A 125,366-nucleotide genomic window follows, 5' to 3' on the forward strand; every position below is an offset into this window, starting at 1 on the left:
CATTTCCCAAACCGTAAATGTCCTCAGAGAACTGAACATTTCAGTTTCATCATGTTTATTTTGTCCCTGTAAGTCATCTTCACTGCTCCCATTCCCCCTCGTTCTGTTTGTACAGTAGTTCGCTCAGACTGTCGTGAGCTTTTTGTCTGCTGCCAGCTTTTATTATGTAGATAAGATGTGTGATGTGTGTTTTTGTCTGTCTTAGTAATCCATCTTAAGCTGCGCATGCATGATTACTAAGTTAATAATAAGAAGTGCAGACTTTTTAAAAGCTAACATACATGGATGGTCTTTGGCTGTATTCATGTGCAAGTTTTGACCTGCTGCTGTTAATGTTAGCTGCTGTCGGCTCCTCAGTAGGAATCCAAAATGTCCATCCACAGTTTCCTGTTGTGAAAATCTTACAGGTGTGTCTTCTAATGTTGCTGCTCTTCTCTGCTTTCTCTCTGTCACCCAGCAGAGTATACCTGGTGGCCCAGGAAAGACAGGACGAAGTTTCTAATTGGCTTTGTGTGCAGGTGATGCTATCCAACTTCAAGCACTACAGCGTCACCCGGGCAAAAAGAACGAAAGACGGAACCACATGAAGAAGAAAAGAAAACGTTAGTCATCTCAGAAAAATAACAACTGCTGTACTATAATCCAAACCTCCTATAACTTTACAACCTGGTTTGGTATGATGTTTCACGTCGATTTCATCCACCTGTTTCCTTTTGTTTTGATTAGTTTTTAGGAAGTCATTTTAGTTTAACCTTTAATTTTGTGTCATTTTATTTAATCTTAGAGTATCTTTGTGTAAATGGATTTTGTTTTGAAGTTCGGGGGTCATAGCCAAGAAATTCTGCAAGTCATGTCTTCATCTTTGTATCGGTTAGTGTGACGGAGGAACGATTGGATGTTTCATTCAGTCTTTCCGCTTAAAAAAAAAAGAAGCTCAGCGTGGAGAGACTAAAAAAAAATCAATTTTAAGGAAAATTTAAAGAGGGTATCTAAGTAATAAATCTTAGTAGCTGTTTTATTTCTTGTGATGTCTCATTGTTAACCATAATTACCTATTTTTGGGCAATACAAAGAGGACTCCAATATTTTTATGGTCCTTTTTTATAAGTGTTGTTTTTGTTGTTTAGAAATATATATATATGCTATAACAAATTTCATATAACTACATTGTGAATTCAAACTTGAGAAAAAGAAATGTAGCTGTACATATTATTCCAGTCACTGCATATAACCAACTCAGTGAGAGAATAGCATATTTTTGTGATGGTGTGTCAAAAAGAAAACCATGTTATAGCGTGTGAATAGAAGAAAAAAAAAGACGAAGCTGTAAACAGTTATTATTCTACCTTTTTCTGCTGGACCCCGGAGACAGAACAGAACACACTTTTGCTCTGTAAATACTGAAGCTGAATAATTTTACAAGTGTCATACCAGCAAATTTACAAAAGTCAACAGTTTTAAAAGAAGAACAAAAAAAAAAGAGCCTGATTGGTATCTTTTGTCTAACTGTTAAAGATATCAGCATCATTTCAAAGAGAAAAAAAAGACGATTTAATCCAAAGCACACTGTACTTAGACGTGAAGATTAGGACTCGAACCAGGCTCTGTGCGTCCTGACACTTTTATACTGAAAGGAACGTGTTAGTCGTACCTTATTGTTTGTTTCATCCTGCTTGTTCCTGATTCTTTTTTTTTTTGGAAACACCGGGCTCTTCTGTCGCGGGAGCTCTTTTAACGTAACGCTTCTGAATCGGTTCTTTTCGAGTGAATTAGGAAACGTCAACATTTTGATACCATACCTCAGCCTTGGTGACTCCTGACGAGGAAGCGCGGGGCAGGTTTAATTTATTCTCGTGGCGAAACAAACGAAAACACTGAAAGGTAATAAAGCGAGTAATTATTGCACTGTGAGTAGTGAAGTACAGGCCATTTTTCCTATTTGCACATGTACATGTTGGCTTTCTAAAAACGGCCCTGTGCTTTGGGATAGTATGAAGGATTTATGGGTTCATGTGTTCTCGGCGTGGGAAATATAACTGATCTGTTGCAGTGTACACTTTCTTTCTATTAGACCCATGTCTCATCTAAAGATATTTATACAGGGTCAAAAGACGACACTGAATTATTCACTATCTGTCGCTGCACCAGGTTTTACACAGTGTGTGTGCGTAATGGTTTGACTCAAACATTTAATAATAATAATAACAATATTCTCCAGAGTGCAGTTTTTAAAGTCGTTCATGGAATGAATGGTTGTTTTATTCTGAAAGTACTTTACCTGCTGCTTTTGTTTTCATTTTTTTTTTTTACCCACTTCCTGTCTCATTTTGTTTCAAAACAACCAGGTAAAGAAATATGCTGGATACTTCTACAGTCAAATGAAACGGAGGTGTGATCAAGTAATAATTTAAAGAGAAAAAAAAACCCTGTAATGTTCAAATGTAAAAGAAAAATAAGAAATACAAAACTATAAAAAAAAAAGAAAGATGCTTCTTTGCTGATTTCAAGTTTAATCAGAGTTTTATCGATACTTTGTGGTTTATATATGAATAATTGTAATATACTATTAAAATGTACTGTGCATCCATTGCTTTCTCTCTTTCCATTCCCCATCCTCAGAGATCCTCCTTCTTTTCGTTGCTCATTCATGTACTTCATTAGTGTGTAAAGAACTCACAGTTAACTTGTAAACAGAGTGCTGTCTTTGATACCAGTGTAGTGGTCTTTGTTGTTCTCCCTTTGCTCTACCTCTCCTTTCTCTCATATCTACCCCTCCCCCTCTCGCGCTCTTTTTCTATCCTGTAAGTACAAAGTAGATGTTATATAGGACTCATTAATATAATACTCGTAGTGATAGTGGATTTAGGACTCAGTCAAGATAGACCTTTCTCTAAATGATCATGTTATTCAGATATTTGCAGACTCTTATTTTGATAGAGGTTCATTGTAATTTATTCCCTGTATGTTTGACTCTTTTGCTTTTTGCCACTCTCACATGGTTTCAGCTAACCAAAGCTCTCATGGATGAACAATAGAGAAAGCGTTGCTGTAAGATGGAATTGTTCACGAGGCATTATTTGGATCCCCACCCTTGAATGTTTTAAAAGGGGTGTGCCATACTACCTTAAATGCTAACGCTAGATATGCAAAACTGTTACTTTTGGTTGTTTTTAAAGAGGGACACGAGCTATAATCACGGACAACAGATTTTATGTGGAAAAAAATCCTATTTTTTTAAGAAACATACCAATGAGAACCAGAATAGTCACAATATCATTTATCTTTTTTTTTTCATGTTCTACACATCGGAAAAATAGTCCCAGCACACATAATCGATATAATAGGGTTTTAGATCTTTAACAACAATTCTAATAGTTTTAATCTTAAATTCTGGGAACTATTTTTGTTCTATTATTATAACTATTGACATTATAGAAGCATTACTGTAGAAACCCTAAAGACTGTCCTGATATCCGACCAGCACCGCAAAGCTGTGATTCATCACTAAGCTAACAAAGTAGCAAATACTGAATTAACACTTGAATGTAAAAGCTCAAAGTTTCACGTCAAAGTATGCCACTCTTCAAATCTTTCTGGGTTTGCTCGAGCAGCAAAAAAAAAAAACCTGTTATAAAAATATCAATTTAGCTGCTCACGCTGTGTGCACGCTGCAACCTGCGGAGTGAGGGACCATTTGAGTGTAATTTAAATGCAGCATAATTCAGGTTTTATACCAGTTAAGTGATTAATTCACCTGATGGGGTCTTAAAATTGCATACTGTTATATTAATAATAACATTAGCGTCTATGTTAATTCTTTTAGTGCATTATGAACTGTCATATTGCATACTGTATGTACAGTAATGGCAGCTTTGTTGGAGATGCAAATTATTCCAATGAATCCAGCAAGTGTGTCATCCAAAAAATGGCAAATTATCCTTAAAAGTCGAAATGTTTAGCAGGTCAAATAATTTAAAACTAGATTTATTTTGAAAAATTGTTACAAAGGAAATGAAGTATTTCCCCAAAACTGCAAGAAAACAAACAAAAGTTGGTTCAAAAATGTCATTAAGTAACATGTTCCAAGTATTAATGCGCACGTTCTCCCCTTTTGCTCATGTTAGTGTCAAAAATATCTCCACAGTAGAAAATCAATAGATATAATAGGAATCGGTGATTTCAGGGTACCAACGTATGTGTCCTAGCTTAGTTTTATTCTGAAAGGATAAAAGGAAGTGTTCCTCCAGTTAATTTGTCCCCTAACTTCATCTTAATATTCCATCAGCTGATACATTTAGACTCAAACCGCCTACAAACTGACACAGAAGCTCATCAGGAGCTGCAGCTGATAACTCAGTAGCCTTTTCTTCATAAATCCCAACACCAGTGCAACAAGTGCAGAAGCTACTGCTTTGTTGTTTCACTGATGCAGCCTCTGGTGGCCCTCACATCATAATTAACCCTCTTTGAGTGAAATAGGAAAGTTTTCCTTCACACAATACAAAGACTTGAGTTGTTTTGTGATCCTGTAGCTTGGACTTTAAGGTAGCATGGCTCTGTTTGCTGTACTTTCATTTTCTCTCAAACTGACAGCAGTTTACAGCTGATGAATGTTTCACATCTTAGTAGACTAGCGTATCCATTCGGGGGAGAGGGGACGGGGTCTTGGTTTAAAGAAAAAAAAAGAATCAAAAAAGAAAAAAAGTCAACCTGAGAGGTGTTGACATTTGTAGTGTACTACCGTATCCATTTAAACTTGAATCTCGAGGCAAGTGCTAGGCAATGGCCAACTACTTCTCCCATCCGTCTCTGGGGGGAACCCCGCCCTGAAAGCTCACGAGTTTGTGCGATTTCTGTCGCCTTGGATTCAAATCTGTCGTAAGAATATGAACAACCGTCTCCTAAAAGCTTCATGTTTCAGACTCCGCTCCATTCCCGGAATAATTAGACTGACTTTGAAGGCTCATTGGACGTTTTCTGAGCATTTAAAAGAGGCTCGTTCATAGTGGTGCTAATGGTTTTAAACCAGACAATGTGCCCTTATCTCTGAGAGATACTGGATACTGTCACCACAAAGTGACCACAAAGTTAGTCTCCCGGCCCACAAAGTGACACCACCATTTAAAGCTCCAGCTCTCTTGTTGCAGGATAAAACAAAGATGGCTTCAAACATCTAACTGGACTCTTTAAGGCGACAGAAGTGACACGAGCTCAACTGTACTGGCGCGTTCATCAGGGTGGGTTTCCCCTTCAGTCCAGACCATTGCCATCCCACCCATAACCATTCTTAAATATAAACACACTACTGCAATATATATGTGTATAGATGAGTATATACTTGCAATGTTCCACTCATTTGATTAGACTGGAGACCTCAGCTGTATACAGAGTATCCCTCACACACACACAGGTTCATTATTAGCGTACGTTCACCCCGGCGTGTTGTCGAGTTTCGGAGCAGACCGCGCGGCCTGCAGGGGAGCCCGGGAGCTCTGCAGACCGCAGGGACGGCAGTGCGAGGCTCTGCTGTGCTTCCATGTTTGTGCACAGAGCCGAGCACAGAGCCGTCGGCCCATTCCTAACACTTGCCCCCTTTTTTTTATGTTAACCGACTTTTTATGGCGAGAGACAGACAGACTTGACTGACATCTGAAAGCATCTTTCAGGTTATCATATGGCTTGCTTAAGCCCTGTTGTAAAATATACTAAAAAGAAAAAATAATAATAATAATAATGGATGGGGGTCTCTCACATATCAAATGTGGAAAGTCTAATTTTATATTTGTATTTTCAAATAATAATATTGACAAAAAATGTCTGTGAAAGGTTTCCATCCTCTACTGTGGTCCAGAAATTGATGTGTCTGTCTGGAAAATAAATAAAATAAACTGAATTGTTATATTACTCGTTTTCACTGTTTCATTGTATTCTTATAGTTTGCAATATTTTTGCTAAAGATGTTGAAAAAAAAAGGTTTAAATAATTCAATCAAAATTTCAGTATCACGTCTAATTATAGCATCACATGAAAGAGGCATTCACTTTCCATATTCTTTAGCGTCTGCTGACATCCCATAACTGGATACTCACATAAAACTGTTCTGCCTGCTTCCCTCTATTATAAACAGGCCCTTTTTTTTTCATTCCACATTTTCACTCAGCATTTCGGATCCTTCGAGGTCCCTCTTAAGTCAGCAGGATTAATAGATCCTCAGCTCTAAGATGCATTCAGGGACCCCGTGAACGACCGAGCGCTGGCGTGTAATTCTGCTGCCCCTCAGTGGTCGCTCTCAGCGCTGTGGTTATAAAAGCAGCGGCAGCTTTCAGGGGGAAAAGAAATCACAGCATCCCGTCAGAGCCTTATTTTTTTCATCAGCGGCATCACATGGAGAGCATCAATATTAGCCGAGGCTCGGGGAATAAACGGGCTGAGGATGTGATGAGTAGATGAGCAAACAGGCGGCTGCATGACGGGCCTTTTAGAGGCGTACAATAGAAGAGAGGGAGACGCGCGCGCACAGAAAGTATGAGGGTTTACCTTTGATGTGTTTGTCACAGTGTTTGGAGGATTTCATTTCACATGTCAGAAACAAAAATGTGAGTCATTGATGTGAAGCAGAAGAAGAAATGTGCAAATTTGCACTAAACAAAGAAGTTGCTCACTACTTGCACTGGCAACCACAGATCAGGCATAGTATGCTAACGTTTGCATCACGCCTTTATGTGTATGTCCACTGTGGTAAATTCTGATGGTTGGAAATAATGTTTATGTTGCATTGAAATTCAAGGATCAGGCTTTTTTAATGCTTGTCAGGTGAGAGCAACACGCCGACAGCTTCATCACTCATTCAGACAGGGTGATCTATAATTCTGACTGAGATCAATACTGTTCCCAGCTCTGTTTTTCACAGCCGAGACACTGCAAGTTCAGCTCACGCTGCGGCAGTTTGTATGTTTGTGTAATGAGGATAATGATAATAAGATTGTCTGGAAGATTGGTTCACTTTCACAGAAGATTTTTGGCCTTTTGACAGTGTGAAGTCTGGTAACAAGATATGTGCACACATATATAACGTGCAAAAATAGATTAAAAAAAGACTTGGCTATGGTGGTAAAATAAAAAACCCAGCACGTTTGGAAACAAACATTCTGCCAGTTTTTATGAGCAGTTTTTGGTTGAATTTCAAAATAAAGTTGCTTAAAAACATCATATTTATTTTGTTAAATCCTACATACATTAGATGTAAAATTATAGTAAAAACACTTAAAATAAAACACACTGAATTCATAATCTATTATTAACCTGCAGCAGATCTGACAGAGTTTGTCCAGCACATTCTGGTCGCTGTAATTAGCAGACAAATCCAGCCAACGCTTGATGCTCGTCTGTCTGTGTTTTTAACTCACAGGCTGCCTAACTGGTTGACCTTTCCAGTCCACCTGCCTTTAATTAAGTGCTAATTAAAAGTGCCATTATGATCAGAGAGCCCAGCACTCGTCGGCCCTTAAATAGGAGGATTCAGGTCTTTGGTGGAACGCTGCAAGACAATCAGGCGTCATTATGGGAGCTAAATGTCAGCTCACCGCAGAGAGAAGGAAGCTGTTAATAATGTGTGGCTGCAGAGTTTGTTTTAAAGTCAAAATGTTGTGATATTTGAGCAGCGGGGACGGCATTATAAATATTTATTGTCATTTTCATCTTTAATGTTTCTAATTTTAACATTTTTACTGCTTTACATTGAACTAAAAACACTGAAATTCATGTTTTTTACCAACTTACTCACCGAAATATGAGTGTTTCAGGCAGCGTGTCACCAGCTCATTTGACGGCGTTATACCTCACACCATCCCCTCTGTGTAAATTTCCCATGGGCCTTTGCTAACAGGCTGAATGTGACAGCTCCTGGCAAACACAAAAACAAGCCACAGTGTGCAGAGGATGCAACAGCGTGCAGAGGATGCCACAGCGTGAAGAGGATGCCACAGCGTGCAGAGGATGCAACAGCGTGCAGAGGATGCAACAGCGTGCAGAGGATGCAACAGCGTGTAGAGGGTGCAGCATGGCAACGACGCTGCGGATGCTGTGGAGGTGTGATGCAGAAGAGGACGTTGGACAGGATTGTATGGACCTGGATGCCATGCATATTCATGCTGCAGGAGACTCACAATCCTCAGCCTGCAAGGACACCTCCCGGCCCCTCAGCATTTCTTAACGCTAATTAAGAGCCAGTCTGAGCTGATGGCATGTTTAATTGCCAATTACAGGTAAGGTGAGCTATAGATGAAAATGACAGGTATTTATATGCTACATCAGCCTAAATAATCAGGCTGTGTTTAAACCTTGAAAATGGGACTGGAATGAAAGGTTGGGAAGCATCCAGGATCCTCGCACAAGCCCGGCATTGTAGGAATTCAAGTGCAATAATGAGCAATGTTCAATGGATATGCACTTAATTTTATGTGCATCACTAAATTATCTCCCCGCACAGCCATGTAATGGTTGCTCCTCTTTTGAAGCGTAAAATTTTTCTGACAGAGCTGTGTAATAGAGTCAATAGTTGATGTGCAGACTGCTGTGGATGGGGGAGATGAGGCACTCAGGTGGCTGTTTCCTCGCAGACTGCAGGCCTAATGTAGCCTTTGGCATGGAAATTGACGTGACATTGATGGGCACTCTCCCGCCAGCAGAGAGGCACGCGCCTGCACAGCCTTCCAATTCACTAATAATTGCTGATTAAAAACTAGTTAAGAGTCCATGAAAACTCAAATGTGCATTAACCAAATGACCTTCTGGGAATGGCAAACAGGCGGCAGCCAAGAACCCAGACAGCTTCATGTGTGGAGACGAACGCTCGCTGGACTGTTGCAGAGGAGGAGGAGAGAAGAAACAAACACAGGGGTGCATTATGGGAAGGATTGTCTTCTTTTTATGTTCCCTTGTCTTTATGTTTTAATTGTTCTTGAGCTCATGTGACCTTTTCATTATAAAGTCTAATAATCTGACACGTAAGTCTACAATCTTGGAATCTAAAGAACGTGAAATCAAGCTGAAGAATAACGGAGATAAAGGAGAATCATTATCTCCAGCAGTGTATGTTTTATGGCTGAATGCCGACAGGTGACTCAGAACCATCTTCTTTAAAGTCAAAGTAATTACAGCTCCAGTATTTCGTCCTGTGAGCTGTCTGTATCCAGCAGCACAGAAAGCACAGGAGGCCACGAGCTAACTGACTCAGAAAATTCACATATTGTCTCCCTCCTCTCGCTCATATTATCCACCAGATGAGGCATTACGGGCTTACAAAGGCCGTCGCTTTTGGCCCGGATCACAGAGGATGCAGCTGTCTGTTCATTGTTCATCATCATTGTCTTCATGGATCTGATGCCGCACAATCGATAGCTGCCTCCGAGCAAACTAGTGAGCAGCAGACTGGACCGTAGAAAGCAGGTGAAACTTGTCAATTATTACCTGAGGACGGAGCGAAAATACAAAGTGAAGGCCCAGGGTGGAGAAAGGTGTTGATGGCATGATTACTGATGGATTAATGATTATTTGCCGGCTGCTGCAGATCTCTGGCTTCTCTTTACAGTCTGTGGTCTTTAAAAATATTCCTCCATGCCCGGCGAGATTTCAGTACAGCTCCTTCTCGAGAGGCGTGCCAAAACTATTATGACAGCAATTAAATGGAAAAGAGATTAATGTGTGTGTGTAGGTGGAAAGACTGCCAAGAGGTCAAGAGGACTAATGTTTTAGTAGAAGAGTTACAGTTTGTGTCACGAGCAAATTCTGACATTTTACATCAAAATGTTTTGTTTAAAATCTCCTCATGCTGGTTATTTTTCATCACATGACACTGAAAGGCTCTTACGTCCACTTGAAGGACAATCCTGCAGTTAATTAATCAGACAAATCCATGCAGATTACAGAATTTTTTTTTTGCAGGATTTCTCAAAGAAATGGCATCAAAGGGGCCTGAATGTTCACTTTGACACCTCTGAAATGTGAGGAGACAGCCGTGTCAAAACGCAGCGTAATCAGATTTTGATTGTCTGGTTTGACACAAACATCTCCATGCTTTTTGAACCCGGTGAAAATCCCAGGAAATCAGGCTTCCCTGCTCTTAAGTCGCTGCAGACACACATGAGAGCTGACGCCGAGCGTGCGTGAGAAGGAACAAAAGCATTTCCTCTGCTTAACCTCACATTTAAACGCCTTTTCAAAGGTTTTTTATCAGCCGAGGTGATGCGTGTGAAATCTCAGGTAATTTGACACGAGATCTGCGTGTGAGAAAGGCACCGGAGATTTCAAAGGCAAGGTCACACTCAAGGTCATTGTTATATCTCATCAGGGGAGTTTGACAGGCAGCACGGTAATGCGATAATCCATCAACTGCATGTGAGAATTAAGAAATAAATTATATACATCAACACTGCATTAAAGTGAATTACAGGGCTCCCTACAGGATGTCTCTCAAAGAAGAAATAACAAGAGCTTGTGTAAAGAAACAATTGCATTTACAGTAGTTACAGCTTAATGGCCACATTAAAACAAAGTGATATAGTTTATATTTCTTTAAGTATGTTTTTGTGTTGTACAGAGCAGGAGGCATTTCAAGCCTTAGCAGCATGCTTTTGCTTTTTTTAATGTTTTTTTCTCTCTGCGTGTGTGTGTGTGTGTGTGTGTTCAGACAACACATACTCTTATCAATCTCTGCACAATAACAGAAAACAATTTGCTAATGTTTTGAAAATAGCTTTCCCTTGCCCTGCTCCGGCATTGAGAGATGTATGCACAATTTCATAAACACAATCAGCGCGCTGAATGGCGGCACTGATATTCTGGAAAAAAAAAATCTCATTATTGTTCCTGAGCTATGGAAAAGCAGTCAATGGGCCATATCACACAAAATACCCCCCCACCACCACCACCACCACCACCCCCACAGCGGCCCACCGGCACACAAAGCTTAATTCCACCTAGCAGCAAACAATATGCAGCAGTTTGCACGGAGAATATTACTGATGACCAAAAAGAAAGTCATCAGCAGGGCCAGCTGCACGCGGCGCAGCCTGCAGGATGCACTGGTGGCGCTGCGGCTCTGATCTGCGGACGCACCGCTGAGCACAAAGTCCCTTCATGTGTTTGTTTTATATGTTTTAAGCTGCACAAGCATCACTACAGCGGGACCGTGTCATGTCTGATTTAGTGACCCGTGTCCTGGTGCGATCATGGATTTCCAGTCTTTTCTAACTCACTCCGTCTTCACTCATGAACAAGTGTGATGAAGAGCGGCCTCCGAGGAGGGCGAGTAAACAGGAAATGAATGATCGGCCCGGTGGGATTACATGCACAGAGAGAGTGTAAGTGAACTGGGGACATACTGTATGTCTGTGAGCCTAAATATACAGCTTTAGTGATGGATGATGACAGCCCGGTGTATAATCAGAGGATTTCAATGAGCCATAATAAGAGCACATGAATCAAGCCCGCCTCAGCTCGGCTTTGCAGCTTACAGTAAGTGTCCATGAAAGCTGCTTTACATTACAGGCGCAATGTATCATGTCCTGTTGTTCAATGTCTGTGCTATATTTGAGGGATAGTTGAGAGTATGAGGTTTGTCCAGAGCTACAAGTGTGTCATCATTTGTGGATGGGTTTTTTTTTTGCATGCTAACACACTCTTCTACAAAAGAATCGTATGTCTTCTTCTACTCATTTGTCCTTAGACATAATCATACTTTGCTCTGTAAAATGTACCATTCACAAAGGAATATGCAAATATCATAGAGTCAACAGAATTGGTGTTTAAAAATGCAGCTGTCAGGGTCTATATACATGCTGTTTTTAGATCTTGTTATTAGTCTTTCAGGGTTAAATATCTTAACAACCATTACAGACTGAGCTATAGGCATCTAGAACCCTAGAAAAGGGTTCTGATCACCGAACGTACCATCCCCCTGGGAAGAGGGCATGACAGCAGCCCGCAAGACGAAACACCTAAAATACTCTGAATTGGCAGCGGAGTGCCAAGAGGTTTACCCTGTGGAGGTTCGATGTCGGGGCTGTGTCAGCAGTGCAGTTGTACAGCCGCTCCGTGGTGCTGGCTTGACGGGGTCAAACCTGAGGAAGGTGGTAAAGGAGCTGGGGGACGAGGCAGCTACTGGCTATGGCTCTGGAGGAAGGACATCGGTTGGGGGGCTAATACCCCTGTAAAGGCGGCTGCAGGGGGGGATGGGGGAGACGTCCCCAGCATGCCACTGCCCCCAGCCGGGAGATGTACTAGTATAGGGGGTGAAACATGGGTGAAAGCCGGTTTCCAGCTGATGGCACCAGAGAAGGTGCGTCAGGCTGTGTGCCAAGTGCCAAAGCAGGAAACGACACCTCACCTGTACAACAATCTGAACAACCATTACAGGCATTAGCTACAGACATTCAACATCCCAAGACGATAAACTCTAATAACTTTGGAGATCCCTCAACTTTTCATAGTGTATCAAATTTGCCCAATATTGAGATGTTTCACAAAATACCTGCTAAACATTTCCATCCTCAGCTGAGCTGTCTTTGCAAATGCAAATCAGCAAATGTTAGCATGCTAACAGGCTACAGAAAGTCTGTGAACTTGGTAGATCTTACCTGCGACCCATTAGTGTTAGCACTGTGACTGTGTTGCTATAGTGTTAGCTTTTGGCACAAAGCACCACCGTTTTACAAGATGCTAGCATGTTTTTGGACTGGAAAATAGTTTCAGAAAGTAGCTAACAGCAGCTCATGTGCTAGCTGGAGCGTGTGTTCATACTTAGTGCAGAGCTCAGGCAGAAGGACATGCCTTCATGTGAAACTCACCACTGGGAAATTTTCTGTTCCAAAAATACTTTTCTATATGTGTCCGTGTGGCTTCTCATACCACATTAAAACGTACGGGGGCAGCTGTGGCTCAGGAAGAAGAGTAGGTCGCCCATTGGCATAAAGTAACAGGTTTGATTCAAATCATCTGCAAGTCCCAGCTCCCAAAACCATGATGGACAGCCTGCAGGCACACCAGCATATCATTTTAGATAGAATGTGTGCTTCTGAAACATAAATTATTACAGAGACACACATGAGGCATGCACTGTATCTGCTTTTTAGTACACTGTGATTTCACAACCTGCTCTCATTTCTAGCTGCTAAAGCCCCTGTACCTTCCTGCTCTTGCACACGGCTGATGCTAAATAGCGTCTGCGAGGGTTCAGTGTTTTAAGGCTCAGGGTGAACATAAGGATTGGGCCCGCAGTATTTTCTCTCTGGACCGTGATGCATTTCGGATCAGTTGCAAACTCTGGCAGCTCTTGAGTGTGACATTTGGTGATGTAAGGTTTATGGTGATCATCACAGATCACTAAATGTCAGGGACTGTCTGCTCACAGCTGATATATTCCTCTCAGAAAGAGGTGATGCTCTCGGATGATACACCGCTGCTGGTTTCTGTCCCTGTCGAGGATGAACAGCAGGTAAGGACTCATCAAAATGTGTGAAGCTTTCAATAGAAAAGCTGCTCTATAAAACTGAACTGACAAATGTCATTTGTCACGTTTTTTCAGCTGAAACTTACGGATCAAAACAAAAACAGGAGAGGTTATTAAACCACAGATTATTTAAAATGTTACACAAATATGAGGCCTGATTAATAGACGCACGATTACACACAGCTTAAAGAAACTGGACACTCGTCCATCGAGAGGATCGATTTGAAAAAGCACAGTGGTGCAGTGGTTAGCACTGTCACTTAACAGCTAGAAGGTTTCTGGATCGAATCCCAGTTTGGATGAAGAAGTGGGCCATGTGTTAGCATGTTTGCAGGTTCTCCCCGTGCATGCGTGGGCTCCCTCCGGGTACTCGGGCTTCCTCCCTCAGTGCAAAGACATGCACATTAGGCTCATTGGTGACTCTAAATTGCCCGTATGAGTGTGATCGTGAAAGGTTGTCTGTCTCTATGTGTTGGCCCAGTGACTGACTGGCTGTCAGTCCAGGGTGTAACCCCGCCTCTTGCCCAGTGACAGCTGGGATCGGCTCCAGCCCCCTGCGACCCGAATAGGATCAGTGGGGGGGCTGTATGGCGGTATGGATAATGGATGGACCATGTTTTCCAAACTTTTTGTCATGATCGCTTCCAACAGTGTTTTAGATGTCTATAACTTATTTATAATTTAAATATTTTCTGAGAATAAAACCAGTCAAATTATACAGTCATACAGATGACTTTCTGTTTTGTCTTTTTGTACATTAAACATTTTACTGTCCCTCAGATTGTTGTTGTGACCCTCCAGAAGAGGGCAGACAGGTTCAAAACTACTGGACAGAAATATGTAACGGTGAGTTGTGTAGTTAAAAATAGATCCTGCCAGTTCAGCTACAACGATGACATTTGGCATGCTCACTGAAGCATCAATAACAATCTCATTTTGTTAATCTAATTAACGGGTTTAATTTTTCCTGCAAATTATTTTACTTTTGATACTTTGACTACAAAATCTTGCTGAATTTTCTACTTCCACTTCAGTAGTTTTGAATGCAGGATAAAAGGAGCGAGGCCTGCGAGCCAATTCAGGCAGGCAACTCGAGCTGCACTGATTTCACACTTGACATGCATTTGCCAATTTGGCGGTCTCTCCCTCTGCTCTGTCACTGCCACCGCTGCCCTGCACCAGTACTGCGCTCTTACTTCCAGCCTCACCACACACCTCCAGCATCCACCTGCGGGCTCCGGCTAGGAGGGTTTAAGATTTCCATCACTCCTCAAATTTGTGCATGTAAAATAAATATGAGGAGCGACGAGGTCAGAGCCTTGACGCCAAACACAAGCTGTCTCACTCTCTGATAATGGTACTTTTATTTAAGTAAAGGATGTAACTACTGCTCCAACTACTATTGATTCCTTTTCAGATGTTCGAGTAACAAAACCACAATTTGTGTGAAATCTGGACACGTATGAATAACAATTTAATGTTCAGTGAGAGTGGAAAATAAATATGTCAAAGCTAAGCTGGATAAATTGTGAAATAAGGAAACAACTTATCAATTCAAGTTCTGATAAAACTCATGGGTAGAAGAACTGATCAGGTATTTTCATTAAAAAGTGTTCTCCAGTAGCACATATATAGTGCTCATTTTATTTACCTGCCTGATCTGCTAAATGAATAAAGCCTGATCTACTCTCTGCAACAACAGGAGACACGTTAAACAGATGCAGGTCAACACGCAGGTGGAACATATTTCCAATGACTGTTAAGGAAGATTTAGTAGATAATAATCCAGGTGCACCTCTTTACTTCTGTTGGGACAATTTCACCTTTTTCTTTGCCAAAGGGGTCAACCGAGTCGTGCTCGTCCTTTTTCGCAGCTCTCCTGGAGTTAGAAGAAGTTCACAAACATCTCAACAGAGAGAAAATGTGGAAACAAAGATCAAACCTTTTAGTGACCTTCCAGCACGTCGGGCAAACTCTCTGAGCACCAGGGACGCCCCATGTGGCCTCTGTGAAGTACAGAGTAATCAAGGTAAAATTGAAGGGGTGGAGGTAAACACCGGTTCAATTCCATGGACAAAGAAAGAAATGTGTGTGTGTGTGAGTGTGTGTGTGCGTGGTGGAAATACGCCACCTGCAGTGTCAACAGCTCCAAGAATCATCTCGGCAATCACACATCTCTGAGATTTACACAGGTGGCTAAAAAAACATGTTCAAACATACAGGATGTATGCACTTTATATGTGGCCAATAAGCATTTGAATGCATCCTGTTATATAAATTATATTTTGTGATTTGCTGGTTTTATGATCTGCTTGTTTTCTGCTTTGCTTGGCTGTCAAAGCACTTCGTACATTCTTGTTTTTAAAGGTGAATAAAGTTATTTTTATTATATGACAGGGAGCATTTAGAGTTTTGCTGTGTCTCCACATCAGCTGTTTTATGTGCTGGACTCAGATAATTTAATCTTTAAAAGCTTGTATTAAAGTGAACAAAGAAAGGAATGACATTTTGTTTATATAGGAAGTATAAACACAAGACTTCGTAAATAAAGTCATTATTAGGCTAATCAGAAAATCAAGTTCAATATATGTTACAAATTATTTAAAATATTTACATTTTGATTGATTTTATTACTGCAGAGATCTTTTTCTTGTATGTGTAATTAATAATAGTCACATTAGTAATTGTCACATTTATGTTGTAAAGCACATTAGCACAAACTTAGTCCCCTATAAACACATTTGCCCTCTGACCTTTTAACTTTTTTCATCATTAAATCACAACATGATGAAACCAGACTCTCTCTCTCTCTGTAGTGATTTAACGACTGTGTGCTCGTCTTTCATCCACAAGGGGGCGTCTGTGAACAACAATCAGCACCTCTGATCAGTGATGCTGCAGCAGCTCTCAGAGGCCTCCTGTTTAACTTTGAGCTCATTACAGACACATGAATGCTGCTGCCCTCACTCCAGCAGCCTGTATGAACACAAAGTGACAGTGAACACATCTCTATCGGGGCAGGAACTTTTCCTCACATATGCTGTGAAAAAGCAAGAAACAGATGTTTGCACAACTTAGAAAAGCTACAGTATTTAGCGTATTTTGTTCTTGTTCTAAGTTATGTTTAATTATTTAAGAAGCTTTAAACTTTTTAAAATTTAGCGTTCAAAAGGAATTTGACCAAAACTCTTCAAACCTCTAGATGTATTGTGTTAAATGATTATATTTCATATATATTATATTAGATTGTATAATAAAATCTATTGGGAATATTCACTGGAAAAAGCAGTAAATGTAACTTTGTAAAAAGTGACACACAACAAAAATAAATGTGTCTGTATTATATTGTGCACTGTTTGATATGGTTAAATTATATAAACTTGATTATCATAACTAAATATAAATGTGTACGGAGCATTTCAGTGTTATGGCCACTCCAGGTGCAACTAATTATAATAACTTTATTATTGTCAGGCAGCTCGATCTCTCACGTCAAGTTCAAATCCTTTAAACACAAATCTGTATCATAGCGGGTCCTGAAAAACTAATTCAAGTGAGGAAAAAGTTAGCTCAATTTCAACCTGTTAGCAACCTCAAATTAACTTTTGAACAAAGTTAAAAACAAATCAACAAAGCATTGATTGTATCTTGTACGGAAACCCTAAGCAGACAAACACCCATACATTTTCTTTACTCAGTTTTCCCATTATAATGAGTCATTTCCGGTTGTTCAAGCACAAAACAAACATAGAAAAAGGCTCGACTTACCTGAGTGTGGGCAACATCACAATGACCAGCATGTTGTTTTCTAGATCGCCGTTATCACGAGAAAACAAGCTTAAACGAGATAAATGATTTGAGATCTCGAGAAAACAACTGGAGATCAGGAGAAAACAGAGTAAATAAAATGGATGGATGCATGTCTGCTTAGGGCTTCCGTAATCTTGAATAAGTACTGAAATATACTCACTGCTTTGGGGCATGATTTAACAGATTTCAGAAAGAAACAGATTATGACTCTAAGGTTAAAATGACTTCATAAGATTTCTGCAGAGAATAAGTGCACAAGTGAAAATGTTGATTGTATTGTTTTAAAACAAAAACCTTCATAAGTCAGTCACAAATTTTAAAGCAATGCAGTGGAGTCGAGCACAATAATTCCCAGTGAAATGTGGTAGAGTATCAGTTCACACAGGCCTGCTCCTGAGGCCGTGTCTCGTACAGAGTTTATTAAAGATGTCTATCTCCTCTGCGGTCGTGCACGTGTGTTAAAGATAGTCACAGTAATAAAGCCTTTATAATGTCTGTTTGTAATATGTGAGCAGAATCAGATCAGACAGCAGAAAGGCCAAAAACACACCACACAGAAGTCTTCATGAAAATTTGACATTTTAATGGAAACTAAAATTGTGAACACTGGAGGTTTTTTTTTTTATTGACTCTATTACATTGTTTGGAATTTGAGGGTTATTATCATGCTTTAAAAAAAAAAAGAACATTGTAATGTGACACTTTTGTTAAATTCAAAACAAAAATTAAATAAATCAGACTGCTCACTTTCAAACGTAAATGTCAACCTGTAAGACATCTGAGAAAGAAACGCTATTGCCTCATCTTTTTTTTTTTTTAGGGGGGGAGGGGGGCAAAAGTGATAAAAGGAGGAGTAGATAGAAAAAAAAAAGAAAGAAAAATGCATCAACAAGCACAACAGCCATTTGAGATGACACAGAAACAAAACAGAAAGATGACTCGGCACAACAGATCACCTCTTTTCAGTCATGTACAGACACTGTTTAACACTGTACCTCTCACGTGTCATTGAAGAAAACTAAATAAAAGCCCCCAAATAAAAACGTTTCCACAAGAGGCAAAGACAGTTTAAAGGAGGGACAGTTTTTCTTTTTTTTTTTTAAAGTCGAGCACAAACACCGAGTCCAGCATTTCCCATTACAGACGATTGATTACTGGATGAAGAAGCAGCACTTTCGGTATTTTGTTTCATCTTTTCATGATTCCTCCTCCCTCACACACCGTGAAATAACACCCTCAAAGTGACAATCAGCTGCTACAGTAGTGACTCTTCTTCACTTAGAACACTCATCCAAATCCAGCATGATGTCATGAGGCTGGTTATGACATCATCAACCATGCCCCGCCCCCCCAACCCCTGTCTGTCTGTGCGTTTGCCGTTCAGTAGCTGAATATCTGAGTAGTGTACCTTTGGCGAATAAAAGCAGATCCAGAGCTGTTGAACCGGCACGTTAACACCTCGCTCCGCCTCACAACATGATCACTACAAATAAAAAATATATTAACAGGAACTCTGGGATGCTCGTCACTCCATCACAACTATCTGAAGAAATTAATTAAAAGGAATTTGTATAAAATCTGCTGGATAAGAGTAACTTCAAATATATTAACAAGGGTGTTATTGGGGTCTACATCAGCTTTAATCAGAAACTAAATCAGCTAGAACTCATCAAAAATGAGACGTGTTGATTTTCTGTATCATTTATTCCTTTTAGTCTCATCCTATGTGTGCATCTATGGATAAATTAGGTTATAACTCAAAAATAAAAAACAAAAATGCTTTTAAAAACGTGTTAAAACATCAATTTGTTAAATCAACTCAAATCAATTATGTGCTACTTCAGACAATAACTTGACAATGGACTGTCATGAGTATACACACACCAGCAAGCGTCATCCGTCCCATTCAAACTGATTTTGGCTTTAGGTCACACACATCTGAACGCAAGCCGTGAAATTTGTCAAACCTTACAAAAACACATAAAAACGCTCGTCGCTCTCAGCCGCGTCCATGTCGCTTTAAAAGAAGAAATTAGGATTAGAACTTGAACAGCGTTGCAAAATGTTACAAAAACAAAGAAAATAATGGCACGGATATATGCTAGAAGCAGATTTTAAACAATCAAAATTGCTGTAAAAGTTTTTTTTTTTTTTTCACACAGGCACCTGAACATGAAACAACCAGGGAGGGGGGGGGGTGGCGATTCGGAGGAGGGGGGGGGGTTGAAATATATGAGGAACTTGCATATAATAGGAAGAACTCGCTACGCACACACACACACCCACGAAACGACGAGGCCAAACTCGCAAACCTGGAAGCCTGCATTAGCATCCTTGAGGTGATTGCACATCCTGAGGGGGTGGAAATATATAAACTCCACATGATCAGGCGATTCTGTCTCAACAGTCAGTCACTAAAAGCCCCCCTACCCTCCCCGCCCTTACCCCCCCCCCCCCATCACTGATTAACCATCTACTCAGCTTCAAGAACCTGTTTTTGGTATGCAGGCTACACTGCTAATAAAAGTTCTATCTTTATAGATGCATATTCAACATAGCCTTTTTGCTGTAATAAGTGCTTCACAAAGAGGAGCCTTGGGGTGGGAGGATGGGAGATTCTCTGATTTCCCTGTGCAGGACCATCCTCTTAAAAACATGACAAAATAAGTCTTTTTAAAGGTCGTAAGACTACAGTAACATCACATATTACTCGATTTAACACCCTGTTTTACATTTAGAAGCCTAAAGATGCGCCATTGTCCACTGATAAATTTGGCATTTACCATATAAGAACCTGATTATGTCACTGTGTCTATAGATTACGGGCAAATTAACAGTTTTAGTAACGTTATGACAGATTAAAACATCCACAAGCAGAGAAATAACAGAAATGCTAATGTGCGATATCTCCTCAAACACCCCTGCTTCCTCATCGACCACATCCGACACAATTGTTCTTTTTCAGAGGGCAGCGTCTGATAATACACTCATCCATCACACGCTGTACAATGGAAGCCAAAACAAAGCATCTTTAAATACCAGAGAGCTGACTGAGATTAGACATGGAAGCTAAATGTCGGGCTGCAGTCACCACGTTCTGCAGTGCCGTCTAATCAGGACACAGTGGAGAGAAGTGTACTTGAAAAGAGCTCAACCCGACAGAAACGGCAATAATATAGCAGGAGGCGCTTCGCTATGAACACATGAAGGAGAAAATCAACCATTAAAGATGGCGAGAAGATTACAGTCTAGTTTACATAGAAAACATGGAGCAATGTGCTTTTTAAAAAGGGGGAATAATACAGGAAAACTTAAGATTTCAGAGCCCAACATGATGGATGACAGCACCTTGCATGCCATGACGGTTTTCCCTCACAAGTAGTTATTTGGTGTTTTGTCACAACATCATGAGACTCTATATTAAAGGACTCCAATTCAACGTTTCCAATTAAACATTACAGGACAGGGGCCATTTGGCAAAAAACAATATTTAACATAGTCATGGCTTTATCAACACTACCTGAGTTACATTTAATAATTCTGTATGTATTTTTTTTCTGAAAAGTAACAGCCCAGAGCCATTCTTTCGAGGAGTAATTCTTGTCAGTACATATAGATCTCTCTCTAGCAATTAAAAGATAAAAGCAATTAGTTTACATAAAGTGCTATTAATCCACACGTTAACCAAATCAAATCTTCTAGAGACAAGAAACCCGGTCAGTTCCTTCGTTGCGTTGAATAAACTGATCCTGATTTGGAGGTGGTGATGAAAAGTGATGTCACAGCTGGCCAGTTAGCAGTTTGAGCTAATTTGGGCTCCCTAGACTTAATTCGATCTTTCAGCATGAGCTCTTTTGCACTTAAAAATTTGTGCAGCAAACTGAAAACGCACCCTAAAAACATTTTTTTTGAACAAACGAACGAACTGCAGGCCACACCAGCATCTTGGGTGATGATTTTTGTAGCTCCATATAACCCATTTTTCACACAGCGTATGGATCACACGGTGTTATTGCACACTACTTTGCAAATGTTAAATGTTATCCACAGTAAAACATAAAAGTACAACTCATCTTCACATTTTAACACAGTTTTGACAAAGTAGCTAGTCAGGGGGAACCTAGATTAGTATTGCAGTTGGTGTTACTGTTATCTTTGCATGGCGATGAAGAGTGACCTCTGACTCGTTCATGTCCACCAGTAAACATGCAGGAAATACAAATGCCATAAGACAGAAAAATAAAGACCCGACGCTGAGTCGGGACAAAAAAAATCTAAGTTGTAAAATGCAACACATGTTCCTTTAACGAGAGGAATTGAACAGTTTTTACACAGACAGAATGCAGGCAAAAGAATCTGTATGAACATCCTGAGTCTTGCTGCGGAACAAATAGCACAAACGCAGAAGACCTTGTTGGTTATGTTGCTAGAAATGTCTCTCCTGTACTTCCTAAAGTCACGATTCATATATTAGAAGAAGTTTGAATCTGAATTAAGGAATCGTCTCCACTGACCTCATAACAATGTGCATGAAATGTATGAAAAGCTTTGACATTTAAAAGGTGTATCCTTAAGCGGAGACCTGATTTTTTAAATCTTTTGCGCACCTGTAGTAATGAAATGAAGGGGTGAAGCTTTCCTTCAAATGGGGCACTTCTGTACCTGTGCTCTGGGGTCATACTGCAGTGCGGATTAACACTCAATTATCACGTTAGGTAGGACAAAACGGTATAAAAGAAAAAGCAAGCGTTTCATTTTAGAGGCTCTGATTTCCCCCTAAAGGATTTAAGACAAGGTTCTCCCTTCCTGGATGGGGCCTCACCTACGAGCTTCCACTTAACTTACAGTTTAACAGGACTCCGAAGATCTTTAGTCCACAACTTCAAGGCATTCTTTGCAAAGTGTGTTCTCCTTTCTTCCACTATGAATTCAAGCTTGCACACATGTGTGTATGTATAACGTCTAACATATCTACAATGAACTCATTTGAATGCGTGAAGAAAGAAAATGACTGAGGCATCCCATAGTCAGACTGACGGCGGCCGCAGTTCAACAGGATAAAGGCTTAGGGAGGTGCAATCCATGACACCTTCCTTTGTTGAACATCATCCTTAAAGAGCCACGAGACAAGCGAGCATCACAGCTCCAAAGTTTGCAAGTGTCCGTTAAGCATGTCGGAGAGGCACCGATCAACTCCTTAAACGTCCCTCCAGAGTGTGCGTGCGTTTGTCTGATGCCCCCGAGGAAGTCTGTTATTCCACCCGTGACTCCAAGGAAAATCTGCCATGCTATACTATCAATGTTTTCACAGTTGTCTCTTTATCTGTCCGACAGGATTTATGATTTCCAAGGTAGGTAACCGCAGCACCCAGAGGAGAAGAAGGTAAGTACTGTAGACCATCTACCTCACTGATCAGGTCCATCCTTGGTCTCATCATAAACCACTACTCTTTTTGGATCTACAGCAGAGGGGGAGAAAGGGGACATGGGTTAGACTATTCAACATAGAACATTTAATATGCAACAGATAATCCAGATTTTAATCGTTTTGGAAAATGGTTTACGTAAGCTTCTTGTAATGTTACTTTGCCTTGATTGAATTCACATCTCAGATCTTGTTTACATTTTCCTTCGTTTAGTGCAACGCTACTCTTGATGCATAAAATTGACACGACAATCAATACGTTTAAAGCAATCTCACCCTAGTGAAAAGGCATATGTCATTCTAGCTAGCAGTTGATATTTAGCTAACATATCCTCAAATATCACTGAACTCGTGCTGCCTGTGTTGATATCAACAGCCTGTCTGCAATAATTGTTGTTTTTCACTTGCCAGCTGGCAGACGGCAACACCAGAGGACCGTACACCAGCAGTATGTCTCACTCAGTCATTTTAACACTCTCTGTTGGTGATTACCTCGGGTTGCTTATGTTTCCGATGTTTAGTAATAAAACAAATGTGGCCTTTTGTCTTTCGAGGATTTACCGTTAAGTGATGTTAGTCACGATACATAGCTATCCGTCCCCCAGAGGCACGTGGGGGGCATTAATGCAGTAAGTAAATTTAATTCATGAATGTCCTCGGATCAATTTGTTGTGACTTTGCAAAACAATATTCAAGTTATTTTTCAACTAAAAGTCAATCTATGTATGTGCACATAAAAAAGAAACATTTCGATTAACTTCATCACGTATGCAGCTTAGTCTAGATCCTCGTGTCTTTTGATGTTGAATATGTGCCTCAAAAGCTGCAATAAAGCAGCGCATTTATGAAGAAAAAAGTATAAGTTTCTTCTCTTGTATAATATGTTCTTACATTTCGATGCCTGAACATTTCTAAAAAAAAAGAGTTTAGAAAAAACTGAGGCCAACAAGTTTAGTTTACCTTGTTTTTGCAAGTTGAAAACGGATTCCATTTCTGTAAGGAAGGAAAAAACACGGATTAGTTCAGTGTCTGCATTAATTGGTCATTATATTTTTGCAGAAATGTAATACTGATTTAACAAAAGTCATAATTTAACATACATTGGGCACATCAAATCTCCTGACACTTCATTTTGTTAGTTATAATCCTCAAGATCCTCCAGAAGTAAACTCCAACTTTGATACTCTGGCTTTTCTACATACTATGATATTTACTAGTGATGCACCGATGCATCGGCTGAACATGGCAATCAGCCAATATCGGCCGTGTTGACAGACATCGGCCCATCGGCAAAAAAGGTGGCATGCGCCGACGGCAGTAGCTGATGTTTTTGTTATTCAAGTGTTTAATTGTGCAGTAAATGTAATTGTAACATGAAAGTATTTATGTTTTCATTAAGATATTTGTTAGGCTATGTAAGCACGGAAAAATGTTTGCACTATGACCAGGTGATTCTAAAACAGGCTAAAGAGGCTTTTCAGGCAGTTTTTTGTTTTTGAAAATATTATTATGTGAAAGAAGTTTAAATAAAAAGTTGTATTGAGGATTTGAAAGATTGAATTCATGCTTTCTCAAAGAGAATGATGAAGGTGAATAAATTTGTTTTGGCCCCTTATCCAGACGAGGGCATAAATAATAGCAAAAATTACATTTATTGAAAAACACATCAGCAAAATTGTTGTTTTAAACATCGGTATCGGCTCTTATTTTCTCAATCGGTGCATACCTAATATTTACACTCTCTAATAACTCTGTGTGCATTCGTTTTCATTGTTAATTGGGAAGTCTGCCATGCTCGCACTGGATTATTTACAGGAAACAATCCAGCCTTACTGATTGAAATTTTTTCTTATCATCAATATCAGTCACACTTCACCCCACAATCAAATCAGAGCTGTAATAAGTCTCTGCTAATGCAAACCAAACTTTTCCTAAAGCTTCACATTACAGGCTTTCAAATGCTGAGACAGTGGGTGGAAGCTGCCAACAGACAAGCTTCAAACAGAGGTTAGTGCTGTGCATGATTGTTAAATGTTTGGAGTCATTTTTAAAAAAGACTTTGTAAGCGGATCATTTCTTATTTTTGCAAGGCAAAGACGGAGTGTGAGCAGCCACGGTGAGCTGTTAGAGTTAAGAGTTTCAGACGACACGCTTCACACCTTCAACTTTTCACAACAGTTAGTGTCATACTGTAAAGTGGAAAACCACTCACACCTTTCACAGCATGAAACCACACTGAAGTTTAATTGACTCAACTTGTTATATACATGTAATAAAGTGTGAGTTTGTTTGGTTGCACTCATGGACTCTCTGCTCTTGTATTTAACCACTCTTACCATAACCATCTATAACCACAAATCTTAAGGATTACAACCTAAATGGTTGGAAAAGTTAATTACAAAATAGCAAAAATTGTGAAAATTACCTTTAGTGTGATAAGTGACAGCAGCTTTAATATCAAAGGACCCCCAGCTACACCTTCTGCCAATGTCTTTAGAGTGGGCCTGCTCTTTAGATGAGCCAAACAACAGAGTGGTCAGCTGGCCCTGTGCAGGCTTAGCACCGTTGTCTTTACTGGGGGCCGACACAGCAGAACCCTTGCCCTCAGCTTTTGTCTTTTCCTGGCCACATGAAGTCAGCTTGTTCTCCTCCTCACTCATCACACAAGCAGCAGAACAAGCATTGCAAGGTGCACAAGTCCTTTTCTCCGGGTCTTGAGCCAAAGTGCCGGGCTCCAAGAACGATGGGCTAACATCAAAGCAGGGCTGGGCAGTTTTGGCTGTTCCAGCCTGACACTCGCTTTGAGCCACAGTAGTCTTGTCCTCTGCAGCCACCTGGCCACTTCCTCCTTCTGGCCCCAAGTTGGGCTCATTGATGAAGGAAAGCCCCCACTGATTCTGGAAGATATCTCCCAAGGCTTTCTGATTTGTCTGAGCAGCCGGCGGGTCAAGGTGACGAGCACTAGGGAGCACAGGTTGCATATTTAAAGGGTAAATTAAAAGAGTACACTTTCTAAGCTCATATGCTTCTCCATCTACAGGACTAGTTGTAGAGCTACAGTTACTTTCCAAAGGAGATGCTACATTCTCGCCACTTGGGATAGATGGGGCTGGTGGAATACTACTAGCAGCAGGAGCAAAGAAGGTACCCACTGACGGGCAGCCGTTTCCATTTCCAGAAACAGGGCCATTAGTAAAGCTAGCTGAGGTGATAGTTTTCATAGCAGACATAGGGACCTGTGACAGTCTAACCGGAGGAGGCAGTGCCTCTCCTCCACCTTGAGCTACTTTGTTGAGGTTTTCTTTTACTTTACTTGCATAACTGATCTTGGGAACAATTTTAGCACTGCTATTGTCCACAGGAAATACTGGAGGGGGCTTGAACAAAGTCCACGAGTCCTCTTTTGAAGGTGAGGAGAGCTTGGCTTTGTGCCTTTCCTCAGTCTTTTTACCAAAGGTGCCAACTGTTTTGCCATCAGAGTTTTTCCTCTGAGATTCACCCATTGAAGCCTCTGAGGCAACAGCCCGCCTGGCTGCGGACTGAGCTTCTACTTTATGGGCGGCTCTAAAGCCATCAAGTCTAGAAGTGACTCCCTTCTCCGTCGTCTCAAGATTAAAAGCCCCGTGATCCTGCGTAGTGTTGCCCTGCTGCATGTCTTTCTCTTTTTCTCTTATCACATTATCAGAGTTCTTGGCGTTGTTGCATCTGGCCTTGCGTTTCTTGGGAGTAGTGTATCCACCTTCTGAGCCGCTGCCATCATTGTCCTTGCTAGAATAACCATTTGTAATTAAGCCACAGTTTACAATGCCATTTTGAAGCAACGCAGAGTCTTTCTTATCCAAGGGTTGGCCCTCATGATGATTCAATTCCAGGGCCTTGTCCTTGTCATTTTTAAGGTCCATATTCTTCTTATGGTCCAGTCCTTTGCTGCTCACTTTTGGAACAGTGGTGTACAGCTTTTGCGTTGACTTCTGCTTCACATTTGCGTTACTTGTGTGTCTGTTACCATTGCTGTTGGGGGGATGTGACATACCAACAGTATCAGACAGATGTGGATTCTTGTCCCCCTCCTCCTCACTGATGTTTACTTTTTTATTGCCTGAAAGGGGAAACAAAATCAGTTTATACTGAAATGACTGAACACTTCAACCAGCCTTTCCACCCAACTGCAAGGACATTTACAAATACACATCTGTTTTCCCTCCGGAGGGAAAACAAAATGTATTTAAGGATTTCACATTTTAGGGATATATTATACTTAAAACTGGTTAGGTAAAGGTTTGATCATGTGTTAGGCAACATATACAGTATATATATATATATATATATATATATATATATGTTTAGTAATGTATTTGTTATGCAATAATGAGCCCCATAGGACCCTAGAATCAGAAAACCTGAAAAATGCTGAATCAACGGTTATAGAAATTCATGAATTATTAACATTCATACATACATTCAATACATTTGTCTCTGCTTGCCACACTGATAAACTGGTGTTTCCTATACAAACCATATGCACCACAACATGGATAACTAAAAAATGTATTGTGTTTATAGTTTAGTTCCTCTAATAAATCAACACAGCAGTCAATAATTAAGATGACATCAAACTAAGATGACATCAAAAGAGTTCAAGAGAATGTAAGATTAAATGGGTGCTCACTGTATTAAGCAAGTTATGGAAATACAGTCTACTTCATAACTGTGACCTATTACCTTTCCAGAGAATCTGATTTAACGTTAAACCAGTTGTTGCAATGTGTTAAAGGAGGACTCAGAAGAGCATCTATTAAATATACTTGGACTGCCATTGAGCCACAAATAGGTCTTTGCATTGCACAGAGACATGGGGGCTGCTGTGTCAACGTGGGGCTTCCCATTAAATGGGGCTGCCCCTCATGTCTGTGGGCACAGCACAGGGGCTTCTGCATACAGCCTCGCTTCTCATATTATAGGGAGAGAGGTTCTCGCCTATATGCAAGCAAACGGCTTGACATAGCTTCCCGCAAACGTTAGGTCGATGGTTAAAGTGTCCGTTCTGCTGCAACTAACGTTATTTTTATCAGTAGCATGTAGTGGTTGAAATCGAGTTGCTGCGTGGCTTCACGTTTACTGGACAACATGCAACAGGCCTGTCAGAGGCAGCTAGCGTTAGCTAATGTCAACTAGCTAGCGACTCGTTTGCCGTTAACACGCCCTAGCACCCATAGTCGCTTGAGCCATAAGATAGCCAATTAACACCAGTGACTCAAGCAGGCAAAAGACGACAACGACATGCCAGGCTTGCAAATGATCGTGGTTGTAGAGAAAATCTTAACTATCCAGGTTACTGTAGCGTTAGCTCGCAGTGATATTCTAACATGGCCGACAGGAAACGGCAGCTCAGAACATTCCAGTGGAGCCGGCTCGTGCTCCCAAACTGGACACAAGCATGCTGAAATGAATAAAGCTTTGACTGCTGTTGGGGCGACACGCCAAGCACACTTAACAATAAATATGGTTAGAAAACGTGTTATTATAGACGGGTACTCTGAAATGCTACATTTGCAAAAGAATAATGGATGGTGAAGCCGGCGCACAAGGTCAATCCCCGATATGTCAAACCACCACCAGCGACAACTGTCACGCAACGTCAGCTAGCCACAGAGCTAGCTGACTTAACGGTTAGTTTTCTGGACCGACAGCAGACAACTATCGGTCTTTTCAATTAAAAAACCAACAGCTGCAAGGTCTCTTATATTATTCTGAGCTACAGCTTATGGTTTGTAATATTAGCGAGCTAGCAGGATAAACCCCCAATCACGATGGAGTTAACGTTAGTTAGCAAATGCTAGTCGGCTCGTTGACATTAGCTGACTAAGGCTAGCAAGCGTTAGCTCACTTCTCCGGATGGCCCAACCTGTTTTCTTCGTCTGCGTTTCCTGATGCTGGCGCTGGAAGTGGCTCTGATCATGTTTTAGACAAGTAGTATGTTGAATGGAGTTTCTGTCCTCTCCGTGGTGGTGATATTGCCTGTCTTGTGCCCGATCTTTGGGCTGTTCCTCCATTGAAGTGTAGAATGTCGGACTTGTTCACCCACTATGTTAGCTCACTGGGTAAGTACAGAACAGTCCAATCACCACCAGAGTAAAACGGAAGCTATTTGAAGCCTCTGTAAACGTCAGCAGTAAACGTCTAAAAATGGCTCTGTTTTGGGTGGTCACCGCCACTAAAGTCAGTGTCTACTATTTGGGATGAGTTATGCAGGAAATATTTGCTTGGCTTTGCAAGATTCTGGCAGATGTTTGAAGTGTCACTACAGACTAGAATTGCGGACAAGTGACATTTAACAAATCTTTTAAGGGTGGGCAATAACGGGGTGGGGTTCGTGTATGAACCAAAATCATATGACCAGAGGCGCTGCCACGTCTCCAGCCAGTGGACACTTTAATGGAGGGTCCAGGGGAGACAAACCCCACTCCCAAAATGGAAAGTTAATACCAAATTTATTACCTCTGTCTTTAAACTTTTTTCATGCCTTTAAGGTTTTTTACCACATGTGGAATGAAAAAACATGAAGTTCTTGTGACTGTTCTGCACTCTACATTTGTGCCAAAAGAGGCAAAAAATACTTTAATACTTGCCAAAAACTAATACTTTAACCAGACTGTAGTTTGCATAGAAATGCCTATTCTAAAAGGACTATTTATTTTCTGCATACCTGTATGATTCCTGTCTCAAATACCATCAGCTCACAAATTTCTTTTTATATCAAAGAAATACACATAACAAGAATCTATCTATACAACATACTTAAATAATTAAGCCATTGTCTTAGGGTTTGTATGTAACAATGAGCCGATTAAATCAACATATTTAAACCATCTTGTGTGGAATAGTAATTCTGCGTTGTAGCCCCCTAATGTCTGTCACCTTTTCTCCTTTTTAGCACCATTTAAACAAAATGTTGCCCCACATTTAACTTGTTCATAAGCAATAGGCTAGTGTTACATTTTTGTCTACTGACACTATTAAGTCAGTGAAATCCCCCTCTTATTTAATGCTATAATAAAGAGTTTATGGCTGCACTGCTAACTCACACTGACAGATTGCCAAAATTTAGGCTTTTTGCAAAGCCATAAAAAACACCCTAAAAATGTAGTAAAGTAAAATCAACAATCATATTTAATATTTACATTTTTAATCCTGTTTAAGTGACTTATAATATGTAGAAAATGAGCTCTTTGTTTGCCAGAATCGACACATTAATATGAACACAAAACACAATTTGAATTTATTGACTCTACATGTAAAAGACAGTCCCAAAAAGCAGGACATCCCCACCTCTCATAGAGTGTCTTATACTGAACTGTGGATATGTAGGACAGTGTGACATGGTGCAATATTGCACAAATGGGGAATAAAGCAGCACACGGCGCCCTCTTGTGGTTAGAGATACAAAGTCTCGGATTTTGCATGTACTGCATTTGACAAGAGATGCAGTCAAAGTTCAGTAACTCATAAAAGAAATCCTTGAGTTTCTGTCGCTGGTAAGCCCAAATCAGATTTAAAAATTACACATATTAATAATTATTCTTCAGGATTAAATGTTATATTATGTGAGTAATATAATCTCTTTAGTAATTGCATGCATCTCACTGTGTTTCTTATTAAAAATCTCAATGTCTTCACATTGAGCATCTCTTCATGTCTTTACTGCTATATAGAAAAGAGCCTATCCGTGTCTCACACAGTCTCATAGTGCTGATGTATGTAGCACTGCTCCCCCTAATGTATATCTATGTGACAGCTACCTTTATCAAATTAAATATTCATATCACATCTTCATCTTATGACAAGGTTTATTTTTAAAATGAGACCAGGTTTCTAGAGATAGACCCAGTCTCACAGAAATGCTACTTCCGTAGTTTATTAAAACCCTGTACATTGAGAGGTACTGAGCACGTTATGGGACCAGTTTCAGAGACGCTGTAGCATTGTGCACATTTCCCATATGAAAAGCAGAGTGAGGATGAAAATAACCTTGACTGAGGGAAGTCAAATCTAGTTAAAATCTAGCTCAGTGCTGGTGAGATGCGTCTGGCTTCACAGGAAGTCTTCGTTTGAAATTTTAAATATTATAATTAAGAGCGCACATGAATTGTAATTGTTTGGTTTAGATTAAAGCATGCTGTTAGACTTGTAGAGTAAAAATTAAATATCATTAAGCATCAAATTATGTTTCTGGGGTTTAAATGAAGACAGCTTTTAAAACTAACATCATGCATAGGAAAGGTTACACTCTGATTCAGTATTTCAAATTAAAGCATTTCTTTATTTTATATTCACCAACAAAGAGTTTAAAGGGTAAATTTGATTCTCAACAAAAATACACAGAGACCATTTATTCTCAGTGTGTGACTCGGGCTTTACACAAACACAACTCCCATCGGGCAGGCTGAACAAACTGAATTCAACATTTTTTTAGATATAATATATATAATATGATAAATTGTATTCATTTGAAAGTGAATGAAAACTAATTAGCATTATACACCTCCCCTATCAGCATGTTATCATCTAATAATGGCAGATTTATCAACACACTGTTGCTCTTGTGGAGGGGATGAACATCATTGATTATATCTCTTAACTTGTCCTGATGAGAAAGATGGTTAATAATAATGATAATAAAAAGAGATGCTGTTTTTGGCGTAGTGTGCGTCATGCCTTTTTATCAATACACAGTGACTTTTAAAAATCTCTGGACATTTTCTCCTCCGTTTGTTTCGGCAACAGTTACCTTCATTTGTTCTTTTTACAGATATGCAGACAGACTATTTTATCTTAATATTATGTTAGATAAAATATTTATATAATTAAAAAAATAATGTTAATCTTTATTTCTGCAGCCTAAAAAGAAAATATTCTGATTAATGTGTCTCCCAGCTCTTTAAAGCAGACTGTAGGAGGAGAGCAGAGAGTCAAATTATATTACCTACTCTAAGTGATATGAAACCTGTAGCTCTGGACACTCTGAACATGGCTGCATTCAAACATGTGAAACTACAGTGACTGCACAAACAGAAATGTCTCCAAAAAAGTGTTTAAGATGCCGACTGTACACACAGACTGTAAATGTATGATGATGCATGATCAGTGCCAAAAAGAAGGAATTAAAAATGGAAAGAAACTGATGGACATTTCCATGTTGTGGGATTTCCCAACGGCACCGGACATGCGGCCACATGGCATCTGTCATGGCTCAGCTGAGGACTCGCAGCCTGTAAATGTTTCAGTGACCAGAGCAGAATTAAAGGTATCCAGAGTCTTAATGGTCCTCTGTCATGTGCTGTCACATTGAGGCATGAAGGTCCTCGTGTCGTAGAACCTTGTAGGTAAGCCAGTAGAGGACGTTGAACATGAGGAAACTCATGGGGAAAACGGCTCGGGAGATGGTATCAATCCTTTTTGCCCGATCCACAAAGCGCCTGCGTATGTCATAGAAACCTAAACCTGGAGGTAGATCTGCAAAAACCGGCGTCGCATCCATTTCCGGTGCACTTCCAAGTCCAAAACTCTGGAAGAGTAAACCCTGCTGAGCCAGCTCCTCCTCCTGGAAGAAAAAGACACATCACAGAATAAGCATCTGCTCCGACAGCTTCAACTGATGTCTGTTTTTATTTCTCAGACACTGATTGGCTGGTGTTAAAGTGAACAAGGCGGCAGTACACACCCTGGCACAGACGCTGCACCGCCGCGTTGCGTTCCCATGAGGAGCATTGTTGCCTGACGTGTTGTTTCCTTTCGCCTTACTGTCACCACTCGCCTGCTGACGGGGAGCAAAAGGCAGCACATGAATTTAATCATCAAACAGACTGCAATGATTAAACAGTTTGCAGACACATCACACAAAGCTGTGCTGCATGTATGCAACAATCAGTCATCATCTGTTTCTGACAAAGTGAATACAAGTCTGACATTAATGTGAAATAAGTCAGAGGGAGTTTCAGAAGCGTTGCATAATACCAACAAAGAAGTACAAAGGATTCAAGCAGATGTTTTGTGTGTTGTTTTATAAATGTAAAATAGACTTAATGAATCCTGCAGCTGCTGTCACACCACTTCACAGAAGATATCTTTTATTTTAAAGGTGGTTTAGCAGATTCTGTCCCATCTACTTTTCGTCTCCTCATGAGGCCCAAAGTGAGGCAGCAATATGCTGAGGACATTCCTCCAGCGGTGGGATAAGGTGATGGTTTGAATTAATTACAGGTCAGTGCTGTCTGTGTTCCCCGGCCGGAGAGCAACATGCAGCTGAGTCTTGCAGCTCGTGCAGAGCCGGGCGCGGGGAATAGCAGGTGACAGCCGCCCGAGGGGCTGAGTGGGAGGGTTGCACTCACAGTTCTCTGCCGCTGTTGCTCCTTCAGCTTCCTCCTCAGTCTGAAGAACTCCTTGTGCTGGCGTGAAACAAAATTAACGGCTGCATACTCCAGCAGTGCAGCAAACACGAACAGGAGACACACCGCCATCCAGATGTCGATGGCTTTCACATAGGACACCTGAGAAACCAAGGAGAGAGTCACATCAGTGTAATAATTCAGTTAACATTAAAGCTCATGTCATGCAAGGCAGTGACATGAAAGATTGATGGAATTACAAAGTAAATGAGTCACAATACTGAGTTTTCTGACTGAACTTAGCAAAGTACACTATAAAAATGCACTATTACAAGTTAAAAAACAAAACAAAAAGTAAAAGTAAAAAACTCTTGGATCCTTATTGTTGATGCATTCACATGTCAGCAGTGCGTTGTTTTGTGATTAGGCGAGGTGGAGCTGATTCTGCTTTCTATACTTGACCTTAAACATGGTATGCATCATATTTTAAAACCTGCTTTTGGGTTTATTTTGCAAATTTCAGTCTGAAAAGAAACGAGTAGCTATAGATAGTAAAACATGTAGTGGAGTAAAAAGCACAATATACCGTGAAATGTTATCAAGCTGAAGTATGAAGTAGCACGAAACACAAATGGCCTACTTAGGCAAAGTATGTCAAATGGAAAGTAGTTCACTAAATGTACTTTATTTCCACGACTGAAATTTAAAAAGCATAAATAAATTATTGCCGTTTCCTTTCATGTGACGTACAGTTTCTTAAGTATCTATGTGCGTTTCTGCATTTGATCCTAGTTTTGTATAATATATAATTTCACAGACAAAACATGATCAGCTTATGAAATATAATGCACTCACTTGTAGTTTAAAGTGGTTTCACTAGACTTCGCTACAGAATCAAATGTTAATGATGATTTATTAGTTATAATAATCATCCAGTATTAGCACTCCTAAAAGTGCCATTCTGCCATGATCAGTACTATATTTTGATATTAAAAGTATATTAAACAATATAATACTACAGTACCTTTATTAATGTAAAGAAAATATTTTTTTTGTATGTAAGTATTTTATATAGTGACCTTACAGCTTTTATTTAAAGAGGGGGTATTATGCTGTTTCACATTTTAAGACATGTATATAATGTTACAATGTTGGATGTCCAGACTAAACGTGGGTGAAGTTTCAGATCTGTAGGTAAAAGTATGTTGGAGTAATCCCCAGGCTTCTCAGCTCAGTCTGCACTTTGTGACGTCACAAAGTGCAGCGTAGCTCAGCAGGCTTTGGAGAGCTGGCCAATCAGAGACAGAGCTGACTGAGTCGTTTCATGCTGAGGCTGTATGAGGGCCTGCACAGAGCACCAGTGTGAGAAAAGTTAGGAGTTTTTTTTAACTGTAAATGATGCTAAGCTACTCCAGAGGTATCACAGAGTGAAATATGAAGCTGGAAATGATCATAATACCCCCCTCTCCTTTAATTAAAGGGTTCTTTTACAACAGCTTCTTCAATTTATACATTCATTTATGTAGTCTGTATTTTTAGAGGTCACTGGCATTAAAAGACCTATCAGGGCTCAATGCATCATCATTTAGTTTGGATTGAATTGACTGAAAGAAAGCCAAGTTCAGTAACCATTTCTTCCTGAAATAATGCCAGAATTTATAATAAATAATGACTGAATTGCATTTTCTTTTGCAAAGTGTCTCAAACCAAACTGTCCGACCTTTGGCAGGGAGGCCCTGGAGCCGGAGCTCTGCGTGGTCATGGTGAGCACCGTAGTGATCCCCAGTCCCACTCTGGCCGGAGCGGCGTCCATATTGATCCAGAAGGAGACCCAGGAGAGGATGACGGTGAGCAGGCTCGGGATGTACATCTGGATCAGGTAGTAGCCCATCTGACGCTCCAGGTAGAAGTTGACCTCGATGCAGGTGAATTTACCTAACAGAGGAGGAGATACAGGTCCAAACTGACAGTCTTATTAGAAGTTGATTGACAGCATATGTGGAGGATGTTGGCTGGCAGGTCGACTTAAGTCATGTACCTGTGTTGTAGTGTTTGGTGCAGTAGCCGAGGCCTTGCTCCTCTTTCAGCACAAACTGAGGGAGCGTCAGATCATCCGCCACCTGCACCGCTCCCACATCCAGCCACTCGAAAATAAGATCATTCATGGTGTAGCCGACTAGAAGAGCGAAAGAGAGATGTAACAATAAGTTTATGACAACATCCATGTGTGATGTTTTCACGCCTGCCTTAAAAGATGAACTCACAGCTTTCCAGCTGCATCGTGCACTTCTGACTGTCCATGGGGAAGTTTTTCAGATCCATGGGACAGGAGAGGGTGAGCGTGAGCCTGGAAACAGAGACAAAAACACCATAATGTTCAGGGAATGGTGTCTAAAAGGAAAAGGTAATACCGTCACTCTCCCTAACATGACTGGGCAAAAAGCCCACAGCATTAGCCCAACAGCAGCAGCCATCTCCCTGTAACTCAGGGTCACATCAAGCAACTCTAACACCTCTGCCGGCGCCCGTCTGCCTGTCCATCTTTCTGTTCCGCTGGCCTCAACGCAAACCACAGAAAGCATCAACGTGCTGACAGGCAACATCTCAGCCTTCATGGAGAGCTGGATGTAAAATTGGCTGCAGCACTATAGCCAGTAAAATAGTAAAATGCTTTCAAGATGCAGACATAAAAGCACAAAAAGAACAGAGGTGTTGGCGAGGACTTTACTGATGTCTATTTTGTCGAGTTTCTGTAGCTGCCACTGCTCTTTTCCGCGGAGTCATGCTGCCTTTCACTGCTCACTTTAAGCACTCTTCTTCTCTTTATTCCAGCAAGGACGAAGTGAAGCGTCTCACATAATTGAGCAACGCTGCACAGAGGATGAAAGGGAACGGTCGTGGTTCAGTGTCATTCAGAGATACAGAGATATGCGAGTAAGTAGATACGGGCTTTAATGATTTTTTGTTTTTACAGGCTTTTATGCTGTGAAAATAATCAAGTTGGTAAGTGGTAGATGTTGGGTCATTTCAGGTTGATCCCCTGAAGTGAGGATCTACTTTTAAGGATAAGTTTGTGTTCAGCATGAATGCTAATACAGCTTTAAACATGCCTCTTGTGTTATATATTCCATGAATATTCCATGAATATAAAACAGGGAGGGATGAACTGTAACATTACGCTACGCTACAGTTCATCCACTGCTTACATGTAAGTGACCTGATTCTGTTTTTAGCTTGCAGTCATTGTTTAACGCACACTTGTTCACTGTGGGTGCTGGACAATAAAATGAACCGAGCAGGAGTGAAATAAACACATGGAGTTCATATTAAGTCTGTAACTTGACAGATCCCGGTCGCATTATTCAGCCTGATTCACGCTGTAGAAAGCAGGTCACCTGATGCTGTAGAGGACGTTTCCATTCTGAAATATGCGCAGCAGCTTGTTGTCTGTTGTGACCTCGTGAAAGTTTGCTCCCTTCTCGTTTGCGAAGAACAAGTCGGGCTTCCAGATGGAGTCCAGCATGGAGGGGTCCAGGTCCAGAGAGTCGTCAGGGTACTCCTTATACGCCAGGCGAGGGTCGTTCCACTGCTGTCTCAGGAACACGTTGAGCCGGTAATCCTACAGGAGGAAATAAGTCATAATCAGTGTTTATTCTATTCATAAATGACTTAAAGTAAACGTAAAGCCACGAGCTGCAACAGAGGAATTACTGTCAGAGAATATTTGTATTCTGGTGTAATAGGTTTGTCAAGCAGATTAAATGACACTGGATTAGTTTTGCATGTGTCTATGAGTATAATCATGTCATTTTAATAAACCTTGAGAGAGAGCCGAGAACAGGAATGAGTAACAAATGAACATGCAGCGTCGCTCAGCAGGTGAGGAGCTCCGTGCCCACGCGAGCTCTGTGTGAGCACAAAAAAAAAGGAGCATAAACGCTGACTTACAGAGCTGTAAGTGGTCACAACCTGAGCGACAGAAACCTCCACTTTATCGTCACTTAAACTTTTGATGGCAAATTCTAGAGGTGTTTTATAAAACGCATGATTCCCATACTTGCATATTTTCCCCTAACACAGCATGGGCCTCGTGAATAAAGGAGAGACATGTCCCAGATATGACAGAGAGACGAGAACATCCGAGCTGACATTACGTAATGAACTTACAAGATGTTGTTTGCAGTCATTAATTAGTCAGAATCTAATGACAGTATGTTTAGGCATCATGAAACTGGCTGCAAACAGCGGGAGGAGAGCCAGAGACGCTTCTAATGAACGCCAAAGATGCATCAGTGAAACGAGCATGAAGCAGATCTGTAGACCGAATAACATGACGGCGAGTTACATCAGCTGAGGCTCGTCAAAGCACAGTGCGATGAAGTCAATCAGTTCTAAAGCATGAGTAATGTTTACTGTGTTGTCAAGGGAAAGCTGAGCGGATAAGGTTGGTAATAATTTAATTAACGATACATTCAGATATTATTAACCTCATGATCTTAACTCGTACTCCATCAGAACAGTTGTCTCAGGGCCTGTACAAAGTGGAGCAGATCCTGATTGGTTCTGCGTCACATTTGTACATCCAAATGTAACTAACAACATGTACTCAAGTACTGAACCCAGTTACAACTTTAATTCCAGGTTTTTCTTCTTTAAACATCTACTCCAGTCAGAAGCTATGTGGAGGATATATTCTTACAACACATAATGAAGAATTAGATTATGATACATTATTGTAGATGAAGCTGCGCAAACGTGAGAAAATAAACCTAAAATAAAGATTATTATAATTTTACATGTAGAAGTTCAAAGTAACCAGCTGCAACATTAAAGTGATGTTTACACATTGATACATTAATAACAACAATCCAGTAATATAATAATAATTATTCTGAAATGGGCCATTTTGCATCACGATCACTTTCGGTTATATTATTATTATTATTATTATTATTTGGGCTTTTTTCTTTTATTGTAAATGACAACTGAAGAGAGACTGGAAATGTGGGGAGTGGAGAGTGGGGGGTGACATGCACCAAATGATCGGCAGCCCGGGAGTCGAACCTGCGATCAGTGCAGCTACTGCACATGGGACGCCGCTCCACCAACCGAGCCAAATGAGCGCCCCAACATTAGGCTACATTATTTTGATGCTAGTGAATATTTAAACACTGTGGCAAAGTTTCTTTGATTTCTTTGACCACTTGAAACATAAAGCTTTGATCCCGGACAACAATCAGTGATGTGGTTACGTGAGTAGGAGGGAATGTTTTCCCTGTTACACAGAGACAGTAATGTGAAACTGATGTTTAACAATAATACGATTATGAAAGTGACACATGAATAGTTATTTCCTGTCAAAGTGCAACAGTGAAAGACAGATTAACACAACTGCTTAGAAACCTCACTACTACTTTACTGTACAGTAAGTCAGAAGCTAAGTAGTGGTGCAAGCAGCAGTTATGTGGAAGAACAACAGGCCTACTTTATATAAAACCTGATAGTATAAGACAAGTTACAGTGATACAGATGCTAAGACAGATGCAGTAGCAATTTTTCAGCAAGATTTGATTTCCACTTGTAGTTAATCTGTCGCTCAAATGTTTGAACACAATGAAGACTCCTGCACACTGTCTGTCAGGTTAGCCTGATGTTTGAGACAGTGTGCAGGAGTTTTGACTTATCTTTCTCTCCTACGCACCTGTCCTCTGAACTTCTTCTCTACTTTGTACACAATGAAGACAAATATAAAAAATATATATGTCATTTTGTTAACACTATTTAGATGGTCCAAGTTTGATACCAAACAATCAGACGATAAAAGCATGGTATTAGTCGTCACGATTAGAGGATATAAAGTATAATCTCACCATGGTTGTTTCGGTGATGGACCCGAAGCTGTTGATGAAGATGTTACAGGTGACGTTGACAGGAGGACCTGACAGAAGCAAAACCACACATCACATTAACTGCTGTCTTAAATACCACAGACGATGTTTTCTGTGGAGACAACATCAAGTATTTAAAGAGCACCATCTTCACCATGTGCCAGCCCGTGCCCTGATAGATGACTTATCTCAGAAAAGCAGCGTGAAATTGTGTTGTCATTTCCAGTACGCTCCCATTAGTGTCGTCCATCTGTCAACCACTGAGACTGTAAATATTTCAGCGACTCGTTCCCTGAGAGGCAATAATTTATTGATTCTGCTTTAGTAACATTAGTTTATTTCTAGATAATCAGCTGGGATTTAACCACAGCATGCGCTGACGAGGATGTAGAGCAAATATGAAATATATATGCAGAGCGACCCCAGAGAGAGAGGGGGGAAGTGTGTCAGAGAGAATCTACTGGCTTCACTCACAACCAGAGACCAACATCAGACTAAAATAAGACTGAGGGTTAACATGGAGGGGCAACCGCACATTTCTGACACAAAAGCATAAGTCTGTGTAAAAATATCACAACCCGAGGCTGTGGGTCAGCATCACAACAGTAAGAGTACATGACAAAAAAAAACATCACAGCCTGCAGCCTGTCTTACGTCTGACACATCTGTGGGTGATTTGTGCTACTTCACCGCTCTGATTGATGTGCGGAATGAGCCGCGTACTTTCTCACACCTGTCCTGACAGAGGAAGTCCTCCCCACCGCACGCCACTGTGTGTTATTACCTTTGAAGTTGGGTCTGATGCGAGCGTCGTAGCCAGATGTGCGTCCCATCAGTTTGTCCAGAAAGTCAGATGGAGAGGGAGGCTTGGCCGCTCTGCTGGGGAGCTTCATCTCCTTACAGAGCACAGACCTGCCGGGTGACGGGACAAACAAGTCTGGATGTACTCATGTGTTTGTCCTTTACATGTTTCACCTTTAATACAGATGTGCTTTTTTTATGTATGCATTTAATATATAAAACTTCAGTTAAAAAGCTAGATGTTATTTCTACAAAATCATAACATGAGCTGGAAGAGTGGGTTGTTTTTTGGCATCACATGTATTTTGCAGTTAAAATGTCATATACTGTTATCAGAGTTAACTTATTAGACTATTTATAAACATGTTATTAAGCATAACTTGTATATTACATATTTGAAAATGTTCTCTTCATGTATCCGTTTCTTTATAATTTAGATTTTCATGCATGATTCTAGGAAAACAGCTGTGTTGACATGCCTCCTGGTCAAAACTAACACATAAAGACCATCAAATATAACCATCTAATGTCTTATCATGAGTAGCTGTACACTCTTAATGTAAAATAATTTTAAAAAACAATGAATACACTGTCTAAAAAACATGCATTTACATTATAATGTCAAACCAAGCTGCAGAAATGTTTACATCCTACCAATTCAAATCTTCTTACCTGCCTTGCAGAAAAATGACAGATGAAGCCCACAGCATAAAAAACATGTGCAGCAACATTCTTGGTTAGCAGAAACAGCGGATGTTAGTCCAGCAGACGGGGGAAAGAACTGAAAAAGAAAGGGAAAAAAAGCGGAGATGCAGGGAACTTGTTGTGTCTCCTCCTGCCGGGCGCTGCCTTCTGGACTCAGCTGAGCGTCCCTCCCTCTCTGCAGGTGTAAAATCCAGGAAGCTGCTGCTGTATAATTCAAAATCCTGGGGAATGTTTTTTTTTTTTTCTCTGCCCGTGTTAGTTTAGTTGACTTCAAGCTTTATCTCTTTTTTATGGCCATATGCATGTTCAAGGAATTACTGCAAGAATATTTAAAGAGACAGGAGCATTTTCAAAGCAGAGTGGCCGACGTCGCTGTGTACAGCAGCGGATTAGAAGGAATACATGATGTTTAATTTACCTTACGGGTTTGATCTGAAAATAAAAAAGAGATACAATTTATTCAAAATAAAAATGATGCTTTTAAAAGATTCAAAGTTATAAAAAAGTGTCAAACATTGCTGAACAAACAGCATTAAATTGTTTTTTTACTCAAATCCATAAAACTATAAAAAGAGACATTATATGATTTTAACAGCTGCTTTCAAATCCATAAGAAGACATTCACAAAAATCTTAATGTGACTAAAATCTTCCACAAAAACTTAAAATTAATGGGGGTAAAAAAAGTGGGGCAAAAACAGCCAGTAACTTCCTGCTGTGTAAATGTGTCTCCAGATCTCAGATTTCAGATCTGATCATTTAAATCAGGTCCAGACTGTCTGCAGTCATAAGAACATATGTGATCGCAGCAAACAGGGAAACAGGAAGAAGGCATCCAGTTCCAATGAATTCAAGTGTAACACATCCCTGCGAGCGTCAGCACACATCCAGAGGTTATTTGTCTTCAAGAGAGCTGTCCAGAGTTTCTGGTCTAATTATTTCATCTTCAAATCGCCTGACAAAATCAAATATAAATGTGGAAGCTCATGTTTATTCCTCCATACAGAGGAGGGGGAGGAAGTTCAGCCATTTACTCATGTAAAATTAATGTCAAAGAAAGCGACGGGACGTTATGGCTGCACGTGTTTGCCTCACACTTGAAAGGCCGCTCCACACTTCGCTCGGGAGCGCACAGTGTCAAATAGGATAAGAAATGTGTGAGAATGCAGACCATGAGTGCATTCCTAATAACAAGAAGCCCAGAGTAGAAAAAACACACAATGTTTCTGCATGATGGAACATTTTCACCTCCGGACAAGATAAGTAGGCCAAGCTTCATTCTAATGTTTTTGTTGGAGCGTACATTGACTCTACTTAATTAGATCCCACTTTGACACACTGTAAAATTTATGTGTCAGAGACTTCTTTACCCAACCCTGCCTGTTCCCGTTTAAACTCAAAACTGGTGCATTTAGCTGAGGTTACACTTCTAACATCACCTCGCCCAAATTTAGAGGTTTAATCTGCGAAGTTCACGTGTGTGACCCGGGTTAATTTGCAGAGCATTATGCATTAATTGCTTCAGGACACATGAGCTCACCCACACACATTAACATGTACGTCAACTGATCCGTCGTCAGCGCCGTTATCGCGGAGCAAAAATAATGGCATCACTCCGATTTAAAAATAGCTTTTATTGCAGCTTCATCTCATGACAAGCTGCTCCGATCACACGGAGGGAAACAGCGATCCATGCTCGACATGTTCAGCCGGGTGGGGAAAAGCAGACGGACAATCACATCTTGACCACGATTAAAAAAAAAAAAAAGAAGGCGTAAAGCTGAAGTGGAAAATGACACAGGATGAGGTGATGATGGAAAAACAACAAACAAAAAAAGATGCAGCAGATACAAATTTCAAATACGAAAATATTCCAGCGACATGAAATAATTTACATGAATTCTCCGGTTTTGTTTGTGTGATTAGATTTGTCTTCAAGTGCTCGGCATCAGCTGTCAGAGTTCAGTCTCGACATGAACGTAACTCCCCTCCCATAGCGAGTGTCAGCCCGCACGTCTTAATCCTCGTGGATGTTGAACAGTTTGGCCACTTCATTGAGATCTGCGTGTTCCTCTCCGTCTTTGATTATCTAAAAAAAAAAACAGACAATTAACAACCACATTTCAATTCTTACAACAAAGAGCTTACTTCCTCACAAAGTGACAGTTGGTACCTTTCTTGCGATGGGCATTCTGTTGAACACGTTCCACAGGATGATGCCCACCACCACTTTGTCTCTCAGGTAGAAGATGACACCTTTTCCGTAGTCGTCTTTGTGCTGCTCAACAGCTGGAGCCGGCGTCGAAGAAGCCACCGGGCTAGTGGCTGTGTCCTCTGTTTCACTTTCAGAGCGGATCCCAGTACCTGTAATAAACAAGTAAGATCGGTCCTCAAATTAACCATTATTTTTTGCTTTATAGTGTTAGGATTTTTTTTACGCTAAAGTGGCTTCTCCTACCTGACTTCTCTGTAGCAGCTCTAGGTGTATCCTTTGCAGTGGCTTTGGCAAACACTCCCACTGTTGGCAGGCTGCTGTCAACGATCCCGATCGCCTCGTAGCCCACATCTGGTCCCAGGTCACTCCTGTGAGAAACCACATTCGAAAACATGTGAGGAAACATTTTCTCTGACTTCTCCCTCCTTAACTACGAGGAGACCTTTCAATGCCACATGGAATTGGAGAATAAGCTCATTCATTATTAATAGCTCTGGAAAAAGGTTTTGCACAATTTCGTGTTCCCATGTGAAGTACTACAACAGCTAGACTGTAAAATTTAACCGTCAAAACAGCTTCCAAAGCACCGAGTATGGCTTTGTGTACTTCACACAGCTTCTGCACAAACACACAAAACGCATACAAACAGGCCTGAGAGGGAACTGTTAAAAAATTAAGCTGTGAATCTCAGTGAAAAGCCCCAAACGCTGCTTGAGCTTCAAGCTGGCTGATGACCTGAAGTAAAATCACAGCCAGGCGTTGATTACATGCTGTGGTCATTCTGCCCACAGTGACAGTGTCAGTGACAGGTCTGGACGGTTAGAGTTAGGGTTACTCTGTGGGTCCTCTGTTACCACTTTTTTTAGTGAACGTCCATACTGAAAAAATAATGATGTGCAAATCCACACTGATGAAAGACAACGTTTTGTGAACGTTCACAGCCGCCTGCAGACTGAGCCGAGAAGCCTGGGGATTACTCTAACATACTTTTATCTACAGATTTGAAACTTCACCCGCGTTTAGTCTGAACATCCACCATTGTAACATTATACATCTTAAAATGTGAAACAGCATAATACCCCATCTTTAGGTAAAATTAGTTTATTTTTGGTGGAACTTGCAGCATAATATTATGTTATACAAACGTTTAATAAGTTGCAATTTCCTACTGTGGTACTCAACTAGGGCGACTTAGGGAAATTTGAAATAATGAACTTGACGACCTTTAAATTAAGTTACTGCACGCTGCTGCTGAATTATGATGAGGTTTGTGCGTCGCACCCAGGAGGCACAGCAGCCTCGTTCTGCAGCCACATTAAGCCGGCATTGAGAGGAATTTCAGTGTATCATCTGACTACATCTGCGTGTGTCTAACACAGGCCTTTTTCAGTGATGGTCCTGTGTATTTTTGTGGACTGCAGTGAACACATGTTGTCAGCATGGTGTCATATTTCACCTCCTGCTTAAGCATGCAGTGACTACATACATTTGCGTATAGACACTGGACACTGTGGTTACATTTTTGACAACCCCTGAATATCTGCTGGAGTCCCCTTGTGTTCATTTAAGTTGTGTTTTCAACAGAGTCAGTAAATTTATGAGGGGCTTGAAAATGTGACGAATGCAGCCCTCTGCTGGAAACTCCAACCTAAAGTCCTCTAAAGGCATTTTAAATATTTCACAACTTAATGGTATTCAAGAATTCAAAGCAATCATGCATGTTCATGTGGCTTCTAAAAGGATTAAATCTGAGTCATGTGCACAATAGTACGTCCTGCCCGAGTGCCCACTCCTTTAAATGTATTCAATGAACGTGGACCTGTGCTATAAACAACTCAGGCTGGGTCCCGCTCGCTCATTTATTTCCTCTCATTTCCACTTCAAGTCAGTTTGTTTGCAGTCGCAGCTCTAATCTGCAAAATGGTTTGATTTTGTAAACCATAAAAGACCTTAGGTTAGCACGACAAGCAGGAAACAGGAAGTGCTCTGACACTCACCAGAACATAGACTGATGCCAGTAGGGTTTGTTGGCTCCCGTCATGTTCTCTCCTGCAAGTCTTCCGCTCACCACGGCGTGATCGTGGTGCTCCACTCGTCTGCGGCCCAGTCTGATGTCATAGAAACACGCAGCATCTCCTGCCTACATCCAGACAGAAGGACATGAGGATAGATGGCATGCTTTTGAATTACAATAACTAAGAACCATATTTCTATTGTATTACATATGTAGAGTGCATTGTTTCTGGGTCATGACCTAAGTTTGCCTGAGGAGGGCGCTATAATACAAGATTAACCTGTAGAGGCATGCATTACATTTATGAGCCTTATAGGAGACTAACTTTGATCTGAGTGAAACATACATAAATCTACAGCACATGGATTTATTTATAATCTGTCAACATTTTAGAGCTTTTTTACCACCTCTCATTAAAAGACAAAAAGTGTTTAAATAAAATGTTTTACCTCTCCTATAAAGCTCTTAATGTTTTCTCATTTACTGCTGTTATTTAAGCTTATTAAAACCAACTTACCACCCAAATATTGGATCTAGCTTGCAGCTCTGCATTGACCCGAAAGCCACCAAAGTCAGAGTCCACCTCCAGACCTGCTGACTTGGCAAGATCAACATTGGGCTCCAGGCCAACAGCTGCAACTATGTGATCGGTCTTGACCTGCGAGTGGAAACACGAGATAATAAGTAACTAATAAATCATTTCCTGGCTCACACTGAACCCGTGCAGAAACTTGGAACCTACCAGTCGGCCGTCCTTTAGTTTGATTTCTAACTTATCATCTTTGCAGGTCACAGATTTCACCAGAGCCTCTGAGATGATTTTTACGCCCTCTACAAAACCGAAGGGAGAATAATTTATGAAACATGAATAAATAAGGAGATTTTAAAAAGTGTTTCTCTTATGGTTTGCAACTACTTCAGACATGCTCGACTACAAAGCGGACATGAACCTCTTTTGACTTTTGCTGTGGTCCAGTTGCTCAGATACTCAGGCAACACTTTCCCCATGTTGCCCTTCTCAGGGTACATCTGTATCACCTCCAGGCCAGACTCATTTGCTGTAAGAAAAAAAAGAGAGAAAGAAGATGAGCGATTCCACCAACAGAGCAACAGATGAATCCTTTTAAACATCAGTATTTTAATCCATTCTGTCATTACAGTCTTACATCTCCTGCCGAGGGCACAGGCCAGCTCGCTGCCCAAGAAGCCTCCTCCGATGATTGTGATGGACTGGATGTTTCTGGACACTTTGTCCAAAGATTTAAAGTCGTCGATCTGTGGAGGAAAACATCATGCTGACTTTTTTTTATGTGGTGGAATGTCACACGATCACTCCTAACACATTAAATTGACCGTATACGAGTGTGTTAGCATGTTTGCTAAAGGACTGCAATGATGATTCATCTTAAACCGCTGGAGTTACTGAGCCATGCATCTGCTTCCTGCTGTTCATCACTTACATTATTTTTAGATTTTATTCCCTATATGTAATAATTGATTATTTTCTATCCCAGAGTAGTTTAATATACATTCAACTCTTCCACATAACTTACTCATGAATGTTTCCCTCATGTAATACCTTTACTCTCACTCCCACAGCCAACAAACAGTTTGACACTTTGCTCAAGCTTTGACTTTCAGCCAGAAGTCCCCCGGCTGAAACAAAGCCGTCGCCCCCTTGTGGCCAAACACTGACCTTGCGGAACAGAGTTGTCCTCTTCATCACCTCCTCTCCCGCTCTCTCAATGACCTGCAGGTTTCTTGGCACACCGCCTGAAGAGGAAAGCTAAGATTAGCTTCTGTCAGGTTCAAACCATATGATGTGATCAGGACATTCTGAAGCAACTCACCTGTAGCAATCAAACACTTGTCATACGAAATCTCAGTCTCGTCATCCAGTTTCACTTTGTTTCCTCTCACGTCCATGTGAACCACCTAAATGGATTTAATCACACCTTTGCCGTCAAGTCATGTAAAATTCCTCGACTCTTTCATGAATTATTTTCCAACTAGCATGATGAGCTGTGTATAATTAACAAGCCAGCACAATGTAGGGTCTGATGGATGAGGGAAAACAAACCTTTTTGCCAGTGAGAACAGCCACTCCACCATTTCCTGCACCTTCCAGTTCTTCTGGGTTAATGTAGAAGGATGCTGGCTGGAAGTAGATACTGGAACATAGATACAAAAAGTCTTATAGCTTTAAACATACAGTCCATGAGCCAGGGGGAAGGTCTTTGGAGGGACCATGTCTCATAGTGATTTTTATAAAGGTCCGTGTCCCTTGTGGTGGAAAATGTATGATAGCATTGCAGCAATGGTAGCTTTCATTGTGCTGTCACTGTTTCATTTTGCCATTTTGTCACATAAAGCCAAAATAAAAGAGGGTAAAATGCACAGAATATCATGAAGTCATACATCATTGTAAAGCTTATATTATAATCTATCTACCAGTCACATTTTCATGACACTGAGGGCGACAGAATTTGACCTCTAACACTGTAATAGGGCAAATTCTGCACGCCTCTGCAAATGCCCTTATAACTACATTCATATTGATCTGATGTGCGTATGGATAGCTCCATCATAAAGAGCACAAAAAGAGCTTTAAAATGATATATCATCATCAATAACAACATTTTATTATCAGTATAATTTTATATTGTATGACATATTTATAATACAACACTTTTTTTGCTCTGTTTAAACATTTCATGATGGTTTGCACTACTTTCGTCATCATCATTATCATTGTCAAGATTCACATCCTGCACTATTTCCTCATCCTCTTGAGGCTGGTTTTCACAGCTCTTCAGTCTGGACAGATCACTACACCTAAGGCCATTTGCAGACACATGTGGTTGCCCCATATTTACAGTGTTACAGTTTTATTTAGTTTTCCCACCTAAATTCAAAGTGTTGACACGGGTTTTTCAGACCCGGGAAGAACTGCTTATAAATATAGATTGTCTCTTTTCCCATTGCCAGTGAAGTATACTCCTTTCTCTTTTCTGCTGCATCACCGTCTGATGTCACAAACGCCCCCGGAACAGGGTCAGTAAACAGTGAAGATGTTACCGTGGTTATTGTATTTATTACTCATTTAGTCTGTTGGCGCAGACAAATTTGAAACGATGTTCGGTCGCTGCTCGGACGGAGACAGGCGGAATTTGTAGTTGAGGTGACAAGGAGTTGCAGAGGAGTATGCTACCGACGGAGCATAGCATCGCGCCGGAAAGGGGGCGGAGATTAGTGTGTCAGCACAGGTTTTGTGTTCCCATCAATGCCGATCGGAGCCGAGGCGATAATTACCCGGGTCTACTGCAGAGTCATTTGACCCGGGTCTGAATGCCGATTGTAACCTTTCCCACTAAGCAAAAAAGCCAGATGTTAGCGGGTGTTAGCGGGTTTTTTGACCAGTGGGAAAAGGGCTTTACTAGCTCATTTAGCTTTTTATCCAAAGCGACGTACATCTGAGAGGTAATACAACACAAGAAACGATCGAGACAGGAGGGAACAAAGTGAGTAAGTGCATGAAAGAGCTGGGTCTTTCGCCGACTCTGACTGACCGACTGAACTACACAATCACATAGAAAGCTACCACTGCTGCAATGCTACCATACATTTTCCAACACCAGGGACACAGACCTTCACTGTGAGACATAGTCCCTCAAAACTGGCACGGCGGCCAAATTCTAGGAGTCTGGCTCATGGACTAATATTTCTTGTTAAATTAAATCTCCTCCCAATGCTCATTTAAAGTCTGCAACAGCATCAGTAATCGTTGGTATTATGAAGAGTTTTCTTAGGAAAGAAAACATTAGCAGCACAGGAAATGGTGCAAGTTCTGTTTTTAACAGTAGGTTGTTGTGAAAACTGTAAAAAAAGGAAGTCAGTAGTGACAGTTTGGTAAACACTGATGACAGTGGCGCCAACATTAATCGGAGCGGTGCAGGAAGAACAGAAACTCTAATTTTCTAATGAATGCAAAGAGACACCGCAGTCTCACTGACGCATCTGCAGTGACCACTAATGACATAATCCTCACCAGAGCCAGATAGATTTCTGTCTAATAAAGATGAATGAACAAAGAGCAAAACAAGAACTAAAAACGCACCTTCTTTCTTTTCCATTCCACTGTTTGAACCTCAGAGTTTCTGTCACGCTGGGGTCGTCAGAGAACCAGAGTTCCTTAGAAAGAGGCGGCCTCATGTACGGGAGGTCTGGCTCTTCAGTCACAATCAGTACCTGGACGCAAACATTTTAAAAAGGAAAATCATAGGTAGGTATGAATCATAGGTCAAGTCACTTTACAGACACAGCACATGAGGAAAAACACGTCACAAACTCAGCAGAATAAGGAAGATAACAAACTGAATTCGGAGTTTTATTTTGAAAACACAGAAGCCTGACTGACCTTGGCACCAGGGTCTCTGGCTCGGATAGAGCGGGCAGCAGCAAAAGAGGCCGTACCTCCACCAATAAGGAGGTAGGGGGTGTGTGAGGGGACCTTGAGTGTGGCAGGTGTGGACTCTACAACTGGAGTTTGAATTGGAGAGCGACAGCAAGCAGGAGAGAGAGATGAGGGTGAAAGAGAAGGAGAGAAAGAAGGATAGCGGAAGCAACAGAGAAACAACAATCAGTGCATGATCTTTTATGCTTTGCATAAGTCACACAAATACACCTGAGGGAATAAATGGGGAAAGAAATAAAATGTTCCATGTGAGTGAGATTAACCTTTATCGTTATCAGAACACAAACAATGTGAAAAAGACGTGAACAGGCAGGGAGAAATGCTGGAGGAAAAAAAGGTTAAAATCAAAAATAGGAGAAAAGGTGTTTAATATTAACGTTATCATTATCAGAATGGGAGGAAGTATCGGTGTCGTATCTGCCCGCTTCCCCCGCTCCAAGCCGGGCTGGACTTTGGTCTTACCACTCTCTGCCACAACTTCAGGCTGCGGCTCGGAGGGCTCTGCTGCGGGGCTTTCTCCTGCTGCTGCTGGAGGTTCTGTTAGTATGACCGGAGCATGAACCAGTTAAGACAAAATCAACCCTCAGATTTGGTTAATGTACATCACTGGTTCCATACACAGGTCTGACTGAGCTTACCACTCTCCACCACAGGTTCAGGGGGCTGCTCTGTAACCTCAGCTGGCGGCGGCTCTATAGACTCAGCCTGGGGCGGCTCGGTAAGCTCGGCTGAGGGCGACTCAGTTAGCTCGGCTGAGGGCGCCTCAGTTAGCTCGGCTGAGGGCGGCTCAGTTAGCTTGGCTGAGGGCGCCTCAGTTAGCTCGGCTGAGGGCGACTCAGTTAGCTCGGCTGAGGGCGACTCAGTTAGCTCGGCTGAGGACGGCTCAGTTAGCTCGGCTGAGGGCGACTCAGTTAGCTCAACTGGGGACGGCGCCGAGGGGGGTGATGGTTCTGTTAGTATAGTAGCAAAGTTGCATAATAAAGTCTTTTGTTATTGACTGTCTTTATCTGAGCTGTATCTACTCCAAAGATAAATGTCAGGTGGAATAACAGAGGCGTAAATAGCACCTGAACTGTCCAATATGTCTTAATCTTACTGCTAACATTGTGACATAAGAGCATCTTCTCTTTTCAGGTCTTACCCTCCTCATCTACAGGTGCAGCAGGTGGTTCTGCTGCCTCTTCTGGGGCTGCTTCTACCACTGGCTCTTCTGCTATTGAGGCAATTCATAGTATGGGTTAAGATACATTTTGACAATATTATTGAAAGGGAAGACCATCAGAGGATTTCGGTAGCTTTACCCTGGGAACATGCACAACAACATAACAATTAGAAGCTGTGTGGTGTATGGATAACTTTGAACATGCTGTTTAACATTTTATCCAATAAAATATGACAGTTAAATTTGAGAGAAATATTATCAAAGGGGGAAGTATAATCTTTACTGAAGCATGTCTTACTAACTAGTGATTATATCAGGTTTGGTTTTAACTAGGTCTTAGATACAGCATGAAAAAAGTCCAGATGTAAAATACCTTATCCACTTCACAGGCCAGCTTCCAATTGTGAACAATATCACATTACAGTTAACAATAATACAAAACCCAAAATATTCTGGAGCACATACCAGGAAAAAGTCTGACATTGAGATAAAAGGATCAGACAGAAGGGATCCCATTTCAAATCACAAATATGACCCCACAAAAACATGAACAGTTCAATTACAGTTCAGAGTGTGAGAGTGCACCGAGTTGTACTGAAACTGTAAAGGGTTAATTTCAATGGTTAGATGACACAACTAAATGAGAACCAACAGAAAACACCGACCATGACATGTGCGTCACTAAACACATGGAGGTGAATGAAAATGAAAAACGCATGCAACACAAAGGAGAAGTCACGGTTCATGCAGTACACTTCTCAGGGACTGGATACAGACAAATACAAACAACGCTCACACATACAAGACAATACAAGTTGAGAATATGCAGGGCGCCTCGGGTATAAAACACGTCATCACCAAAACGTTGTATTTTAAATTTCTAAAATTGAACAATTATGAGCGGGATATAAAGAGGAGTGTAAAGACAAGTTTGTTTTATAGCCTTTTCTTGCAGTACCCCGACTTCACCACTTGGTGTCGCCTTTTCTGACACTCAGGTTAATTCATAGTAATGGACGTATTTAAAGTGTAGTAGACAAGGTTTACAGTTTTTCTTGATTGCTTTGATGCAGCAGTCAACTCAAACTCCACTCTAACCGTGCCAAAACATTTAAAATATGCAACAAAAGCAAATTTTGCCTTCAAACAACACAACTTGCAAACAAGTGTATGAGCTCTTCCAATCAACCGTTACACAGTGGACAACAAAATACAAAATACAGCACACAGCGAATCAGTGCACCATTGCTTGGCATTGTAGCCTATTACTGTACGTAGCTGTCATGCCGGTGCCATTTGTTGTCAAATTTGCCTTCTTGCAAAGAATTGGATCCAGAATCAGAAATGCTTTGATGCTAATTTTATTGATTCTTTTTTTCAAATTGTGGCTGAAAACTGAAATACTGTAAATATTACACAAAATATCTCTAAACCAAAATAAAATCTATTAGAGTATAAGAAATTAAGAAAGTAAAAATAAAATCTGTTATAGTAAAGTATAAAAATCCATTACTGTAGAGTATAAGAAACAGCCACTATTGATACTCTCATCTGCCTTAGACTTCTTCCATCCATGTTGGCAAAGAACAACACAGACGCTGCACCTTGTAAGGCCTGCAGACTGATTGCTAATTGAACATTTGTGTGAAGGAGTGTCAAACAGGTGCTTCAGTGATTTCATACTGATGTAGGTAGTTTCTAATAGTTAGGAACAGATGGTTTCTGTTTGGTTACCATAGCTAAAACTATGGAGTTTGGATTGCTTGAATGACATCCGTGTTAACTGTTCTGCAAAAAGGTGGGGAAAATCCAATGAGAAAGGGTTAACACATTTGCAAGAGGTGTCTTGTGCTCTGTTGAGACAGTGATGATGAAAACCAAGTGGATCCCAGTTTCCTTAAGCAGGTCAAAGCAATCAAGAAAAACTGTAATAGTGCACACAGCTCCACATCTAGTGTTATTTTTTTCTGTTAATTTCTGGTTCAGACATTCTGTTTATACAGGAGGCACATGGTGTGCATGCATGAAGGGTGTAAAAAAAAGACTGCAAACAACCTGGGGCTGGTTCTGTTGATTCACTGGGGGCTTCAGGGGCCGGGGGGCTGGGCTCCTCTGGTGCAGGTTCTGCTTGTGGTTCTGGTACAGTTTCTACAGGGGGTTCAGCTTCAGGTTCTGTTTGAGGTGCTGGCTCAGGGACGGCTAGAGAGAAATGTACACAAACATAAGTATTCAACAGCTGACTTTCAGCATCATTTTTTGTGTTTTTTGTGACATTCAGATGTTTTTTTTAATCCCAAAGTGACCAGGGTAAAAAGTACAGTAAATCAATTCCCCTATAATTTGAGGAGAGTTTGTTTTGTAGCTGTTTTCATGGCATCAAAGAGGAAGCTAAACTGTGTACTGCAGAGTCAGCTTCTTCCCAGTAAACTATTCCATTAAATAACCTTTAACTATGATTTCAATCAAAAGAGTGACACAGCAAAGACAATAGAAGCACTTTTCTTGAAGTGTTTGTAGTGTTTAAACAAGCTCTCCTGTTTGTTGTCGGTACGTTTTATTATCTGTGAAGTTATTAGCAGAGGTGGAGTTTGATCTATAAATGTTGAGATAATCATCTATCTACAAATGAGACACAAATCACTCACCTTCTGTCTCAGCGGCTTCCACAGCTAAAACAAAAATAGAAAATAAAACAATCAAACAGTGAAATTCTTATTTGACAGTCATTACAGTATCACACAGGAATCCTGACAGAAGTATATTTGGACTTGTTTGCAGAATTAAATAACCTGTCAAAGTTTTATGATCATTAAATTTAGTTGAGAATATTTGCTCACCAGGAGGCTCTGACTCGGCTGTTTCTGGCTTTTCTGTGGGGACTTTTTCCTGTCTGGATGAAATTTCATCAATACGTTCCTGATATCGTTTATTGTCTCCCGTAACAGTCCGGTACGCCTGTTAAAAAACAGAAAATGTTAACACACAAACAGTCCAATTTTTCTCTGCCAATTAAATCCGGACCTGTATTTTACAGACAAAGATAACTCACATATACTCCACCACCTAGGAAGGCTGCTCCAACCAGCAGGATGTACAGCTGGTTTTCTTTGCCTCCCCCTGTAGGCCCGGTGGACATGTGAGCCGCAGGTACTTGTGCCGGTAGTCTGCCATGGGTTAACCCTGAAAATAATCGCAAAATCATATGACGATTGGTCAAAAAAAAGTGCATCAATCAAAGTCTAAAAAATGAAGGAGGTGCACTCAAATCTTTGTTTATGCTGATCAGGCTTATCAGGTGTCAGCTGTCTGACTGCCAAAGCCACTTAACCATGTAGTTATTGCTGAGTCAATAAACTCTCACTTTTCTATTTGGCATCAAGCATGGCACTGCAAATCCCATCATCCTTTCTTTGATTGTGTTTTGATGTGAAAATGTGTAGAACTAATGAATGCAAAACAAATGTAAAAACAGGCCAAAACAATGGCTGCCTCCACCAAGCTGTAAACCATGAAGGTGACAGGAACATTAATGTGACAGCTAAAAGAACAGACTTGGAAGCCTGGTGAAAATGTGAGATATGCAGATAAGCAACTTAGTGACTGTACAGATGAAACAGTATCCATATAGTTAAACTATTTCTGAAAATGCTGCAGACTAGTTATGATATATCTGCAGAATATGCCTTGCAAGGTAAAATTACATCCAAACATTTCCGTATGAGCTTGTATTTGAGGGGACTAGAACACTTTGGTGCTATGAATGAAATTAGGTTAATTAAAGAAAGCACACACACACACACACACACACACACACACACACACACACACACACACGCAGTTTGATTTTGATTTAGAGGCTTTAATCTTCATTATGATCAACCCATCTCATGAACTACTTTCGTCTACTAATTTCTTGCTGCGTCCTTACTTCATCAATCATAACCATAATCATATTGTATAGGCACCCAATGCAGAAGGACCATGTTGTACCTATTGTGCTTATCCTAACAGGGTGTCACGGGGCTGGGAACCTCCCCCATAAGCCAAATATAAGTCGGCCTATAAAACCAGAATGGTGCATTTTGACAAGACACGTATGTTATTTGTTAACAACACTTCAAACAAGCACTGGATCAAAGCATATGCGACAGAGACAGGAGCTTATTTGTCCTTCACTAGCGTTGGTTAGTGAAAGGCTTCAGACAAGAGCAACAACTACAAAAATGCTACATGGGTAAAGTTAGCTAGTTACCTAAGTGTCATAGACTTCTGCACGTTAACTACTATTTACTTAGGAGCTCAGTTAACGTTAGCTTTGTAACAGCCAAACGAAGGTCAGAATACTTACATAAAGCAACCTCAAATTAGTCTTATTTAGTAATTATCCACGTTGTATAGTGTCATGCTATATCACAAACATGTTTGGAGTTAAGCCAGCTAACGAGGAGGCAGCAAGTTACTGTAACTAGTTACTGACCTGTTCTTCTCACATTCTGCCGGCACACAGTTGATGAAGCTCTAGCTAGAGGTGCAAGCTTTTTCCATACAGTTCTACATTTCAGCATTGTGGCTCCGCTCCGCTCTAACCGTTCCCAGGTAACTAGCCGACTTGTCGGACGTGAACTCCAGCTAGTTAACGTTAAACAAGTCGTACTGTCAGCACACACTGACAACTAGCAGCACCGTGCTACACGCCAAGGCCAGAGACAGGTCATACGTTTCTGGGGGATTATGGGTAATGGCAAAGACTCTCTGAACACGGAAGATTGGTCACCGCCAGAAGCGGGAGTAGGATTACGACTTTGGAAAAAGATGGCGTCGCTTATTATATCAGTGACACTGTTGAACATATTTTTTATTGATTCTTCAATAACAAGACATATTTTTGTTTTTATAACGAGATACCTCATTTTTATAAAAACAGATGCCAAAGCTACATGATACAAATCGTTGTAATTTTAGCTTTAAGCTCTATAGTAAACGCTGTTGCACTGAGTAGTAGCTGTTTAGAGCTCTCCCTTTTAGACTCTCTGGCTGCCGTAAACCTGCTTCTTGTTCTTGACATTTTTACAGATTAAACGCAGCCGATGTGGAGTGCTGCCCTCATCAGTTTATTTAACACGATACAGTAACTCGGTTAGAGAAAGTTTTCCAGGCAGATTTAACAGAGAAGAAACTGAATCAATTGAGGAGGCAGGTAACAAACAAGAAAAAAATAACAATAACACGACTTTGTGTGTAGATTAAATTCTAACTTTTTCATATCTTTTTAAGCATTGTAATGATTTATTACATATTTGTCACCCAAAACACAACACCTAAAGAAACCTAAACCTAAAAAAGAACTGTAAAACAGAAAAAAAACAAAAAACTATTTTGCTTCTATTTTCATAGGCATATTATTTACTCATGTATTTGCATTTAAACTAGACCAAATGAAGACCTTATTAATGCAATGCTCTGCAATCTTATATAAATGTAGGCTGATGTACGTGGGTGTAATGTAAGATATGTACAGAAATCGTCGTTAGATTTTCAGTGAGTCATGATTTATGAATATGAAATTTGCCCAGTGATAGACTTGATGAGATCAGAGATCATTATGTCGCCCTCTGGCGGTGGCTCAAAAAACGTGGAGGAATATGACACAGTGTGTGTACACTATTTATTAATTGATTGCAATCAGCTGTGGAATGCTTTGAAAGTCATTGGATTGTACTCTGCAATGGACTTGCAAGAAGCCTGTGTTTAGCTGTTTGTTTGTTTTTTTATTTTAAGGCAGTTATTACTGAAAGGAAATTATTTTCCGCCTGACAATGAGGATTTATTAGTTACTTCCCTTCAGAGAGGAAGCTTAAAATGGTTATGATGAGATGTAAATTATTTTTGGCACGTCAAGGCAAGAGAAGTTCTCTAGCAGGGTAAAATTACAATTTCACAAAAAAAGTATCTCCTTTTGTTGATTTTGTAATTGATGTATTTCACTTATTTGTTGTTTTTTAACAAATGTATTTGATCAAGTTACAAAAGAAATAAGACACTGACCTCATTTTTACACAACTGTTGCCCTATGACTCAGTACTACTGTTGCACAACGTCCACTACATTAAGCATTTATACTACTACTAATACTGCTATACTACTATTACCAATATTACTCCACTATTTCTGCTGTTTTATTTCTTTCTTTATTTCGTCCGATCAAGTAACAAGCATGGACCCATGCCTCAAACTACAACATTTTTACCCTCAACCTTTCTGCAATGCCCGTCCTCAGATGATCTCAGATTTATACAAATACTCTTTATCCTCTTTAAAAACTGTTAAAATCGAGTTTATCATCATTATTGATCCATGATTAATTTAAAATACTGACCCCGGCAGCAGCAGAGGAGGGCACCTTCACGCGCCTCACAGATGCACCCTGTTACACAGTTACTGATTCAGAGGCCCTGAAAAGCAAACCACTACGTAACTCAAGAGATATTAAGGCATTTAGGGACACATGTAAGAGCAGCAAAAAAGGGAATAGTGATCACAAATATGCTAGCATCTTTTCAGCTGCCTTTGCAAAATTTTGATTGCACGGTTATATATTTTCTTAAGAGGCCTGATTGTTGTAGAAGCTGCTTGTGACTTAGACGTTACATAATGGTATAAATGTGAAAAGATCCTGGAATGCATAAAACTATCTGCAGCACGAAACTGTAAACAGTGTCCAAAGAGTTTTAATGTATGTGGGTTTGCTTTTGAAACCTATTCGGAACCAGAATCGGGGTTTAAAGACAAGTAGGCTTACACAAACTGGGAATGTGTCTTTGTAATAAACATAGAAACAGAATTAAAGGATGAAAAGTAACAAACAGCAGATTGGTTTGTTGTAGCAGTACTCCTACTGTGGAGAAACTTAAATACAAGTAAAACATATATTATCTAAAATATGTATCTATATATTTTTAACATGTTCCTCAAAGTTGCTATCTTGTATAAGACAGAGACATTTTACTCTGAAAAACTGTTCAGTACATTGTCCATTAATCTAAGCCCTGAAAGAACTGCAAGCTAATACACAACATATGTACTACAGCTACTATTATTATTACTTTTGCACGAAGCCCTCCCTGAAAGCTCATGAAGAAATCGTCTCTTCATCTGTTAAACTTCTGGTTTCTGTGGAGTTACAAAAAGACATTACAAAAGCAAAAGGGAATCGGTTTAACGTATTAGATGTGAACCTCAAGATAAGATCTTTCAGCAGCATGTGACTCAGCTGCTGGAGTTTACCGGCCAATACAACTCTGTCCTCAAACCTGTCAAACCTCATTATGTGTAGTATCCCACCCCCTTTAACGCCCCCACAGGCCAACAGCTCCAAAGACCTGCCCCGAGCACTTGCAAAAACAAACACATAATTCTCTCTTTCTCCCTCTCTCTCTCTCGCTCCCTCTCTCTCTCTCTCTCTCTCTTGTCAGTGTGATCAATTTCTTTGACTTCCTCCTTTTGGAGTGGCTGGGCTGAATACCAGAACACAGGATATGCTTCGCAGTGCTCTCAGTTTCACAGCAGCAGCAGCAGAGGCAGCACTGGCAGCAGCAGCAGCAGCAGTTGCCGGGAGGACGACACGCTCTGCAGTCAAGATGAGTGCTGGGGATGTGGTCTGCTTCGGCTGGCTCATTAAATCCCCCCCGGAGAAGAAACTAAAGAGATTTGTGAGTAGGAGTGCACGCCGGACGCTTGTTTATGTCCTCTGCCAGCTAGTAGAAAAGCCGGGTTGTGCTGTTCAGATTTGTGTTTGTGTGTAGATGTGTGTGTGTTATGACGTGGAATGATGATTTGGAGAGATACCGTGGGTTGTGAATGCTTCAGTTAATCCGAGCTGTTATTCAGTCTCCTAAATGTCATCTTCCTCATTTCTATCATAACGTCTTACTTTAGTGTTAGGCTCATGGAAGCACTTTATAATACTCATAACAATATAATGAATCAATAATAATGCATATTTAAAACCGCAGATGTATTCCACATAGAGGTTGATATCTGTATATGTAGTTGTTTACATGAACAGCCCTTATGGTTTTGTGGTTGTTGGGGTCATGTGATAACGTAGGGCTGGCCACTCACTCTGCTGTGTATGTGTGTGTCTGTTTGTGTGTGTGCGTGTGTGCACAATTGTGAAACATGGGAAGTAATGTCAGAGGCAGCCAGACTCTTCAGACTTAAGTGACAAGCAGAAATAGTGCAGCTTTCTGATGGCTGTTTCACGCACTTCCCCTGTACCAGCGGAGGAGGAGGCGGCGGAGGAGGACGAGGAAGAGGAGGAGGGCCATTATTTGTCAACATCAGTGCAGGGAAAGGGGTGGGTGGAGGTGGAGGTGTGTGTGCGTGTGTTGATGGGGTATGAGGCGGGAAATAGAAACTTATTTTAGCACACTATGCAAATCCTGAATCCAGAGAGCAAAGTGAAGGCATGTTTTTCAGACTGTGGTGAGGACAGAGTCACTATCAGGCTTGATATTCAAATGATCCGACTCAGAGCATTATGGAAATGTGGTTTATCTTGGTTACGCTTATCTGGGTTTGTTGTGTTGTCAAACAAAATGAAAATCAGTCGTTGAATTTTGCTGCAGTTCGATGGTCCGACTTTATATAGCATCTTTAAGGAGGTGCTAAATGAATAAGACTTTACATAAGTACTTTGGCAGCTTATTTAAGAGCAGAAATAACGACACAAATTCATGATGATATTTATAGAATGCATAATCATGTGTAATACTTCCGCTTATAAATAATATATTATTTTCTTAATTACTGTGTACAATTACATTCTATATCACGCATCTTTGAATTCATCATCTTGTGCAATAGATGCTCTTACTACATCGTAACTGGCAATACTACAGCCAATTTAACTGCCACCATTGCTTCCTGCCTACTTATTATTTTTCTGTCAGGCCCTGTCTTCAGGATTCATAAAGTTCTATCTTATCAAAGAAGAAGAAACAGAGTAAACAACACACTTTAGGCCGAATCCTTTCTGACGTGGAACAAGTGATGCTGTGGTTGGCCTTTACTCATGAGGTTATGGTAAACCTATATATATTAATGCATATATATAACATGTACTATACTATAACTTAATATTATATTTAAGGCTGTAGAAATATTACCTGTTGTGCCTTCCACAGTGTGTAGCTGCTGTTTTTGTAGTGGCGTTATCGAAGCTCTGTGTCACTTTTTTCCATTGAATTTCATAAAAAGGCCAGATTCCAAAATACTGAAAGTGAAACTCTTATTCATGTACTCATCATTTTCCCTAAAACCATTCTAACATGCTGTATTAGAGAACAATAACTAATGGCTGCATTCAATTTAGCCGCCTCAGTTTGATTGTCCTGCCATCCTGCATGCTGACTCACAGTCACGCCCTCCTGTCTTACTGGGACACTTTTGTAAAACAGAACCGTCATTAACGCTGTTAGTAACACTTGAGTTTTTACCTCGATGACAAGTCAACATGTGTGCTGTGAAAAATATAGACCTATTATGATCATCCTGGGTGGTTTAAGGTTGCTCAGAGCTCCAAAGGAAGGACACAAAATGAGTAGTAAGCAAACTCCATCAGCTGAGGACGACCATGTAATGAGGTTACAGCTCTTGATTGAACTAGAAAGCAAAATATGAGTCAAGATTTTGGCTGTGTGTTTACTCTAAGAGCAAAAGTAACACTTAAAAAATATACACTTGGATACACAAATAATTTCATTTTAGTGTCATTTTTCATTTTCAAAACACCTATAGGATCAAAACGCCATCTGCTAGGTTACGGTTTCCTCTAAAATGTTGCAGCGTTTTTGGCAGAAAATGCGGTTTGTTTAACCATTTCCTGGTTTAAGCACATAAAGTCACCAACTGAGAAAGATATCCACATGCCCAGGAGAGGCTCTGTCTCCACCCTAGTGATGCACAGGAAGCCACAAAACCAAGCGTGAAAACAATAGCTTCGCACTATATTCAAAGAAGAGTATTTAATCATAACTATTTTAAAATTTGAAATATGACACCTACACAACAAGTTCACTTGCACTCTCTGTGTAGTGAGGGCTTAGGCGTTACATATTACAAGTAGATCTTCAGAGCTAAAAATACCTGCTACCAGTTTCTGTGTTAAGTTTTCAGTAAGTCCTCAGTAGAAAACAGTGACCCAGAACTATATAAAGACCTCTTTCGTTGTGTTAGACGTTCTCGGCTAAATACAGTGAACTTCCTCTTCTCTGTACTTCTGGGAAATTTAGGTTGAAGTTCCTCTTACTGACCAAATCAAAAGCAAAAAAAAAAAAAGGCAGTTTAAAGTTGTTAAGTTGTCTGCTGTGAGGAGCAGGAACTGTGATCTTATTCCCATGACTAAAACAAGATGGTGGAGGAGAAATGTAATAAAATGTAAAGATAAAGTGCAAACTTCAAGGTGTTTGTTGCTTTCTCCTGCAGGCCTGGAGGAAGCGCTGGTTCGTGCTCCGAAGAGGTCGCATGAGCGGCAATCCTGATGTGCTGGAGTACTATCAGAGCAAGAACTCCAAAAAGCCAATCCGCACCATCGACCTGAAGGAGTGTGAGGTGGAAATGCTGAACGGGCAGCTCAGGATAAAGCGAGACTTTCACGGGAAGCACCTGTTCGTGGTGAAGACCGTGTCTCGCGTTTTCTACCTGGTGGCCAAAACGGAGGAGGAGATGAACAGCTGGATCAGCAGCATCAGCCAGATCTGCCAGTTCGGGAGCCTGGAGGACGCAGGTAAATACACGGAAAGACTTTATTCTGTTAAGGTTGAAATATAGTTACGTCATAGCTGGACTTATTGAACATCACAAAACAAAGGTGCTAAAAGCTGTGGTCACACTGTTGTTCCAGATGAAACGGGAGTCTCTTCTCTCCTCGCAGGAAGTGGTGAACTGAAAATCAGACTTTAAAAAGAGGTCAAAACAATCTGTTTATTTGGTGCAGTTTGGTTTTTGGTAAAAGCATCACAGACCGCAAGAGCGCAGTTTACCGACATCTCACGTGATGTCTTTTCTTCTTTATCTGTACGTTATGCAGCAGCTCTGACGCAGAATCTGTCTAAATCTGCAGTTATCTGACGGGTGTGTCGATTACTACGTATGCATGTTGTGTAATGTTTTTTTTTCACTCCTCAGCTCCTTGGAACATTTATAAAATTATGCACAAAATATCATGAATATTTAGCATTATTTTAACACCTCAAGCCAAATTAAGGGGGGGAAATCAACACTCTAAATGTGCAACCTATTTGTGACCGGGGCCTGTGGTTAGGTCTTTCGAGCTGATACATTTCTTTGTAACTGAGCTCCTTAACCCACAAACACTCATGTCAGACCATTGTGGCCAAAACCATTTCTTACAAATCATATCTGGTGTTTTTCACTGGACTGGAAATGGGTTTTGATCCAGTCAATCTATAAGAGACCTCATATTTGACATAAATCAGACGACGTGTCCAACTGTACAAAATGTCGTTGTTGTTGCTCGCCTGTCACGCAGTGCACAAGAGATCAACAGAGAGATACATTCAAATCAGATAAAAGATGAGATTATCCTATTCCCCGAACGTGCTTTTGAACAGCTCAGAATTAAAAAACATCAATGTTGGTTGATGTTTGTTTATCATGAAGTCTGTATTTTCTGCTATTAGTTGATCTGTGACCGCTGACCTTTGCTTCACTGTTGCGTCAAAGTAAAAGCATCGTTTTGTTTTGTTAGGAGGCTCAAAGACTGACTGTTAGAGAACAGTCGTCTGTGTTGAGGAGATAGAGCAACGGCACAAAGTTACTGATATGAGGCCCTGCATGTTACAGTAAATCACACTATACTCTGAGGAAAACACACAAATCGTTTATTATAAAGATAAATTATGTCCTGCACAGTAAATACTGTGATGCAGATTGTGACAGTTTTCAGAATAAAGTCATGTTTTAGGATAGAAGTAAATCCGTCCTGTATCTCTAAAGAGTTCTTTTGTAAGATTGCACCTCATTACTTTTGCAAAGGATTATAAAAGGCTGTTCTGTGCCCACAAGAGAACACAAACGTCCTTTAAGGAAAGCAAATGTTTTATGAGAACACGTAAAGGCTTTTGGATTATTCCCCCACACACACATTTCTGCAGCCACAGCCTTGACTCTGCGGCCTTGAGAAAAATGGAACGAGACAAATTTCTGAGCGAAGGCCAATCTAAGTAAAAGATTGAAGAATATATAAACAGAGAAAGGAACGGGGCTCACACGTGTCTATTTTAATGTGTCTGCATAAACTTTTCTTTTGGAAATTCACCTGCTCCAGTTATTCTACATTTGAGTACAGGCTGTGAGAAGTGTTTGGTTTGCACACTTTAGCTTGCGTTTGGTGACGATTTTCTTATCAGGCAAGTCAGGTCAAGTCAAATTTCATTTGTATATCACATATAAAACAACCGCAGCTGGCCAAAGTGCTGAAGAGGCTCAAAGAATACAAAGTACAAACAACAAATAAGAATAAAAGAAGAACAATAAAAACAAGGTGTCAGACTCAGCTTGGGTTGAACGCCAAGGAGAAGAGTGGTTGTAACATTTCAGAAACTACATGCTCTCTGTTCCTCTCTGCTTGTTCTGAACAGAGAGCTCTGAAGAAGGCTTCCCTCACACTCCCACCTCCCTCCAGCCGTCCCCTGACAGCTCTGATCGAGTGTCTGTATCAAGCCAGGTTGATTACAGTCATCCACTGGACTACCTCTTCCTCTCACAGTGTGAGACGGGGAGTGTGAGCACCAGCAGGTATGTACACTCAGTATGGAAAAGACTAAATAATGGCAACAGCTTATGTTTAATAACTACAGTGTTTCATTTCTCCCTTTATGTAGACTTGACAGCTTTTCAAACTCGGAGATCTCTCTGGAGCAGAGGTCATCAGACGATGCGGTCAAGGACGTCGCCCCCTCACCCCTGTTTACAGATTCCTCCTCCTCCTCCATCTCTCATGCTCCCAGCCCCAGCCCATCCGTCTTCACTCATGGAAGATTGACTAACCCTCCCTTCAGCGCTCCCTGCACCTCCTTGGCTCTGCCGTCTTCCTCCTCCTCGCCGCTACGTCACTGTGCCACAAGTGTCTTCCAGTTTGACAAACCTTACTCTTCTGCGTCGTTTGAGGCATCGAGCGACACGCAAACACCTCCTCCGCTGCCACCCAAGCCCAACCACCTGTCAGAGCAGCTAACTGATGAAGGAGTGAAAAGGCCGAGGGCGATGAGTACGCAGCTTTTCTCAAGTCACGTTGCATTATTTCCCCGGAGGACGTCTTTGTCAAGCCTGGACCATTTCAGAATAGGTGTGTGCTCAAAAAGTAAAGCAGTCTCACAGTATAAAACAAATAGTAGGCTAACAGTAAGCTGGGCAAGCTAAAGTAATCATAGTCCTAGTGCTAAAATGACTGGGCAGCATGTCATCAATAGCTAATATGTCTTTTTTTTATAGGAGATGCTGATAGTAGGTCCATGAGGAACCAGAGGCAGAGTCTTAATTTGGTAAGAGAATCATCGTCAAAGAAAAAATACAAACTTAAATAAAAAAAACAAAAACACATTTTGACATTTTAGCACTTAAAATATTCATTTTCTTTCTTGCCAAGAATTAGATGTCAGAATTGATGCCACCTTCATGTCTGTGCCTTAAATACTAGTCTATACCTAGCAGCCAGTTAGCTTAGCTTAGCACAAGGACTGGAATGAGTACATGTCTTATTTGTTTAATCAATTAAAAACAGCCACATAAACTTCCTGGTGTTTAAGCTAGCGCTACAACTGGGAAATGGTTAGCTTAGCCTACTATACCTGACTCTTTGCTTGTTAGCTTGCTAGCTCACATGACAAGACTGCAAAAAGTCTCTGCATGCACCTAGCACTGCACACAACCCCCATCCACTTCTCTTTTTTACTCTTTGTTTTTTCCTCATTTTCAACAAATGAGATATGTTTGTGAGCTTTAAAGGTCCTTAAAAGCACATTTTGTATGTTGGACAGTGCCGTGCTTGCTGTTTCCTCTTGTACCCAGTCTTTGTGCTAACTCAAGCTAGCTAGCTGCTTGCTATAGCCTTATATTAATGTTTTGGCATGAGGGTGGTGTTGACCTTCACATCTTATTCTGTCAAGTTTACTTCTACAAAGTTGACACCAATTTGAAGATTTTTTTGTACAAATAAAAATATAGAATTTGAAAGATGCCTCAATTAAATTTAATTACATGACCAGAGGCTTTAACAAAAATATCCCTCTTGAGCTAAAATGATATCATGATGCACGTGTCTGATCTCATGATACTTTGTCTCTCAGCAGCCTTGTTTAAATACCATCAGAGTTCAAAGCTACGAGGATGAGTCATACGTCCCCATGGCTTCCCCTTCTCCCCCGGTTGCCACCACTGAAAGTGACGGTTACATCCCCATGAGCCCCAGGACATTCAGTTTCCTCAATACCAACGGCAATATGGAGACCTCAACACCTCTAACCCCACTAATGTGTCAACCCGGGGACATCGCTCCACCTCCCATTCACCGACATCTCAAGCCTCGTTTGAGGCGAGGTGAGAGCCCTGATTTGTTCATGTTAAGGTTTTGGCATTGTGTTTAAAACTGAGCTTTTATTTGTACTCAGGCAATCCACATTACAGCTAAAGGTTATTCATGATGTGGTCTGGGTTAAATGTTAAAATGGGTTAACAGATAACAGACTTTCATGCTAATTCAAAGCCATAATATTCATTTGTTCTGCTGTGCTAATGACGCATAATGATGCATATCAGGACGGGCACAGTAAACTTTGCTATCATGAGACAACTGCAACCGATCTAATAACTTTGTCCTTTGTTGGTTCACAGTTCGACCCCCACCTCTTGACTTGAGAGGCCTCTCTACAATCACAGAATGTCCCACTCACCTTCCCCTGAGCCGAGCAATGACCGAATCATGGTGAGAGAAAAGTCTCTTCATGCACAAAGTCTTACATGGTTATCTACAGGGTTCTACAGGACTTAAACATGATTGATGATATAAACAGCACAGAGTAAAAATTGCAATTAAGGCCTAATTATGTTGACCCTATGTGAGATGTGAGCTCAATTTAATTGAGACAAATTTTATACCTAATTTGGGATATTTTTTTGACATTTGACACGATCAGTGAACAGTAATATGTTGGAATTAGATGTTGTGTGGTGATCATTACTGCAGTAAAATATCCAATACATATCTGTAGGAGTAGTAGGTTCCAGGTATGTGTTTTGGTTATGGGACTACCATCTCAATTAGATGCCATTTAAAGACCAGCTCCAGTCATGTTTTAAAACATAAAATCCTCTGCTTGAAACAATAAATTGTGTCTCATATGTTTTTTTCTGCAAAACGTACGTACGTTTAATTACCTTGTAAAAATCCTCCCAAGGCATCTCCTCCTTCTCCCTCTTTAAAATTTCCTGAATCTTCATAGTCCCCGCCCACTATGTGCAACGTTTCTCCTTTCTTAAAAAAAATTACAGCCGAAAACAAAACACGTCTCTGCCATCGTTTAGTGGCAACATGTTGAAACTTAGCTAGCTTGAAATTTAGTGTTTAATAGTAGTAACGTTAACGTTAGCAGTCAGGAGTGAGCAAAACTTATGATGACGGTTACAGCTGGCTCGCGTATCGCTGAAGTGGTTGCCATAGGTTGCACATAACGATATGCATAGCGTCACCCCGTCCATTAACAGGATTGGCTCCTTAGGTTTGTGACGTTGATGATCTGAAAACGTGTTGTTCAGCCTGTCCTTGGTACACTGCAGTTTAAAAGCAGACAGGCCCAGCCAGGGAGATGACTGCTGATGTTGTCCCTGATATGTCTTGTAGCACATGAAGAACACCATGTGGAGACGTTTACAAGGTTAAACACTTGATTTTCACTGGAGGGGGTCTTTAACTCATTTTGCCTAGGTTATAAATATACCATACTTATTCAGTTAAAGTTTTATGTAAAATACGTGCTGGTTTCTAATCTGACATTTTATATAATGTTTTGTTTTTATTGTTTAATTTCAGCTTTTCAGTGAAATTATCACCTCTTGAACGAAGACTTGAAAATGTGGAAACTCCCAGAGATGAAGACACACACTGCACTGAAATGGTAACATATCTATTAATCCTTTTTGTGAATGTATATAGGCTTTTTTTTAGAAATGTAGTGAGCTTAATTCATCAGCTGAGGATATTGTACAGATACGACCTGATCTGGCTAACATAGCATGAAGTGAAACTGGACTCACTTCTCTTCTTGGTTAAAGGCCTAGACTTTATTGATAATAATCATCTGTCATGTTGCTTGAATCAACAAAAGAGCCATGTTTCAAACCAGATAAAGGACAAAATTCCACATTCATGTAACTGTGGGACCATCTGTGGGAGTACAAATCAAAAATGTGATCTTGACACAGCTGAAAAATGTGGGAGTGGAAAGTGTTTCCAAAATATTCTGATCAGCAGATTGTTATTGCACCGGGGTCTTTTCAGGGTGTGTGAATATGTAACAGTGTAATGTTGCACAAGCCTGTTTTTCTGTATAATTAATTGACTTACCAGAATAAGGTTCAAGAAAAACACATTAGTCATGTATGATGAGTCTCCCTACATGCTGACAGGAAGCAAGTGGATAAATTCCTGACACAAGTACTTCTCTGTTTTGCTCAAATCAATCTGAAAATGAACTGTCCATGGCTACTTACAAATTATTAACTGATGCAGGACACAGGAAATTGATTTGACTTAAAACAGTCAAAGTTGACTTTTCAGACTATTAGTTATTTCATAAAGGTTTATCTGTGAACAGTGATGACTAAGGAAGCTCTCAATCTCTCTCTCTCTGACAGGATGCAATGCAACAGTTCTGTCTCACTTTTGACGGAGTGGTTCAGCCATGGGCCAGAAGATCAAACCTCGACTATTTGTCACTGGATTTCAATTCTGCATCGCCCTCTCCTGTGCAGAAGGTATGTTTTAGTCAGAGAAATGACACTTGCTTATTATTATATGTATCACCTATCTTTCAAGGTGCAGAAAACTGGTGTTTTGTACCACGCTGTAGCTATTGTTTCTGTAGGCAGTAACAGAGTTCTTGATATTTTTCAATTGGGAAAGACTCTGTACTATTGCTATCACCTCTCAGTTAACATCTTACACCACCGGAATGCTACTGGTTTGCATATTACAGAGGCATTCTGGGAAATATATGAAACCACTCATTGAAGTGGAGCGAGAACACCTAAAACCGCAGAGGAATGATCTTTAACCTTGTAAAAGGATTTTTCTTTTAGGCAGCTAGCCCACACTGAGCAGAGGTGTATCAGTAGAATAACTACCTGTTATTTACTTCACTGACCCTTTATATTACTATTCAAATGGGCGAATCAGAACTCACTCCAGGGGTAAAAAATGCTAAGAACTTGTCTTGTAAGCAGTGAATAAAAAAGCACAATCTTGAAGGACTTTTGAGGTGTGATATTTCAAAGCAGTTGATGCTAGAATGCTACTATTATGGAGGACTACTGGAGAAGGACATGTTTTTTCATTCGTACATGTATGGCATTTTCATTTGGAAACGTTTTTTAAAAGTCTTTTTACGTCCTGCAGAAGCCCTACCTGACTGATGACCACCGAGTAGATTACGTGAAGGTGGACGAGAAGAAGACACAGGCGCTGCAAAACACCAAAATGGAGTGGACAGACGTGCGGCAGTCAAAAACATAAATGGAAAACTACGTGACAAACAAATCAGGAACAACTGGTTTCAAGCAGACCAACAATAACACCAGCACGGGAGTAAAAAATGAAGAGGACCAATAACAATTAAAAAGCACTTTGAAAAACAGTATCAAAATAAAAGCACAAGAGGAAGTAAGCAGTTTTATGCTTGTTTATGGAAGACTCAAAATTGCACTGTAAAAACTTAATTTACTCAGAAAATATTATCTACACTGTAAATAATACCAGACTGTGCACTGTATCAAAGATTTTTACCGTAGCATAAAGTTTTACCAAATTTTGAAAAGGGCATCCTGTTGCTTCACTGTCTGTGTGACCTGCTGTAAATGTACATGTATGTATGTGTGTATGTATGCACAGTAACTGTGGCTGTAAAGAAGAACATGTTTTTTTAATGTTTTTTTATGTTGTTTTTCCCTTCACTATGTATCATGAACCACAATGATCCTGTCTGGGCTCCCTCTGTCTCCTTCTCCTGAAATGAACTGCACCCAGAGAGGATTTTTTGTGACTGATCTTATCCTGCCTTTAAGCTAAATATTACATCCATATGAAAAATGTCAATAGAAGCAGTCATTCTCTGTTTTCATGATAAAAATTACACTGAAATATTTTCCTCTTCTTTAAAAAAACCCGATTCCCTCCCATTTTCATTACATCTCATGTCTGTTTTTCCACACTTTTTTTTAATTTATTGTATTTTTGTTATTTATTTAACTATAATGTCTTTTGTCTTGTGTACATGTCTTCCCTGCTGGCATGTTCTCATGTTAATGCTCTGATTGCTACAAATAAAGTTTATATTTTAAAAAACACTTTCTAAATTATTACAACTATGTATATGGAAAAGACATGACCTGATAAGGACTTCCTTTCCCATGCTGAAAATGTGTAATACAATTTATAAAACAAATTTATATAGATAGATAGCTAGATGGACAGGATTTGATTTCATTTTCCAGCAATAAATACATGCATATGTTTATTTTTGTAATGGACTGACATGTATTTCAGAGGAGGGACTTTCTATCCATTATTTCTTTTAAATAGAAATAATACATTCTTATACTAAACAATAGTGGGGGACATTTTATTTACAATTTTATTTCCGGATTACATTTGTGTTATTATTTTTATTATTAACATTATTATTATTATTATTTTTATTTTTTTACGTTATAAAGCACACGTTACACACACATGTTGCGTCACTAGCATGCGCCGAGAGGAGAGTCACAAAAGGAGATTTGGGAGATTTACCTGAGAAGTCGGGAGAGGAAGTCATCATGCAACATTTAAACGCTGGGGCTTTTGTAAACATCCAAACTGTTATCGGCATGCGGGGCTATACTACACACATTAATCCAAACCCTGTGTAGTTAGTCCGTGTATTTATAAGATGCTGTTTTTGTAGCGATCTGGTTTTACGTTACTAACCGTTAGCAACTGACAGACTCACATTACAGCCACACACACTGCTTGGCACACACTGGTGACTGGGGTAACGTTGTTAGCAAGCACCCCAGCTAGCTAACAGTAGCTAGAAACACATTAAACCGTATCCGGCTTAAGCTACACCGGGGCCCGAGTCAACTGCTTTAACTAACAGTAGAGTTAAAGCTAAGTTAGCGATACCAGAAAGCATGCATTGAGATAATAACCTCGTCTCCTGGCTGGGAAACAACAGCAGCTCCGTGCTGCGAGATCTTGGCTTTAGTTGGTAAGTTTGTTTACTTTGTGACTCATTTAAGCTAGCACCACCGTTTGAACCGGCTATGTGGCTTTTAGTTTGAGTATATGTGGAAAACTATGGTCTCAATTTATGCTAGGTCCGTTAGACTGAAGGCAGTGTTTGCTAACGTCTATTATCTGCGCTAATGCTCTCAGTAAAAGCACATTTTGGAGTATCTGTGACCCACCTCCTACCGCTGGTCTGTACTGTGGCACTGCAGCTGTACAGCTATAGAGTAGTTACACCTCCAGCCTGTTGTTTCATCGCCTGGACTTTATATAAAAATAAAAGTCACAATGTTTAATCTTGTCTTTGTAAGTTTAATCAGTTTCTTATGATAGGTAAGTACAAATGTACTGGATAGTTTTACCTAAAACGGACTGAATCTGTCTTTGGCCTGCATCTAACTTTAGATTTACATTACTTTATGGCTGTATTGGTTTTGTGTAGTTTAGTCCCTGCAAAACAATATACACATCTTTGCAAAAAAACACAAAACAAAAAAATGTTAATTCAGAAAAGATAGATCTAGTGTGAGGATGGGGTATGTAGTATGTATGCAAAGATTTGAAAGTAAAATTAAATGACAAATGGAATTTATATACTAAGTTGTTTAGGCCTGAACAACATCTACCGGTGAATTCATGCAGTTTAAGCTAATTTTACTAGTTTATAACGTAGCAGCAGGGGTACAGTTGATTTCCTTTTGTTTTACCTAATTACCTCCACAGTAATCAAAAAACGTATAAGTTAAGCAAAATAACACAGAAATAAATAAAAGGAACAACATAAAGCCATAGAAGACCGTTTGGCCAGGAAATATATCGAGACAGGTGAAGGTGCTGAGTTAAAACAGTAACATTTGCAGTAAAATAAACAGTGACATTAGACGTAAATAAGATTGCTGAGGCATGGAAACTTTGAGACAGCAAAGTTGAAGCTTTTGTTTACTTAAGGTTAAATCAGTTCAATTTATTAACTTATTTATAAATTTAAGAAAAAACGTGTACAAAGTGTGAATAGTTTTTTAATTATTTTGTTACTGTTGTGATGTATATTGTCATATTTTTTTTATCTTTTTATTGCCACCTACTTTTTGACTTTTTTATTACTTGAGTACTTTATTTAATTTGCCTGTTTTGTGAGCTGCTGTAATGAGTAAATTTCCTCTGTGGGGGATATATAAAGTTGATCTTATCTCTTATCTTATCTTACAAGATACAAAGTCAGCCCGTTAGCGCTACAGATAATGTTCAAACACTGGAGCTGGGCACACAGACACTGAATTGACATGTGTAGAAGAGTATAGGAGCTCTTGCTCCAGCTCATGCAAATCCACATTCGCACTGAGGATATGTTTAAAAACATGAAGTAATGATTTATTTTCTGTGTACAAAGGATTTTGTCATTAGCTCACAAAAATGTGACTCTCATCTTCAATTGTAGGGCGAACGGGACACATCTCAGGCAAAGGGAAGAAAAGACCACTTGTTTTGTTCCATGTTTAGGCCTATGTCAAATCACAGAATAAGAAAGTAAAATAGGCTAATAGGACAAGTCAAATAGATAATACAGATACATTGTCCATCCTCCTAATGTCAATAAGCTTAAAAATCTGCAATTCGTTTGCTCCGTATCAATGTGGCTGGTGTTATATTTAAATGTATAATTGATTGTAATTTTCTCAATACAGGGTTCGTATCAGATGGAGGACAAATTCACTGCAGTAATCCTTCTGGCTGACTTTGAACATTCAGCTACTATGCCTTCTGTTGGACTGCTGCTGTAAATGTGATAGCCATGGCTTCTTGCAAGGTAGATGAACCACCGAGTGACTCCAAGAATGTTGCTCCAGTCTCCGAACGGCTTTCCCGCTGCGGCCCTGATGACATCACAGAAGAGCTTCAGCTGGACACGGTAAACTCTACGGTGAAATCCCACAAATCTGGAAAATTTCGGAGGACTGCCCTGACATTTTTTGGAGTTAGAAAAAGCATCTGTATCTTACCTAGTTTTTTTGGAGGAAGGAGTAAAAATCCCAACAAGTGGTCGTCGAAGAAAGGAATCGCCAAAAGCAAAACACACGATGGGCTATGTAAGATTAGTCATGATGACAATCTGCGAGGTGGGTACACCTCAGCTGGAGATTTTGAGTACCGCTGCCAGAGGGACTCGGCTGGAGATCTTCGCAGTGGCTGCCACAATGAATGTAGTTTCCCCGGTGCTGAGCAGAAATCACTGAGTCTCACCCGGCAGAAAAAGGGTTTGAGGGGCCTTTTTAACAGTTTCAGGCACCACAGAAACCACAGAAACGTTGGATTGGATAAGACTGAAATGATTGCAATGACCTCTCCTCAGTGCAAGAAAGAGGTGCCTGTTGTCCAGGACAACGCCAACCAGTTTGTCACAGAGTGCCTGGGATCTGAACCAGATGTGCCTGATTTAGCAGATGTTATATGTGATATTTCCATTGATCCTGAATCTATCCATGCTGCTGCTGCGATGGCATTAGAGAAGAGCGCGGTGCAAGAAAGCCCAAAGTCTGAGGTGGATGATCAGATGTGTGATGATGTAATTGAGGAGGAGAGTTTGGTTGCTGTAGTTTCAGGGGAATATGAGGAGTGCTTGAGAGGAAACAGCGAGCCTTGTCTGAAAGTTAAAATGATGTCCGAGCCGACACTAAAGTCCGAAACGCCTGCTGGCTCATCAGATCAGCTGAACCTGATGTTTGGAGACGTTGCATCATTGAAGAGCTTTGATTCCCTCACTGGCTGTGGGGACATTATTGCAGATCAAGAAGATGACAGCATGACAGAGAGCACAGTTTCTGGAGAGAGGAGCAGAAATGGAGGAAAGAGGGCTTCGTGTTATCTCACTTACCAGGGAGGTGGGGAAGAAATGGCTTCACCAGAAGATCTTGGTGAGGAGTCTCTTCATGATTTCTGGGGGAATAATGCCTCAGAGGAACTTTGCTACACCTACAACCAAGACCAGGCAGATCTGACTGCTGACCTGACAAGTTCTCACAATATGGACTTATTGAACAGTAACAGTGAACAGCAAGCCAGCGGCATGGACAACTCTTCTATTGCTGATGTGTCAACTCCTCAAGATGAGCATCAAGAATCAGTTCCAAATAGTGATGAGGGCTACTATGATTCAACCACGCCAGGGCACGATGAAGGACAGGAGAAGACGGACAGACTGAGGACAGACAGATTGCCCAGGGACAGCTACAGCGGTGATGCCCTCTATGAACTTTTTGCGCCTGATGAGAGTCTCATCAGTCCACAATATGAAAACAAATCAAAGCTGCCCAGTTCACAACAGTATTTAAGTGAGCCAGTCGATGTCAATGATTCTGCTTTTGTCCCTGAAATGAATCGATTACAAATAAGTGCAGAAATGTATAATGTTAATGATTTTCTGGAGATGCCGAGCACATGCAGTAAATCCTCTGAGTTGGCACAGAATGTAGCTGGTGAGCAGGAAACGGGCAAAAATAAGAGCTGTAATTCTAATTCAAAACCCCAAGCATCAGTCAATAAGTGTAATAAAAAGCCGGATACATGTGATGAGAAAGAGAATACACTTGCTTCCACTGAAAAAAGAACAAAGTCCATAAATGCCGATTGTGAGAAAAGGCACAGCAGCATATCATTCGGAAGCACATCTGACCCAGACTTTGAGACGTTTTGTGAACCCAAAGAGCAGCATCTTGAGGAGAACAAGCCTGTGGCTTTACCGTACAGAAATATCAATTCTCAGTCTCCAGATTGTAACAATGATCTGGACGATGAGCAAACTGTGAGTTTCTCTCAAGCACTTGTGGACTACACAAAACACTCGCAGATGCTGAGTAACTTGCACAACAATGTGGATGATTTGGAGACAAACTCTGCCTTCACTCCAAACATGGAGGCCTTACCTACCATAGTCACATTTGATGTAGTGGACATGCATAATGAGGGCGAATATGACGAGCAGATTCAGATGGAACTGGAGGAGGACATAACATCGCCCTATCAGGAGTTTGAAGAAAGCTACTTACAGAAAGATGCATTCGCTGAATGTGACTATCAGATGTTAGATCTGTATGAGCAGAACCTGATCAGTAACACATGGGCCATCGCTAGTCTCCCCCGGCACCTAGGCCTTACAAGAGTCAGTCAGTCCATTCCTAATCCGTTGTCTCTAGACAGGAGAAGTAGGTCTCTGGACACAGAAAGCCTTGAGCTGAATATGCCTGACACATACAGACAGAACAGAGCTGCTATCGGTTCTAGTCCTCAAACTGAAAAGGACCCTGAAAGAGATTCCTCACCATATTACAAAAAGAATGTACTTGTGTCTGCATCAGAGTCTCGAGACAGTAGCAGCATTATGGCCTTATCATGGCAAACAAGGTCAGAAATGGCTTTAAGCCTCCCTCTGGCTGACGGGGAAATTAATGAAAAAGTACAGAGTCGCAGTCAAACCCCAGTAAAACACAAAGTACCTTCTAGTTCATCCAGCAGTAAAACACAGCGTCTTTGCTCTAATGTAACTCGTGATGTAATTTCACAGAAAGCGGAGCTTTACAGCAGGCAGTGCCACCGTCCTTTACAATCAGATTCCTGTTTACCTCACAGCACCTTTGTTTACTCTGGAAAGATGGAGGAGGTATCAGATGATGTTGATGAGGATGTCTTTTGTAAAGCTGGCACTAATTTACAATCCTATAATCAGTGTGGTAAAAGTAGGCCAGTGGGTAGTAGGGAAGGAACGTCTCATGCTGGGAGTCCTCTGAATAAGGGTGTGTTTAAAGATGAAAAGGCCATCCTTAGTGAAGGAAGAACATCCAGGGATGCGGCTTGCACCGTAATGTGCAACAAACTCCCCGAGGCTACCTTCAATTAAAAGGCTCTCAGTCACATCATACAGTTGGCATCAAGATCACATGTGTGTGCCAATCAGTGCTTTTATTTTGTATCCAAAAGAGTAATTATTGCTTAGTTTGTTCTTTCAGAACTGATTCTTTTGAAAGGGTAATGTAAACTGTGATAGACAGGACATGAATTGACTTTAAAGTAGAGGCTGTGCCATCAAGCTGCATCAAGTGCGACCCTTTCTTATTGGGAAGTTAAAAGGGATTTTCTTCATTTGCATTGTAACTGTTTTTTGCATTATTTACAAACATGTTAGTCCGTTAAAAGCATTTAAGAAAGGAAAAGGTTTATTTGTATTGAAAATGCTCACGGATTCCTCTCATTAAGCTTTTGAGTTTCTTACTAGAATGTTTCTACACATATGTAGCCTTAGAATCCAGGTCTCAACCTTTGTTGAATGCATATTCATTAGCCTGGTTTCCATAGTACAGTTAAACAGAGCTAGCCCAGTCTTGTTTACTTTGCCCCTGAACACATGTATGTTTATGCTTTAAGTGCCGGCTTGTGTTTGTGTTTTTACTGCTTGTTTATAGCATCTCTTTTCTCCAGTAAGGTTTAAATTGGCCTGCCATGATGCTCAGATTCAGTGTTTCTAGCTGTGTTTTACATCATTTCAGGCCAGATTGGGTTTAGTAAACAAGAGAGGAGGAAATAGCTACAATATACAACATGTCCTGGGTGTATTTTAAATGCATAATGCTGCTGCTACATTTGGCTTAATCTCAAAATACTGAAGAGCAATATTAAAGGTAGTTCTCAAGCAGAATAGATGATAGTTATTACATCTTAAGTTCAGCTGCCATTTCATTCACACACTGAAGACTTAATTTGTACAGCACATTTCGCACGTAGATACCTTGTGTATGAAAGTGCTTTACATTAAAGAAACAACCAGAGTCAAATATCTATAAAATGGTTAAAATAAGAAAAAAAGCTAGTTGTTGTTTCCTTCTGGCCTGATGACAAATTTGGCCTTACTGTGGCTGTTTTGTTTTTCGTCAACAGCTTGACAACCTGTGAATATCAAAATTGTTTTTCTGAAATGATGCACTTCAATATTGCATTTCTGTAAGCTATTAGAAGGAAAGGTAGTTTGATTTAGTTTGAATTAAGAGATATGTCAAAAAAATGAACTGGAATTTTCAACTTTCCCGTTTTGTTGTGCGTTTAATGTTTGATCGAACAGAGGTTAAACTTTCAAATGATGTCGTTTTTTTAAAGTGTAATACTGAACAAATTTCAAGGACTTTGTATTTATATTCACAGCTATTTGTACACAACATTGTATTCAAAACAGTTCTCAAATTTGGCAATTTTCCTTTATGTTTGAGTTTTCTTGTATAATTAGATTTTTTTTTACTGTCTCAAAGTTACATCCATGTTACATTAGGGTATTCCTTCTGAAAATCTGTTACTGTTTTGTCAGAGTAGAACACTGCCTTACACTACAATAAACACTACAAAACATCATTTCTCGTTTTTCATTTGTCTATTTTCTCTTAGCTGTTCATATTCAGGGCCATGGGGCCAAAGGTAGAGAAACTGGCTGATTTATAGTCTGTAGTGGATAGTGTGTAGACATTGACATACACTTTTACACAGTTTCAGGTTAACCTGAGTGACTGTGTTGAACACGTTCACGAAAGCCTGCATCCAGGACTGTCTTGCTTGGAATTGACACAAAGCTGCTGTACTGCCTCTTCCCAGCACACACTATAAAACCACTGACGCTTGTTTTTATGTACATTCAAACTAAATGGGAATTACACTTTGAGAACACTCAATGTACCTAAAACAGGAAGTTTAGCTAACGGGTGCTGAAACAAAAGTAGGCAATGAATCAATCCCACATTTATTTACATTCTAGTGTAAGTTCATAATACAACTATTGATTTCCTGTGTACGCAAGTAGGAATCTATTTCAAGTCTGTCCTTGCTTTTTTGCAAGGCTCAGTGTTCTTGGAAATGTTGCTTATTTTCACAGGAGAACATTCACACAGGTATTTATGGTGAGTTATCAAACTATCGTGACAAGTCACGAAGAAAGCATCATGAAAGTGCTGCGTTGAAGGGTCCGATTTAGTAGCAGCTGACAGGAGGATGTATGTAACGGTGTACTGACCCCGGTGTCTTTTCGCTGCTTAGGTTACTTGTTTCTCTCCCGTTATCTGGCAACCCTGGCAAAACTGCGACAGCGCCAATGGCAGCAAAACATAACTGTTACAGGCGAGGAGGATGACAGCAATAAGGTGAGATGAGCACCGCTTGAAGTAAACGATAGAAACGATATACGTGCAGATTGTGTAGAGATCCGGGTCGTGTTGCTGTGGTTTAACCTCTGTCCATAATATTAAATGAACGTCAACTTTATCTCAAGTTACTGTAGTATTCCGGCAAAAACGTTAGCACACGCTCAGCAGCTAAAGCTAACTATATTAGCAATCTGACGATTGAGTTAGCCTGTGGAGCCACTCAGTTGGCTATGATAACTGTATGTTGGCTAACTACACAGCCGTGCTGCCGTTAACTCAATAGAGACCTAGGTTTCCTAACAAGCCTGGCAGTTAGCGCTAGCTTCCAATAACCTCTATCTAACCGCTCTCTAGTCATGGACTAACAAGATACACCGAAGTAGGCCGGTTACTTTATGTAGCTAAAATGTTGACTCCTCTGCTTGCTAAGTAACGGTAAACGTTAGCTTGCTAACGTGTGCTAATCGTATCTCGGGGCCTAAGGATGTAAAACCAGTTATCTTTAAATACATTCAACCACAAAGGTGACGTCGTGTGCAGTAGTAATGTTATAACGGTATTCGAAAAAGTGTATTGTAAGTATGTAATTTCTTGTTTTGGCATATTGTTTAACCTTCCTCCATTTCATCCCTCTCAACTCATGATGCTGTTGCTAATGATACCAAGCACTTCAGTTTTTTCTATTGACGTGTCAACTAGTTAGATGATGAATGCAGCATCAAAATTCACCTAAGTTAAAACAAAAGTTTATTTAGGGTCACTGTCATTCCGATCTTTTAAAGTATTGCATTTAGTTGCACATAAATGTAGCTTGCTGTTGAATAAGATCAAAACTGGCTGAATATGTGAATACAGTTAAATCCTCACTTTACCAATCTCTACTTAACATCCTCTTGCTAAGGGGTTAATAGCTATATTTTTTCCTTTAAAATAATTTTAGTTTTGTAAATTTTGTAATTGATTTATACGTAAAAGTTAAATTAGTACTTAAAAACAATCTTTTAACAAATGAACACATCGAAAAACTTGACACTAATTTAAATTGAAGCTGACAAAGCTGATTAAAACATAAAGCAATGTTTTTTCATACCATTTACTTTAGAGACTGGGAAAGATTGGAAGGAATGGTGGCAAGTCATATTCACAATGTGTGTTTCCTAGTTCTATTATGATTATTTTGAGGTTGGGACTTGGGGGTTGATGTCGAGCTATCATCCAAGTGACACATAAATGATGAGTGAAATATAGAAAGCTAGTGTCCTGTTTGACTTTTAGCATGACTGACTCTTGTTTGCTAAGATAACGCTGAGCAACTTAATCCAATATGAATTATACCAGGATTATGGAGAGATTTGTTGTCAGTGTTCTTGTTTTTGAATGTGTTAGATGACCAGTGAAAAAGTCATCCAGAAACCAGTGTCCTTTTAATCAGCCAGTTCTCATATTGAAGCAGAAGAGATGTTGCTGCTCTTACAATTAAAAAGTCACTTTCTTCTTGTGTTTTTGTGCATTCTAGTTTGTCAGCGGTTTGTCTCATGAGCTGATGGCTCATTATTGCACATAGGTGGCCACACTCAACCTTAAATGTGTCTTAATTTCAAGCTATTTAAACAGCCAAGTGGCATATGCAATAACACTGACCGTCGTACAGTTTATCCCTTCTTCTTACAGGATACTATGTATGTAAAAGATGATTTCAGGGCCCTGCTTCACTTGTTGCTATGAAACAGCACTACACGAGCCTGTGCATGTGCAGAGATAGTCTGGAGGCCTTGCTGAGTCTAAGCCTGTGAATCTGGAGGTGGAAGAGAGAGGATCTGCTCTGCTCCCTTAAACATGTTTGATGTGGTCATAAAACGCGTAAATGGCAGTGAGCTGTCTGTGTGAGTTTACTAAACAGTTCCAAAACATCCCACCTTTTTTTAGCTAATTGTTTTTCAAATCTTCAGAGCTTATTGTGTTCTCAGTTTTGGTCAAGTTGTGATCAGCTGTGATATAGTGTTCACCACTGATGCCGTCAGCCAACACTTTCAAAATATCTATTAACCTTCAAGGTCTACCATGAATCAGTCTTGTGTTACCTGATGAAGGAGTTGCCATTGTGCTATTTCAGTACATGACCCAACGTTGAAAGTAGACACACTAGTCATCCTTTTGTTTTATACAAACATATTAAGTATCCAGATTTATCTTTTTCTATTTAATTTTTAAAGCTCAGCTCTGATAAAGGTCCATATAATGTCAGTTTTTATTGAAAACATGCTGCCTCGAGAGTTTCAGTGTAGAGTTGTAGTGTAGCTGTAAGTGTTGTGCATTTACTGACTGCCTGAAGAGAGATGATGAGCCGTGTTTGTGTTAGTCGTGACTGGTAAAAAGGAGTTAGCTGATGACAAGGCTGTGTTGCTAAGCAACGCACATCATGGGCTGCGCCTCTTGAAGCTCGAAGCTGGCTGTATTTCTGCTCTGCAAGACTGAGGGAGAGTGCAGTGCGGTCTACCGTGTCTGTTCATTAATGCGCTTGTTATTAAGATTATATGATTACCAATAACTAGATGTAAATATGTACACTTGGAGCTTGTTCTGCAGGCTCCCCTGCATCCTCCTCTGCTTTACCATGAAACACTTTGTTCCCTGAGGAATCCTGTTTAATTTAGATTGTCTGTCAGAGGCCTGGAGGCGCAGGGATACTCTGTTCAGCCCACACTTTGTCTCAGGTTATGTTAACTCTTGCAGTCACCCCATGTGTGTCTGCATCAGATGCTGCTTACGACACCAGTACGGCTTTTGTGCTCATAGTAGCGAGGATTGTTCTGCAGTGAATTCACACGTTTCATTTAGCCAACAGTAAGCCTGAGAGACAGGGACATTCGCTGCTGACTTTCTTTTGTCAGTTGTTTCTTTTTGTCTTATTTCAACTCAATTGGGAGATTAGTGGCACGATTCTTTTTGTATGTGATTATTTGTTGCATAGGTGTCATTCTTCAAATCCATGATTGAATGTGACTTTCATTTTAAGGTCATGATTCGATTCAATTTAACATTTCAACATATTTTTAAAGCAATTTTCAATAAATACATTTACATTTATACATATTTTCTGCTATTGTACATATGATAATATTATAAATTTGATACTTGTCTGTATTATTCATTTTATTTCTCAAGGACAGTAAATATTATAAACATTACTTTTAAATATGCCAAACTAAGCATGAAGGCTAGATACGCCGCGACCATGGTGTTTTCAAAAGGGCAGCTGCAGGCTACTGGTTAGCTACACTGTGTCGTCTGTGAAGTGTTTTTTTTCTTTGGATGTGTTTGTTGCAACACCAAAAACAAGAAGTCTACAAATGCAAATTGCAAATTGCAGCTCTTAGTAAATCCTTGGTTGTAAATTTGAAATAATCCGAATTGTAGGTGTTACATTTAACAGTCGGATAAAAACTAATTTCTGCAGACTTGCACATGAAACGAAAGTCTAGATTCAGACAGAGAGAAGATACTCCGTAATCAGATCAGGCCTTTCTCTGCACTGTTTTTTTTTGGTCATTTGTTTATTTGGGTAGGTGACTAATATGTTCCATTTGTCGTCTGAATCTTGTCACTTGACCCAGATAGCAGTGTTTCTCACAGGTGGAAAATGTATTGGTCTACCACAAGACGACTAGAGGAAGTTGACTTTAAGTTGACCTTCTACATTAAGCTGTACTTCAATTTTCTGTATTTTAGATGCCTGAATTCATGATTTCCCTTTTTCCTGGTTTTCATTTGTGTGAAATATTGAATCTTTGCTCATTAACCTTAACCTGTGATAACCCTCATTTAAAAGTTATGACACTTGACAAAGACAACAATAATCTAGGCTCATGACAAAATCTTTAGAGCTTTTTTTCACTGCGGTTCCGCCTCAGCGCCGTAACGAAGCTCTGCCGACATTTTACATTGAACCAATGTAACACACTGTTGTTCCGCCCTGCCGGCTCCACTGTTAACACTGATGCTGACTCAGAGGCGGAACAACTTTGCCCCACCATTCCGCCTCTGTGCGTTTTACATAGAAGACGGAACGTAACAGGCGTAATAAACTCACTTCGTACTGGCAGTGTATAATGGACTTCTGCTGTGTATAAGCTGAGGGTGACCAAAGGTTGTCTTTTTAACTCGTCTGGCAGTGTGGCATACCGTTAGTGGGATTGCTTTGGTCATTTTTGCAAATAAAAGAGAAACCCCAAAAATCTGAACACTGAAACACCGAGCCACATTTTAATATTTACACACTCTGGAGGCAGCTTTTGCTCCATTTTGGAGGAAGAGAATCTGATCATTATTTTGGACATAAAGCTGAAATTTAAGAGAAAAGATGTGTTAAAATCAGACTTTTAAGGATGAAGGAATTTTCAAGTGCTGGAATATTTAATCCTCTTCTTTCTAGTGCTCCTTTCAACTGATTTTCCAGCTAAATTCAGCAGTTGTATGGGAAATAATTTAAGGTTAAATAAAGTTAGGATGATGTATTACTAACCAAAAACTTCCTATTGTGTTTTTTTTCTCTTGCAGGATTTAATAGCTTGATTTTTGCCTGCCCACATAAGGAAGTCAGTGTTACGTTGGCTCGACACAGAGAGCTTGAAGCGCTCTAGTCCAGCATTGAGTATGATTCCCTGGTTGCGGTGGAGGTGAGGAAGCATGGGGTGGAAATCTGAGGTGTCCAGACGAACGTGATGACAGTATGGTCAACGCTGGAGAAGCTCAAAATGGAAAAACGCCCATGGAGGGAGGAGAACATTGACTCAAGCGAGGCGCAGCACGCCACTGATGATTCTGAGGATGGAAGCAGCTCAGAAAGCGAATCAGAAGATCAGCAGCAGCACCAGAGGGTTCAGGTGAGCAGCAGGTGTAAGAAGAGGGAGCCCTTGGCTGTCGCGAAACCCCACCGACAGCTCTGTCGCTCTCCATGCCTCGACCGGCCCAGTTTTTCCCAGAGTAGCACTGTGCATGATTTCCGCGAGGATGAGTCCGGCACAGGACAAGGGGTCAGGCCTGCCAGTGAAAAAGATTACCAGACTAAGATGGACTTTGCTTTGAAGTTGGGCTATTCAGGAGAGCAGGTAGAGACGGTGCTCAACAAGCTGGGGGCTGCTGCACTTATTAACGACGTTCTTGCTGAGTTAGTGAGGCTTGGAAACAAAGTAGAGCCTGAAAGTCAACCTGGCAGCAGTACAGCCACATCAATATCACGGCCCCCCTGTGTTAAAGAGACTGTTAGTCCAGAGGTGTCAGTGGAAGATGACTCTGTGGATACCTATGACAACCTCAGGCCCATCGTCATTGATGGCTCAAACGTGGCAATGAGGTAAGACGATGTCAAACATAAACTCTGCAGCTCTTTTGTGAGATTTAAGTTGACCTTATACCACATTGTTTGGTTTTTCTAGCCATGGAAACAAAGAGGTTTTCTCTTGCCGTGGAATCCAACTTGCTGTTGAATGGTTCTTGGAGAAAGGACACAAAGACATCACCGTATTTGTCCCGGCCTGGAGAAAGGAACAGTCAAGGCCTGATGCCCTCATCACAGGTAGAAAAGCTAATTTCTAAGCAATTAGTATTTGAATTCGGTGACTTGTTAGTTGCGGAGGATAGTGTCACCGTATGGCAAGTGGTGGATGCTTGGAATGACACTCTACACTGTGTTAGTTTCTAAAATACCATAATGTACCCTCATGCCTTTGATTGCCCTCTAAAATACATTCTGATATTAGGATCAGCTATTTGTGAAATGTTCAATTTTACAACATTGAAACTTGCTTAAAACTTCTTTTTCAGATCAAGAAATATTACGCAAGCTGGAAAAAGAAAAGATCCTGGTTTTCACCCCATCTCGAAGAGTCCAAGGCAGGAGAGTGGTGTGCTATGATGATCGCTTCATAGTGAAGCTGGCTTATGATTCTGATGGAATTATCGTGTCGAATGACAACTACAGGGACTTGCAAAATGAGAAGCCAGAGTGGAAGAAGTTCATAGAAGAGCGACTCCTTATGTACTCGTTTGTCAATGACAAGTAAGCTACCATGATGCATCCTGTGATGATGATGTAGAAATGCACTCTGAAGCCCCATGTGTCTGCACTTCACCCCACAAGTTCAAGTTTCTGTTGCTTGAATCCTGTTCAGATGTTGAATAATGCCTGAAATATTTAAGCTTACATTTAATAATGAAATATTTTGCATGACCCTTTGCACTAGGTTTATGCCACCTGATGATCCTTTGGGAAGACATGGTCCAAGCTTGGAAAATTTTCTCCGCAAGCGTCCTGTGGTTCCAGAGCACAAAAAGCAACCTTGCCCCTATGGTAAGTTCCCTAAATGTCTTTTTTAAGCAATGTCTGAAATTATTCTATAATTTACAGTAGGTTTTCAAGTTTCTTGACGTGATCTACTCTTTCTTTAAACAAGGGAAAAAGTGCACATATGGACATAAGTGCAAGTACTATCATCCTGAGCGCGTCAACCAGCCGCAGCGGTCGGTGGCTGATGAACTACGGGCCTTTGCCAAATTGTCTGCGGTGAAGACAATGAGTGAGGGGGCTTTAGCTAAATGCGGTATGGGGCCAGCAACTATTAAAGGGGACGGCAGCTCTGAGATCAAACGTGTGGCACCCAAACGTCAATCTGACCCCAGCATTCGCTCAGTGGCCTGTGAACCTCCAGAGGCACTGTCCGCTGCTAGGAAGTCTGAGACAAATTCAGTGCCTTCCCTCGTGTCTGCTCTCAGTGTGCCCACCATGCAGCCCGCCAAGAGCCACGCAGCTGGTGCCTTGAACACACGATCAGCCAGCAGCCCGGTACCAGGTTCTCTGCAGTTCGCACACAGTTCCCTGGAGCACATGTCTAGTGTACAGTACCCTCCTATTTTAGTTACTAACAGTCATGGCGCCTCTGTTACATACAGTGATCAGTTCCCAAAGTATGACTCAGTCAGCGACCATGGCTATTATTCACTGCACAGTGATTTTTCAAATATGAGCATGAGCAGCATGCATAATGTCGACAGTTTCTGTAGCATGGAGCACGAGCATGGTGTGTACCAGAGAACTCCCAGCCACTGCCCTGAATCCTGCCTCAGCCATTCAAACAGTGACTCGTTCTCCTCTTACGGGGACCTTTACCCGAGCTCGGTGGACAGTAGCTTAGAGGAGAGCATGAAGGGGCAGCAGCAGTCAACCGCACAAGCTAGGATGCAAGCTTTCTCCCATGGGTTTCGCCATGAAGCGCTGACTCGGGTGCAAAGCTACGGACCAGAGGAGCCCAAACAGGGCCCCCGTAAGCAGTCTGGATCTCATCTAGCACCACATATCCAGCATGTTGCAGTGGGAGCCAGGTCCAGCTGTCCTGGAGACTATCCCCTAACTCAGAATGTGCTCCCACCTTTGTCCTCACAGCCCACACGGTCTCTTGGTATGACTCGTATGGATAGCATATCAGACTCACGTCTATATGATAGCAACCCAATGAGACAGAGGAGACCTCCACTGTGCCGTGAGCAGCACGCCAGCTGGGACCCTCTGCCTTGTGGTAATGAGTCCTATGGATATCATTCATATCCATTGAGTAACAGCCTGATGCCGTGTTGCGAGCGGGTGATGGTCCGCAGTATGCCAGACAAAATGGAACAAATCTGGAACTCTCCATGGGAGACGCCATCTGCAGCTGAACACCAAGAGCGGTACATCATCCCGGACCACCAGTATCAAACATATCGGAACCTTTGTAACATCTTTCCTGCTTACGTTGTGCACTCAGTGATGGAGAAGAACCCTCATTTGACAGATCCACAACAACTCGCCGCTGTCATCGTTACAAAACTGAGGTCATGCCATTGAGCTTTTAATCTTATTTACATTGATGGGATATGACAAAGGAAATGCAGATTGTTTGATTGCAAAGATAGGCACTTGTTTAATGTTGCTGCATGTGCAACATCTGCCCTCAGGAGTATTTTTTAAATGTGTCGGGTGGAAAATCTGGCAGTCAGATTTTAAATCACTTGGGTGACATTGAAGTAATCAGCTTAGAGGAAGTTTGTCTAATAAGTTTATCTCAAATTGTAAGATGTTTCACATATGAAAGCTACAGTTTTTATATGAAATTTGGTGCAGTTAATATGAGGTAAAACCTTATTAGAAATCTGATTCATAACACATTCATACCACCTGAACAGGAGCTGCACTGCAACTTTGTACCAACTCTGGTCCTCACCTTTCTTAAAAAAGCAAGGAACTGCTAACAGATTCAGCTAGTACACACCTGTCGGCTAGAGCAACAACAACATCAAAGTCATTCTCAATCAATCATCTGTTGCTGTAAATTAAGACGGTACACAGACATGGAGAATACCTTTGATTTATTTAGCTTAGCAGGGCTGCACATGCTATCCACCTAGCTGACTTACTAGCTATGCCAGACTGTGAGCTCAGTTTAACTATTTCGCATCCAAGAGAAGAGACTGTGTTAACGGCAGCAGCTAACTTTAGGTGGAAGACTCAGAACTGCCTTCGGATCTTAAGATTTTCCTCAGAGACACAACATAGAAAAGGTAAAAAGTGAAGAAGTATTTTTTTTCTGAGGTTGCTCATGCCAACATAAGCTAGCTAACATTAGCTCCTCACTTCGATGTTGAGTAATAATCTTAGCTCACAAGCTGGCCTAGCTAATTAGGGAGCATGTGCAGTCTTCTAAAGCAAATTTTTTAAAAGCTAAAGACATTTAGTTACCGTGTCTGCGTATTGTGTTTACATATTTAGCAGCAGTCTCTAATTTGATAACTTCTGCATTGTTGTTGCTGTTGGTAACCGATGCTAAAAGGCTAAATTTGGTAGCAGTTGTTAAATGCGTTGGCTTGAGGATAGTCAAAAGGTGGGAGAGCAGTCAGAAAAGTGACCATGAATTCAAAGGATCACTATTAAATAGAACTTGAAATGAAAAATAAGTTCACGTGAGGAAAGGAGATAACATGTCATCAAGATTTGAGTTTTAGTACTTTTTTTTTTTGTTATTTGACCAGTCAGAACTCTGGGATTGAATAATTACGATGGCCAATTGATAAACCATCATAATTTGTACTCTTACCATAATCAAATTCTAACTAATGTAGCTGACTAATTTAATTCTGAACATGATCCTTATGTAGGTTACTGTCAAGAAAGTGCAAAAAGATGACCTACATGGCAACACATTGAAGATTGGAAGTAATAACTCAGCAAATTCTCCCGACAGAGGAGTGGGTCAACAGTTGAACATCATGTAGCTTTTTATAAAGATCCTGTTCAGGCCTGTGAATGTGTTATGAAAGGCATCTAAAGTGTTTCTGGTGCAGTGGAACTATAAATAACCTTGCTTGGGTCTGCCTCTGCTGTAAATAATTCTTGTGACTTTTTTGTGCATTTATTTTGAAGATGGGTAAAAGGGAGGTAGATACATACCTCACAGCATGAACTATGACATTTTAATGGCCTTATATCTGAATGACCTCACGCTTTAGTCATTGTCTAATTGGTTTCAATGAAAGTCTTAGTCATTGAAGCCACCTATTTTCAAATGTAAAGCACTATCTCAGTATCTAAAGAGATATATTTTCTCAAACTCACTTAACAAAGCTACTATTTTGGTAGAATTTGACAGTGCACAAAGCAAGCCAAATAAGAGATTTGACTTGTATACATGTGCACATTTCTATGTACATATAATCACACAAAAGCCATTATTTCAAAGTCATTAATAAGCTGCTAAATAATGCCAAAAAAAGAATTTATATAGTGTCAGTATTCTACATAACTTTTCATTTCGGTTCACAGAATCGATTGGATTATATTATAAATTAACATCTGTGTTTGCATTATTTCATAGGGTGTACTATATAGTTACCAATCTGATTTTATTAGATGCTACATCCGGGATTTTCCTATTAATATATTTGTCAAATTTGTTGTGCTGATTCTTTTCAATGTGAAAATATTCAAAGTATCTTTGTTTCAAACAGTAGCTCTAATGGACTCCTTCAAGTTGTCAGCGGAGCAGTTTGTTTTCGGGAGCAGGTTAAATTTGTTTCAGAGACGACTTTTACATGCACTCAAGTACTCTGATTTTCAGCTTTTGTCAGTGAGAAAACGAGTGTCCTATGTCAGTGTAAGGCATTTAAGGAAAATGTGTTCACTCCATTAGATTTCTGATGGAATGAAAAAGATTGTTTCAAAGAAATTTAGACTATAGCAGCTCATCTACACTAGTTCCCAGTTTCACGCCTTCACCTGATACGGGATAGTTACCTGGTTTCTTATGTGCATGTAAATGTAATGAAACTTTGACACAAGATTTCACTGGGCTGTGGTAGGGAGGAGTTGTAGGAGTGTACTATAAGAGATGGAAACAGTGTTTACCAACACAGTTTAAATGTTTGCACAAGAACTGAATATTAACCTGAATTTGTCAGATAAAATGATGGGATTCTGGCTGTTAGAGTTCGGCCTGCCAGCGAGTTAAATGTAGGATTTGTGATATTTTGTTGATAATGGGGTTTAATTAATTGTATGACAAAAATGAAGATAACACTCAAAGCATTTTGAAGATGAAATTTGCTGAATGGCTTTTTATGGGAGGCTGTATTGTTGAAATACAGACGTACAGAACGCATACATGCAGCCATTCTCCAAGGATCATGAAGGGTTTGGCTGTGCCTTGCAGCACATTGCTCTCAGGATGCTTTCAATTTTCTTATTTCAGTCTTGCCTTGCCTAAAACCAGTGGTTACTGGCAAGAGCCTGCTCTGATCTAGTAGTGATATATTTTGTGAAAATCCTACATGTAACATGTAGTACCTTAAAGTTATGTACAGTTGAAACATGGAGATGGCGTTGCAAAACTTTGTACTTTTTGTGTATATCCTTGTTATGCACCGTGAGATTTAGAACGTGGAGCTAACAGGGTGGCTTTATGTGATGCAAATTTAGTAAAGGGTGTCCATAAGGGTGGGAAGCTCCCATGCAGCCCAGGACAAAAAGTCTGTTAAAAAGACATTTAACACCTTTTGATTTTTTTTGCATACTTTCATAATAAATGGATTGACTGGCAGATTTTGAGCTTGTACATTTTCCCCATGGGTGGGGGCCTAAAGAGTCTAATCATGATGTTATGGCCCCAAGGTCAAAAGGTCAAACCTTTCTCTAATGTGGTACATTAGAATCAGTATTGCTAAGCAGATTCATACTTCCAAGAGGCTTCACTTCCTTTATGTTATGATCAGTTCCCTTTACTCCCACCCTCACGACACAGTGGTACATGACACATGCAACCTTCAACTGCCAAGAAGTTTGTAACATGTAAAGCCATCCCTACCAACATCATGCTTTGAGTGTGTTCAAAGGGAAATGCCACTTGCTTTCAGGATTCAGGCCCACCATTGGATAACATAAGTGGATTAGGAGACAATTACTAATGGTTTTGGTGTTTTATTGTCTTAAAAACAATCGATTACATCCAAAGTCCAGAAAGATGGACTCATATTTGCCATAAGAATATAACATATAACCTAACACATGATATTTGTCTTTTGATTAAGGAAAGTGTTGCATGAGAATTTTCAAACTGAGTGGTATTACTCTTTAACAAGGCTTATTCTGTGAGCAGGACTTTGTCTCATTGGTGGTGCTTCAAAAATATATATTTCTTTATAATGTTTAGGTACAACCGTGGTATATGAACTGACATAAAGAAAAAAAAAAAACATTTGAATGTGTTTTGCCCAAAAGAATTTTGGGCTTTGCTGACTTTGTTTTTTCATGAAAAAAGACGAGGCCACTTAAGGCCGGCTGTCTGTTCATGAGAAGGTGAAACAAACTGCCTAATGTTTCTACATGTGAAACAATCAGATTGCAAGGCTGCTGTCAAGGTTGTTTCTGGCATTTGGCTAAAAGTTTGCGTGCCATCCTTTTTCCTTAAGAAAGCTGAATTGTCATAATTTCTGAAGAATGTTCTGCCCTCAGTGATGAAAGAAAAACAAATGTAAAACTAAAACCAGATTTGGACCACTAATGTTCTGACTTTAAGATGCTTAAATAGTTATGAGACATGTTTCTTAATGATAGTGAGATCTTTTAACCTGAACACTGGAACAGTCAATCACCCAGATGAACACAGAATACAATTACTTTGTTGTGTGGTAAGAAATTATTCATATGAAATTAATGTGAAGTCTATTTAACTCTGATTGATCTTTTCACTTTGTCCTTTAAACTCAGTTAGTTCATGCTTTCATAAAGACATGCACACATGATTTAATTTTAGCTTCTGTTTTGGCTCACAAGCATGTGTGTGTTACTATTTCTGGCAGAGTGCCACATTGCCAACACTTGTCTGTAATTAGATAAAATGCACTCATGGACGATGTGGGCCGGACAAGTGTCAGCAAATTCACATTCAAAGCCTAGTGGCTGTTAAATGTGAGTCCGTTATGCTGAAATATTATTGATGGGCTTGTTTTCACGAGTTCTAACTGGATGTTTCCAAAATTTCATTATTCTTTAAATTCGATTTCAGAGAGTTATCCCAAATTTGGTCGCTGTTCCTACGGCTACGTTCCGAAAGATCTGTGTTCACTGGGTAATGGACTACTTCCAGGCCAAAAATAAACCCCTCACTATCAATACAAAAGAGTTTAAATGTACCAATCCAGTGTTTTACTGCCTTGCTGAAAGGTTCCACTAAAGGCCAGTATGTTGGTTCCTGGTCCTCACCCTCCCTTTGAAAGTGCCGCAAACAACTAAGCCACAAATGTCTAGAATTGACTTTTGCTTGTTGATACAAATTGTATCTATACCTTGAATGTAACAAAATATGAAATGTATAATATGAAAATAGTTTTATTTAAATAAAGGGGGGAAATCAATGCCATAATGTTTGTGACACTGTGTGTCACTGGGAGTAGCCCATTGGTATGAACTAATTCTTACTGGGTACAGTAGTAAACTTACAGGGACATTTACGTGCTACACACAAGTGCACAGATACCCTGTGTACAGCAGTAAGCATCATGTCCTCTCTGTAAATAGTCACACCTGTGTGTGTATATAAAGAAAGAGATCTGTAAATGTAACAGTAACAGTTACTTCAGTTGTTCAAATACTTAGATTATTTCTGTGTTGTAACCTGTGCACCTTGGTTAAGTGCATCTATTTCCTCTGAATTTGACATGTCTGCTTTATGCTATTTTAATGGGAATTTAAATATTTTTGAATATATTTTGCCTAATAAAACATGCCAAAGTTATTCTTGGGTGGCTTTGTCAGACATAATTTCTTGTGATTCAACACACGGGTTGTTGAGCAATGAAGTAAGGATGTTTCCCACACAATGTAAACTTAGAGTCACTTTACACCAAACACAACTCTGTGTCCAGCCTGACGGCTAAAACGGTTAAAAGCACCAGACACAAATCTGTCAGTGGCTGATCTCTGGTCACCCTAATTACAATCTGCAAGATGCAAACATCATCAGTAGGTAACACTGAATGATACTTTAGCTCCAGTTTTAACTCAGATTTGTGTTTGATGTACAGATAATTTAAAAACCCTGAATTTATTGGAGTGTTTGGCAGGTGCTTCATGGACTAACCCTGTATTTAACAAGCAGAAATGTGATGAATTGTGATCTACTATTAACCACCAGTTGTATTGTCATAATTTTGCTATATGAGGCCAGTTTGCTTACTGTTTGAAATGAACAGTCTGTAGGCTGTAGCTGGCCCTGTGGGAATTAGACTAGTGCTTTTAGTTTCAAGACGTAAACGCTGATGTTGTCAATTAGTGTAAACTTCAGTTCAGAGTTGTAAATGGCTAAGAGCAACACCAAAGTGATTTTTGATGTGCACACATTACGTACCTGTTATGATAATTGGTTCAAACGCACACACACACGAACCGTTGTGGTCAAACAATCGTGAACCCCTTGACGTCTTGCTGTTTCTACTAGCATATAATTTATTTAAAAGTTGAATTGTTGGTGTAAAAAATGCCACGACAAGAGGTACACACATTTGAACATGACTGTGCACACAGAAAATACAGTGTAATACTCAGGTTAAATCACACAAACGTTTTAAATCACACACTTGGTCGTTTTCTATTACTGAAAAATGCCGTGGTCACATTTCTGAGGTGGTGAAGGTCTCCTGTTTGAGCAGACCAATGTGTCTAAAATGTACAAAGGGAAGTTTTAAGCAAGTTTTTTGTGCTGTGATGATCTGCGGTATTGTAATCCACGCTGAATGGAAAGCATTGCTTTTATAGACCAAAATATACAAAAATAGACTATTTGGGTCTGTGGGCTCAAACAAAATGTAAGTCTTAATGACAAAATGTGTTTCTCTCCGTAAATAAAGCAAAACTCTGTTCAAACTGTGTTTTATCTTCTTGACTGGAATATTTACAAACGTTTTGTATGGTGTCTTGAAATATAACCTAAACTTTGATCATGTCCAAAGTGAAAGAAAGATAAGAAAATATTTGCCTTAATGCTGAAATATTATTGATGGGCTTGTTTTCACAAGTTCTATATGGATGTTTCCAAAATGTATGGACATTCATTTTTTCACTGTCTTTATAGTTTTTTTCTTTATTTTTTAAATTCTATTTCAGAGAGTTATCCCAAATGTGTTCGCTGTTCCTACGGCTACTTTCCGAAAGATCTGTGTTCACTGGGTAATGGACTACTTCCAGGCCAAAAATAAACCCCTCACTATCACTACAAAAGACTTTCAATGTACCAATCCAGTGTTTTACTGCCTTGATGAAAGGTTACACTAAAGGCCAGTATGTTGGTTCCTGGTCCTCACCCTCCCTTTGAAAGTGCCGCAAACAACTAAGCCACAAATGTCTAGAATTGACTTTTGCTTGTTGATACAAATTGTATCTATACCTTGAATGTAACAAAATATGAAATGTATAATATGAAAATAGTTTTCTTTAAATAAAGGGGGGAAATCAATGCCATAATGTTTGTGACACTGTGTGTCACTGGGAGTAGCCCATTGGTATGAACTAATTCTTACTGGGTACAGTAGTAAACTCTGTATGTTGTCCTGAAATATAACCTAAACTTTGATCATGTCCAAAGTGAAAGAAAGATAAGAAAATATTTGCCTTTGTCAAATATCTCCATATACCTAATGATTAATATGTATTGGTGTCATCTCTGGCAGTGTAAGCAGTGTAAACAATGGAATATTTTCTGTTCTAAGTAACTATAACACGTGTTGAATTGAAACACATGTTTATTTATAACGGTCTCCACTGTTTGTTTGAGGAAGTGCCACATATGAGGAACAATGCTGCCATAGACTCATTGTATCTTAGGCGCTAAGGTTCTTGGAACTATTGCAAAACAGTCAACAAAGCACATACACACACAACTCATTACAGTCAGTCAAACGTCACTAAAACATGCAACTGTTTGCTTCAATGTACAGCCATGACTTATTTCTGCCCTTTGGCAGTGTGTCATTTAAGTGAAATTAAAGGCCAAAATGATTAAAAATACTGTAGAAATAACACAAGACATATTCATTACTCTTAACTGATTTGAAACCCATATATTTCTACGCATATTAGACACCAGCAAGGCCATGTTGTAACTTTATTCCTCCCACGTCTTATGCATTAAACCCATCTGTGTATGTACAGCAGCTGTAGCTGTTCAACAGGTTACACAGCGCATGCACACTATCTGCTGGTTAAAAGGTGTAACTGCTCAGGCCAAGTGTCATCAACACACACTCGGGCATAAAAACAGAATTTCCTGATTCTTACGTGAATTCCTTTTACATTTAACAGGTTAAAGTCTTTAATGGCCTTAAAATACCTTATTCAGCATTGATATTGATCATCAGGTGATTCAAGATCACACTGAATTTCAGATGACTTTTTTTTAAATACAGGGCTGTTGGTTTAAATAATAAGGTTCAATCTGACATCTTACATTCTCTTTACTACTTAACCCTATAATGTTCTTTAAAACACCAAAAAGACAATGATTTACCCTCTGCAAAAGACAAAAAGTTAAAATGTTGTTAAAGATATTTTGATTTGAAATAACTAGAACCATACAGTTCCAAATTCATCAATACTGTCCTTAGGATAAATCGCAGAGTTCAACATCTCTTTTTACACCACTTACAGTGTTGTTTGCTGTGAACATAAGTGGATTGTATCTCGGGTGCAGCTCAAATTTTAATCATGCTAAAACAGGATTAGACATGTCCTTGAACAAAATGTCTGTTCCTTTTGGCCTAGGTGCTTAGTTTCGACACAATTTCACCGGTGTGGTGAGAATCGACCGCGTCTTCAGGGAATCACACACCCTCATGCCTCATTCGTCTGCACTGAGCAGCTCATTGAGTAAGGAGTGAGTGTAGACTGTGGGAGGTCATCCTGCCCCGGGAGTGTAGGGATGAGTCAACACAGAAATGTTGTGACGTCTCTGTGCTGTGCTCGCTCTGGGAATATTAATGCGCCAGCTGGTCTCAAGGGATTTCTTCATGTAGTCATTCACATTGACTGTACATTAGCATTATGCTCTGTTTTTTTGCAAACATTTTGTTTTTAAATGTCATTTGAATATGTAAATACAAGCAACACTGTCAAGAGGCTGTCAAGAGTTTAGGTTGAGAACTAAACCAAGTCCACAGACTGTATGATAATGCTAGCTGGATCCAGTCACCTTACCTGAAGAGGCATCAACATGATAAACTGGGTGACTCAGACACATCTGGTAGAGAAGGGGTAATTAGGGTGGGACATGACCCGCTAGAGGCCGCTGTGGAGGAAAATGTGTGACAGTGCAATGATTTGAAGACTGTGACAGTGTTCAACACATAAACTCAGGTCAAGTGTGGGCAGAAAGTAAGTTTCATCCAGAGCAGCCAGAGAGAGATGCTTTGACTGACTTATAGAAGTGTTATCATGCTCTATCTGGTGAACACCAAAAGCAGTCAAGAGGTCTAAGGTATGGGAATTTGAGAACTTTTATGTGGTGAAGTTTCGGCCAGCTGAATCTGACAGAGAAAGTTACATTTCATTTAAGATAGAGCTAGTTCTTCCTAGGATGTTTATCACTCTACAGGACCTATGTGTTCATGGAGCAGCGCTTTGTAACCACAAAAACAAGTTTAACAACTCACTACAATCCACTGCCACCCAGGGCCACCTATGTCTTCTGGAAATTTCTGGAGCAGTGCAACCATTCTGACCCCACAACGTCATTAGCAATGTGTGTGGCAACAATAAATGTCTTTATATTGTCTTGTAACTATTGAGAGCCTGTATGTGATATACAGTAGTTCAACAACGTTTCCTGTAAAAGGCGCTTACTGTAGTGTAGCTAAATTATTATTTCTGCTTTGAATTTGGCCATTTAGCTGACTGCTATGTGAATGTGTGATAGTATAAGTTAAGCTATTGCTGTAGCATTTTGTCCCTGCTTACATTCACATCCTTTTTTAGGCGTTACCTTTTAACATTTCCCTTTTCTTCAACACATGATTTGATCTCTGGAGCTATGTTAGTTGCCTCTTTCTCTATATAAAACTCAAAACTACTGATTGCCAGGACTTAATTAACAACTTTCCTTCAACCTTATATAACCCAGCTTTACAGAAGTGAAATTGTAAAGTTACAGGAAAGACATTTGACGCACTATTCATACTAACCCTCTTAATCTGGACACACAGTGCTGCATCTCTGCACATCTCTCTACAGGATGCTTGTTGGGGCCACCAGGACTGCAAAGCTAATTGTATTCACTTAAGCTACTTTGTGTCCAAAACTTTAATAGTATACAGATTCAAGTCAGACGCTCTGAAATGGATTATAAAAAGTAATACATTGGTTATGTGTATTTAAGCTAAGTTAGTGCCAAGAGATTGAGTACTTAGTAGCTATTAGGTTTTTTATCCCAAAAGACCCTTCTTGTAATCCATTTAAGAGGATTTTATTATTATTATACATCATGTACTTTGTGTTGGTTGCTGGCAGACTGCAGTCTGGCCCGCCAGTGTTTTACTCTTTAAAATGTAGGCTATAAAAGTTAATGCCCCTTTTGAAAGGCCTGCTTTGTTAGAATTGAAGTGATGCTCTTGGAGGCTATTATACAATTCTGCATCCTTCTGAAACGTTCAAAATATCCTGGAACTGGAGTCATTATTTAAGTCAGACTGGTACCTTTGATAAACTTATCATCTGCAGAGAGTGAGAGTGCTGCTTAACTTTTTGGCAGACAGTAGGGAGGCAGCTCACTGCAGCCATGATGATGCGGCTGCTGCAGGCGGAGTCTGCTGGCCTGAACCCTCTCTTTCAGTCTGGCTGGCTGCTGTCCTGTCATCGGCCTGGGTGTGGTTTTTTTGCAGTCAGGGGTACCGTTAGCAGGAAATCAAGCTCCAGTCCATTTCACTGAACATCGAAACAAAGAAAAAACACTCCCACGAGCGTGAGGTTGAAAATAGTTGTTCGTATTGAAGCTAACGGTAACGTTTGTTTCCTCGAGACGGTGACGCGTTTGATTGGCGCCGTTGTTCTGATGGGAAAAAGTTTTCTTCTGCTCTCGCTAACTGATCGAGTGATTTAAGATCATATTTTACTATTAAACCTGAAGCGGACGTAAAAGAAAGAAAAGATGCCGAAAACGGTAAGAATGGGAACTGTTTTACCTTTATGACGCAAAACTGCTGCCTTTTTTCAATTCTTCTCTCTATTATCCCTATAAATCTTCTACTGGGGTTTACTGTTTGGCTTTGGTAATTAAACGTAACCTTAAAGCGACCTTAATCGCATCTTTAGTACATATCATGGTGTTTTAATATCTTTTACATCCCTTAAATCTCATCCGAGGATTAGAGATTACTGGGGTACTTTCCGTTAGATGTGTGCGCGTGCGCGCTCCCGCCTGTTTGTTCATTAAAATTAGCGCCTTTAATCAAATAATTCATTCAGGCGCACCGGCTTGGTTCTGCGTGTTATTTTGTTACATGTAGGTTACTGTAGACTTCTCTCCACAGCTGAGGATTTTGAAATCACATTTATGAAATCGGCTACAAGCGGAAGCGGCTGTGTGGCCTGCAGTAGCCAGTAAGCTAGTCCTCCCAAGGCCTCCTCTTCAGTGAGGTCTAACAAGGAGGGATTTGAACTGTCATTCAGGCCAGCTGTGTTGCTCTAATGTGGAGTAAATGGAGGTGGCATAAGGGGAGACACTATAAACTATTTTGACTATATTGCAACATAGGCCAAAATGTTGCTCTGAGCTTTAAAATTATAAGTAGAGACAACCAAAGCTTAATATAAATGTGCTGGTGCTGGTGTGGCTCTGAACAAAGAGAGGGAGGGCTGCTCACAGACTGGACTCCCTTTTATTCAAGCAGCTTTAGAAATGGGCAGAGCCCAGTCTTAGGCCCATGTCTTAATGGCAAGCAGAAGTGAAACTACTTTCGAACCCATCTGTTTCCCCACTGTTTTAAGCGAGCAGGGCTTTGACTCAGCACAATGCTTTTTGAATTAACATATAGTATAAAAGCTGTGAAATATATGTGCAGTCCTTTACATCTAGATGTATTCAGAGCTGTGATACCCACACGTACACTCTGATAATTAAAGAAACATGCTACAAAAAGAGTCACACATGACCCATGAAAAAAAGGCAATATTTTGTCACAGTATGGACAGTAATTCATTAAATTCACAAAATTATTGTTTCAATGGAGAAACTTCATATACCCTGGGTTCATGCGAGTATATGGAAATACTTTAAATAGCTGTGTATGTATCAATGCTAACATTTGAAATGAAAACTGACTTGTGAACTCCTGCACTTCCCATTAACTAACAGAAATACAAATGGTAGCAAAGGTTATGGCTGCTTTCTTCCTGTAGTATTGTTCCTGCTAGTATACTTCCTCGATATTTTTTCCAGCTGGCAGCCAGAAAAAATGTCACGGCATCCTGGCATTTAATGGGTGTACTTTAAAAGCCGTCACTACCCTCCTCTTCTGAAAAAAAAAGGAATTTCTCCTATCATATCAGCTTTTCAAAATAAGATTTGCAAGGCCATTTTGCGGTAGTCACTTGTTAAATGAAAGTCAAATGTTAAGTAATAAACATTTTGTGATTGGGGCCAATACAAACTATAGATTAATAATTTGTTACTTGTTAAAGTGGTCCATTTATTCATACAATGTTAGCTTGAATATTAACTACATTTTCAGCAAAATAAGTACAATATCTGCATATAAGGACTGTTCTTTACAGCACCAAAGCTAATTATAATACTTATTCTTATTGGTCATTTATATTCTTTTACTGCAAATATATACTTCACTCTTAATATGTAGTTTTATTCCTTCTCTTAACTTCAGTCTTTGTGCCAAGTCTCTGCAGACTGCAGCTGGGACACCGTTAGCCTCAACAACACCAGATTAGCAGCCCCTTGTGTCCATAGCAGCTACTGAAGTAACAGCTGGGGACCTTAAAGACTTGAAAACAAGCAGTTTGGCACGCACATTCATTTCACCAGCACAGGGACACTGTAGGAAAAGTGCAGCTGCGTCGTAGAGACGTTAGCCTGTACACAATAAAGAGATAGAAAAGAGGAAACCAGTAGTGAAATGATAGACCATCAAGAGGAAGCGGCAAGATTTATTTAAAATAAACAGAGACTATGTATGATGACCAAAAAGTATTGTGTAATATGTCAAACAATATGGCTTATATTAGCATCCTGTGATGTGTTTCCAACAACTAAATACAGAGCAGAGATGCTATATTGTCCCCTTTGAGCTAATGCAGGAACCATAAACCAATCAGGTTATCTGCTGTTTCATTGTACAGTTATCCCTACCCAAGACTGATGAAATGGTTAAAACCAACATGTGTTATTGCAACACTCTGGTCTTTTGCTTTTAGTAACGACAATGTAAGGATGCAGTAGACATGGAGTATGAAAGAAGGAAGCCACACACTGATTCAGCAAATGCTCTTGAGCTCACTCTGTACCCAGGGAAAGTTTGTCCCTGGTTTGTTTTCACATCCACAACAAGCTTTAGAAAAGATTCAAGCCTCCAAAGATAGTTTTTCCATTGACCCGGTATTTATTTAGTGTTTTAGTTAACTGTTACAAGCTTGGTGTTTTACAAAAGCAGTAATTATTGAGAAACTCCATCTTTTGCTGCACATCTCTTGGCTGGCAGTGCTTCAGTTTCCCAAGGAAGTCATGTTGTGACTCAAGGTTTCTGCGCTTACATCAGTTCCTCTCTGCTTATTTCCTTGCTTGCAGCCTTATATGGACTTTCATATTACCGACTCACTGCTCTCCTCCCTGCTTTCCCCTCGCGTGGTCCTCAATGCCATGCTCCACTTTAGATTGCATTTTAGCAGTGCAACAACTCTCTGGCTCTGTCTTTTATTCTACATCTTAGTTGATTTAGTTTGGCATTTAGGTTATTCAGATGTTGCTGTAATGTGTAGTGTCTTGTTTTATTTAAGCACCATCTTAAGCCATCTTTTCTTAAGCAATGAAGAAACTTAATAAAATAATGTTCTGTTTGGGTTTATTGCTAAAATCTGACGCCATGTTGTCCCAAAAATAGCAGTTAACTTGTCTGTGTGACTCTGCTGGCCTTAGCAACAGTCTGTGTTTGCTGTCTTATTTTCTGTTTGCCACTTTAGTGTTAGTAAAGCAGCCTGTTTTTGAACCAGGTCATTGTTCACAGCTGGTAAATAATCATAATCATATTAACGCTTAAAACCTTTTTATCCCCAAATACAGAAACAAGCCATAATTATCACACAAAACATGGGGAAACTTACCCTCTGAGGCCATCATTCAGAAATCATGACAGGTGCAGTTTTCTTGTTAGGAGGACCAAACTCTTTAACAAGTGTGTCCATGGAGAAATGGACTCAGAGGTATGCAAACAGGGGATTAATGACTCTGTAGTGCACATAGCAGAGCAGATTAACAGTGTGTAGAGGCAGAGGTGGTGCACAAACTACAATCAAAACTTCTGGGGCTTTTACACTGAAGGCAAGTTCAATGTTTTCTGTTCTGAGAGAATCAAACTTCTGAACGTAAGTTCTTTATTTATTCATTCATTTAGCCTTCCTGTGTACTTCTTAGCCTCTATGGTGGCTGCTTTCTGTTTTAATCATCAGATGCTTTATATAGGCTACCGTATATAACCTTCAATTACAGACAGTAAGATGTGATTACAATTATTAGCACAACCTTATTGCTCTTGTAATAATGAGTGTTTAGTACAACCTTTAAGCCACCGAAGCTCAAACTGTGTACATAGTAAAAGAAAAGCTTAAGCAAAGCATCAAAGTGAGCATTAGTCAACATGATATTGTGTATATGTAGCTAATGTTGGGTTTCCTGTGTAAATACTGTAATGACCTACTAAAATACAGGCTGTTTTGAATCAACTAAAATAAGTTTATATCATAACTTCATACCGAACAATCAGAGCAGGAGGCTTCTGTACATGTGTTAGCATTGTCAGATGGACTGAAGTATGCTGGAAACATGAAATATATATTTAAAGTATATAAGAATGTGTTTTAGACAACGAGAACAGCTACACATGCGTTAATACCTCCTGTTTTTGTTTGGTCTGTAACAATATAAAAACAGGCTTTCAATAATAAAAAAGCCGATTTGGCACACGTTATCAGCAGGGATCAAACAGCCCTTACTTGGTCAGTTGGAGGCTCACAGTTTGAATCATGATGGCAGAGTCAGATAGCCAACATGCAGGGGTCAAAAGGAAGGTAATATGTCAGCAGAATAAAGGCCAGAACAGGATAACTGCTAAATAGCCACTGTGACGTCAAGTGTTGAGTTTGGCCTTTTGGCAGTCACCATATTGGGGTTTTTGTGGAGCCAAAAGTGACCATATTAGGATGAAAGGGTGGGTACATATTGCTAGCGACTTGTCAATCACAAGGTAGTCGTGCCCTAAAGAATACTCTGCATTATTGTCTATTCGACTGTAATTGGGACCATAACTTGCATAAAATACAAGAGGTAGCAAAAACCCTAAGTGACATTGGGCCACATTTTAAAGTAAAGCAGGTAAAACAACATAATTGATATCCAGTTAGCTACATTAAGAAAACAGCTAATGTTAGCATCCAGCCACTTCTTAGCTTGTATTATAGTTTGATAATATTAGCTACATGATGCAAATTTCTTGCTTACGGTAATGTTAGCTTGGAATTGGTTGAATGCTGATGTTAGCATTTGCCTGATGGTAGCTAATGGGTTAGCAACTCTGTTAGTTTACCTAAAAACAAGTGTAAAACACATTTCTATGTTTATACGACTTAAAACCTTAAACACAGCAGAGAGACAGAACAGCGTTTGAGCTCCCAACCCTGATTGTCATGTCAGATAAAAATGGCCGCCATGAGAATGTGATAACCTACAAGGCTTGCAGATTTTATAGCCCTTTCTGCGTTAGCTTCCTTTTTCAGAGCTGAAGTTAGTTCCTTAATACCGTCTATTTTTTGGACAGCAGTCAGGTGAACATACATAGTAAACTGGAGATTAAAAAAAGAGGACACAGATGGTTAAAGAGGACGAAGCACCAGCCTTTAGCGAAATGTTTTTCATTTAAACAAGATTACTTTAACAAAGCGGTGGTGGGAAACAGTTGGAAAAGACCCTTCGCCCTTGTGTGAACAGTCCCCTGCGTAGAGTAGGACCTCATCCTCCTCTTCATCCTCCCTCTTCCTGTCAGCCGGTTTGTTCTGTCCATCCACAGGGATTCTTGTTTGCAATGGTGAGAGGCGTTAAACACAGACGCACAGGCTAATACAGATAGCAGACACGAAGAGAATTTGGAGATGAGATTCTTGCAGACAGCTGGTGGAATTTGACATCAAACCCAGACGACAGAAAAAAGAGATCTCGTGTTTTATACTTTGTAGGACGCAAATCATTTTTTGCAGCATGGTTCCTTTCCGGTGATATTTGTATATTGGCTTTAGGTGATGTAATCATGTTGACTTGCTCACACGTCTTTTCACATGATTGGCCCAGTATTATTGGCTTCAAGCTACAACATAACAAGAACACTGTGCTGTGCCTCACACGGGAAAGACCATCACTGTCACATTTTCACACGTCGTATTCGACTCTGCAAAACACTTAAAATGGTCTTTAAATGTGCTGCTCTGCTCAGACTAACACAGAAAAGCAGCTTAGCTTTGTATAGTCACACTTGACATTTTGGAAACAGGGTGTGGTAATGTAATGTGTAAAACTACCATGGTAATATTACAGTGATGGGAACCATGCTGCTCGCAGATTGTGTTCCCCTCTTACTCACTTACACTTAGCGGTATCTCCTCTGCTGTCTCGGCTCTGGTTGGAAGCAGACTGAGATAACGCTGGTCTGGGAATGTCAGGGTGGTGACTAAATGCTGGGACGTCAAAGGGTTCCCAGTGAATATTTTAACTATTAATCTCCTTGCGATGTTTAGCTAATGGATATGGAGATTTTTATATATAGAGGGGATGTTTCCACAGTAAATATTGTTTGATCAGAGTGCATCTCAATGAAGAGAAACTACTCTAGACTGTAGATCACCGTTTGTGCTCAGGGCTTAACCATTTCTGTCAATCATGCGTTCTCTGAGTTTCAGTGGTTTTACTTCCTCTCCCTAACAGGGTCACCCGTTTCTCAGGGTTCACTTTTGGTTTAACCTCCCTGTGGCTGCATTTTTATTTGACATATAAAACAAACTTTTCCACTTTCTACAAATAATGTTGCTTTTTTATCTTTCAGATTTTTATAATTTGTCTGATGTTTTCTGTTTTAATCTTCCTCCACGGGCCAATTAAATTGATCAGTTCAGTTCAAATTCAAACATATAAGAACGTACTTGAGCTTTACGTAGCTGATACTGATTCTAAACGTTTATGTAATGTCAATATATTGAAATTATTATTAATGGATGCAGACTGCAGTGTGGGTCCACTCTGAAACACTAACTATGGGATGGATCATTATGAAATTGGTTCATGTTCCCCTCAGGATGAATTATAATAACATTGATGGCCCCTTAAATTTAATTGTAGTGCCACATTGACATTCCACACTTTATGTTTAGCATGCTAACATTAGCTTACTAAATTGTAGCCTAAATGTTAACACCTCTTAAACATCAGCATGTTAGCATGCTGCGGTTAGCATTTGACTTAACGCTCCCTTTTTACTAAATACAGACTCACAGTCGCCAACGCACCGGTACTCGTATTGTTGTTACTTTACAGTGTGAGTTAAAGAGGTGTTGTGGTGAGGGGTGCTGGTTCAGCCCAGTGGCTAGAGCAGGCGCCTATCTAGCGGCATGTTCCGATGCTACAGTCTTTGATGCAGCGGTCGCACGTTCAGCTCCCGCCCTTGGCTCTCTGCATGTCATCCCCCACTCTCGTCTCACAATATTTCCTGTCTCTCTTTAGCTGTCCGATAAACAAAGGCAGAAATGGCCTGAAAAAATCATCCTAACAAAAAGAGGTGCGGTGAGCTAAAAGGTGAAGGAGTTTATTGTAGGACTAATGAAAGTATTTTAAGCAACAACCTAAGTCCAGTGCGATCTGATTTAATTATATATAGAATATTTTAACTATAAGTCAATATACTTTATTATATTTCATATGATTTAATATCAGTAATGATAAAACGATACTAGTTTTTGTGGTAAAGGTCAGTCCGTTTTATAAATCCAGGGCAGGTTATACTAACATAACAGGATATGAAACCTCTCTATGATATCTGCATGGCCAGCAGTCGTAGGACACAGCTGTACTAGAGAGGATAAAGAAAATGGAGAGATTGAAATATGGCAAGTTTCACTCAGTCAGTGAAGCAGAGGATTCGTGAAGAAAGCGTCACATTACAAGCTCTTTCTAAAACAAATGATCAAACACAACACTGTCACAGTATTGGTCTTTAGATATGTTTCTAAAGGTACAGCTTTTAAGGTTTTGGTGTAAAAGCGGTTTAGAATAGGTCATGGAAAAATGACACGTGTGCCTGAGAGGGTGTTTTTGAGCATGTGCTAATAATAGTGTGTTAAGTGTTTTTGAGCTCTGGCCAGGAGAGACACACCCTAACCAGGCTGAAAATGTATGAGTGTAGTTCCTTTTTCATAGAGCATTAGTTATTCTGACTCAGGAAATGAAACCGCTCAAGCCGAGGCAGTGCCGTCGTGAACTGAACTCATATCTGCACTGTTAGAAAAAAGGTCCATGATAGTTCATAGTGTTCTTTTTAAAGAGAAACTGAATGTTGGCATCTGCGTCGGAGTTCAGTGAAGGCCCAGATTGCAGGTTTCACTGCAACTTTAACTGCTGGTGATGACAGGAAATGACAAGAGGGGCAAGTGTCCTGAGCAGTAAATGGGGTCCTGCTGACATGAATGGGAAAGAACGCAACTCTAATCAGCCCCGCAACTGGGAAATAATGCACACCATTGTTGTTCAGGGCAGGCGTGGGCCTCCGCCTGCACAGTTATTCCCCAACAGACATGCATGCTGCTGTTTTCGTCATCTCTCAGAGAACAGAGAAAACGAGAGACGCCAACATGGTCAGTTTACAAAGCACAGAATGAATTTATTCTCTGGGAGACTTTGTGGGAAGGTTAAATAAATGTATTCAACTTTTGACCTATAATTTAACAGTACACAAAGTGCCTCACTGCCTACACAACCAGCTGTGACAAAGTGTGTTACCTGAAGAGGACAAACCCACATCTCAGAGTCTGTTCTTTAGCAGACAGCTGACGGGGTGCTTGATGCATGACAGGAAGTAGGCGACTCTCATGAGAGCTCAGTGTTAAGCAGCAGTGCCTCACAGGGCTCAGCCACCAGAGGATGTGGTTACTTCCTGTAGATAAGTTCTTCACTGAGAAGGAGCCAGATTGGCACGTTTTTTTTCACAGTGTAGAGCCATGTGAAAGACTTTTTAGCTGCATATAAAAAGAACATACATTTTCACGATATAATGACGTGTGGGTGGCTGTTTGTTCACAGCAGGCCTGTTCGCACTGTGGAGTTACTTCAGGAGATGTTGCCGGTTGAGTGTGCACACACTGAGGGTTATGGGTGCCGCTTTTCTACTTGTGCACAGATTATTAAAAACCTTCCCCAGAGTATGATTTAAAATCAGCAGATTAATCACTTTATGTGTCATTACATCATCTTTTCCCCTGTGACATAAGTGTTGGGAAGTCTGGGAAGGGCACCAGTCAGAAATGTTCTAATTCTACATAAAGTGTAAATTAATTTGAGTTTTTAATGTGTTTAGGAGACTCTTGAAAATTAGCTTAATGCTTATAAAGACAACCACCTCCCCAAAAAATTCATAGATTGATCCGTAAATGTTTCATTTAGGAAATTTAAGAATTCTTTAAGAAAAACACGAGCTCTCTCTCCTGATCATGCCAGCAAAAATAATTAATCTCTACTTAAGCTAAGAAAGTTGAGCTAAGAAAGTTTATTTTTAGCTCATTCTTCCACTTTGCTCTTCTCCTCAGATAAGCGTGAGAGTCACCACGATGGATGCTGAACTGGAGTTCGCCATTCAGCCCAACACAACAGGGAAGCAGCTCTTTGACCAGGTAAGAGACACGTAACTTGTCATATGTGCTTTTCAATGGCAATTTAGAATCAAACTTAATGTGGAAACATGAGTTTTATTTTTATTTAGGACTACCTGTGATGTTGCTGAAATGTATTTTAACCCCAAAGTTACCAAAAAAAATTATTTTATGGAAATGCAAATTAGGGCTGCGCAATAAATCGCTATTTTATCATCGCTACATGAGCATTCGCAATAAATAACAACTCAAAAGTCTGAAATTATCACAATGATTAAGACATTTTTTTTAATGTAAACGTACTTATTGGATGGAGACCTGGGTTTAATGGCCAAGCTTTCACACCATTTTTGATGTGATGAGATGAAGCCCACTCTTTAATATGTGTATTTATCGCACGTCATATCGTTATCACAGTATTGAACAACGTCATCGCAGAGTTGTGTTGTTTGATGCTTGTAAGATTGTGTGAAACAAAATGGCACCTGTGGTTCACTGTTATAGAACAGAGTGTACAAACTTTCTGACGAGGAGACACAATAATAATACTTCTGCTTTTTCTATTCAAAGGTTGTTAAGACCATTGGGCTGCGGGAGGTTTGGTACTTTGGGCTCCAGTACCAGGATACAAAGGGTTTCTCTACATGGCTCAAGCTCAATAAGAAGGTGAGCATTAACACAGAGACCTTTCCAACCCACTGTTTTCCCTCTTTGTCACGACTGAGTTATTCTGTAGAATTCTATTCATAGTTCAACCTTCACCCCTCACCCGTGTCACGCTTTATTTTAGGTGACAGCCCAGGATGTGAGGAAGGAAAGCCCGCTGCTGTTTAAGTTTCGTGCCAAGTTCTTCCCCGAGGATGTGTCAGAGGAGTTAATCCAGGACGCCACACAGCGCCTGTTCTTCCTGCAGGTGAAGGAGGGAATCTTAAATGACGACATCTACTGCCCTCCAGAGACCGCCGTCCTGCTGGCCTCCTACGCAGTGCAGGCCAAGTATGCCGACTACAACAAGGAAGTCCACACGCCAGGCTATCTGTCCAGTGAGCAGCTGCTGCCTCAGAGGTAACGCAGGTTGCAGAGATGTCACCTCTCAGTCGGTGTGTTGGTGTGAGACCTGTTTCTCTGCATGACTTCTTACATTCTGATGTCTCCTGTTCTCAGAGTGCTGGACCAGCACAAACTCAACAAGGACCAGTGGGAGGAGAGGATTCAAGTGTGGCACGAAGAACACAAGGGCATGATTAGGTAACCACAGGCACACATACTGTACCTGTGTACCTTTTTCAAAACTTGCTCTTTTTACATTTTCTATTTTAAAAGGATCTTTCACACTCTGGCTATAACAAAACACTGAAATGTGTATATGTGATCTCCTTTCTGCTACGACTCAGTTACCCAGACTTGATTACACCGAGCACCCCTCCAAAACTAGCGCGATAAAAATGTATAAATATAATAATTTTTAACAGCCGAGGGCGTGATGTGATTTCTATCATAACTCTATGACCTGGTTAAGTATACAGAGGGAATCCTAACCTTAAAACAAGCTGAGCTAATGTTAGCAGTGGCTTGCAGCATCTCTGATGTCCATGTCTGCTGAAATAGAAACTAAAGCCCTTTTCTACATTACGATTCCAAAACAGCGTCGTAACGAAGCTCAGCCATTACGCCGCCTTTGACATTTTACATTGGACCAAGCAGCGCTGGCATAAAGCCGCCCCAGTGTGTGTTTTTATACAATGTTCCAGCATTATGGAAAAAGCAGGCAACGTGTGAGAAAAAAAAAATGCAAGCTTCACAATAAGCACACATGGTGCTGTTCCGTCCCGCCCGCTCAGTCGTTTCTCCTCTGTTACTACCACCGATACCAGCTCAGAGTCGTAACAACTTCGCCCCACCATTCTGCTCTGTGCGTTGTACATTAAAGACGAGGTGTAACAGGTATAATAATCCCACCTTAAACTGGCAGTGTAAAGTGGATTTAAGAAACCCTAAAATGCGGGAGTAGAAAAAAACACTGATTGCTGCCTTTTTGCTAGATTGACTAACGCTGAGCTCTCTGCAAGCAACGCTCTGTTCTTCTTTGCTGCTCTCAAACGAAAGTTGCTAGTGGCAGCTATAATGTGGATCTTGGAGAGGAAAAACCAAGTCGATATTTTGGGGGACTAAAATTATGGTATGGGATCAGTGCATTGATTGGCGTACTCGCTGATACTACATTGTAGGTAGTATTTGAGAAATGGTCAGTACTGTCTAATTATTGCACCTGGTTCTAACTGATTAGTGTGTTTGCTGAACTAGTGGTCTTTGATGGTGTCAGTTAACACCATAGACTGTATAAAAAGATGGAGGACATGACAGCTCCCTGAAACTGAAGCCAAACCCTCTCTATCGCCCCCTGCTGACTGGCTGCAGTATAGGTCATAAAGCCCGCCTCCTCCATGTTAACAGATGGGACATGCGTCAAACTATAAAATCAAAATACACGTTAAATAAATGGCGTCTGTCATTATAGTTAGTTCTTATCGTGCTGATTTACATCCAAGTGTTCATTTTTCTGACAAGTTTATTTTTAATTAGTTATTTGATGCTGTCAAAATTATGATTGACAGCATCAAATAACTAACAGCTTGTTGACAAATCCGGCTCCTGCAGCTGATCTGTTCCTGATTATCAGAGTAGAGGAGGAACGGCGAGAGGAGACGTAACTAAAACAATCACTATGGTCATTGAAGTTTCCATACCTGTGACCGTTAACCTCAGACCAACACAAAGAAGCTGTTCTGCTGTTAAACACGCCGATGTGCAGGATCTTTGCTGTTTTTTTTGGAAAGTTAAGTGTGTGTTTGGTTAGTGGAAGTGGCTACGGCGGCTCGACCTCTACTCACAGCTCTGGCTCCAAATGACGTCGCTTTGGCATTAATTCCGTACAATGAGGGTAGATGAATATGAGTCATCCATCTAAATATACAGTCATTGGTTAACACTAGGTCACAATCTTTCTCACTACTTTGAAATGTGAAGCTGTAACTTATTTCCTTATCAAGAGTGTATACCACGCTGTGCTTCAGAGTCAAACATTTTAGGCTTCTGTGCCTTAATCAGTCCCTCTTATTTTCCCACAGAGAGGAGTCGATGATGGAGTACCTTAAGATCGCTCAGGATCTGGAGATGTACGGTGTCAACTACTTCAACATCAAGAATAAGAAAGGAACAGAGCTGTTTTTGGGAGTGGACGCTCTTGGCCTTAACATTTATGAGCAGAACGACAAGTAAGTAATTCCACAACACTGTAATAATGGAAAATGCCACTGCAATGCACAAGCTCAAAATGATTATATCATAATATTATAATAAATAATATTACCGGATCAATATGAAGCAGCTGACTCAGTTTGTGTCTCCAACAGAATGACACCCAAAATTGGATTTCCTTGGAGTGAAATCAGGAACATTTCCTTCAACGACAAGAAGTTTGTCATTAAACCCATCGACAAGAAAGCACCTGTAAGTTTACACTTAAAACAGACAACCTGTTAAGTGACAAATTATCCGTATATCTGCTAATGAAAATCTCTAATGTTGCCTCTATAGGACTTTGTTTTCTATGCTCCAAGACTGCGTATCAACAAGCGCATTCTGGCTCTTTGCATGGGCAACCACGAGCTGTACATGCGCCGCCGCAAACCTGACACCATTGAAGTGCAGCAGATGAAGGCTCAGGCTCGGGAGGAGAAGAATCACAAGAAGATGGAGAGGTAAGAGTCACACATAGATTTGTAAATGCCCTAAACACTAATACACACACAGCTTTTTATTGTATATTTGCTTCTTTGAAGGCATATTAAGGAACAAGAGGGTCGGGTTAGTTCATGGAAGATCATTCTGAATACTCTTTAATCCAATACATCTCGTATCTTGTGCACTTCTTTTTCCATCAGAGCTCTGCTGGAGAATGAAAAGAGGAAACGAGAAGTTGCAGAAAAGGAAAAGGAAAAGATCGAAAGGGAAAAAGAGGAGTTAATGGAGAGATTAAAGCAGATCGAAGAGCAGACGAAAAAAGCCCAGCAAGGTGGGTGACATGTCGGTGTTTATTGTTCTTTCCCTGCAATGAATGTTTTGCTCACTTTAAGTGTTTCTCTGTATGTGTGCGCAGAGCTGGAGGAGCAAACACACCGGGCTCTGGAGTTGGAGCTGGAGAGGAAGCGTGCTCAGGAGGAGGCTGAGCGTCTGGAGACTGACCTGAAGGGTGCTGAGGACGCCAAGCTGGCGCTGCTGCAACAGTCCGAGAACCAGATGAAGAACCAAGAACACCTGGTCAGTCAAACAGGGCATAGGCATTAAAAAGAGACTATTTAAGGGTTTGAAATTCTTTGTTCTGATGCTTTAAATATGAAGACAGTCTAAAAGATTTTTTTTTTCCTTTCAGGCCACAGAGCTGGCTGACCTGACTTCCAAGATCTCCCTCCTGGAGGATGCCAAGAAGAAGAAGGAAGATGAGGCGGTGCAGTGGCAACAGAAGGTATCATCTGAGCTCATTTAAGCTCTTTGATTGTAGTGACAGTTTTAGATGTTGGAATGTAAAATTACAAAGGAGAAAACTGCATCAAGCTCAACTTAAGATCTCATGAAAGAGAAAGTTAAATCTGCGTTACACGAGTTCCATAATGACTTAGTTTACGTTTTTGGCAGCACTTTTTCTCAGAGAGTATAAAGTAGTGATTTCATTGAGGCTCATGAATGTAACAGTAATTTCTACACTAACTAATTTGGCCCCTGTATCATGTGACGTCTATCCCGTCATTTAAAATGAGCCTAATTTGGACCTAGAAAGGACTTTGTCATCAAACATAATTTCTGGTGCTGGTCACACACAGCCCCCCTCCCCTTGTGACACAGTGAGGACAGACATTCCTGAGGTCCTGTTGTTGTGTGTTGTTTCGGGGGAGGGGCGGACGTTCAGAGCTCGCCTCACGTCTTTTATGGTTAAAACAATGTGTGCCAGCCCGGCCCCTTCACTTTTTGGGGGGGAGCGTGACTCATGCTGTCTGTGGTGGGGACGGCTTTCTTTGTGGGAAGGAAATCCTGTTTAATTATTGCGCTAAGTAATGGTTTCCATGTTGAACATTGTTGGCAAGCATTCAGATGGAATTCCAGTCGAAGTCATAATCGGCTCTTATCCCTTGACCCTCATTCCACAAGCACTCTTTTTCATATTGTATAAGCTTTGATATATACAGTAAATGTCCATGTATTTATTTCTCTGTTCCCTAACACTGTATGCTGTTGAAAATCAGCCAGCAGAGTAGAGCTGAAATAATGAGTCAGTTCATCTTTTGACTGATTAGTCACCTCTAGTGCCACCATGAGGTGGGCTTTTTTGGCTTTTAGGGAAATGTATTGACAACTTGTGATGGATTATAATTTGTTGCAGATGTTCAGAACTTTAATTGTCCCTTTTTTTTATCGGGTGTCAAAATCAGGACATATTTCAATTGGTGCAGTTCATTTGTTTTCTAGTATTAAGGCATCATTGAAGAAAAAAAAAATAGAGATTACGAGAAAAAAGATGTAATATTACGAGAATACAGTCGTACAAATAAGAGAATAAAGTCAGAATTTTACAAGAATAAAGTCAAAATAAGAAAATCGTAAGATTACGAGAATAAAATTGTAAAATCATAAGAATAAAGTCAGAAAAATACGAGAATAAAGTCGTCATTTTATTAGAATAAAGTCGTCATTTTACTTTTGTTAGCCTAAATATTATAAATATCAGAAGAGCAGCCAGCTGCCTGCACTAAAATGGGGAACGTGTGAAGTATAACTTCCCAGTGAACATCTCGTGAAGTTCTGCTTGTAAATGATTGCACCGGAGGCTTCACACAACTTGAGCTGGAGCTTTATTTACTGAACACACCTGGTAGCATGGAAGCATAGCATACATGTACCTCGCAAGAACATGTGAGATCTCCTGCCCAGTAATGCGCAAGCACACTAAACAGCTACATATCAATACATTAGTATAAGTTTCACAAATACGAAATATCTTTTCGGAACATTTTCAACTTCAACCACTTTGTCATAACTCTCACGACTCTGAAAAGTGATTTTATTCTCAAAATAACTTGGGATTTTAGTCATTTTAGAGCAGGCAGCTGGCTGCTCTTCTCATATTACCTTTCAAAATAAGATACAGGTTAACCTAGCCCTAAAATTACAACTTAATTCTCATAATATTCAGACTTTTTTTCTTGTAAAATTATGTCTTTATTCTCATAATATTATGACTTTATTCTCGAAATCTTAGAGAATTTTTTCCCCCTCAATGTGGCCCTAATACTCTGTCGTAGTTTTCTACCAAAACCCTGTAAACTAAATTAGTTTTTAGGGGTTAACAGCAAGTGTTAGCATGCTAACCTGCTAAATTTAGGTGGTGAGCATTGTAAAAATGTCACATATCACAAGCATGTTATCATTAAAATTGTGAGCATGCTGTCGTGCTGATGTTAGAATTTAGCTCTAAGCACTCCCTGTGCCAAAGTATCACCTCACATGCTATGCTAGCACAGCTGCTAGCAATGCTATAGACTTGATGTTAAATACACAATCCCCTCACCGGGTCTTCTTTCTTCTCTCAGGCGACCATGGTGCAGGAGGACCTGGAGAAGACCAAAGAAGAGCTCAAAAACAAAGTGAGTTCGGCCCACGTTCAGGAGCCCATCAATGCGGAGAACGAGCACGACGAGAACGACGAGAGCAGCGCAGAGGCCAGCGCCGAGTTCACGGATGCGGCCACGTACAAGGACCGCAGTGAGGAGGAGCGTATGACCGAGGCTGAGAAGAACGAGCGTCTGCAGAAACATCTACTCGTAAGTCTTTGTCCATAAATCTTCTGTAAGATTTCTGTCATCTGCCAGATAATCACTGGATTCAAATATTCAAAGTTAATCTTAGCGTTATCTTCTTGCTTTTAATCTAATACTTCTGTTAGTATACAGGTTCAGTGTAAGTAGGTTAACATGAGTGTATTCATGAACTAGTTGATCAAGTTAAACCCTCATCTTTTAGGAGTTTTTTTTCATCTTTGAAGCTGGTGTGATAAGTTCAAAAATAGCTGCGAATCGCTGAAAAGTAGTCCATAATAATTTGCACATTCATGAATAAGAACGAGTCTTACATGTTCAAAACAAATTGGAGATGTGACATTAATGCATGTAACTGTAATGTCTTTATTCCCAGGCTCTGAGCTCAGAGTTGGCCAACGCTCGGGACGAGACCAAGAAGACAGCGAATGACATGATCCACGCAGAGAACATGAAAGCAGGACGAGACAAGTACAAGACCCTCAGACAGATCCGGTCAGGAAACACCAAACAGCGCATTGATGAGTTTGAGTGCATGTGATGTCTGCGGTCTCTAATGCAAGAGCCCACGCGGCTGGGCCAGTCTGCCTGGACTGCAGTCCTGCCTCACTCAAGCTGTTTCCTTTCTACCCAAATAAATCAGATCCGAAAACATGACGTGGTTGCACAAGCACAGCACAATGTACAAATATGGATCTGGAAAACTCCATTTGTTATCATTCCTAGCTTCGAATTTAGACAAGTCACTGGTTGAAAAGGGACATACTGTATTTTATTAGAACATTCCTCACAAGGGGATTATGTAGCATATTAGCAGTGGGCTCCTGCCTCACTTCATGACACATTGAGTAAGCATTTTTAATTTCTTTATACGTGTTTGTTACATGTGTTTCATGATTTCAAAATAAAAGGCTCAGAGACCGATCTAAATTCCAGCTCGCCTGTAGAAACATTTCTGCTGTAAACATTCGACGGTTCTTCACAGGAAGCTGTTAAGACTAATATTTCTCCCATGATCCATTGCACTGTAGTCTACATAAGAAAATGCATATCGAATGATTCTGAAGTGCCTGTGTGGAGCATTAATAGAGCAGTATTATTTTATGTAAATTTTCAATTTTTTTTTTACTTTGCATTGAGTGTTTTCACAATCAGCCAACTGTTACAGATCATACAGTATTTACAACAAAATACACACACAAACTACAAATCAAATACATCGCTCTGTCGTGTTTTATTCTACACTTCTGAACACCTTCAAGACTTTAGTGTACAATTTGCGTATTTGCTAAAAACAAATGAATTGCACAAAAAAAGCTGAATTGTGGACAAAAAAAACTTGATACGGGATAAAAGTAAATACCAGAAAGCTATGTGTTTGCCCTGTACAATAATTGACATCTTTGAGTATGAAATTTGTAGCTACAAATAGGCTCCCTGTAATGCTCAGAGCTACATCCACAAAACCAAATTAAAAAAGATTCACTGGCTGTTTGTCTGTATTTTAAAAACAGCCATCATCTGTTGAAACTCCCAGATTTAACTCTTTATACCGTTTGTGTTAATCAATTCGATTTAACATGCAATTTAAAAAACGTGATCCTACATTCAAACATGATTAGTCTTTACACTTTACTGCATTGATGTAATCAGTTCAGCATCATGAATTACACTGCAATCGTCATGGGTCAAGTTGGCTGTCCTGGGTGAACACATGCAACCAATGAATGTGTTTATTCTCTGAGGCTTTTCCTCATAGACGAACATTTTTATCCACATAATCTTCATACAATTTGTTGCCTTAGGTAAGATCATTTCATTAAAGATGCACTGGAATAACCATAGCTGACAATAGCTAAATGAGTCAAAGGAAAGTTGCTGTCCAAAATGTGCACCATTTCCAACGCATGCATTTTTCATATACTGTATGTATTTAATAACATTTGTGTATTTTGTAATCTGGATTTTTCAGGTGTGATGAAATTATGTTCAGGTGAAAGACAGACACCACCGAGGATATTTTTGTACTATAAAGTATTTTTTGTTCAGAAAGAACAACATTTTGATATAACTAATGAAACAGCTCACTGCTGTGATTTGGAGCTCGTGGAACAAGCGACCACCCAAAGCCTGAGATAACAACACATTCAAACCACGACAAAACAATCTGAAAACAACTGAACGTGACATACTCTCCAGATTACATTCTCCAGTCAGACATGTGAAGGGTTTTTCTCTTGTTCTTGGATATTTAGAAATTAGTTTGATCATTTTTTTAAGTTCAAATTAAATGTATTTTAGTGACAAACATTTCTTTTAATTAGACTTTGATTTCTCGTACAAACGATCTTTTATCATTTGAACCAAGACACAGTATTGTTGCCTGTTGCTGCACATAGTTCTGTATCTGCCACGAAAGATGAAAAATGCAGTGGTTGCTATAGTGGATACCTTTCCACGCCTTTGACAGTGACTTATAATGCTGCACTGTTTGTTCTACCTGAAGTGCCATGTATTGACAGCCTGCTTTTAAGAATCAAGTGTCATTTGAACTCAAGTCTTCATGTGTGAAAAAGAAATGTATTAAAAGATGCTACTCAACATTTTGTCTTGAATCAAAAAGGACTGAAACATAATTGATACTGTAAATCAACACGGTGCCTTGGCCTTGTTTTCATCAGATCTCGCTGCTTCAAGTCTTCCTTTTACCAATGAATTAAAGTCCATTTTAAACCTGTATTTTTCCCGTCTTTTCCTTCATTTAAAGGTATAATAAGCAGGATTTTTCCTTGCATTTTGTCAACAACACATTCAAACTGGGCCCCTCCTCCTGGGCTCTTCGTCACCAGAAGCTCACTCTCACGCTCTCATGCGAGAACACGCCCATCCCCGCCGAGCTAACACCGACAGCATCACGGTTACCTTTGCGCTAGCATGCTATCCGCTGGTTAGCTTGTCCTACCCGGTTTGAGGCACCTGTCCAACAGAAAGAAGAGGGCCAACTCTGTATCGCTCTTTCGCCATGTTCACCGGTCTGAATGGGGCCCAGTTGCTAATTTGAACCACTCCCACACTCACCTGTACGCTGTGATGGGCTCAGGGAACCACAACAGCGCCCCTCCTTAAAACAAAGCAAAACAACAGAATAGATGCAGAGGGAAGGGTCTCACAAGGGTCTGCACACACACTCACCAACACACATGTATAGAGGCCCATAAGTGATGATTTATATTATATTTGTAAAAGTCTAGATTTTATTTTTCTAGGAAAGTCCTACTTATTATACCTTTAACAACTGTTGAAATAAGAATGAAATTGATCAACCATACTTGCTAGCATCAAGTATAAAACCAGCAGGTTGTGTAGTGATCATCTATCCATACATTATCTTCCTCTTATGCTGTTCAGGGTCGCGGGGGGGCTGGAGCCTATCCCATGTGTCATTGGGCGAGAGGCGGGGTACACCCTGGACTGATCACCAGTCAATCACAGGGCTGACACACAGAGACAGACAACTTTTCATGCTCACGCTCACACCTACAGGCAATTTAGAGTCACCAATGAACCTAACGAGTATGTCTTTGAACTGTGGGAGGAAGCTGGAGAACCTGGAGGCAGCCCACACATGCATGACCCCTACCTCCGAAACAATGTTTAAACTAGGAACCTTCTAGCTGTGAGGCGACAGTGCTAACCACTGCCCCCTTGGCAGCCCTGCAGGGATCACAATACCCGATATTGTTTTAAATGTATCTTTATTTACATGCAATTTGTTAATTCTCTGCATAGACGCATGCCTTCGCATTAGATCCATTTCAGCCCTGTAGTTAACAACTCACACACTTTATTGTACTTTGAGTTGTAATTCTGCAAAGAGCCACATGGTGGCAGTGTAACCTCAGTATGCAATGAGTGAGACATGGCAACTATTTCACTTTAACAAACATTTGGTCAATGATACCTGTGTTGCTGTGAATATAAAGGTCATGTTAATAGATGTAAACGTTCCATCAAGTTTGTCTTTGAGGGGATATTTTTAGTTTACCAAAGAGGAAAACATGGTGATATGAACCATCCAGACTCTCAGTACATTTTTGAAAATTGTTCTGCAAATTATTTTGCCGCAAACATTTCAAAAGATTATACAGTCTGCACAGAAATATCTCCCAAGGTACATTTTCCCCCTCCTGAAAAAGACTCATATTTGTTACATTTTTGATATCTTATCAGAGTTAAGGTTTGAACTCAAGACTCAAATACACAAGAATAAACCCAATCGCAATTTGAAAGCCAGGATTCTGGGTGTGGATGCATATAGCCTTTTCTTTTCATAATAGAGCACATTTCCATTGCCACACACTTCTGTCACCTGGGTGCAACAATATTAAACATTTTGTCACAATGTAAAGTGAAAAGAACTTTTGCATTTCATTTTTTTATGCTCAATTTGTTTTGTGCAAAGCACTAAAGGTGTAGTCTCCTGTTGTTTGATCTATCTCCTGTAATTTCCTGTAAATTATGCAATAGGAAATTCAGTTAATTCTTGTTTAACAACTTGATGAAAGCCTACCTTCTCTTTCTCAACACCAAAGGGACGTTGAGTTTTTGCATCCTCTACTTCCCCTATATTTGTGGTATTGTTGGGCTATACGTGGTGTTGAAATGGTTCACACTCTGAACTGCCACTTAGAGATAGGCAGCTAAAACTCACTGTAGACACTTCTTTGTTTCACCTAGAGTGACTCAGACTTCTGTAAATTTACTTGCTTGTTCTTGAGGTTGTCTCAGAAGTTACTTGAACTGCATTGCCATTGCCAAACAATTCTACTGTAATAAATGTCAAATATCTTTTTGTAATTTTGTAAAAATAAATAAATAAATAAATAAATTTCCCACACATCAAGAGTGGTGGTAATGTTTTTCGTTTCCATTTCTAAAGGAACATTTCACCTAATATACAAAATTTACCTCTCAAAAAAAAGCCCAACAAGAAATCCGCCATTTTTAATTCAAAATGTTGGTGGGTTTTTTGTGGGGTCTTCTTTAACATGGGACATACCTCAACTACTCCTAGGCGCTTCATCCAACCCACTTCACACACGCTCATGTTAATTGAAAAGAACTAAACACTGAAAAGTTAATCAAATCGTTTATTTCTAAAAACATGAGTGTGTTGTGTTATCTCTCTTACACAATGCGTGATAGAAGTCCAGGCCTGAAAAACATGGCCATGGTCCAGGCCTGAACAATACCTACATGACAACATTGTGTTATAGTCATACCCACTAACTGTAAGAGAAGGTAAGCCCCCTGTGACACTGGGTGGTTTACTTTTGATGCAGCTACATTGTTTACGTTTAGTCCATGTTTTTATGTGTTTTTAAGGCCAGTTCGGTGTCCAGCAAACACCCCCCCACACACACACACTTGCAACAGTAGCACTGCAAATAGGTGCAAGGCCCTGTTAAATGCTGTAGTATAATGTATGCAATAAAGTACGTGTATTTGCCGTCATACTTTATAAAGTGGACATTTTTATTTGTAAAAGTAACAAGATAAACATCGATATAGATGTAGAAGTAGGCTAGCACAAACATTCTTAAGTTAGTACTGCAAAAATTTGTGACACTTCTGAACTACCATGGAAGAAAACACTACAGACTTTATTTTCATAATAATCGAGTTGTTTTACGTCAGTCTCTCAGCTGGGATAGGCTCCAGCCCCCCGTGACCCTGATTAGGATAAGCGGTAGAGCTAATGAATGGGATTTGCTAACATTTGCAAGGGCTGTTTTATTTATTACTATTTATACTACTACTATCTATCAAAATTAATACAAAACAATCTAAAAATCAGTTTTTACACATGAAAGAGCAGAAATGTGGTTAACATGAAACCACACATGAAAAAAAATGGAAAGAAACAAGAGATGATGCCGTACAATGACAAATAATATCTTTAGTGGTGATTACAGAGACACATGAATTGTACACAGTGGCACAGAGGGATTGATTAAATGAGCATTTTCAGTCCACAAAATAACTGCACCATATTTGATCGCCAACTGACCAAGGGATGTTTCGTACAGAGGAACATGGAGATTATGTAACTGTGAATTGTTAACAGAATAATATCTAAGACAGACAGGTAAAACTGTGTTATTAAAAATCACTCTAAAGACTAATGCACATATGAACAATGTTCATGTTGAAAAAGGTCAACAACTGCAGTTTCAGAGAGAGAGGAGCACCTGGTGAAACAGAGTCGGAGAAAGTAGCCGTAATATTCAATCAAAATAAGTTGGAAAGGTGCTTGGCCATGCAGTATGACAGAATGATCAACAGGGACAAATTCAATTTAATGAGGGCTGCTTGGCTCGTAGTTCGAACCCTGGTTCGGACAAAGTGGGGCCTTTCTGTGTGGAGTTTGCATGTTCTCCCCGTGCATGCGTGGGTTCCCTCCAGGTACTCCCACAGTCCAAAGACACGCTCCTCCGTTTAATTGGTGGCTCTCAGTTGCCCGTAGGTGTGGGTGTGAACGTGAGTGAGGAAGCTCAACATACAGTACAGTTGTAGCTGAGTAAAGGGAAGTCTGGTGGGTGATTCATGGTGCATCAGTACAGAGTAACATGAGGAAGTTACACAGCACTATGCTCAGTACATTCTGGCTGTTGCAAAAAAAAATGGAGCACTGTTAAACAATAAGGAGATAAAAAGTGACAGTCTTTTACAGAGTGTTTCTTGGGAGTTAAGACTTCCAGACAGTCTAAAATAATAGCAGGGAGTTATGTGTGGACGGCTTCATTAGCTGACAGGATGTTGTTTGGTGCTCGGTGTCAAAGTCAAATCATGTCCAACACCACAGAAAGGCTTCTGGGACAGGTTGCGGTCCTTTTCTTTCCCACGATCCTTGTAGCTCTCCTGCACTGTGGGGTCTACAGACCACCACTACTGTAGAGTAAACACTGACGCTGGCAACAGGAAGAAGCAGTGAGAGTCCTAACTTTTGGATCAATAGAGATAATGCATCCAGAGAAATAAAACAGGCCAGATCCCATTGAACGGCTTTCTTGAGTGCAATCTGAGGCACATGTACTTGACACTTAATGATCTGTATTTGAGGTTTATTAAATCTCAAGAGGGAGGCTGCTGCTCCCTATATTTTTTAGTATTATAAACTTTATACATCGCTCCATAAGCTCCCCTGAACACAATAGTAAGAGTGCATGAATGCCACCAAAGGCGAGCGAAACTGTTGAATGTCTCAGCAAACCTTTATCTCAAAAGCTGTGAGCCACCGCAGCCTTAACAGCATTTCACAACCATGACATGTTGACACTTCATTTCCACACGTTTCCTGAGAGCTGCTTTTGCAGTTATCTTCCTTGTTTTGACTTCCTCTTTGCAGCGTTAAGGCTTAATGGTCAAAGGAACTGTCTTGTGCACAGTGTCATCACTGTCAACTCTCGTGACAGTAGGGAGCGACGCATTCGGACTCTACATCTGACCACTCAGGTAATGCCTTATTTCTAACATGTTGAGTATAAAAACAATATCACTTGCAGTAATAACTTAATATTGGTGTGTTTACAGGTCTTTTGTCATGTATATTTGGAGTCAATTAAGTGTTTTATTCATTAAATCAACAGGGACATCGTTGCAAGATCAGGCCCCCCACTTAGTGTATTTGACAAGCTGAGTTTGACACTCTGTATCCGTGAGTGTCAGTTTGTCAAATACCCCAAGTGAGGTGTCACTTGTCTACAAATGAAGCCCCTCATGGTGCACTCTGCAGAAAGAGCACCCAACTCTGCAGGGTGATCAACCACAGCGAGGATACACCAGAGCAGCTTGAGCTGGATGCGTGTGAAACTTGAGGCAGACGCGGTTTACGAACGGTGAAGACAGACAAATGCTTAGCCCTTGTATCATGTGTTTAACTTTGATGTTTTATTCGATACCTTTTTAATCTTTTATAGAGTGGAAATCTTGTGAGAATCCAAATATGGTTCAAAGAATATACAAAGACTTGAATTAAAAAGCTTATGGCACATCTCAACCGAACCTGCGACACATTATTATCGTCATTAATGCCAAAAATAACATGAGAAAAAAAGGGTTTAAAATACGTTTTTTTACTTTGTTCAAACACCGTGAGAATAACCTATATCTTAGTTATCAGTGTTGTACTCATGGATCTGTTGCAAGGCACTAAATGTGTCTCATCATGTCACAATCTAGGCTGACATGCAGAGGTGAAGAGAATGAAATAATCAGTGACCCTGCCACTCATGTGACCTGTGGTTATGCATATGTTTATAACCCATTTACAGTCGTACGATCTGCCAAAATGCATCAAAATGTAATAATAAATGTGCAATTTACAGGCTGATCTGTTGCTAAAGGGTTCGACTTATTCAAGTGCTGCAGACAGAAGCTTATCATCCAACTGACATAAAAGACCACGCTTATCGCCCAGCCTTGCATTTCCTGTTCCTGTTGAGTCATCCTGCGTTGCCTTTATGTGTAAGAACAAATGTGTTTGACATTCACAATGCAATTAATGGCTACTTTCTCACTCACTTCTGTTTGGACATTACACACCAAATAATTGTCATGAAATGTTGCTGTCATAAAAGTTTTAAATTGCTTTACGTGTGTGGGCAGCGAACACGTCTGTTACTACTGTGCATCACGTTATTGATGTCTTCTAATGTGCATCGCTGCAGGAGGAGGCTGCTAACACACGGTGGTCTAAACGCTGTCTTTGCTGCAGAAATTAAAGTATGTTCAACACATCTGCTTCAACTTTGCATGCTATTATGTGTGTTAGGCATCTTGGTATTTAAAACACATTTGGTATAATGGTGCATAGTTTTTATGCACTCCCACATTCTGGCTATTTGGTGTTGTTTCATTTTTTGTCAAAGCATTTTAAAAATAATATTTGCATGTTTTACAGCAGCCAGAAAAGGTTCCATGTTGCTTTCAAGATCACTTATTTTGAAGGTCTTCCAAATGTCAAGTTGTTCTGTATACCGGAAGTGAGTCTCGTCTCAGACATCAATAACACATTTCATATTGATGAGCCGCCCAGGCAGTACATTTGGGTGTGCAATCTGTTCTTCTCAAAAGATTTCACTGCACAAGCTCCGATACGGCTGCCAATTTGCACATTACAGTACTTATTTACAATGTTACAATTTCAGCAGACGCTTTTGTCCAAACTACGTACATCTGAGAGTTAATACAGCACAAGCAACATCAAGACAGGAGGGAACAAAGTCAGTAAGTGCCGACAAACAGCTTCTAAACACAGGGTGCTTTTATTTTATTTTCTTTATTATAATCAACATCAACAAGGCCAATATAGTCATCATCATCATCTTGAATTTCAGAATCAACATAAACCACATCCTCAATGTCATCAGCACCAATTTCATTAAGTGCGGAGGTGTTCATGAAAGAGCTGAGTCTCTGTGTTACTGCACCCGTTTCCAAGATGAAGTCAAAACCACACCTGCGATACTGCCCGGCGTCAATGGAAATTGCAGAACAAGCGTCACCGTGTCATCAGATATACAGTCACACATTTTTAATAAGAGGTTTTAACACACACTTTAAATTTATCTGCGGTATTGAAGTCACACTTGATAAATTAATAGTGCGACAAGCAGTTCAGTTGGAAGTGATTCAGGTCACACGTGGGTTCATTTGGGACAGTTGAGTTTAAGTCATTGTGGAAAATGTCACTTAAAGGTGCACACGTCATCGTACCTGCTCAGTTCGGTTGCATTTGTTTGTGTAATTGCAGCAAACACAGTGTTTGCCCAGTAAGTGGTGATAGAGCTCTATCATTTGTTTGTTCCACATGTGAGGTCTGTTTTAAATTGAACACAAAACTGAACACATTCATTCTATACTAGAAAGTGAAGCTCAATTCTGCAACAGGTATCAGATTATTGTGGCAGTTGTTTATAGAGATCCAATATGCAAACTCTGCTCGTTTATACTGGGAACAAAGTTAAATGTTGGTGAATTATCCACTGAAAAATATCCCGGAGAAAGCGAAAGGAAAGAATCCAGAATTTTCTGAACCATAATGTGTTTATTCTCCTTTTTAAAGCATGAAACTGTTTATAAAGGTGCATGGCATGAAGTTGGTGGAAGACACAGCAAAAATATTCAGGAGTGAACGTTGTACCTTTGTGTTGGCATATAATATAATATACAGTATACAAAAAGAAAATACACAAAACATTTTATTATTCAAGAAATGCAAAATGAAAAATCGCTTGTGGCGCAGAACGACTTTGAACGTCTCCTCATCATACTGATGGTGTCAGTGACTAAAGCTCATTATTGCACATCATTGCATTACTTTATTCAAGGCCTCTGCATATTTTTGAGCCTGTGCTCAACAAAAACAACAGGTAATATACATCATTTTTGAAAATTATAATAATAACAACTTTATTTATATAGCACCTTTAAAAGCAAGTGTTTACAAAGTGCTTTGACAGTCAAGCAAAGCACAAACACCAATACCCAACAGGCAACAGGAGAACCCACACAACCAAGACCAAGGGGACGAAGCAGGAAGAAGTGGAAAGAGTAAATTAAATAAAATGACTAAAAGAGATAAAAGGAAAAAAAGGAAAAATAAATAAAAGCTGTAAAAGCAATAGGAGAGATAAAAACTAGTAAAGGCAATAAAACAATAGAAGAATTAAAAGCAATAGGGGCAAAAAAAGAAATAGAAGCAGTAATAGGAGATAAAGGATCAATAAAAGCAATAAAATGTCATAAGAACTATAACAGCAACACTTCAGGTTATTATTACTGTTACATGATCTTTATTTCAACCAAAATACACAAGATTTCATAGTGCTCAAAGGAGTTGCCTGACAATCATGAGACTTTATTGGGTGACATATACCCCTGTCCCACAGAAATTAGCGCGTTGATGCAGGTTTTTCAGGCCCGCATAAAGATGCCGATTGTCTCTTTTCCCATTGACAGTGGAGTATACTCCTTTTGGCCTATTTTCTGCTGCGTCAACATCTGACGTCACAAACGTGCTTGAAACAGGGTTAGTAAACAGTGAAGATGTTACGGTGGTTAGGTCTTTATTATATGCCTGTGAAGGTTCTCTGTCATGGTAACTGATTGGTTGGAAAGAGGTGTCAAGAAAGCCATCTATGTTAAGCTGGAAAAACAATCCCAGAGGTGGTGGCCTGAGACACCACCTATCACCCACTTACAATGCAGCGTTGAATTCTCTGCCCAAACAGCTGAGAGCACACTCACACTCAGGATCCTGTGAGCCTAAAGACCCATAAACACCAGGGGGCACTAACGACTCAGTGATACTAAGCCACAGGGTAACGACTCACCCCTGATTACACATCTATGAGCATACTAATGACCTACAGAGGTTTATATTTCTAGCTTCATCCACCACTCATTTTAGAACTGAAGAAGCCTTTCGGATGAGAGGTGAAACGTCTTCAAGGACTTCAACCAAGCCCAGTTGCCTTTCGGATTAAATTTAGAGTCTTTATTGTATCTATTACTCAATCAGTTTATTTATCAAACTCGGCGCCGACAAATTTGGAATGATGTTCGAGCGCTGCTCGGAGGGGGACTGGCAGAATTTGTACCTGAGATGACAAGGAGCTGCAGAAGTTACCGACGGAGCATAGGGTCATGCCGGAAAGGGGGCGGAGATTAGCGTGTCGACACAGGTTTTGTGTTCCCATCGATGTCGATCAGAGCCGAGGCGATAATTACCCAGGTCTACTGCAGAGTCATTTGACCTGGGTCTGAATACCGATTATAACCTTTCCCACTAAGCCAAAAAGTCTGGTGTTAGTGGGTTTTTTGATCAGTGGGAAAGCGGCTAAAGATTAAAAAAAAACTCTAGGCTTAATTATGGGATTGATTCTAGATAAATGAAAAGTATTTGAACTTACAGCTGAGAGTGCTGCTTTTTCCCCTTTTGTCGCTGATTTGTTTTGTCACTTTAATGCCGACAAAACCTCAACGAAAACAAGATTTAGCATGCACAATGAGGATCTCTAGCCTCAAAATGAGTTGGAGGTTAGGAGTCTGTTTAATATCAAAGACACACATAAGTGTCACATCCACTCCACAAAAATATCACCAACAGCTTTAACTGTGGCAGAAAGTGAAGGAGGTGTTGCAGTGTCTATGTCATCATCACCTTTAACACTTACTACATGAAGTGTCCTCGAGGGCCATCTCAACATTTTCACACCACAGAAACACTGGGATTTCCTGCCATCTTACCTGCAATTACATCCATACTATCTGTCAAATATAGTATATCTCTCAGGCATACATGGCAAACACACCAAAGTAAATTATGTATATGTTGAAAGAACCTGATTAAAAGCATTTTTTTTATCGTTGTTGCAGAAAAAGAAAGTATCGAACCTATACTGATTGATTGATTGACTGGTATCTTTATTTAGTTAAAATATGAACTAATCAAACACTACACTAAATGAGGGGACGAAGGGATTAAAGGGATTGATTGTGTGTGTAAAAGAGGGGCGACTCACTCACTGTAAACCAAATCTACCTAGGGGTACAAATAAAGTAACCCAAACTAACCTAAGGGATGAGGCGATGAAGAAAAAGGGGTTTTGGGGGGAAGGATATGAAAGCTGAGTCAAAGGAACGGATAAGGTGTGATTAAATACATACTATACAACATGGAAATGGGCTGCGTATGAAGCGTGGTCTTTGTTTCCAATTTTGTTTTATTATTTCTGTTATTGCAATTTCGATTGTGATGCAACTCTTCCAAATGAACAAAAGTCTGAAATACATATATTTCATATATTTGTTTTACTGCTTAAGGGCTTTTTTTTGGCAGGACCAGGCAGGACATAGGTCATAGGTCAGGACATAGGTCCTGCCTGGTCCTGCCAGATAGCCCTGCTTGGGGGCTCGCATTGACCACTACTTTTTAAAAAGTGGCAGGACAACTACCACAGTCCACAGGGTATTGACAACCCAAGTGCAGCTCCACCAAGTACAGACCCAACAATGGACAAGAGTCTAGAGCCCAACCAGCCGCGGCCAGCAGTATAGGGGAGGATGAAATCTGTGCATCATGATGGGTGGTTTTAGGGGAACGTTTTAAGAATCGGCTGTCTTCCCCTTATCAGGGCATACATGGATAACATTACCACAATAACAACAACAAAAGGATAAACCAAATGCCTCCAGGGAAACATCAAATAAGCCCGAATTAAGATCAAACCCAACAAATCCCACAGTAATTCTATTGTCAAAGGCCGGCTCACCAAAGGAAGGTCCCACATCAATGATGAGCCAACACCACCTTTCGACTCTGTAGTACTTTTGTAATCATTACTCAAATCAGAAAAAAATGTCTAGTAAATTGAACAGCGGTCCTTTAGTGTGGGGGAAAAAAAGACAAGACGGCTACGACGGAGAAATCAACTAAATCAACTAAAAAGGGACTATTGGATGGAAAAGAAAACGTCAACAAGGGTCCCTTTTACCATTTCTCACTTTAACATCAAAGGAAATGTTCAGTTTGATGTGAGTCACAACCATAGACTGTATAAAAAGATGGACGACATGACAGCTCCCTAAAAGTGAAGCCAAAACATTTTGGGCGCCCCCTG

General features: G+C 40.2%; 8 protein-coding genes across 12 annotated transcripts in view; 5 read left to right on the forward strand and 3 right to left on the reverse strand.

Moving 5' to 3' along the window:
* LOC138595947 (RNA-binding protein Musashi homolog 2) overlaps positions 1 to 5,882 on the forward strand; it is a 292,330-nt gene extending 286,448 nt beyond the window's left edge. For all 3 annotated transcript variants that reach the window (XM_069667486.1, XM_069667503.1, XM_069667495.1), the window contains one exon: positions 461 to 5,882. In XM_069667486.1, coding sequence (XP_069523587.1) covers positions 461 to 502 — 42 coding nt within the window. In that variant the 3' untranslated portion in view covers positions 503 to 5,882. The remainder of the gene's footprint in view (positions 1 to 460) is intronic.
* A 13,874-nt stretch (positions 5,883 to 19,756) lies between these two features.
* On the reverse strand, positions 19,757 to 28,815 carry nufip2 (nuclear FMR1 interacting protein 2). Its single transcript, XM_069675409.1, has 4 exons — positions 28,648 to 28,815; positions 25,168 to 26,841; positions 23,703 to 23,735; positions 19,757 to 22,776 (listed from the first exon to the last, which is right to left on the reverse strand). The coding sequence occupies exons 1-4, from the start codon at positions 28,793 to 28,795 to the stop codon at positions 22,724 to 22,726; spliced, it is 1,908 nt and encodes a 635-aa protein (XP_069531510.1). The 5' UTR covers positions 28,796 to 28,815; the 3' UTR covers positions 19,757 to 22,723.
* A 3,205-nt stretch (positions 28,816 to 32,020) lies between these two features.
* Positions 32,021 to 39,872, reverse strand: LOC138598227 (glycine receptor subunit alpha-4-like). Its single transcript, XM_069669964.1, has 8 exons — positions 39,800 to 39,872; positions 38,998 to 39,065; positions 36,523 to 36,746; positions 35,392 to 35,474; positions 35,166 to 35,303; positions 34,848 to 35,062; positions 33,131 to 33,289; positions 32,021 to 32,343 (listed from the first exon to the last, which is right to left on the reverse strand). Exons 1-8 carry the CDS (start codon positions 39,846 to 39,848, stop codon positions 32,083 to 32,085), a joined length of 1,197 nt encoding a protein of 398 aa, XP_069526065.1. The 5' UTR covers positions 39,849 to 39,872; the 3' UTR covers positions 32,021 to 32,082.
* Positions 39,873 to 42,134: 2,262 nt separating this feature from the next.
* On the reverse strand, positions 42,135 to 55,073 carry aifm1 (apoptosis inducing factor mitochondrion associated 1). 2 transcript variants are annotated; one of them, XM_069676651.1, is made up of 22 exons: positions 54,863 to 55,073; positions 53,435 to 53,565; positions 53,223 to 53,340; positions 53,031 to 53,054; positions 52,441 to 52,584; positions 50,365 to 50,436; positions 50,121 to 50,173; positions 49,862 to 49,886; positions 49,686 to 49,760; positions 49,167 to 49,288; positions 48,867 to 48,997; positions 46,830 to 46,920; positions 46,600 to 46,684; positions 46,446 to 46,522; positions 45,916 to 46,024; positions 45,700 to 45,807; positions 45,492 to 45,580; positions 45,267 to 45,407; positions 44,733 to 44,875; positions 42,979 to 43,103; positions 42,694 to 42,884; positions 42,135 to 42,609 (listed from the first exon to the last, which is right to left on the reverse strand). In XM_069676651.1, the coding sequence occupies exons 1-22, from the start codon at positions 54,948 to 54,950 to the stop codon at positions 42,538 to 42,540; spliced, it is 2,214 nt and encodes a 737-aa protein (XP_069532752.1). In that variant the 5' UTR covers positions 54,951 to 55,073; the 3' UTR covers positions 42,135 to 42,537. The 2 variants fall into 2 exon arrangements, with proteins under 2 accessions (XP_069532752.1, XP_069532743.1); XM_069676642.1 differs by lacking the exons at positions 49,686 to 49,760; positions 49,862 to 49,886; positions 50,121 to 50,173; positions 50,365 to 50,436.
* Positions 55,074 to 58,001: 2,928 nt separating this feature from the next.
* gab3 (GRB2 associated binding protein 3) lies at positions 58,002 to 69,024 on the forward strand. 2 transcript variants are annotated; one of them, XM_069677967.1, is made up of 10 exons: positions 58,002 to 58,094; positions 60,871 to 61,171; positions 63,048 to 63,204; positions 63,291 to 63,754; positions 63,901 to 63,950; positions 64,755 to 65,004; positions 65,299 to 65,389; positions 66,494 to 66,578; positions 67,318 to 67,437; positions 68,078 to 69,024. In XM_069677967.1, the coding sequence occupies exons 1-10, from the start codon at positions 58,023 to 58,025 to the stop codon at positions 68,192 to 68,194; spliced, it is 1,707 nt and encodes a 568-aa protein (XP_069534068.1). In that variant the 5' UTR covers positions 58,002 to 58,022; the 3' UTR covers positions 68,195 to 69,024. The 2 variants fall into 2 exon arrangements, with proteins under 2 accessions (XP_069534068.1, XP_069534076.1); XM_069677975.1 differs by having other exon boundaries at positions 64,758 to 65,004.
* A 2,717-nt stretch (positions 69,025 to 71,741) lies between these two features.
* Positions 71,742 to 76,331, forward strand: amer1 (APC membrane recruitment protein 1). Its single transcript, XM_069672551.1, has one exon. The coding sequence runs from the start codon at positions 71,742 to 71,744 to the stop codon at positions 74,838 to 74,840; it is 3,099 nt and encodes a 1,032-aa protein (XP_069528652.1). The 3' UTR covers positions 74,841 to 76,331.
* Positions 76,332 to 77,076: 745 nt separating this feature from the next.
* Positions 77,077 to 85,041, forward strand: zc3h12b (zinc finger CCCH-type containing 12B). Its single transcript, XM_069674756.1, has 7 exons — positions 77,077 to 77,118; positions 81,679 to 82,135; positions 82,169 to 82,474; positions 82,557 to 82,696; positions 82,945 to 83,179; positions 83,364 to 83,470; positions 83,574 to 85,041. The coding sequence occupies exons 2-7, from the start codon at positions 81,843 to 81,845 to the stop codon at positions 84,998 to 85,000; spliced, it is 2,508 nt and encodes an 835-aa protein (XP_069530857.1). The 5' UTR covers positions 77,077 to 77,118; positions 81,679 to 81,842; the 3' UTR covers positions 85,001 to 85,041.
* Positions 85,042 to 95,516: 10,475 nt separating this feature from the next.
* On the forward strand, positions 95,517 to 114,420 carry msna (moesin a). Its single transcript, XM_069667007.1, has 13 exons — positions 95,517 to 95,846; positions 104,750 to 104,833; positions 105,383 to 105,478; positions 105,603 to 105,877; positions 105,977 to 106,060; positions 107,941 to 108,087; positions 108,226 to 108,322; positions 108,410 to 108,573; positions 108,757 to 108,887; positions 108,972 to 109,132; positions 109,245 to 109,337; positions 111,457 to 111,687; positions 112,058 to 114,420. Exons 1-13 carry the CDS (start codon positions 95,835 to 95,837, stop codon positions 112,220 to 112,222), a joined length of 1,740 nt encoding a protein of 579 aa, XP_069523108.1. The 5' UTR covers positions 95,517 to 95,834; the 3' UTR covers positions 112,223 to 114,420.
* Positions 114,421 to 125,366: the final 10,946 nt, after the last annotated feature.

Source organism: Semicossyphus pulcher, unplaced genomic scaffold (assembly GCF_022749685.1).
Source record: "Semicossyphus pulcher isolate SPU_LCO1_2020_fin unplaced genomic scaffold, fSemPul1.0.p SCAF_10, whole genome shotgun sequence".
NCBI lineage: Eukaryota > Metazoa > Chordata > Actinopteri > Labriformes > Labridae > Semicossyphus > Semicossyphus pulcher.

Coding starts and splice junctions, on each gene's coding strand:
- zc3h12b (XM_069674756.1), top strand. CDS start 81,843: ATGACAGTATGGTCAACGCTGGAGAAGCTCAAAATGGAAAAACGCCCA. Junction 82,475..82,556: donor GGCTCAAACGTGGCAATGAG/GTAAGACGATGT, acceptor TGGTTTTTCTAG/CCATGGAAACAAAGAGGTTT. Junction 83,180..83,363: donor TACTCGTTTGTCAATGACAA/GTAAGCTACCAT, acceptor CCTTTGCACTAG/GTTTATGCCACCTGATGATC.
- aifm1 (XM_069676651.1), bottom strand. CDS start 54,950: ATGCTGAAATGTAGAACTGTATGGAAAAAGCTTGCACCTCTAGCTAGA. Junction 50,174..50,364: donor TGCACCTGTAGATGAGGAGG/GTAAGACCTGAA, acceptor CTATACTAACAG/AACCATCACCCCCCTCGGCG. Junction 44,876..45,266: donor CTAGATCCAATATTTGGGTG/GTAAGTTGGTTT, acceptor GTCTGGATGTAG/GCAGGAGATGCTGCGTGTTT.
- nufip2 (XM_069675409.1), bottom strand. CDS start 28,795: ATGGAGGAACAGCCCAAAGATCGGGCACAAGACAGGCAATATCACCAC. Junction 26,842..28,647: donor AACGCAGACGAAGAAAACAG/GTTGGGCCATCC, acceptor TTCCCCTTTCAG/GCAATAAAAAAGTAAACATC. Junction 23,736..25,167: donor TGTCACTTATCACACTAAAG/GTAATTTTCACA, acceptor CCTTCCTTACAG/AAATGGAATCCGTTTTCAAC.
- amer1 (XM_069672551.1), top strand. CDS start 71,742: ATGGCTTCTTGCAAGGTAGATGAACCACCGAGTGACTCCAAGAATGTT.
- gab3 (XM_069677967.1), top strand. CDS start 58,023: ATGAGTGCTGGGGATGTGGTCTGCTTCGGCTGGCTCATTAAATCCCCC. Junction 63,755..63,900: donor CCTGGACCATTTCAGAATAG/GTGTGTGCTCAA, acceptor TTTTTTTTATAG/GAGATGCTGATAGTAGGTCC. Junction 67,438..68,077: donor CGCCCTCTCCTGTGCAGAAG/GTATGTTTTAGT, acceptor TACGTCCTGCAG/AAGCCCTACCTGACTGATGA.
- LOC138598227 (XM_069669964.1), bottom strand. CDS start 39,848: ATGGGACGCACATCTGGCTACGACGCTCGCATCAGACCCAACTTCAAA. Junction 36,747..38,997: donor CCATCACCGAAACAACCATG/GTGAGATTATAC, acceptor TTCCTCCTGTAG/GATTACCGGCTCAACGTGTT. Junction 35,063..35,165: donor CACCAAACACTACAACACAG/GTACATGACTTA, acceptor CTCCTCTGTTAG/GTAAATTCACCTGCATCGAG.
- msna (XM_069667007.1), top strand. Junction 108,888..108,971: donor GACGAAAAAAGCCCAGCAAG/GTGGGTGACATG, acceptor ATGTGTGCGCAG/AGCTGGAGGAGCAAACACAC. Junction 109,338..111,456: donor CGGTGCAGTGGCAACAGAAG/GTATCATCTGAG, acceptor TTCTTCTCTCAG/GCGACCATGGTGCAGGAGGA.